Here is a 132,484-nt window from a genome sequence, read left to right as displayed (position 1 = left end):
GAAGATTCTGAGATTTAGGCTTGTTGTGGTGCATAAAAGTCAAGTATAAAAGCTTCCATAGTGGCACGATCAAAACGGGGGTCATGTCTTCCTCGATCCCCGATTGAAGGGTTACAAGTACGGACGTCATTCATATTAAACTTTAATCTCGGCTTTGTTCCATGATTACTTCAAATCTTGTCCTGACACAAGAGTCGTCCCCACAATCTCCTCGTGTTCCGAAAAAAATCCACGGCTTTATTTAAAACGATAAAATAATGCACTACAGAGATTTGTCGTTGGGAATTTTTACATTAAAAAAAAGAGAGGAGGAAAATAATAAAAAAATAAAAAAGAAAAAGAGATTTCTTATGGGGAAGAGGTAGGTGTGAGGCCTGAGGAGGCTCCTACGCATTCCTTTCGTGCTTTTTTTTGGGTGGGCCACGCGGCAATCGAGCATGCCTGTCGATCGATTCGGTTCTGACGTTGAACGTCCTTGAATCCATGATCTCGTGGACTCGAAAGCGAAGGACAAGTCCATTTCGAAATCAATCACCAAGAAAATTTTAATTTAGTTCGCCATCGACCGGGAAATCGGTCGAGACGGAACGATCGGCCCGGTTCCAAGATGATTGAATGTTCGTGGTAAATCGCCCGCGGCGCGCGATAGATTAAGTCTGTAGATAAATCTCGCTATAGGCTGTCGGGATTAGTCGCGCAAACACAGCGAAATGAAAAGCAAAGGCAAGGAAGAGAAATCGAGACGCGAGATTTTATCTCGGTTCACCTTTAAATTAGGGCTACATTTAAAAGAGGATTCCATTATAATTAACATATCACAGTTCTCAATTACAAGAGAAAGAGATTATACATCGAGCATACTGGCAAGTACGAATTGAAGAGCACCGCCGCGTGCTTCAGCCTCACTAGTGTCAATTGATTGTACAACACTCGAGGGGTCTACCCTTTTTTTTTTTTCAAATCATTAGTAGCTATTCCCGGATCCAAACCAAAATTACCAATAAATATGGGTCAAAATTATAAAAGCTATTTAGCGTCGCAGGAGCACTTTCCCTTACGATTGCCACCGGGGCGGCCCTCAAACCCTTACCCGCTCACTAAGGAGCGGGACCCCAACGCCTTTTGTCAATGAGGAGTATGAACCACGCCCCAACACAGCCCGCCATAGGAAATTTTTCGATTTTTTGTCGGGTTTCGGTGATTGTGCTTCTATGGTCCCTCCAAGGAACGTATGCTTTCCCATCTGTCTCATTCAATCTCCCAAAGTTGGACGAAGAGCTATCACCATCACCACAAATTGCTGCTAGCTATAACTCGGTATTAGGACAAAGCTTACGTACGTCTTAAGTAAAGGACAAGGAGTGCTGTTTGAATTGTCGCTGAATTTAGTTTGATTATGTTGGAAAAGGCAGGAGACATATCTCCGACTTGACGATTTGTATGTTCAGTACACATCCTGTGGATTTCAATGTACACAAGATATGACTGGCCAAAACAAGATTCATGCAAGATTGGTTGGCAGAGAAAGGAAATTAAGCTTCTTCATGGCCTTGCTTGAATAAACAAAATTGGATCATGAGGTCTCCCCCGGCGAAACGTCTATAATTTTATTTTAGGCCCTCGAAGATTGGAAAGTTCGCCTAGTCACCAATCCAAGAAGTCGTTAGATGATGCCTCGGGTTATGGGCGCCCAAAGCATTCCGACCTCATAAAGTTCGAGGGTCGAGGTGTACTGAAAGAAATACACTTGAAGTATCCAAAAAAAAATGTTTAGGATGGATAAAATGATAATATATAATAACTTGCATTTAAACCTACTTTCTTGACCTACTTTATTGATGAAATCCCACTTCAACTCAATCATACTTCATCACGATGATGTATCAATGCATATTCGCTAATTTCTATATCGAGGTTTTCACAGTAGAGACGCCACACATGATGCCGATAAAGAGAGACACAACAATTTCGAGTTGCAGAGTCAATCTTCTGCTTACATCCATTATTGAGACAAGAACTAGTTTCATGAATTAGCTAAGCATATGAAAACTAGTAGTTGTACAAGGCTCGTATGATAGCCTTCATGCAAGCTCACCTTTGAAAATGTAATTTCGTTGAGTTAAGAGAATCACTCGATTCAACCTTTATTGGAACGGTTTTTCTTGTGATTATGTATTAAGTTCATTAGCTAAAATTTGAAAAAGACATCGAGTCTCTATACTTGTTCTCACCTCAGGATCTCTTTCTCAGTGGAAAAATACATATGGCCACCTCAAAAGAATCTTCAAATTTCAAAGCACCGATTCGGTAACGTCCGACCAACACTTCCAAAATGTAAGTTTCTCTTGATACCCATGCTTAATCGACGACCCTTAAACCCAAGCGACTGATCAAGTTTCATTAACTTTACCCACATGAAAATAACAAAAAAAATCGCAAAAATTGCAATATCATATGGGGCCAAACCCCTTGGAACGGCGGGATCTCCGATGCACCAACCGGAATTCTAAATTCCAAGAACCTGTCATCATGTCGTTGGACTTGGAACCACAATAAGCAAGCAATCATTGATCAAACTTTGGATTCTAGTGGGCACCAACGATATCTGCCCTTCGCCCTCCTCGCCCACCCTGATTCAAGAAAAAGATAACTCGGAATGATTACTAAATTAACACGACCGGTGGTTCAATCAAGCAACGAGAACAGGAATAATGTTCAAACATCGATTCATCCATTCCAAGCGAAGACTGTACTTTCTGAGCTAGTGGCAGATGGAGTTGCAGACATGATGGTCGCTCACTGATTGGGAATGTGGGGGCAGATGGGCGCAGGAAGGGATCAGTCATGTCCCGTTTGACTGGTCAAAAAACTCGTGTCAGTCAAAGAGACCGATTTCTCGAAGGGGGTTTAAAGCAAAAGCAAGCATATGGAACCGTGCCCCGGCGACAGATGTAGCAGCATCTTCTTCTCACAGAGAGAGGGAGAGAGATGAGAGAAAGTGAGTGCGTGATATGCGTTTCTATTATGTTGGCTCGATGAGTGTCATGATAGCCATGCAATAATAAGACCCTATAAAGTGATTTGGTAGACTAAATCCCATCATCAGAATAGTGAAAAAACGTCGAATCAATCATCAGGTTTTGCTTAGCCCCACCGGGAATTCGTTGAATGGTCAGAGAGGTAACAAGAATGTCCGGAAAGTGAAGGGTATGATGCAAACGATGGCCCCCGCATCTTATCTTGTTTTCAGCTGTGTATAGTGAGTGGTACTGTCAGCCACCATGACGCCTGACACCCGAATCCAATAGAATGTAAGCTAAGGCTTGATGTACACATGAAATGCATGCCGGTTAAACGCCGGGCCTAGTCATTACACAATGAAAAGGAACGACACAAAATAGCAAAGAAATCAAATGTATATATAATGTCGGTTACGACCATACACTACCGCGTATAACAACTAATGGTAGACATCACGCGCACGCACATAGCATTGTTGCTGTATTGTTGCTGTACAGCCGCTATGGGGCAATTTGTCTCGTAGTTATGTGATCGAAGCTTGTTGCTGCTATTGGACCCTCGATTCTATTGGAGATGGTCCGGGTTGCCTTGAACTTGTGGCCAAGCAGAGAGCATGAGCAGGGCTTGCTTTACAAGGCTATGAATCTGTGGCTTGGATAGAAGGATCGGCACGAGTTGTGGCACAACCTATGAGAGGGATGACTTGAAAAGGCGGTTCATGATCGAGACTAGCTTAATGATCCATTCATGCTTATGTTTGGCCCATGTGACCATGTCGTGATTAGGCCCCTGCTTGGACTCAAGGCGTGGCTCATGCATGTGGCTTGGCCATGTCCAAGATCCGATCGGTCAGATGACTAGAAGTAAGGACGAGCAAGCTAGGATTAGCATGACTAGCAGATGATTGGGCGAGCCATGAGCGTGATTGGGACGTGCATGCATTGGGCTATCAGTGTGCCAAGGTGATTCGACATGTGAGCCAAGGCCTAGGTGAGCGAGCCAAGCGTGGGATCTGTTGTTGCTTTGGTACCAGGAAATGGCACAGCGCGTGAGGATGGATAACTACGGCTAGTTGTGACGGTTGGGAGCGGTTTCTAAGTGGGGTCAAACTCGGGACCATCTTTGACTTGTAGGATGGCTTGATTGATCGAGTTGCATCTATCGCTCTTGGCAACTTTTTAGGTAATTCGTATTTGGTTGGCTCCAAACATTTATCGTGACTTATTTGTGGATAATAATACTTGTATTGTGGGTTTGAATATCTACAAAAGTTGGAAATTCCCCGGCAACTGTATAGGGGTTAAATGATTAAAAAAAAAAAAGAGAGTCTAAACTTTTTTCACTTGTGCCAGTTCAGTCCTAAACCTTTCAATTTAGCCAATTTAGTCATAAACCTTTCAATTGTGCCAATTGAGTATTAAACCTTTCGACGATTTGTCAATTTAGTCATAAACCTTTCGACGATTTGCCAATTTAGTTCTTCTGGCTAACTTTGGCTGAAAATCGTTCACATGGTAGTCCAGTTAGCGCCGATCATCCTACATGGTCCTACGTGACACGTACGATGCTAATGGTACTAAGGTTTAGTAAGACTTTCATGATTGAACCGGCGTCTAGCTTTGTGGATTGGCCTTCCGTGACTTTGCATTGCTCGTATTGGATTGTGTACGTGTGTGAGACAAAGGGGTGTGCTTCGTCGGTGGCCTGGTTTGTTCTTGTGAATGAGTGGCAGGTCACGATGCGATGCGCTTGGTGTCATCAAAAGGCGAAAAATCTGGTGCATATTTTAGCCCCGTGATAGCTGCCATGGCTTGAGAATTATGATGACCTATCCCTATGCACTTGCACGAGAGAGAGAGAGAGAGAGAGAGAGAGAGAGAGAGAGAGAGAGAGAGAGAGAGAGAGGTCACCATTATTTGAGGACGACAAGCCGCAATGGTCACCTCAAATCGATGTCGCTTGTTGTGCCTCTCTTGAATGACCTTTCAATTATTAATTTTGAATTTTCTTTTTTCTAATATTTTTTGCATCATAGATAATATTTAAGCACATCCCATGAACGATCAAATTTTCTCATTCAATTTACATATTTAATATATGTCTAATCTTTATTTGTGGTAGAATTGCCAACAACATATAAGCAAAAGTTATTCTAATACCTATTTAGGCTTATAAATTTAATATATGCCCATAACCGGCCGGTTCAAGTGGTTTTTGGTTCGATCCAGGTTTTTTGCTTAGCCCTACTAATATCTTGTGAAAAAAAGATTTTATGGGACCGTTACTAACAGTTCAAAAAATTTAAACCGTCAGATAAAGATTGTAGTTTAATTTTTCGATATTCTAACACCCTACAAAGATGAATCGGGTTTTCTAATATCGCAGAGCAGCCGAGAGATTCAAACGTGGAACGCATCTACAAATCACTTGTGCAAAATGGTACGAATTTATCTATAGGAAAGTCATCCGATGTGCAAGGAGCACGCGCTAGGAACTCGGGAGCGCTCGCTAGGAACTCGGGAGCGCTCGCATTGCTCTTAAATCATTTCATTTTTCATCTAGACAGACCAACCACTGGAGCACGGCCCGAATCTTAAGTTGGATTTCGTTTCCATTCGGGGGAAATGAAATGTCCCCCTTTGGATGATGATGATGGTGCTCAACGAGATCGCGATGGAGTTGGATTTTCCCTTCTGGATTTGCTTCGCTCCATGTCTCCCCAAATCAAAGATAAGGCATTGTCGTTACCCCGTGGCACTACATAACACAAGGACAAATCATTTGATTATTACACGATGTACTTGTCCCGAAAAAACGAGTTATACTTGTATAATATCGTAATCATATACTTCCTGGTTAAGAACATCGGGGGAGGGGAATCTCTAGGGCTGCGCACTAGCACTGGCACTAGCGCTAGCGTAGTAGGGTGGGGAGGATGGAAAGAAGCGCCGCAAGGGAGGGAAGGGAGGGAGGCCGACAGTGGTGGGACCGGCGTGGCGGGATTTGGTCGGTGGTGGCGGGGCCCACCCCCGGCGATTCCCCCCCTTCCGACCCGCCCGCCCGCCCGCCCGCCCGCCACGTGACCGCGACACGTGGCGGCGTCGGACCGATGCTGTCCAACGAGGAACGGGGACGACGTTTCGTCGTGGATTTCGAGGAAGCGAAAGAGTGTAGGCTAAGCATTCCTTTTTATTCATTTTTTGTTTTATACATTTTTTTTCCATCGGGTTTCGTAATTTGTCTTGTTTTTTATTCTTTGGGGTGGGGGGCCCGGGGGGGTCCGTGGGACCCATCTGCCCCTTTACCCTCATCGCGAAGTAAAGCATCGTCGTCGTCGTCGTCGAAGTCGTCCGTTCTCAGCGACTCGGTTCGCGTCTTCCACGTTTTTGCTAACCGAAGGTGGTCCCCACCAATTTCGCGTTGGTAAAACGTGGAAATAATAAATAATAATAACACTAAAAAAAAAAAGTTTGGGGAAATTCCAAAAGCAGGCTTGAGGAGACCTTCTCCCCCCTTACTGATGTATGTATGCTACGTACAACTTTTCTAATTAATTAATTGATTATATGTATGCTCTGTTGAGATGCCACGCAAAAACCTTTGTAAATCCCGCCCTCGCCAGCTCGAGTTTTGCAAATCCCTTTAGTTTGGTTCCCCTTTCGATTTAAAATATTTGCGTCCGTATCTTGGCGGTGAAGAGCAGTAATATGAGAATCATGCACCTCATTTTGAAGAAGAGTATTCTCGGTCTCCCAATTGCTAGTCGATTTCTAGACGGGATGCGCTAATCTTATCGTTCGCTCTCATCTCTTGGGAAAGACCAAGGAGAAGATATGTCACGTAATAATCGGTATTATAATAACATCACTATCGGAGCGTTCTTAATCATGCACGTTTTAGTTTTCGCGATCATAACTGTGCGATCAATATTATCACCTCGGCGTTTGGCACTCCATCCGCATGATATAACCGTCGTGTCATAAGCTTTTCCTTCATCTATTCTTAAAGTCCCGCCAGGCTGGTATCACTCCGCAAAAAAAGTGTTTCTTACGTTATAATATCGAAATACTTTGGATATGAATTACGAATAGTTCACTAAACCGAGGGACGGCGTCGTTTCCTAAGGAGCCCCTTAAAAGTTGCAATTTTTTTTTTTGGAAAATACCACCAAAAACCCCAAACTATGTCACTTGTGACAAAATTTACCATGAACTTTTTTTTGTGACACGAAAAACCCCAAACTATGTCACTCGTCATATCCGGCGAGGGTAGCCCTCATCTGAGTCGGGCGAAGTCGCCCTCGCTAGATCTGGCGAGGGCGACCCTCGCCGGCTTCCCTCCGCCATGGCCGGTGGAGGGAAGAGAGAAAAAAAGAAAGAAAAAAAGTAGAAAAGGACGAAAATGCCCATGGACCAAAGTATTGTGGGGTAAATGTGTCACAAGTGGCATAGTTTGGGGTTTTTCGTGTCACGAAAAAAAGTTCAGGGTAAATTTTGTCACAAGTGACATAGTTTGGGGTTTTTCGTGTCACAAAAAAAAGTTCAAGGTAAATTTATCATAAGCGACATAATTTAGGATTTTTGGTGGTATTTTTTTTTTTTTGGTCGAAAAAGTTGCAATTTGCAATAGTGGAGCGAACGATGTATTCGTGCGACGTGCCGGGTCGTGTGGCACGCGACGGGGAAGGAAGGGCGGGCGGCCACGCGGGACACGCGGGTTGAGAAGCCCACGTCATGTTTTGGCGCGTTTGGCAACGGACGTGAGTTGGTCTCCATTCGAGGATAAGGACGGACGGGATCCTGAAACGTCTCGCTCCCGTTTCCCAACGGAACCGCTGTCTGGGACTCCGCTAGACTCCAATTTGTTCCACGCATGAAACATCTCAACCCTACCCTCATCAATGCACCCGTAATGGCCCGTGTCCAATTTTTGCGTGTTTGTCTTCCCTTTGGTTCGACAACCACCTATGCAATTTCACTCGAAGCCACCTTTAGAACAATGGTATTTGCTTGCTCGGTGACCGGCGGGTGCGGGGTACGGAGATCGGTATCCAGACGAGAACTTATGGAGTGCTCCGAGAGTTTTGGGCGTCCCGTTTTAACAATCGATACATGTTGGGCATTTGACTTCGTCGAGGAGATAGATATTGTTACTGCAGGGTCGGACCCTTGTGAATCTTACGTGTTGCTTCCCCTCGAGATGATCGCGCGACAGATCCTGAGATGGGTGACCTCGCTCGATGCTGAACCTGACTACGAATCCTGTAATACCCACGAACCCAACTTGGACCTAAGTTACGGGACAAAAGAGCAAAGGGCGACGTGGCATCAATAAAGCACGCAATATCGCCAATACATGAAATACTTTATGAGAAGAATTAATGGATGGGAAAATGACTCAAATGGTCCCTGAACTTTGGTTTGATGTGCAATGTGGTCCATAAACTTATAATTTGTTCAATGTCGTCCATGAACTATAGCCCAATGTACAGTGTGATTCCTAAACTTTTAATGATTCATGGAATTTTGATAAATGTTCAATTTAGTCACTGAACTATACGAAAATGTTCAATGTTATTCTTGAACTTGAGTTAATGGAAGGCACGTTGAATATTTTTATATAACTCATGAACTAAGTTGAACGTGTACAAAAAATTCAAGGACCCCATTGAACAAATTGAAAGTTGAGGGATCACATCACATATTGAGCTAAAGTTAAGAGATCATATTGTACCATTCGCGTCATTATTATCCCTTAATGGACGAAAAGCAAAGGACCAGTCGGGCAATGCCCTCGTCCACCAGGCCCTTGCTAATGAAGCCAGGATGGGCCGAAAATCTACATGCTCGTGCAGGGGCCCAAATGGCCGGTGTCAATAATGGCATTTGGACCGACCCTCATAATTGCATTCTTAGTTCTACTTACCTAAAATTAAAAAGGTCCATGGTCCACACAGCTCCACATTTTACGTCACATGAAATTTCGCGTTAAGGAAATCGGACCCCGTTCCCATCGCTCCAGTCACCAACCGAAGACCCCAGCGCCAACGCGGGTACGACCGCCTCGAAAGTCACGTTTTGTGGTCAGGACTCGAGAGTCGTCGCTTCGGCTGCACTCCATCTTTCGCTGCATTTTCCCTTCTTCGCAAAAAATCCTTTGCACCAGTATCTCCTAAATTACTAAATTAAATTGACTGGAATTGAAATCCGCCCTTTCCTTTTTTTTAAAGTAAAAAAAAGTACATCAAAAAATCAGTTTAATTCTTGAAATTGGGGAATTTTCTTTTTTTAGTTTTCGAAGCGGGTTTCATGATTCTTAATAACTGCTTTTAAAATCCGATTTTTTTTTTTTCAAAACACTCGAGAGGCGTGTGCTTATGCATTTCTTGTACTCCACCGATTATTCACTGCCCGTGGAGTGATGCAATGTAAGACTACAAAGTGGATATCTATGTATACTCGAAAAAACTCAAACATTTTATTATTAAAAACTAAGGGTGCAATTGTTTTGTTATAAATGAATGATTAAAAATGATCACTTACGAATATATATGAACGAAAAATATTTTCATTATCTACGAAAATATTTGGGTATAAATTGTTGTTGATAATAAAAATATTTTTGTTAAACTAATTTTTTTAAACGGTAGGAGCAATTACTTTTTTTGGAAATTTTTTTCTAAATCAATTCATTTTCTGTAAAATAAATGGAGATTAAGTAAATATGTTATTTTCCTTTTTTCACATTTTTCGATGCTTATTTTCTATCTGCTTTCCGTGCACACTCAAAATTGATATTTTATTTCCACAAAAAAATAAAATAAAATAGATATCTTACATGTCAAATCTTGGAAAAATTAATTACTCTTGTGGGGAGAGCTGGAAATGTGGCTGTCCTTTTAAAGAATTTTTCCCCGGAAAATCTTTGACTTTTTAAATTTACCTTTGCTCCTCCCTCTCCCTCTGTCTCTCTCTCTGCATATATATATGACCGGCGAAGCGGCAGACGAAGGTTGCATTCAATGGCGGCTTCCACAGCGGGATCCTCGCTGCCCCTCCGATCGCGAATCCCCTCCTGCAAATCCTCCTGGCCCGACCACCGGCCGAGCGGCGCGGCGGCCCTCGCCGCTCGCGGCGGCCGCGGTCGCCCGGGGCGGCGCGCCGCGTCGCTGTCGATGGCGTCCCCGAGGGAGGAGAGCAGCAGGGCCGGGGCGAGGAGCGACGTGTTGTCTCAGGCGCTCGTGCTGAACAGAGCCCTCGAGGGCTCGAGCGGCGGCGAGAATGGCCACAAGGACGCGCACTTGTTGCCCAGTACGGAATCGGCGCCGTCCCCCCCTTTCGATTTTCATAGTTTGCTTCGATTACGGTTATAAAAGAGCTTCCTTTGTCGTTCTTCTGATCCTGTGTTCGTCAATAGGGCCTTTGTCTTCGGTGCAGAGCTCCAACCCCAACTCCGGCGGATCTCGCCTGCGGGTTGCTTACCAGGTAAGATATTTGTCCGCACGACGTTGATGTAATCCAAAGTCCAGCTCGTTTTTTATTAATTTATTCGTTCGTTTGAATGTCTCTTCGGTCGGTAGTTAATGTATTGGCAACGTGCTGCAGGGAGTTCGCGGCGCGTACAGCGAGTCTGCGGCGGAGAAGGCTTATCCGAAGTGCGAAGCAGTGCCGTGCGAACAATTCGACACCGCTTTCCAGGTGAGCCTTTCGTACATATATTTTTGGAATTGAGTATGTCTGTTGAATCAAGGAAACTGGTCAAGGCGAGTTATTTGCATGTCTATTCTCTTGCTCGCCGGTTATCGCGAAGCTGATGGCATGCGGAGTGGTTGGGGTTAGTTGGTAAAGAGAAGAAATTATAAACAATTGTTTTCTGAACTCATAAGGAGGAATTCTGCGTACAGATTCATCTTGAAACAGGAAAGAGGAAACAAATGGTGTTAAGGATGAAAGGATTATGGTTATGCTTTTCCTTTGGCCTCTCTGGCTTGACTTTATCGAGAAATATTACTTTTTTAGGCCAAGATCCAATGTCAAATCAACAACAGGTCTATAGGAACTTTTCACCAAAAGCCTTCCTGGTAGATGAAAATTAACCATTGGAAACAGAATCTTCTGGCTTTGTCGGTGCTCGAAATACAAACAATGTAAAACTATGAGTTAGATGAATATCTAATAGAGGACTTCACAGATTTCTCCATGGTGGGATGCTCTTGTGGTGGTGCTCGTTTAATCCCATGCACTAGTGCGAAGTTAGAATCTACCCAAGAGAATCCTGATGGATATGCTTGGTGCCAGGGGTTGGGGCTCTCCTGGCGCCTCTTAGGGATTTAATTCTCACAATCCTACAACGGGCGCAAGTAAAGATCGCGTGGGTTTACCCCACAGCCATCAGAAAAATAAAAGTACTTCACGCAGACTTTGCACATTTATTGGTCTCTTACTTTTCATGGTATATAATTGCTAGAGAGTTGGTAAACCTTTGTGAACAGCCAGGGCTATGGACCAAAAACAGAGTTAGTCTTGTGTATAGATTCCTCAGTTTTTCCTTCTTCTATTTCTCCCTGCAGGCTGTTGAAAAATGGCTAGTGGACAGAGCAGTTCTTCCAATCGAGAATTCTTTAGGTGGAAGCATTCACCGAAATTATGACCTGTTAATCCGGCACAGGTTGCATATAGTCGGGGAAGTGAAGCTTGCAGTAAAGCACTGCTTATTAGCGAATCATGGTGTTGAAATTGGAGATTTGACTCGGGTTCTTAGCCATCCACAGGTACTAATGCATCGCTTATTGATTGGCTTCCCCTACTTTTAAGTGAAAATTAATTTTTATATGCGTTTTCCATTTTCAGGCTCTTGCACAGTGTGAGCACACGCTGACGAAGATGGGCCTAGTCAGAGAAGAAGTGGATGATACTGCTGGTGCTGCAAAGGTATAGCCTGTAATTTTAACTAAAGCTACTTATTGTGGCTAAGTCTTCCCTCCCTCTGAACAGTCATGTATCTAGGGTTGGTGATTATTTCATAATTGAAGTTCTTGGGTTTCATTTTCATTCTAGAAAGTCTCTATAAAAGTTGAGTGTGTGAAAGTATCGATCTAGATCTCAATTTGACCATAGGAGGGTCCTGTCTATAATATTGTTGTGACTGTCTACTCGTTTGATTATGTTATGCTTTAACTGTTTTGGTAGATCATCCTTGTTGAGGTTCCAAATAATAAAACATGAAAAGTTCATCTGTCATTGTATTGTGTTCAATGATAAACTGGAAAGTTTCTGTCTCTGTAGAGTCTAAATAGAATTGCAACGTGAATGATTTGATTTTCAATCAACTTGCAAATCCCTTTAAGGTGAATTTAATTGGGTTAGATATGAAATGCATTTTCCTTATCCAGTCATGATATCGTCTCACGTCTGCTCTGCTGAATTTTCGCATGCACCATAGATCATGATGCACTGCTGTCAGGTTTACCTTAGAATTCTCAGGGTATGTGGCTAGAGCAGTCTAGGATACCATCAATATTTGGCGTAGATATCAATACGTTTAGCAGTTTTAGTTACTTGAAATGCATGGCCATTTTCTTGTTCTAACTGGCTTGTAGTTCCTCTGAACTTTCAGCATATTGCTTTCCACAATGTAAAAGATGCAGGGGCCGTTGCTAGTGCTACTGCAGCCAAAATCTATGACTTGAATATACTTGCTAAAGACATTCAGGTTTTTATCTTACTTTTATTTGTCACTACTTGGTATGATTGCTGAAATATCTCAAGTCCATTCTGTAATCTTTTGCCTTTAATAAATAGGATGATTCTGATAATGTTACTCGATTCCTTATGCTGGCGAGGGAGCCCATTATTCCTGGCACCGATAGGCCCTTCAAGGTTACTCTTGGGAAACTATATTTACGTACTCTTTTTTTCCCTTCAAGTCCATTCTGTATTCTTTTGCCTTTATGGACTATTCATCTTTCACTGTTCCTTTTGCTACCCCAACTTCTGCTAAGTACTAATGATATTCCTAATGGCCTCTCAGACAAGTATAGTTTTCTCACTGGAGGAGGGTCCTGGAGTCCTTTTTAAGGCACTTGCTGTTTTTGCTCTACGGCAAATCAACCTTACAAAGGTAGTCTTCATTTTCCTTTCCAGAAGTACCATCAAATTATTTGGATTAATCTGTGATGCGGCTTGGACAGATTGAAAGTCGTCCCTTGAGGAAGCAAACTCTGCGAACACCTGATGATACCAGCAATGGTGCTCCGAAGTAAGCTTCTTAAAATATTAAGCTGCATTTACTATTGAAAAGACAGACCTTGTAAATTTATGGCTGTTTAACTCTCTCCTTGTCGTTGTGGCACTGTGCACCACTGCAGATACTTCGACTACCACTTCTATGTTGATTTTGAAGCGTCCATGGCTGATGTAAATGCACAGAATGCCTTGAGGCACCTTAATGTATGCATAATTCCTTTCCTCTTCAAGTTTAATACTTCCGGGCTCTCATCTTTTTTATGCTTTAATGCAATTCCTTCACTGGCAGGAGTTTGCTACATCCTTGAGAGTTCTGGGGAGCTATCCAGTTGATACTAGCATGATCTGAGAGGGCCACTACCTTGATACGGGTATGATTTCACAAGTGAACACTGACGAATTCTTTTTCCCTTGATTTTTGGTGTCAAATGATTGAGTTGTTTGATTCAACTTCTATGTACCTGCTAATTCACCTATCCAATGAACTACTTAATTAGACACACAAGTTGAAGACCCACACGAATCCTACTCCACTATGTTGAATTTGTGTGGGAGTCATTTTTATGCGTGGCAAAGTCGTGGCAATTATTTATGCAACTAGGTTGGGGAAGGGGGGGTGGGCTAGTTATGTGATCGTCAAAAGTTGACGTCAGATTCATTTCAGGAGATCCTTCCTGTTACAATTCTCTTAGCCTCTTTGTCATTTCAATACTGATACCCCTCAATAGCACCAACAGTTTGATTTTTCGGGTGCCTTGGGATTCGGGCTGTATTTTTCGTTGTGATACTTCTTCTTTTAATGTGTGCACGGCATGGCGATACTTTTTTTTTTCCCCTTAAGCATTTTTTTGATGGTAAAATTCATTCCCTCTTTTGCAGGCTGTTGGAGGCTTTTGCGAGACGCACGAGAAGTGGTTAAACCTTCATTTGATCTCGAGGAATCTTATTCTGTCTATGAATTTGTCAGGACAAAGGCTGCGGTTATCGTTTTTGTTTATAATTTCGTCAATGTTCTAATAGGTTATTATATTGAGAGCGAAAATGTTAATAGGTCTTTTGTGATTGTCTGAGCCAAAATGTTAATAGGTCTTTTGTGATTGTCTGACTTTTTTTTTTTTGGTCGAATGTGATTGTCTGACTTCGAAAGGTCAATAAGAATAAGATTATTTATTCTTTACAATTGCTGGCTCCCATCCCCACTGCATCTCCAAGAAAATTTCTGGCTGGGAAGTTAGACAGGAAAGATTCCAACGCTGAGGGAGGATTCAACCAACGAATATGTGCTTAGCCAAGAACAAAATGACTCTCTCTCTCTCTCTCTCTTCCAGCTAGAAATTTTCTTGGATTCATATTTCATACCGAGACCATGCTAATGCTACAACTATAAATTGGATTGATACTGAGAAAACTGAGTGAAACCGGATCCAGTGATCTAGGATGTAAAGCCGAAGGTACTTCCTTCTTTATTCCTTGTGATGGGGAGCCTCCAATCGAAAACTGTTCGTCCCGGTCCCAAATCCTTTGCGGGTGACTGAGGCTGAGAGAGGTTTTGGAGTGAAAACCCAGATGACGACTTTCTAATAAGATGTTCACGTGTAAACTCATTTGCCTTCTGAAGCTGATCTCCAGGTTTCATTTGTTCTGTATAGCGTAGTCATTGTACTGGAATCAGCACGAGTACTTTTATGAGTTCAAAGCTTTTGTAGACTATCTTCTTTGCAAAGTAACAAACGTCATATCAAACTCTCTCTGAATCAACACATCGTGAACATTACGATTTTAGCAGCGATTTCTACTTGCGAAAGACAATCAGAGTTATAATAGATTGTCCCCAATCAAAAGCATGCCCCTAAAACAAAACAGATGATCCTTTCACCCAAAGAGCAGAACTAAAAACTGTACTTTCACGAAGGTGCAAGTTCACATGGAAATTGAAGGTACATATATGAAGAGTTGAAGTCTAGGACACATTGCAGTCGCACTAGAATACCCTGAATGCTACTAACATAACACCCCTCAATGCTACGTACTCTCCGACCCGGAAAAGAATAAGAAAAAACACATTTTTGCTAGTCATTGAGAAGAGTGTGAGGGATAGAGCCAGGATGTCATGAATGCCCAAGTAGATCTGACCATCCTTTGGATTTCAGAAACACAAAAAACATCTCTAAGATCCTTTGCAAGAACCCACCTTTGGAGAAATTTTCTCCATTCTTCCTGAGCCGATGAGACACCCGAATGTCTTTCCAGGTAAGCCTCGTCACGCTGGTATTCCGTTCTTTCTGCAGCGCCGCCCCCCCCCTTCTCTCTCTCCTTTACCCCCCCAATCAGCATCATTACTTAGCGCTAGCAGTCATCAGATCTTTAACCAGCTGAAGAATCTCTTTTCTTAATTCAGTAACAGCAGGCGGAGTAACTTGCTCCTCAACAGAAGAAAACCAAAGATCCTTCTTGTTGCTCAATTTAGCAGTTTCATGCCAGCAACATATCGCTCTTGCAGTAGCTATCACATACAACCCACAATCATAACCATTTAGCTGCTGGGGCGAGCTACTACATTGAATGAATTTGGCATCAGATGCTGAATTTGAGCCATTTATAAATCTAACTAGGACTTCGTAGAGTTGCCTGGCATATCGACTATTCATCCCTCGTGAGCTGTCGTGATGCACAAATACACCAGCATCTCTCTCAAACACCAGCAAGCTCCAATGAGAACCACCATCTGCTAGGCCCACATTTTCATTGTCGTTGACTGGGAAAATTACAACTTTCTTACCAGGCAAATCTAGAGGCTCTACGAAATCTTTAAGTCCCTCAACATCAGGGCAGTTTGCTATCCAAAAAGCAATTGAAGGTGGAACCAGTAAAATATCTGGAGAAGGATAGCATGAAGAAAGATAGCTGAAATAGAACTCAATGATACGGTCATTGAGAAAGTATGGACCGCTAAGTATGTCCAGATCCGACCGTCTGAGCAAGACGTCTTTGTAGCTGAGAATCTTTTCATCACCCGAGGATTTTCCCATGATGTGGATCTTGACTGAGACTTCAAATCAATAAACCATGAAGGCGGTTAGGCTGCTGTCGATAAATGTAGATTTATCAGGCAAACAGAAGCCAAAAAGAACAGATGTAGACCTGCCACTTCATTCAAAATAGACAATTTTAGACAGCTAGTGAACTAAAACTATAATCTCAAAAGTGCCAAACAAGTATGGAAAGAATTTCTACCAATGATTGAAAGGCCTAAACTGGCGAACAGACGATCATAATCTTTTAGCTTCTTGCAGTGTTAACTAATATTTCAGTTGCTCGAGCTCTTCAGTAATGCCTGATCGTTGCAAGATAGAAAGATCTCCTTTTCAAATTTTAACTTGGGTGAATTTGCCCTTCATTTTGCCATAGCTACTCCAACAATGAATCATGATTCTATGAAACACCTCTGTAAAAATTCACCCAGCAGTTTCAAATCATTCTCGGTACTGCAGTCCTTTTAAAGCAATCTTATTCCCAATCATAGCATAAGAAGAGACCTAAAAGTTGCACCTTTTCTGGTCAAAGTGTAAACTAGTTTCCTAGAGTGACCCATGACAACCTCAGTAGTTTTAGTTCCAATCCAGAAAACTCGAACTCTTTCAACTGACTTCACTTTCGAGTTTCTACTTCAAATGATGCAACTTTCTCCAACTCGACACTCCTTTTCACACTATCAATTAGGACCCAATTACCAAAGATAATTCCGAGTACCGAAGATCTAATACTTCAGCCCACTTTTGCATGGCTTCTTCCCTCATCTTTCGATTCGTTAACCACGACCGCCATAGAACCTCACAAGTCAACCACATGCCCTTTCTTCGCAGGCTCCGGACAAAGAAGAACTTTCGCCCATATTACTACCATGGGAGAGTCAGTCAGGATTTTCCCAACATCAAATGATGATGAAATCTTCCTACCCATTTCCCCAAAAGACATCCAACCTCAGACACACCTGTGACCACCAGCCTGAACTCCTAATGCCTTCAAAAAAACCACAGACGAAGCCGGGTCACAAACAGCAGACGCAGGCGTGGACACCATGAAGCACCGCCGCGTTCTTCGCTGGCGACAAACTATCAAGAGCAAACAAACTCTCGCCCCCGCCCATCGAATTTGTTCTCCAGAATCCCCCAACTACCAGAGATTTCGTCCACCAAGCAAAGCAAAGCAAAGCAAAGCAAAGCAAAGCAAGTAGGTCAAAGGCGAATTGGGACAGAGACTTACCGGGGCGGCGCGGCGTCACCGGAAAGTGCCGACGCTGGCAAAGAACCCAATTCCTTCCTTCAGATTCTGGTTCGTCGAGCAGAGAAGCAGCAGTTCCGGCAGGGAAGGTGAAGTGGGATTTTCAGGGCCATAAATCAGAATATGGAGGTTTTCATGTCCTCGATTGTAAATTTTCCAGGGCCGAATACGGGGCTTTATTTTTCATTTTTTCATTTTTGTTCCTGGGCCTTATAACCGAACTGGTTCGGGTGGGCCCACTCGAGCGTTGACCATCGCATAAATCGTTGACCCCCCGGGTGATTAAACCAATCGTCATCGCCGTCGTGTCTTTAAAGCGAAACCAACTAAAATTCTTCCTTACCGAGAAGAAAGGGGCGCCCGCCCACCCCACGAAATTACGGTTTTTGCATACGGTCAAGTCACGTGGCTTCTCCCCTCCCCACTCCGCTCGAACGATGCCATGGCGATCGCGAAGTTCTCGTCGCTCTGAATCCACGGCGCTTCCCCTCTCTTCCCCTCGCTCGCCCCAGGCCGAAGCACGGGGGCGTCGTCGCGGCGGTTCCCGTTGAGACCGGCGGAGTCGGTCTAGCACTCGGGATCTGCTGATTCCGTGGATCCACGCGGCGAGGTCAATCTGAGCGCCATCCTCTGCGATCTCTCTCTCTCTCTCTCTCCGCCGGAGTGTCGGAGGGGTTGCCGTTTCTGTTCCCGTCGCGTCCGGAAATGGAGGAGTTCGTCGAGAAGTTGCCGGCCATGGATCTGATGCGCTCGGAGCAGATGACCTTCGTCCAGTTCATCATCCCCGTCGAGTCCGCTCACCGTGCCGTGTCCTACCTCGGCGAGGTCGGCCTCGTCCAGTTCCGCGACGTAAGTGTGCTCCGCTCCTATCCGCACTCGACTCGTCCGATTTATGTTGGAATTAGCATCGGTAGACATTTTTTTTTTTCCTTTCCTTTTTTGGCCGCGGAGAAATTTCCGTCGGGTGGAAGAGAATGCCGAACCTTGCGAATTTTAAGTGAGTTTCTGTCGTTACCGTGGAGTATGCTGATAATAGGAATGATCAGGTTAGGCTACGATGGTCTTGTCCTATGGTTCACGCTTGACGTGATGCTACTTGTGAATTGTTCAGCTGAAAGCTGTGTTGGATGTCAATGAGTAGTTTTGATTTCGTTGGTCTAAGTCGATGCTTTTGGCTGCCTGTATAACTTGAAAGTTTGTGAGTGAGATGAAGCACTACGGTCATGCGGACATGTTTTCTCTATTTATTTTTTTTGGGGTGGGGAGGGAGGGGGATGTTTTATGGTTAGTTCAATTTATTCCCATTGTGAACGAGGAATTTCTGGGTTCATATTCGCTATGGAATTTATATTTCATTTGGCTCCTGAGCCAAGGTATTTAGTGGTAATTATATGTGCACATCCTCTCTGCATTTCTCCGGATAGCCATCACTGCGGTTACTTTCTGCATTTGTGTACGAAGAATGATGTAAAGAATACTACTGAGATGTCCACCCAACAATGTTATTTGTTAATTAGAGAAACTCTTTTGACCTTGTGGATTGCTTGACAATTATTGGATCTTTGGACAACTGTTCGCATTTTTTTCTCTTTTGCAGTTAAATGCTGAGAAAAGCCCTTTCCAGAGAACATTTGTTAATCAGGTATCTTTGCAGCAATGGATTGAGTTCATATTGCATGAGCGACACTTGCATAGAGGCATGGAAACTCAGATAAGAAGAATTGTAATTTCGCAATGTGGGTCGTATTACAAGTTAGTGGAAATTTCAGATAAGAAGAATTTTACAGCTTGCACCTTATTTTAGGTTGAAAAAGTTTCTCATTGGTCATGACTTGTTGGAAAAATGGAACATGTAATATGTTTAGGCTTGTGATAATTAACAACATAGGCGGTGCTTCTTTCTAGGATTCAGCCACTTTACGATCGTATTTAATCGCATTCATATGCATAAGGACCTTAAATATCTAGATAGCAATTATGATGTCCATATCATACATTTATGTATATCCAGTCTCTCCTCTATGCATGGCCTCTGTAAGAATAGTCTCTCCTTTGTGGATGTAATAGGGCAAGTTGTGTTCCCAACAACATGCATTTGTTAAATTTCCTTTTAGCTTGTTCTTATTGGCATCTCTATAGGTTTCTTCTTTTGAAAAGACAAATTTACTAAGAATGGGAAGTTCTTCAATTGGAATGAACTATGGCTCTCAACTTGTGCTCCAAACTTTATGAAGTTCTAATAGAACACAGTTACAATCAAATTAGATGTTTTGGAGATCATAGGAGAAATCTATCTGCAGATTCACATCGTGTGATTTTCTACTTAGGTGAAACGTTGTGGGGAGATGTCAAGGAAATTGCGGTTTTTTAGAGATCAAGTTGGTAAAGCTGGTATAATGTCTCCTGAGAATCCAGTTGTGCAACCAGATGTTGTGTTGGAGGAACTAGAGGTTCTTCTCAGCTTACTGCTTTCCTCCTCTCTTCAACCTTTTTATTCCATCTTACTTGATTTTAATTTCTTAAGGGATGTTCATTGCGCCAGATTTTTCCTGTCTAATTTTAATACTTCTTTGCTTCCAGATTCAGCTTGCTGAACATGAACATGAGCTTATTGAAATGAACTCTAACAGTGAGCGTCTCAGACAATCTTACAATGAGTTACTGGAATTTAAGATGGTATTGCAAGAGGTTAGTCTCATTTTCTTTCAAGTCTTATGGAGATATTCATTTCCTTTCCAGAGAGGCCTTTATCCTTTTTTGATATATCTATATATTGGAGAAATGTCATTTGTCGCATCCTCCTTCACTTTTGTTTCCAGTTTCCACCCATTTTTCCCCTTTTATATTTCAACGGGCATGTGTCATCACTGTTTTGTCATAGATTGATTACTCGGTATTATGGTGCAAATCCTAGCAGTACTAGCTTATCTTGCTGCTCTGCTGTGTTCATAATTGTAATCAAGCTGTGTGTGTGTGGGTGGGTGGTTACTCATTGTCATTTTATATGCAGATGTGCTTTAAAGCATTGTATGTGGAGGAAATAATGGCCTTCCCTGTGGGAAAGCAAACTTGCATATCTTTTTTTTTTTTTGATAACCCAGGAACCCCCCGTACGGCCGACAGCCGGAGGGGTAAACCTGGGGTGACGCTAGCGCAGGACCCACCACCACGGCGCCACACTTAAGAATCCCTAAAACTTGCATATCTTTGTATTTAATCAATCCAAGCTTTGGCATAGGACCTTATTAGCCCTCTGATTTCCGGCTTTTTAGTTCTAAGACTTCTTGATTAAGTAAATACGCCATGTATTAGATAGCCTAATTTTAGATGTGTTGGTTTATCTGAGAGTGACGGTATTTTAGTTGCTTTACATGGTTTGTCCATTTGTAAAGTAAAACACCATAACAAAGTGAGTGTCAAGAGTCAAACTTATGTTTTCAGATTCAAACTTTGAGAACTCTTCCTTTGCATTAATATATATTTCCTTGGGTGATGCTGCCAGGCAGGTGGCTTTCTTTTCTCAGGAAAGAACCATCCTGTTGCAGAAGAGAGAGAATTGGATGAAACTGCATACTCAAACGACTATGTTGAGACTGCTTCCTTACTTGAAAAGGTACTTACTGCAAGTGGCCTCTTGGAAATCTTTGCTCTGCTGTATGATTTATCTTGGATTGCGTTTTTCTTTTCCAAGGAGATGAAACCAGGAACATTGGAACAATCTGGTTTGAACTATATCAGCGGGATAATTTGCCAGACCAAAATACTTATGTTTGAGAGGATGCTTTTTCGTGCGACAAGAGGCAATATGCTTTTCAACCAGGCACCAGCTAATGAAGGCATCATGGACCCTGTAACATCTGAAATGGTTCTTTTCTTTACAACTCTTCCTGAGATTGGTGATTTTTTTCTATTGTTTAGTGTCTTGGAGTTGCCAAACTTTTTTTGCCTGTTTCACTCCTTAAAATATTTTTATCTTTCAAGCCGCTTGGTAGTGTTCTTGCTTGAAAATAGCGAAGAAAATTTTAGCTGGTCGGTAGAACTGTTTCTTCAGCGAATTTTTCTGTTTTAGCATGAGAATCTTTATTTCTCTGACTTATATTTATGCAGGTTGATAAAGTTGTTTTTTTGGTTTATTTCTCTGGAGAGCAAGCAAGGAAGAAGATTAGAAAAATTTGTGAAGCATTTGGTGCAAACTGTTATCCTGTTCCAGATGATATTACCAAACAAAGGCAAATGACTAGAGAAGTGAGTGCACTAATGACGCCAAGAATATGTCTTTCGCTTGCATGATACAGAAATTTTGAAATAAAGTAAATATAGTTTTTTTTTATAATTATGACCTACTAGTATGATCATCCATTGGAAGTTTTTTCCATTAATGCATAATATGTTGATAGATAAAGTTTTTGCCAACTATATCTTGAATGTATAATATGGATGTTGTTCATCCATGTAATTAGCTAGATATCTTAGCCTCTTAACTGTGTAATAACATATGCTCTGTCTTGCACTAACAAAGCCCTTTGTATCTTGTCTGAAACTTGAGGTTCTGTGTTAGGTTTTGTCACGTCTTTCTGAGCTGGAAGCAACCCTGGATGCGGGGATACGTCATCGAAATACAGCCCTTAGTTCCATAAGCCTCCATCTGCCAAAATGGACAAACCTGGTAAGATATGTTTCTTCCCCTTCTTCCTTAATTCAAACCATCAAAGGTTCATTAGCTGAGGCTTTCTTTTCCTTTTCTCCCTTTCTGGTAATCAATTACTTTATTTTTGGTTCTTTCTTAGGTAAGAAGGGAGAAAGCAGTATATGATACATTGAATATGCTTAATTTTGATGTTACGAAAAAGTGTCTTGTTGGAGAAGGATGGTGCCCAATCTTTGCCAAAGCTAAGGTGATTAACATGTTTTATTCTTCTGTTATCCTCGTCTTATCTAGGTTTCTTATGCTTGATTTTAATTTGCATTCGACACTTTAGGTTTTGAGAATTTTAAGGCTTTTTTCTATCCTTGCAGATCCAGGAGGTGCTGCAGCGTGCAACATTTGATAGTAATTCACAAGTGGGCATCATATTTCATACGATGGATGCAGTAGAATCTCCACCAACATTTTTTAGAACCAATAAGTTTACAAATGCATATCAGGAAATTGTTGATGCATATGGGTGAGTTTAATCACGCTTACATCTTTAAGCATATAGAGGCATTTAGGCACTTCGTGATTTTATATAGATCTGTGACTGTTCTAAACTATAACACAACATTTTTGTATGTAACATGTAGTCATATATATTTAACAGATTCATTGTCTTAGGTTCTTCTTGGGTTAAGTAAGTAGATTAGCTTGCAGTACAAATTCTAAGTGTTTGCATTTTGAATTTCTGCATAGGTTATTTCTCTTCTCTTCTGATCCAAAGTGCTTCATACTTCATGATTATATCCTTGTCAGAAAATTTGATTGATTTTGTAATTTGTCTCGTTCAGCTTATATGATTCTTTGACTTTTGAAAGGAGTCCAACTGTTGTATTCCACTGATATTATTTTCTTTTCTGAGGCAGAGTTGCCAGGTATCAAGAAGCAAATCCTGCAGTATACACCGTCGTTACATTTCCATTTCTTTTTGCGGTCATGTTTGGGGATTGGGGTCATGGGATATGCTTGTTGTTGGGAGCTTTAGTCCTCATTGCTCAGGAAAGTAAGCTCAGTAATAAGGTATGTTGTGTCTAAAAGAGTAATGATTGATTTTTTCACTCAAAGATGTTTGTATCTCTAGCTTTTTCAAAGCAATTTAACTTTCGGAATCTCTCCCTCTCTCACACACACCAACACAGACACGCATACACACACATACAACATACGCATACGCGCATGTGCATTCACACGCACAGGGGCTGCTTTATTTGTATACATGCTTGGTTTCACGTTGATTTGATGAATTTCTCATGGTGGATTGCATTTCTGACAGAAACTGGGCAGCTTTATGGAGATGTTATTTGGCGGACGTTATGTTCTCCTTTTGATGTCCCTATTTTCAATATACTGTGGGTTGATTTACAACGAATTCTTCTCTGTACCATTTCACATATTTGGTCGGTCTGCTTACAAATGTCGGGATACTACTTGCAGGTTTGGCTTGATCTATTTGGAAGTTGTCTTTGTATGTTGAAAATTTACTGGATTCTGAGTACAATTGGGCAGCTCATTGTTGTTTGGTCTAAAGTGTATTTTTTAAATTGTAGCCCTACTGGTTCTCATTAATTGTATAGCTCCATCACTACTCAAGATTCACATGCTTACAGCAGAAGCATATTGGAGAAGTTTTTTTCCTCAGTTTTTCCACAATTTCAATTTTGTAGATCTTTTTTCTCTTTGTTAGCACTTAGCTATTGACCAACCTGACAATCAATCAAGCATCATAATGTGTGTGTCGGATAGTCATCATAGTCCTAGTTATTAACGTACCTGTATAGCTGTGAATTGGTTTGGCTTTGGGATCTTGGCTCTTTGCTCTTAGGTTTACTTTTAACAATCGATGTACAACTTTTTATTTTTTATGTTGATCCCTTAAAATTTCTACTAAGATTAATGTTAGCACTTCTAAGTCGCCCAAATTTTTTTTGTACTTTTCATAAATCAAAGTGTTATTTTTTTTTTGTAGGAAACTATAAACTGGCATGTCAGCATGTTAGTTTCTTGATAAATGGACTACAGTTGAACTGGTAGTGCTTTTTCTGGAAATTTTTTTGAAGTTATTGAGGTTATTTTAGTCTGCTTGCTGTGTTCTAGTTTTGGATGCCAGAGATTGGTTGGGAGTTGCTTGAAATTGTTTTCAGAGTAGTATCTTCAAACTGGTGATGGGATTTGACCTCCAGTTCATATCACACTGATGACAAACGGGTGGCAGGGGTTCCAAAATGTGCAAGTGCTAGTTCAAACTATTGAAAAGATACAGGATTTGTTCAAGTCTAGGCGACATTTTTGGATGCATAGTTTATAATGATTGATTTTCTTCAGGTCAATGTAGAATGTTTTAGATATAGATTTTATAGATATATCTATTTCATTATACTACCACTTTGTTTTGATGGAAAATGAAGGGTGCCTGAACTTGTATATGTATTGTACAGATCCCTCTGTTGTTAAAAAAGACCAACAGACTTATATACTCTAAACAAAACATTATGTATTAGGTAGACTAAATTTACATGTCTAGCTGTCATTCATGAGCCATCCCGCTCTTGATTTCATCATATAATCTTTTACTAAGGACCATTTCAAAATTGTGAAGGTTCTTGCTTTTTTTGTTGCATTTGCATATGACCAGATTAACACGATATCTCTGTTTAGTTCTGTCTCATATGTATTCTCATAATTTACTTATTCTGCTTGCTTTGACCAGTGATGCACAATCGGCTGGTTTAATTAAATACCGAGATCCTTATCCATTCGGTGTGGATCCTAGTTGGCGTGGAAGTCGTTCTGAACTTCCTTTTTTGAACTCGCTCAAGATGAAGATGTCTATTCTATTGGGTGTGGTGCAAATGAATTTAGGGATCATTATGAGTTATTTCAATGCAAGATATTTTGAAAGTTCTCTGGATATCAGGTGTGTTTTCCCTCCTCGAAACATCTGTCTCCTTCTCTCCAGAGCTGATGCTGATATCACACTTTCACGTGAGAATATGCTATGCATATACCTTAGCTCATCTAGATACAAAGCATGAGAATATTGAACTCACTTTTATTTTGTTTTAGGTATCAGTTTGTGCCGCAGATGATTTTTCTCAACAGCCTTTTTGGATATCTTTCACTTCTTATTGTTATCAAGTGGTGCACCGGTTCTCAAGCCGATCTTTACCATGTTATGATTTACATGTTTCTGAGTCCTACTGATGATCTTGGGGAGAACCAACTGTTTTGGGGCCAGCGGCCACTTCAGGTATAATGTACTTGCTTTGATTACATTGATGTGTATCATTTATTCTTGTGTTTCTTATTGTCATCACTTATGTGAAACTTTGCAGATCCTTCTATTGCTTTTGGCTCTTATTGCTGTCCCATGGATGCTCTTTCCAAAACCTTTTATATTGAAAAGGCTTCACATTGAGGTACATTACTTGTTAAATGTCTCCTTTTTTCCTTTGTTTTAGCTAATTATTTCTGTTTCCTTCTCTTTTAAGCTTTAATAAATTAAAGACAACTTCCTTTAGGTTATTTTGATAGAAAGAACTAGTCAGTTCATGGATTAATAAAATTGATTTTATCTTTTTCTCCATATATGAGCTTTTCTCTAAAGAACTTGAGGTTTGTGAGTGAAGTTTATGTCTTTATTTGGTTACAGTAATTATCAACTTATAAAATGTTCGATCATATCAAACTGTGGGTGGAGTGAAACATAATTCAGTGTAATGTTGGTTTAAATTTTTTACTGGCATGTGCGACACAAAATCAGTTCCGATGGATTTTATTGTACTCCCAATCCCATCTTATCCCTTGAAGTCTAATGAATGTTGATTTCCAACCAATACATTGAACGCGGGAAAGGAGATGTGGAGAGTGATAGTGTCTCTCCTCTGGAACAGTTTGAAAAAAGGATCACAGATAAATTAGGATGTTTCTTTGTCTAACGGATGTTGTTTCCTTGTCATGCCTTCAGCGATTCCAAGGTCGTACTTACGGGGTGCTTGGTATTTCTGAGATGGATGTTGAAGCAGAACCTGATTCTGCCCGCTCCTGGCAACATCACGACGATTTTAATTTCAGTGAGGTTTTTGTGCATCAAATGATACACTCTATAGAATTTGTCTTAGGTGCTGTTTCCAATACGGCTTCTTATCTTCGTCTTTGGGCTTTGAGGTACGTCTATTTGCCTTTTCCTTTATTTTGAGCCCTCCATTCATATAATGGCGCTGATGACTGTGGCTGCTTTTATAGCTTGGCCCACTCGGAATTGTCGACGGTCTTCTACGAGAAAGTGCTCCTACTTGCCTGGGGGTAAGTTTGGCTTCAATTTCAGGCCTTTGCATTACTTCCGTCCTGCTGGAGAAAGAATGTTTTCACTTATTTTGTTATTCAGCGTATGAGTATGTTCATGATGATTTAGATTTCTGAACTTTTATGTCAAAGTAATGCAGCCTGCCTAAGTCTTGTTGTCCAGTAGCTCAGCAGCTAACCTTTTTTGTGCTCCAAAATTAGAATAGTTTGGTCTGTTACTTAGATTGTGGGGCACTTGTCAATATCATAATGTTTGTGAAGTGGGTTATGTTCTCATATCTTTAGAAAGCTAGGAATTTCGTTCTATTGTTTGCACTTTGAACTTACGTAAATTTAGATTTAACTTTTAATAAAGCAAGTGCAATTTGATCACTGTAGAATCAGCTTGGTCCTATACTATAGTCATGATCCTTCTATTTTTATTATCTAGAACTTGAAACTAATGTTTACATCAAGTCATCAGGAGATGCACCCATCCATATTATTTGATGGAGAAGCTTAGCTTGGTGGGTGCAGGATTTTACATTTAAGGCATGTATGATAAAATTGAATGTACCGAAGTCTTAAGTGCTGAACTTTAGTGTTGACAATTGTAAGTGCTGAACAGGGAATGTAGATTTGTTTGATAATAAACGATCAATGTCGAGTAACAAATAAAGTGCCAAATAGAGCTTAGAAAGATATGGCCGGCACCAACCGTGCTTGGCCCAGCCTAGCCCGCTGAAGTAAATAGGCCGTTCCAGGCCGGGCCCGGTCACCATTTTCTACCCCTGCCTGGTCACATTATCACATAACTTGTTTATCTGTACCTGGTCATCATGTCTTAATGCATATTGGTTTAGAAAAGGTCATAACAATGAAGTAGGCTACCTCTTCGTTTTCTTTTTAGGGTATTGGGCTACCGTATGTCTGATGATGTGCGACAAAGTAATCATAGTTTTGGTTATTGCAGGTATGACAACGTGATCATTCGGTTGGTGGGTATCGCCGTTTTTGCTTTTGCGACTGCCTTCATTCTTCTAATGATGGAGACCCTGAGCGCTTTTCTTCATGCCCTGCGTCTTCATTGGGTAGAATTTCAAAATAAGTTCTACCATGGTGACGGTTACAAGTTTAAACCTTTCTCCTTTGCATTATTAAACGATGATGATGAGTAATCACAAACCTGTTATCCCAATTTTGAGACTTAGGATATTTAGAAAGGAAGGATTTAACTAATGAAACAAGGAGCAGAGAATGCGCCGAAAAATAACGGTATCCCTGAAGTGCTTTTCAGGTTTTATAACATAGTGCTTGATACGTAGTACATTCGTGGAAGATAGTCTTAGTTTCTTTCACCCTGTCAGTATATACGAGGGTCACCTGGAGGAAGTCTATTTCATTCGTCTTTTGCTACAAATTTTTCTTCGAGTAGGATCATCACTTGTAAAGAGGGAGCCATGGAGCTATTTTACCTTACAAATTTTGGCGTCGAGTTCCCTCGAAGTCAGATATGTAAATTTCACTCTGAAGCTAGCTTGGATTTGAGGAAATAAGCAATTTTTATTTCCATTGTTTGCAATACGAGTAATTTCTGGCACGGTGGGCTGTCTGTCTTTGTGAGAACTGTTGACAGTCTACATTGAATAGAACTTCTGATGCGGAAGAGAATGGATGATCGCTCTGTCTATGTTTTTTGAGTTGTTTCAGTGGCTCTTTCCCCCGTATCCTATCTCCTACGTTGTAAGGGAGCTGGTTTCTTATTTCTTATTTATTAGAAATTTTCTATTTACTAGGAGTAGAGTTATACAGGTTGTAGCCCTATAAATACCGACTTTGCAAATTTTGTTGCAGGAATTGTCTCTTTCTATCTTCTGAGCTCTTCATTTTGTGTCATTTGATTCTTCAACCTTGCCCGGCATTCCGATGTATCTGCAATATTTTTGTACTCGTGGTTGTAAATACTTCTCGAGTGATGAAGTTTGGATGAAATCAAATTCGTAAATGCTTGAATTGGATTAAATTTAGTAGTGTTCGGTTACCTTCTTTCTGGAGAACAGGGACCGAACCTATTGATTGCATTTTTACAAAGCAGCAGCATTGAGATGGCCATTCATTTCATTCTCTGGACCATTCTTGACAGCAAGGTCTAAATTGTTTTTGAATATATGACTATTTTTTATACCGGGGGCGCCCATTTTAGGTTCACACCAAAGCTTTTTGGCAATCTGAATATATGTGATCGATTGCGCTTAATGGTTTGTAAAATCGAATCTATATCGCGTGTATAATCCGATATTGACTCCCTTTAAAGCTCATACAGACTATTGTGCTTGATTCTCTCATTATGATCAGGGCATTTCGAACAATGTTTTCTACTCTACCTAGCATATCAACACCCAAATGGATCTAAAGAACTTAAAGAAAATAGGTTCTTCAATTCTGGAATATGCCTTACTCTAATGTCTTTTAAGATACCGTCATGTATTCTGATACTAACATTAGTAAGACTTGACATCACATTCAAAGTTATTCCTTAAGTGTAATTTACCACTATCTATGCACTGATAAATAATACGCTAAATTTTGTTTGGTGTAGCATGAAAATAACAACCCGAATCCATTACTCACTCGTCACTATCTATGCATTGATAAATAGTAAGTCAGATTATGTCTGGTGTAGCGTGAAAATAACAGTGAAAATCCATTACTCACTCATCAAATGAGGACTTGACATATGACACCTAATCATCATCATTCACATTATTGGCTATTGTAACAATGTCATCATTAGATTCAACTCTAATTTCTTTGCCCTTTTCGTTCTTCAGCTTAAGGCAATCAGTTTTGAGATGCCTTCTCTTGCTGCAATTTCAACAAACAACATCACTAGTAAGATTAACTACATTTGTTCAAGTTCGTGCTACCTCTGCTAACACGAGTACTAGTTCTTCATTTACCTTCGCTACTAAACTAGTAGGCACCAAGTATTACTAGAAACAATAAATGTACTCAGAATTAAATTATGAAACTCATCATACATCAAGCTTCTTAATATAGATGTAATACTAAAAACTGTAAGAGTAGTATTCCAAGAATTGGTGATGATGATAGTAGAATCAAAACACGTATCTCATTATCAACGTCAATCTTAACCATACTGAATTGTCTAATGATCACATTAAATTCATTGATATACTCAACATCCAACACACATTCGCCCATCTTTTGTGAAACAGGTGTCGCATCAAGTACACTTTGTTGATCATAGATGGCTTATCGTACATGTTTACAATGTTAAATGCGACATTACGTGTCAACTTTAGCCGAATAACATCCACTACTTGTTTATCCATCAAATCCCAGTTAGCTTGTTTCATCGACTCTAGCTTCACCCTAGACAGGGGTAAATGTAGATCCCTTTGGTACAAATATTGCTCCATCTACATATTCCAAAAATCAAAACCCTTCCCATCAATTCTGCTAATTTTCACTTTTCTTTCTTCCGTCGCATTTGATTGCCTTCAACTTAGTCAAGCTTGGCTCTAGTATCTATTGTTACGAAAGGAAAACAATCAAACAAAATAATGAACGTAATAAGCAAATTAATTGGACACTAAATTTACATGATCAATCGGTGGAACCGACTCCATGGGCAAAGCAACACATGATTCCACTATAGATCAAGAGATATAATAAAGATTGAAACCACACTCACTGTCACTCAAACATTCTTAGTATTTCCCAACCTCGAATTATCACCCAATATTTCACATAGTATTTAACCCTTACAATTCTTCACTAAACAATTTTTTAATCTCATGAAAGAATACACAAATCTTATCACATGATTTATTGGCTTGAAGACTCGTTACTTACATACAATTCATGAAAAGGACCCTCTTCTTAGCAACATATTATTTGAATTCAAAATAGGAAATCCTTTTTAGAAAGCCTACTCAAATTGAGCACTCAGATTAGGAAACCTACTTGAATCGGATTTCCTTCACGATCTCAAACTAGAGACACATTCTCAATAATGCGCAGGTGTTGAAAATCTTCTCATCCTTTTTATTGGACCACTTCACCATTTTCTCAGTTTTGCTTTTTTGCTAAATCATTGGCTTGTCCTCCCTTGGATGTTACACACACAATATCATCATTTTTCTCCGGCTTAAACGATTAATGTTCGTCAACTTAAAGTACGATGAACGGTTGAGAAATCGAATTACTCGTAAGAGATGAGATTCGAGACATGCATTGCTGGTCTAAGGGTTAAGATGCTCCCACATCAAGATGCTCAACTTTTACAAAGTGTATTGCTGAGAGATAATAATTGATAACGAATGATGGAGATATTAATAGTTCCTGAGAGAGATTGTTGGAGGCATTGCATTGCTCGTCTAAAGGTTGAGGTGCTCTCACATGAAGATGCTCGACCTTTACGCATTGTATTGCGGAGAGATATTAATTCACGATGAATGTTCGATGACTCAATTTGCAAATAATGGACAAGAAATTATTATATTCCTGAAAGAAATTATTCGAGGCATTGCATTGCTGGCCTAGTGGTGGTTGAGATGCTCCCACTTCAAAATGCCAGCCTATCAGCTTTCACAAAATGTAAGCAAAACGCATGCACAATGAGCATGGGGTAGAACCATTGTCGTAAAGACAACACGATGACATCTGAATTGGATTCGATTGGACTTTGGTTTTCAAATTAACTAACGACCAAAGAGGGGGGGAACTCGTTGTAATGTTTCATGGCTCATCTCGTGCATATAAGACTGCTTTAGTGACTAGAATGATGTGTTAAGCTGTGTATGAATTGGGACGCATGAGGACCCAATGCACCTATCCAATAAGAAATTTGTCACGTTATTTCGGAAACCAAACTTCTAACGTGAATTAGTTTTTAATAGTTAGCTCGATTGTTTAGAATTAGCCTATTGATGCCATAGCAATTCAAGAAGATCTGAGAGAGATTGTCGTTTATCTCTTGAAAGTGCTCATTAAGGTTTTGTTTGTCTTGCAGAAAACATTTTCTAGGATAATATTTTTCTTATTTTCTAGCATTTGGTTCATTTAGGAAAATGAGTCAACGGAAAATATTTTCTCATTCAATGGAAAACTTATGCTTAAATTCAAGAAAATGATTTCCTTTTTTGAAAAACTAGATATATTTTCCAAAATATGACTAGGCATCGGCATTTGCACCTGAAATTCTATGTGCCCCGGGTCCACGGCGTCTGGGACTAGGTCTCCGGCGCCTGAGCCCGGGTCCATCGAGGCCAAGATTGGACCTAGTACCCCGACGCCCATGCCTGTGTCATCGAGGCTAGGCTCGAAGCCTCGGTGCTTGTGCCAGATGTCCCGACACCCGAGCCCAGGTCCATAAATGCCGTACTTGGATCCCCGATGCTTGAGCTATGGTCTTTGGCACTCAAGCTTAGGCTCACAAAGGTTGAGCGCGGGTCCTCGGTGCTTGGGTCCTTAGTTACTAAATCATTCATTCTTATAAAAATATATTTTTAGAAAAATCAAAATTTTAATTATTTTTTCCTTTTCTTTTCCTTATTCTTCGACTGGCCACAGGTGAGGACAAGCTCGCCCAAGGCCGGCGAGACTCCACCTCACCAGATCTGGCGAGGTCAAGCTCGCCCGAGGCTAGTGAGCTCAAGGCCTTGCCAAAGGAAACACGCGTCTGCGAATCCCGTGAGCCAGAGGCGTGACGCTTCCTTCATCTTCAATCTCACATCCTCCATCCATGGCTTCACAGACTCCATGGGCAATTGAGGTTGCTTGGAGTTGAGAAATAGAGAGGGACTTGGAATTCTGACCTCGCTTGTGGTCGGTCGTTGGCTGTCGACGTAATCGGTAACCGGCCAAACAAGAAGGAAAGGAAAACAAAGAAAAGAAAAAGAAAAAGAAATTCGACTTTTTTTAAAAAGAAAAGAAAAGAAATATAAAATAAAAAAAATTGTTAATAGGAGTGTGCGGAAAAAAATCAAATCAAATTTTTCATACCAAAAGGCAAAAAATATTTTTTAGTTCATTTTCGGGTTTCAGCCAAACACCGAAAAAAATATGTTTCCTGAAAAATATGTTTCCTGAAAAATAACTTCTTAACAAATTGTTAATATGTTTTCTCGAAATAAATAGAGCTGTTAGTCCTCTCCCACCATCCTTTTCCAATATCATCTCCTTCAACCGGCTGCGCATGGGAAAATTGCCAAAAAAGTCCTAAACCTTTTGTAGTCGTGTCAATTCAGTTCTAAAACCTTTTTTTTTTGCCAATTCAGTCCTAAACCTTTTGCAATTCAGCCAATTCAGTTCTTTTGGCCGGTCGGAGCTAACGTGGACGCCGGCCGGCGCTGACGTGGACACCGGCCGGCGCTGACGTGGACGCCGGCCAGTAACGTGGCAATATTTTAATATTTTTTTCGAATTTTTTTTTCCTTTCTCTTTTTTTTTTCTTTTCCTTCTTCCCCCTGGCCAGTCCGGCCAGGGGGAAGCTCGCCGGCGAGGTCCACTGGGGAGGCTCGCCGTCGCCGGGCAAGGCGAGGCGACCTCGCCCAGCCTCGCCACGGCTATGCGACGGCAAGGGCCGGGAGGCGGAGCTCGCCATGGGCGGGCGAGCTCGCCCTCGCCCGGCCCATGGCGAGCTCCGCCTCGCCGGTCCTCGCCGCCGACGAGGGCGAGCCTCGCCGTCACACGCCCACGGCGAGGCTCGACCTCGCCGGATCCGGGCGAGGTCGCCCTCGGCGGCCGCTCGCCATGGCCGGGCGAGCTCGACCTCGCCCGGATCCGGCGAGGTTGAGTCTCGCCATGGTTGTGCGACGGCGAGGCTCGCCTCGTCGGATCGGCGAGGAGCGGCGAGGGCGGAGCTCGCCATGGCCGGGCGAGCTCTGCCCTCACCGCCGCTGGGCGAGCTGGGCGACGCCGAGCTCGCCTAGCGGCGGCGAGGGCAGAGCTCGCCCAGCCATGGCGAGCTCCGCCCTCCCCGGCCCTCACCGTCGCACAGCCGTGGCGAGGCTGGGCGAGGTCGCCTCGCCTTGCCCGGCGACGACGAGCCTCCCCAGTGGACCTCGCCGGCGAGCTTCCCCCTGGCCGGACTGGCCAGGGGGAAGAAGGAAAAGAAAAAAAAAAAGAGAAAGGAAAAAAAATTCGAAAAAAATATTAAAATATTGCCACGTCACCGGCCGGCGTCCACGTCAGCTCCGGCCGGCCAAAAGGACTGAATTGTCTGAATTGCAAAAGATTTAGGACTGAATTGACAAAAAAAAAGGTTTAGGATTGAATTGGCACAACTACAAAAAATTTAAGACTTTTTTGGTAATTTTCCCGCTGCGCATCGCTAGACTCAAACTAAAACCCTAGAGTCCAAATTCACTTCCTTTGTCTTTTTCAACAACTTAGAAAGCGACAACTTTTGCAAAATTTGTATCACTTGGAGCACTGGCAAATAGATCAAGCTAATGATCATGATTAACTACACTAAAAAATTACTTGAAATCACATGTAAACTATATCTTTGAGAATAAATTTAAAATTTTGTCTCTTTATTCATATCCTGAAATTTAAATTCTACAAGACATAAATTTTTTTTGGAAATAATACATCAATAAGCGAATTCTCGTTAGTCCGATGCCGGCCAAGTGACAAAATTATACCAAGCGTCTTGCCACAAGCAATGACAGAAGCAAATCAAGTGCACGTGGCGAGCAAATGAGGGAACATTCACTCACGGCTCCGGCTTTAACTACATAAACTCGATACAGTGAATAAATTTTGTTATGGAAAATTCATCAGTTAAGGAGTGGGCATTCACATTAACAACATTCTTCTGTCGAAGTAGACATGCAATGTACAGGCTAATCCAAGCATGCATGGACAACGCCATTTAAGACCTCATTTTGTTTTCACCAACATCATCAGTCATCATATGGCTCGAGCTAGAATTCCCATCTTTTCCCTTGTACAGCTTTGCGCATACGAGATAGTACCCGAAATTTGCCATCCCAACCCCAGCAAGCAACCAGTACATACGATCCAACCTCCCATCGTTCAAATTCTCCGGCAACCACCCGGTGCTCCTCCGAATCAGATCAACCAACACGGTGCTCAGATAATATGATATCCCAATGGTCGCTGCAACCATCGCCGTTGCGCTATTGCTCAAGTTCACTGGGAATTCTTGGAAGTACAACGACACTTGTCCTGGAAGATGGAATGCTTCACCGATTCCGATCAGAATCAGCTGAGGGAATAGCCACAGTGCCGACATTGGGACTGTGGGATTGTTGACATTTTGGAGATGGTGGAGATGGGCTGTCCTGAGCCTGCGTGACTCGATTAGTGCCGATACAATCAAGCCGAGCACACTCAGGAGATGACCCGCACCAATCCTGTGGAATACTGTTGGAGACGAACTGGTCAGTTTTTTCCACAGTGGGATTTGGGAGCGCAAGCGATCCATCAAAGCGAGAGAGACCAAAGCGGAGATCATGATCATGACGAGGATCGAACCGGCCGGGATCATGAAATGAGGTCCTAAGTGGCGGTCCATGGTTAGGGCTTGGAGGACTGTCATGCTGTTTTGGACAGCGATTGGGGTGCTCAAGAAGATGGCGCTTGACCAGAGTGGTAACATTTTGATTACAGATTTTAGGTCCTCCACTTGTTGCACTGTGCATAGCCTCCAAGGTTTGGCGATCGAATTGTCGGACTTGGTGTCTCCATCAGTTTTCACAGCCGCACGATTCAAGAACCTGTGAAAGGGAAAAGAGAATCGATTCGAGATCACTTTTAATTGGGAATTACCTGTACCATCATATCTCTTTCCACTCTGATATTGCCGATTACTATATGTTTGCATCATAGCTCGATGTCCTCATTCGAACGGACGTGCTAGTTTATTGGGCTATCAGTATACATCCACCTTTCTTGTTTGTTTTTATTTAACGACCAAGAAGTCCTAGTTCCACCTTAGCTGGTTCGCGTCTAAGCCTAGGTGGGTCGTTCAGATTTCAGATTGTTTGCCCTTGATAGATGAGGAATCAAATTGCTGTTGTGTGCCTAATTTGGACGCACATCTCTGTTCCTTAACCACTGCATAAACCCAATGAGACTATGCCTAGACATCGTGATTATTGGTCCTATCTATCGGGGAAGATAAAACATTCATCAATCATTGCCATGTATATTGTTGTAGGTACCTGAAATTCTTTTTAGGTGGTACGTCCACCTCCTTTTTCTGTCCATGTGGGCCGTAATAGAACTCATCACTAATCAATGTGAGCTGAAGCTTCCGTTTCCGAAAACTAGCAATGAGGACACGAGGTAAGCTCAGTAATGGACTCCCCTGAGGTGTCTCATGGCGATAATACCGATTTCCCGCGATGAATACTGCGAGCCCAATGAGATTCACAGCGACACATAACCAAAATCCCAAGGCCCAACTCACACTGTCCTCGATGTACACGATCAGTGTGCTGCTTAGGACGTAACCAGCGTATTGTGCAAAGAAGAACCAGTTGAAGAAAGTCGATTGATCCTTTTGGCTTTCGAACTGGTTTGCTCCGAATGTCGCTATGGTGAACCTCAATCCGGACACTCCCAGTGTTGCTAGAACTATCCCTGTGTAGAGCATAGCGAATTGAAGGTTTGATGGGGCTTTGCATGAGCTTGATTCGTTTCCACACGGCTTAGGTCTCAATGAATGAAGTGTTGCCGTTAAGGATAGAAGAACTATACCCTGCAAGTGGCAAGTTGGCCAATAAAGAAATACTATCGATCAGTCAGTTGTGAGCAAACCAATTTAAGAAATTCAGTAGAGACAAGATTCTCAGTAAGACATATCTGCATGAGAGCCCCAGAAGTGTGTGCTCTTCAGTAATCTCAATGTTTCCAACATTAAAAAGAATAAAAATTCCTTTGGAAAAGAGGTTGTCATATTATGTTATTGAGAATTTCAAACATTTCTTTTACCAAAAAAAAAAGTATTATATTACTTGCAATTAGCCGATTATTATCAAAGACGGTCTAATTCGGCAATCAAAAGAGAAGCTGTCCACAGCAAGATTGTGAGGTTGAGATGTTATCATACCATTGAGGCTATGACGGAAGAAATGGAGGCGACTAAGAAGCATCCGAGAATGGAGTCGGCTATGATAGCGCCGAGGATAGGGAGGAAACAGAAGCACCCATTGATCACGTTGTAAATCTGGGCCGCATCGATTTGGTTCACATGGAACTCTTGGATCAAATACACAATCATGTTCATCATCCATCCAGTTCCCGCCAACATCAACAAGGCCACCGTGCCTGGTTCATCATGGCAAACACGATTCGGAAGTTCACCCAAACGAAACTCATCTTATTCTGAGAGAGAGAGAGAGAGAGAGAGAGAGAGAGAGAGAGAGAGAGAGAGAGAGAGAGAGAGAGAGAGACCTGTGATGAATGGGAAAGTAATCCAACCAGCTCGTTTACTCTCGGACTCTCCGTTGTTGCCTGTGATGCATTTTGCTTTGCTTGAGCCTGAGCTTTCCATCTTTAACTCTTGATTCTGCTTGTTGGGTAGTAGAAGAGCCTGTGTGTCATACTTATAGCGGAGATGCCCATATTGGTGTCAATATTTTATTCGACATTTAAATCACATCACCTCAAAAGGCCATCCAGATTAAAGTGTGTTTTAAATTTTTGAAAGGAAATTCAGACGTGGGTTATTGACTTGAAAAAGACCTCAAAGCCCATCCAGACGCACCATATTTGACCCTGAGTTTGTCCCAAGTTTAATGTAGAATTTACTCGAGTCGATGTAAGAATTTTCATCTCTTGATTTCTATTGATACTTTAGGCTTCATCTGCCTTCTTACACATGAAGATCTCCTCTCTTTAAATCAATTGGAAAACTTCCTGAAAATGAAGGGCATTACTATATTCCTACAACTGCCATATACTATTACAACAATAGCAACAGCGACAATCAATTAATCCTTATCCAACTAAGAAGGCTCGACTATATAAATCCTATTATAACAAAAAAATGACCCTACTGGATACTAATGCTCCGATTGACTTGAACCACCACAATCAACATCCAAAAGCATGACAAAGGGCACAGTGAGCCCCTTGGAGTGGTCCAAGATTAGTGTAAACTCTCATTATCTTAGATATGCTTATCTCATTATGCACATTTTAGAGTCTATTTGGTACAACTGTAGTGTGTTGTGGTTATGCCGAGCTGTGTCGAAGCACATGCGTTGAACGATACATCTTTGGGGTTGTTCTATGGCTACTAGTGATCAAAGCGTTTGGGATAAGCTACTCCGAGAATGCTGTGGTCATAAAAATGGCGACTATAACAGTATTTTAGCTTCTCTATGATTAGAACTTTTGTAACATATTATAGTCGCCATACAATAATAATTACGGTAATATTAATGACAATAACAATAACTATTCTTAGGGGTAAGTGCAAATTGAAATCCTAAAACTTGTTGGGAAAGTGTAATTCAATTCTTGAACTTTAAATTATGCAATCGGAGTATTAAACTTGCCAAATTGGTGCAATTGAGTTCGCCCATTAGTTTCGTCTGATTTTATTGACACCGGTGACCCTTGTCGGCGAAGTACACTGCCGCCCGATTAATCCTTAAGTCCCCTCAAGCATTTTTTTTTTTGCTTTTCAGCCTTTTCTTTTTTAATCTAATTTTATTAAAGTTAGAAGCAAAATAGCATTGTTTTGGTCATTGTTGCACTCTTCATCACCGTAATGGCCATGTAGTAAAGAGAAAGTAATAAAAAGACCTCATTAGCATTTTCCGTCACTCAAATTGGACAAAATTAATGAAGGTACTTGATTGCACAAATTGGACAAATTTGAGTACTTGATTGCACAAATTAAAAGTTTTAGAACTTAGTTGCATTTCTGTAACAAGTTTTAGAACTTCGGTGCACTTATTTCTTCTTATTGTTATTATTATAATTATGTTATTGTCGTTATTATAATTTTATATGTTTTATAATTATTGTAATTGCTATTGAAAAAATAACATAGTAGTGTTATTAATTATTATTAATTCAAATTCCTAGAAAAGTTGCCATAACTTTCCTTTTAGGGAAAAATATTAATGAAAACTTGAAATAAATAATAATAATAATAATAATAATAATAACAATAATAATAATAGAATTACGATTATTATCAATAATATTTATGCTTTACTTATATAATAAGCATATCAATCTTTTTTTGTATGGGTGTTCTTGTCCTAATAAAATAATATTTAAAAACTACAGCACATCAAAGCTACTATAGGCCGTTTTCTGGGAGCTGCTTTGAAAGTACTTGAGCCGTAAGATTTTTACCAAAATGCCTCGGAAAGTCAAAGCGCCCCATTTAAGAGTTGTAGAAACTGCAGCAAAACCATACTAAACGAACAATTACCTGCGATCATTATTATTAACTATTAAGCATCTGCCGTACCTGAGCATTGAAGAGTGTCCCCAACGACCATGCCAAAGGGCTCACCTTCTTATAGTTGATAAGCATATATCGTTAAGACATTAGCTTTATGAGCTGAAGTATGCGTTATAATTTACCAATGTTATTATTGCTATTGCAATGATGATTTCTTTTAACAAATGAATGATGCAATGGAGTGAAAAACGAAGTGAATTTGGAATCTCCAAATACCCTCAAAATGATTTCCTAGGTTGACTATTGTTCAGCAATTGGTACAATTTAGTGGTTGTAATTATGATTGCGCCAGATATACTAGGTCGTCACGTCTTTCCGACAGTGATTGTGCAATGTTAGTATTGGTGCAATGTGGTGATTGAATTCGTTCAGATGATTATAATCAATGATGCAATCATAAAGAGTCCAATATTTCCATAAGTTAAGACCGAACTCTAGTCCGTTAGCCCATTATCATAAGGGTTGCAGAAGGCAATTGTAGGAGCAATGTAACTTAGAACCAGATTCCACCGAAGAGGTAGAATGATCATTAGAATTGTCGCTGTGGATATTACAGCAAGGTCCACATTGGCAGATGTTGTAGCACGACACATGCACAGCACATGGAAATTTCGGCTAGACCTTGACATTTGAAATTAAAAATAAACTAATGAGCATTCCATATACTCTGACTAACAAAATAAACTTATATTTTGTGAAATGTTCTTCAGTTAATCAATTTTACTCCACGAAGGACCATCTCAATGGGCTAACATTATTAAGCATGAGAAGTTATCTAATCAGTTCCAAAATTATTATTCGGATCCAAATTCAATTCTAAATTTTTCAATTTTGTTAATTTAGTTATAACCCTTTGCGAAATATTCTAATGTAGTTATTCCGGTCAATTTGCCGAAAATTGCTGACGTGATAGCGTGTCACGTGGGATGGCTGGCAATGGTTAAACCGCCATAAATTGATTGGAAGGACTATATAGGAATTTCATATAAAAATTTAGGACTAAATTGATAAAATTTAAAAATTTAGAATTGGATTAGCGTCGTACAATAGATTATGCCTAAAATTTCAAGTGAATTATTTCGCTGAGGCAAAAGTGGCTGTGCCTGAGAATGGAAAAATATGGAAAGAGAGTATACAAGAGTTATGGCTGTTTGATGGCTACTGGGTCGTCACATCTTTTGAGAGAGAGAGAGAGAGAGAGAGAGATGGGTACACCAATTAATGGTTCGAATCATAATCAGATTCTGAGGGAATAAGCTGGGCGTTTGACTGAACATATTCGTCTAAACTTTATATAGCATCTCTTCTCATGAATATATTATCAAGAATCCTCTTTCTAACATATAAATTATCAAGAAGCATCTCTTCTAATAAATAAATTATCAAGAAGCCTCTTTCTAACATATAAATTACCAAGAAGCATCTCTTCTAATTTATAAATTACAAATGTATATGTATCAAATGAGCATATGTTTTAATGAATAAATTATCAAAAAGCATCCCTTCTAATAAATAATCAAGTTATATCGATTGATCCAAGCCACTGAACAATCGATAAATGCATGGCATGGACATCGACATCAATGTGATGCAGTCATCGACAGATATTCAATGCCAACATCGACAACTGGTCGAGAGATAAAATTGATATCGACAAATGCTTCAGGAGAGATATCGACATTGGTAGAATCATGTAATGAGGCTTATCATATGAAAGATTAGTCACCTTAAAATTTGGTTATGTGTTTGAGAACAAGAGGAGGACATCATGATGAGGATATCTATTGAATCTTGAATTTCGATCGACGGTTGAGTAGCTCAGTTCTTGGAATATGTAACCGTTTATGGATAAGATCGGCATGCAAATAGGGAGCTCTCGGGAATGCAGTTGTAACTATACTTAGGCTCCGTTCGTTTGGCGGAAAATATTCTCCTTTTGGAAAATATTTTCCCGGAAGTCATTTTTCTGGAAAATGTTTTCTCGGAACATAATTTTTCGGTGTTCGGTGACCAATATGAAAAAGTTTCGGAAAATATTTTTCGCCGGCGACTGCGGCGGCGGGCGACCGCGCGGCGGCGGGCGATCGCGCGGCGCGGCCGGGCGGCGGCGACCGGCGGGCGGCGGGCGGCGGCGCGGGCGGGCGGGCGGCGGCGGGCGGGCGGGCGGGCGGGCGGCGGGCGACCGACGGCGGGCGGGCGGCGGCCAACGGCGGTGACCGACGATCAACTTCCTCTCCCGTGGAAAACATTTTCCCTCCCATGGGTAATTTTGCCTTCAATTTGGGGGAAAATGATTTCCTCTTTGTGAAAAGAGGAAATCATTTTCCTCAAAACAATGAAGGATTTGGGGGTGGGGAAGGAAAATGTTTTCCCACGGAAAATATTTTCCGCCCCCGAACACCGGAAAACGCGAAAAATATTTTTCGGAAAAATATTTTTCCGCAAATGAACACAGCCTTAGAGTAGTAATTGCTAGTGGACGGTTGTAATTAGTGGGTTATATAAGTGGTGGCGTGTAATAATGGAGGAGGATTCACAATCCAAAAACACAGATTCCCAATGTACTTTTTGTCACTTTATTAATGTAATTGTCCATTCATTTGCAATTTTAGTTCGTCATTTCTAGTGCTTTTAGTTTCTTGTTCATTTTCACTATAAAGCTGTGAGTAAGTTCCCATAGAAAATCATCACTGAATCCATTTTTTAAAAAATAAAAAATTATGACAAAAAAATCCATTTAAAAAAACAAAACTCAATTTTTTGGTGAAGGATTTTTAACTATTTGGTCAACACCAAAATTTGGTGACTAACTTAGGAGAACACCACAAAATTTCACTATAAATTAAGCAATCTAGTGGAAATTATAATCATACTCAAGTCATTCAAACATTTTAAGTATTTTTTAGCCCCTAATTAGACCAAATAATTTCACGGTACTTTTTTTTTTTTTTTTGATAATCCAGGGAACCCCCGCACGGCCGACAGCCGGGAGGTAAACCCTGGGGGCGACACGTGCTAGCCACCACACACGTGCACCGGTTAAGTCACCCTGCGGCACCCAAGATTTGAACACTCAACCTTTTGCGAGAGGAAGAGTGCGCGCTCCAGCAGCGCCACCCAGGCGGGTGGTACGGTACTTTTATTTTGTCATAACTTACACCCAAGTTTCACGATTTTTAATCTCACACAATTTCAAGCGAAATAATTACTCAATCAAGGGGGAATTCGATAATTTTGTCACAAGATTACTTGGCTTCTTTCACTAATTATTAAGGATGTAACCCACGATATAGCCGCACCATGGATGCAGCACCCATAACTTCTGCTCGGAAGATATCGCAAGTAAAACTCCAACTCCAATGGCAAAACAACGCATCAAGAGACAAAAAAAGAAAGCATAATTACATAAACCCATGAGAAAAACCTTTGATCAATCAGACCAACTTCAATACGGAAATGATCTGTTTTCGTTACTTCCCACTGATTCGCATCTGGTTAAGCGTGGAATTTCCATATTCAGTCTCTGTTTACGGTCAAATCCCATAGTTTGCAACCCACCACGGGTTTTGCACATTCATGTAGCTGAGCTTCCGCACACTTGATTTGGGTCCGGACTTTCATTTGACGGGCTCAAACTCAAAATATGTTCTAATAAATCTTCACCTTGACTCTACTTTTGAGCTAACACAATCGTTATGTTGAAATCTAAACTTGGCTACTACTAGGGGTGATCGTTTCCAGACTAGGCGCTTCCCACCCTAGAATTGAGAACCGCCCACTAAGAACCGGTTCCAAAAAATTGGAACTGAAAACCCCCGTTGATTCCATCGACCCTCCCACCTTGGAACTGATTATTTCCAGCAGTAGCCAAGTTTAGATTCCAACATAGCGATTGACCGCAGTCCGGTTCCTGGGGGGTCCATGGAACCGGTTGAAATGTCCCCAACAAATTCATATAGTTCATCTGTCCAAAGTGGAGTAGATCACCTTCCTTTGTCGTGATCTGTTTGTGTATATTTTTATTTCCATAGCTTTCTAGCAAGCCCGGCTTTGGAAGGATTCTATTTGAAAAGTTGGGTTCTGTTTTGCCGTAAATGTTCCCACGATAAAATATAATTTACCGAAAGTCGTTCTTCGATTTTTTAATTAGAGGAGACCGGGTTTTGGGTCTAATTTCGGACAGGAGTTATCTAGGCGTGAACAAAGAGTTCGATTGTCTTAATCAATAACTCAAATTTCATGCAGTAACGAAGTTTGACTTATATTTATGGACAATTCAGACGAGTCCGTCCAGTGACTAGAGGCATCCGAAGTTCATCAATACAACATTACAAGGCTATTGGCTTAGAAAGTAAACAATTACAGCTATGGAAATTAAAGATGCAGTACTGAAAAGTAAAGATAATTGAAAGACAGCATTTTGATTTGTATTCGCGGGAGGGCTTTCTTTTGGCAGTCGAGTGCTATTTATAATGTGGGCTTGGTAACCACCTTTGATACTGTGTTTACTGACTACCGTTGATCTCATTTTCATCGTCCATCTAATAACATATGTCCGTAAACTGCCATCGATCTTATCTTTTTGTCCCAAGGTGATAACCGTCATAGAGTTCATACCGTCTGACACCTGTCTTTCTCAAAGTAGTAACCGTCATCGAGCTTATATCGTCTCGACACCTGTCCTCCTTGAAGCAGTAATCATCATCGAGCTCGTATTGTCTTGACACCTGTCCTTTCCGGGGTGATAACCCTCGTCAAACTCTTCCTAACTTGACATTTGTCCTTTCCAGGGTGATAACCGTCGTCCAGCTTTTTCTGGCTTAACACCTGTCCTTTCTGCGATGATGATTGCCGTCGAGTTCTTCCTGACTTGATACTTGTCTTTTCTGGGGTGATAACCGTCGTCGAGCTCTTCCTGGCTTGACGTCTGTCCTTTCCCTTGTCGACAGCCTCGATGACAATTTTCGTCGACAACTTTGGCGCTCACTCTTCTATGACTCAAGCTCCTTCAATTTTAAATTTCCTGCCGGTATCTCCCAGTACTTGCCAGTTGTTTTGCTTACGTGAACCATCTCGTATGGGCTACATCATTCTTTGACATCTTTTATTATTATTTTTATTTATTTCGATTGTCGACAATCTAATTAATTATAGGTGTCAATAGGTTCTCTAGGTCATTCAAGGCACCTTCTTAATATCCAGTACTTGTCGCTTTCCAACGTCAACCCTTTACAAAAATCAAATTCGAAATGAAGCGAATGTTACAAGCAAAAGTTACAAAAAAAAAATGTCATTTGTTGTGGCCGGTGTTTGGCCCCTACTCTTTCATAAATATTTATAATGGAAGAGAAGAAGGTGGAGTTGATGGACGTAGGCTTAGAAACTATGTTGAGGTAGGAGTTGTCTCAATAATTTTGAGGAATCTATACGGAGACCGTGAGATGAGTGAGGCGAGAGACGGAGAGAGACGAAGAGGAAACAAGGGTTTTGATCTGTACCGGTCCGGTCCGAGTATGCGGGTGAGCGGTTCCATAACCAGAACTGGGAACCTGACCGATACTTATCAATTCCAGTAAATTGGAATCGGGATGTACCGGTCTTCATGGGAATAGCTAGTTCTGGGCCGATTCGGTCCGGTTTGATTTCGAGCTGGTTCGGTCCGATTTCGGGCAGTCCAGGCGATTCCTAGTTCTTTTGACACCCTAACTACTACCCTCTCATTACTCCTCAAGGACTCCTCAACCGCCATAGATCCAAATCCAAGCCACTTTTGATTTTCGCCATAACCATGGACCTTATTTGAATGTCAACTCAACCGGCATCTTTACCCGCTTCCCAAGTATTATCATATACAACCTCATCTGTCACAGATAAAGCAAAACAAATGTTGCCTCCATACCTATTAATAAATCAATCATCCACTTTGTCAAATAGCTACAACAATCATCGGCTTTACTAGTTTCACCTGGCTACAAGCACCGATTGTGTCAACTATTGCACTAGCACTAGCTATCTCGGAGTTTTTGTTTACAAGGTAAATACCATCCAAATCCATATAAACTAACATTGCCTATCCCTTCAAAGAATAAGTATGGCCCACAGTGCATAAGCAAGACTTAAGGTTTTGGTATTTTGATCAATTGAGGACTTGAGATGTTCTGTTGCTCAATTAAGGATTTCTTAAACAATCCACAATTAGGTCTCGAGCTCACCATAATTTGAATTTGGAGCGCAAGAAATGACATGTGGTAAATAACCTAATATTCCACATGGAAGCAAAGTTGGATTTTCGACATTTGAATTCCACTAGCTACAAGTTTGAGATCCAACTCAGACATATATAAAACCTTAAAATATTCGATCGATCACTAATCGAAAATTATTTTTTTGGGGAAAAGTGTCAAAAAAGTTCTAAACTTTTTACATTGATGCCAATTTAATCATTCCGACTAATTTTAGTCGGATATTACTAATATGGATGCTAACTGGCCTACGTGGCATGGTCGATGCTGATGTTGATAACTTTTAATAATAATTTAATATTCCTAGGCATCTCACCTGTCTAGCCAAGCTGAATCGGAGAATTTTTGAAAGATGACAAGTCTCTCTGGGCTCTGATGTTATTCAAAGAGTATATGAGATAGGAAAAAGGCTAGAGGGAAAGCAAGCCTTACGTCTCGCACCTGGAAAGTTATAATTGCTGGTCGCGAGACCTTCAAGAAGAAGGGCCTTCGCGCCGAATCTTAATCTCGGAATTCGGGACACGAACCTTACTGGAGACTGGAAGGTCGGAGTGTGTCCCAAGAATTCGATTAGACTAGACTTTGGTATTCAAATTAACTGACGACCAATCAGGGAGGGGGACTTGTCCTAATGTTTCATGGCTCATCTCGTGCATATAACACTGATTTAGTGACTAGAATGATATATGGTAAGCTGTGAATGAATTGGGACGCATGAGGATCCCATTCACCTATTAAATAAGAAATTTGTCACGTTATTTTGGAAACCGAACTTCATACATGAATTAGCCTTTGATAATTAGTTCGATTTGTTTGGAATTAGCCTGTGGATGCTGTTGAGGAAAACTCCTAATGGATTTTGAAGCTGACAAAACTCTCTATGTTTACCTTGTGAATCTGACATGCATTCCATTCCAGGTTAATATATTCTGGAAGTTCAGAAGGAAATATCAGACTTTACAAGTTTTCAGAACTAAAAGTTCAGACTCAGAACTAAAAAATTCAGACTCAGATATAAAATCTTCAGACTTTATCATAAAAGTCATTCAGACTCTAATTATGAAATATTCAGATTTTACTGAAGACCTACGCTGACTCAAGTTCTGAATTAGAAACTCTTCAAACGCAGTAATTATGCAGACGCAGATGCTGAAATTTCTCAGACGCTGAAGTTTTTCAGACGCAGAAGCAAAACTCATTCAGAAGGGATCACAACAGCTAGTGATCTGGCATGGATTTCACAAAAAGAAGGTTTTGATTGACTCAATTTCAGTCTAATTGATTGACAATCAAACATTATGACAAGTATGCATTACAACGGATAAAGCTCTACTTATGGAAACCAAGATTCTGATTGTATGGGCGACCAGAATCAGCGGGATTCAGATTTTGTCAACCAACGGCTACCCAATCCATTTTATACAAATCTGTCCAAGATGAAGATTGGAAGATGATCCTCTGAAGACTGTCCAATGGCTAGTTTGGTAGTGGAGGAGTATAAAAGGAGATCTACGAGGAGCAGAAGGAATACACGAAATCGAGAATCAACAAGTTCAAAGTTTGAGCATACTCCGATCCTTTCTCTTGTCTTTTTTGAGCTAAACATTAAGATCTTGAGGGACACTTTGTAAGAGTGATTGTGTGAGATAGAGAGTCCTATCATACACAAGAGTGCTGTCACTCAGAAGCTGTAATTCCTCTTGATTACATAATGAAATCCAGCCAGTAGACTGTCAGCGTGGGAGAGTGGACGTAGGCTTGCTATAAGCCGAACCATTATAAATTTGTGTGCAGTTTTTCTATCCCTTATCTCTTACTTTACACACTGTACATCAAGAGCACTGTCTATATAAACTGTTTTGAATCTGAATCTTATTCAGACTCAACTGTGGTCAATTATTTCCGCTTAAATTGTTAAAAATTGTTTAAGATCACCTATTCACCCCCCCTCTAGGTGATCCTTGCTAACTATATCAGATGCCAGAACAATTCAAGAAGAATTGAGAGACATTGTCGTTTATTCCTAGAAAGTATTCACTAAGTCGTGTCATAAGGTCAATCTCAGTTAGTTCTCTCCCACCATCCTTTTCCCATATCATCTCCTTTTTTGGGCTGCGCATCCCAAGACTCCGACTTAAACTCTGGTGTCCAAATTCACTTCCTATGTCTTTTTCAACAACTCAAAAGGAGTACACGAGTACTTTTGCAAAATTTGCATCACTTGGAGCACTGGCAAATAGATCAAGCTAATGTAGCATGATTATCTTCGCTAAAAAATTACTGGGAATCACATTTATACGATATCTTTGAAAATAAATTTAAAATTTCGTCTCTTCATATCCTGAAATTTAAACTCAACCAGACACTATTATTTTTTTTTTGAGATAATGCATCAATAAGTGAATGCTTGTTAGTCCGATGTGGGCCACGTGAAAAATCTATACCAAGCGTCATGCCACAAGCAATGACAGAAGCAAAATCAAGTGCACGTGGCGAGCAAATGAGGGAACATTCACTCACGGCTCCGGCTTTAACTACATAAACTCGATGCAGTGAATAAATTTTGTTATGGAAAAATTCATCAGTTAAGGAGTGGGCATTCATATTAACAACATTCTTCTGTCGAAGTAGACATGCAATGTACAGGCTTATCCAAGCATGCATGGACAACGCCATTTAAGACCTCATTTTGTTTTCACCAACATCATCAGTCATCATATGGCTCGAGCTAGAATTCCCATCTTTTCCCTTGTACAGCTTTGCGCATACGAGATAATACCCGAAATTTGCCATCCCAATCCCGGCAAGCAACCAGTACATATGATCCAACCTCCCATCGTTCAAATTCTCCGGCAACCACCCGGTGCTCCTCCGAACCAGATCAACCAACACGGTGCTCAGATAATATGAAATCCCAATGGTCGCTGCAACCATCGCCGTCGCGCTGTTGCTCAAGTTCGCTGGGAATTCTTGGAAGTACAACGACACTTGTCCTGGAAGATGGAATGCTTCGCCGATTCCGATCAGAATCAGTTGAGGGAATAGCCACAGTGCCGACATTGGGACTGTGGGATTGTTGACATTTTGGAGATGGTGGATATGGGCTGTCCTGAGCCTGCGTGACTCGATTAGTGCCGATACAATCAAGCCGAGCACACTCAGGAGATGACCCGCACCAATCCTGTGGAATACCGTTGGAGACGAACTGGTCAGTTTTTTCCATAGTGGGAATTGGGAGCGCAAGCGATCCATCAAAGCGAGAGAGACCAAGGCTGAGATCATGATCATGACGAGGATTGAACCGGCCGGGATCATGAAATGAGGTCCTAAGTGGCGGTCCATGGTTAGGGCTTGGAGGACTGTCATGCTGTTTTGGACAGCGATTGGGGTGCTCAAGAAGATGGCGCTTGACCAGAGTGGTAACATTTTGATCACAGATTTTAGGTCCTCCACCTGTTGCACTGTGCATAGCCTCCAAGGTTTGGCGATCGAATTGTCGGACTTGGTGTCTCCATCAGTTTTCACAGCCGCACGATTCAAGAACCTGTGAAAGGGAAAAGAGAATCGATTCGATATCACTTTTAATTGGGAATTACCTGTACCATCATATCTCTTTCCACTCTGATATTGCCGATTAATATATGTTTGCATCAAAGCTCGATGTCCTCATTCGAAAGGACGTGCTAGTTTATTGGGCTATCAGTATACATCCACCTTTCTTGTTTGTTTTTATTTGACGACCAAGAAGTCCTAGTTCCACCTTAGCTGGCTCGCGTCTAAGCCTAGGTGGATCGTTCAGATTTCAGATTGTTTGCCCTTGATAGATGAGGAATCAAATTGCTGTTGTGTGCCTAATTTGGACGCACATCTCTGTTCCTTAACCACTGCATAAACCCAATGAGACTATGCCTAGACATCGTGATTATTGGTCCTATCTATCTGGGAAGATAAAACATTCATCAATCATTGTCATGTATATTGTTGTAGGTACCTGAAATTCTTTTTAGGTGGTACGTCCACCTCCTTTTTCTGTCCATGTGGACCGTAATAGAACTCATCACTTATCAATGTGAGCTGAAGCTTCCGTTTCCGAAAACTAGCAATGAGGACACGAGGTAAGCTCAGTAGTGGACTCCCCTGAGGTGTCTCATGGCGATAATACCGATTTCCCGCAATGAACACTGCGAGCCCAATGAGATTCGCAGCGACACATAACCAAAATCCCAAGGCCCAACTCACACTGTCCTCGATGTACACGATCAGCGTGCTGCTTAAGACGCAACTGGCGTATTGTGCAAAGAAAAACCAGTTGAAGAAAGTCGATTGATCCTTTTGGCTTTCGAACTGGTTAGCCCCCAATGTTGCTATGGTGAACCTCACTCCTGACACTCCGAGTGTTGTTAGAACTATCCCCATGTAGAGCACAGCGAATTGAAGATTTGATGGGGCTTTGCATGAGCTTGATTTGTTTCCGCACGGCTTGGGTCTCAACGAATTAAGCGTTGCCGTTAAGGATAGAAGAACCATACCCTGCAAGTGGCAAGTGGGCCAAAAAAGAAATGCTATCGATCAGTCAGTAAGAAATTCGTTAGAGACAAGATTCTCAGTAAGACATATATGCAAGAGAGCCCAAGAGATGTGCGCTCTTCAGCAATCTCCATGTTTCCAACATTGAAAAAGAATAAAGATTCCTTTGGAAAAGAGGTGGTTATACTAAATTGTTGAGAATTTCTTTTTATCCTTTTCTGTTTTAATGTTGCTGGTAGTTCATTATGAGTAGATGTTATAATGCACAAACTCTTAAGTATTATATTACTTGCAATTAGCCCATTATTATAAAAAACTGTCTAATTCAGCAATCGAATGAGAAGGTGTGAACAGCAAGATTGTGAGGTTGAGATGTTATCATACCATTGAGGCTACGACGGAAGAAATGGACGCGACTAAGAAACATCCGAGGACAGAGTCGGCTATGATCGCGCCGAGGATCGGGAGGAGACTGAAGCAGCCACCGATCACGTTGTGAATCTGTGCCGCATCGATTCGGTTCACATTGAACTCTCGGATCAAATACACAATCAAGTTCGCCATCCATCCAGTTCCCGCCAATGTCAACAAGGCCACCGTGCCTGGTTCATCACGACAAACACGACTCGGACATTCGTTCAAATAAAACTCGTTTTACTCAGAGAGAGAGAGAGAGAGAGAGAGAGAGAGAGAGTAACCTATGATGAATGGGAAGGTAATCCATCCAGCTCGTTTACTGTCGGCATCGCAGAGTTTTAGTTCGGCCTCGCCGTTGTTGCCTGTGATGCATTTTGCTTTGCTTGAGCCTGAGCTTTCCATCTTTTAACTCTTCGAGTCTACTTGTTGGGTGATAGAAGAGCCTGGGTGTTTACTTATAGTGGAGATGCCCATATTGGTGTCAACGGCTGTTTTTAATGTTCTATTCGACATTTAAATCACATCACCGCAAAAGGCCATCCAGATTAAAGTGTGTTTTTAACTTTTTGTAAGGAACTTCAGACGTGGGTTAAAAGACCTCAAACCCCCATCCAGACGCACCATAGCGCTGACCCTGAGTTTTTCCCTAGTTTAATGTAGAAGTACTCGAGTCAATGCAAGATTTTTCTTCTCTTGAATTCTACTGATACCTTAGGCTTTGTCTGCCTCCTTACACATGAAGATCTCTCCTCTTTACATCAAATGGAGAACGTCCTGAAAATGAAGGGCATTACTATATTACAACTGCTATATACTATTACAACAATAACAACGGCGACAATCGATCAATCAATCAATTCTTATCCAACGAAGAAGGCTTGAATATATGAATCCCTGTTAAAACAATAAATGGCCTTACCAGAAACTGAATGCTCCGAGTAGATAGATGACTTGAACCACCATTACCAACATATAAGAGCATGAGAACAGGGCACGGCGAGCCCCTTGGGATGGTCCAAGATACGTCTTAACCCTCATTATCGTATATAGGCTTATCTCATTAAGCACCTTCTAGAGTCTTTTTGATACAACTGTAGCTGTACTGTGATTGTACTGTGGTTCTGCCGTGCTGTGTCTAAGCAGATGCACTGGTGGTTGTTCAGTGGTTACTAATGATCAATGCATGTGGCATAAGCTGCTCCAAGATTGATGTGGTTATCAAAATGGTGACTATAACGTTATTGTAGAGTCTGTAATATTAGAACTTTTTTAATATATTGTTTTCACCATATAATCATAAATATAGTAATATTAACGACAATAACAATAACTATTAGTAAGGGCAAATTAAAATTTTAAAACTTGTTGGGAAAATGCAATTAAGTTCTCAAACTTTTAATTTGTGCAACAAAAGCTTAAAACTTATTAAATTGGTGCAATTGAGTTCATCAATTAGCTTTGTCTAATTTTACAATGGTGACCCTTACCGGCAAAGTACACTGCTGGCTGCTTAATCCTTAAGCCCCTCAAAGCATTATGTTTTTTTTTTCTTTTTAATCGAATTTCATTGAAGTTAGAACCAAAATAGCATTGTTTTGGTCATTGTTGCACTCTTCATTTGCACAAATTGAACAAATTTCAGTACTTGATTGTATTAAGAGTTTTATGATTTAATTGCATTTTTGTAACAAGTTTCGGAACTTCGGTTTAACTTATCTTCTAATGGTTATTATTATAATTAAATATTGTCGCTATTATTATATTGTATGATTTATATTTATTATTGCTTCTATTACAAAAAGTAATGTTATTAATTATTATTAATTCAAATTTCCAGAAAAGTTGCTATAACTTTCCTTCTAAGGAAAAATATTAATGAAAACTTGAAATAACTAACAATAATAATAGAGTTATGATCATTATCAGTATCACCATTATCATTAATTATATATGCTTTACTATTGTAAAATAAGCATATCAATCTTTTCTTGTATGGGTGTTCTTGTCCTAATAAAATAATCTTTCAAAAGTTCAAAAACAACAAAATGTCAAAGCTGGGAAAATTGTCCAAAAAGTTCTAAATATATTGTATGACAGCCAATTTAGTCACAAACCTTTCAATTATGCAAATTTAGTCATAAATCTTTTGACAACTACCGTTTAATTATGTCAATTTAGTTCTAAACCTTTTAATGATTTGCCAATTTAGTCATAAACTTTTTAACAATTTGCCAATTTAGTTCTTTCGGCTGATTTTGGCCTGAAATAACTGACGTGGCGATCCAGTCAAGGAATTTTCTTGTCTAATCTTTTTCTTTCTTTTTTCTTTTTTCCTTTTTCCCTCCGCCAGCCTCAGGCGAGGGCCACCCTCATCAGCCTTGGGCGAGGCACACCCGTGCCTAGGCTGGTGAGGACCGCCCTAACTGAATCTAGCAAGGGTAGCCCTCGCTTCCCCTAGGTTGGAGCAACCCTCGTCCTCACCCGATCTGGCAAGGGTTGCCCTCGCTTGAGGCCGGCGATCGATGTAGCCCAGCGATAGTCGGCAAAGGGAAAAGGGAAAAAGAAAAGAGAAAATAAAAAGAATAAAAATTCTTAAAATTACAAAATTGTTCACGTCAGTGCCGCCTGTGCCAAGACAGCCGAGCCACGTAGGACGGATGACGCTAACTAGACTGCCACGTTAGTAATTTCCAACCAAAATTGGCCGAAAGGACTAAATGAAAAATCATTAAAAGGTTTGAGAATAAATTGGCAAATCATCAAAATTTTTAGGATTAAATTGGCACAATTGAAAAGTTTAGGATTAAATTGGTAAGTTGTTAGAAGGTTTATGACTAAATTGGCATAATTGAAAGGTTTATGATTAAATTGGTTGTCATATAATAAATTTAGGATTCTTTAGACAATTTTCCCCGTTAAAGCCACTAGAGGCAGTTGTTTGGAAGTTACCTTGAAAGTACTTCAACTACATGGGTATTGCAGTTGTGAGATTATTACCAAAATGCCTCGAAAAATCAAAGGACCCTGTTTTGAAGTCATAGAAACTTTGGCAAAGCTGTACTAAACACATAATTACCATGCGGTCATTATTTGAGCCTTGAAATTTTCAAAAAGTGCGATCAAGTCCTAAAATTTATCACGAAAGTGCAATCGAGTCCTAAAATTTTCAAAAATAGCAATCAACCGAAGGACTTGATTGGACTAATTTGACAAGTGTTAGGATTTAATTGCACTTTCATGACAATTTGAGGATTTAATTGCACTTTTTGAAAGTTTCAAGACTCAATTGCAATTTTGTGACAAGTTTTAGGACTTTCAATACACTTATCCCTTATTATTAAGTATACGCCAGACTTTTTTTTTGTCAGAGCATATGTCGGACTCGAGCATTGGAGAGTGCCCCCAACTATTGTGCCAAGGGGCTTACTGTGTTATAGTTGTTAAACATGTATCGTTAAGACATTACGCTAATGAACTGAAGTATGCGTTATTATTTACCAATGTTATTATTGCTATTATAATGACGATTTCTTCTAACAAATGAATAATGCAATGGAGTGAAAAACGAAGTGAAATTGGAATCTCCAAATATCCTTAAAATGATTTTCCCATGTTGATGACTATTGTTCAGCAATTGGTGCAATCTAGGGGTTGCAATATTGATTGTGCCTAATATTTTGGTTTGTCACATCTTTTCCAACGGTGATTTGGCACCGTTAGAAATTGGTGCAATGTAGTGGTTGCGACAGTGATTCTGTAATGTTATTATTGGTGCAATGTCGGGATTAAATGTTATCCCACTAAGGACCGTCTCAAGGGGCTAATCATTGGGAAAATTGTTCAATCAGTTTAAAACTCTTCTATGGATGCCTATTAGTTTTAAACTTTTTAATTTTGTCAATTTAGTTCTAAATCTTTACGAGAAATTTTAATGTAGTCATTTTGGCCAATTTTTACCTGAAATTACTAACGTGGTAGTGTGTCACATGGGATAATCGGCGATAACTGGACCGCCACGTTAACGATTTTTGGTGAAAATTGATCGGAATGGCTATATTGGAATTTTGGGCAAAGGATTATGACTAAATTGGTAAAATTGAAAAGTTTAGGATTGAATTAGCATATGTTCAATAAATTATGTCTAAAATTTCAAGTATTTTATTCTGAGGAGGCAAAAGTGGTTGTGCCGAGAGTGGAAAAATATGGAAAGAGAGTATACTAGAGTTATTCTTGTTTGATGGCTACTAGGTCGTCACATCTTTAGAGAGAGATAGAGCTGAGTACACTAATTAATGGTTCAGGAATCATAATCGAGATTCTGAGGGAATAAGTTGGGTATTTGTCTGAACATATCGTCCAAACATCAGATAGCATCTCTTCTAATGAATAAATTATCAAGAATCCTCTTTCGAGCATATAAATTATCAAGAAGCATCTCTTCTAATATACAAAGGAGCATCTCTTCTAATAAATAGACTATCAAGAAGCTTCTTTCTAACATATAAATTACCAAGAAGCATCTCAACCCACCCATGGGTAGCTTAGTTGGTTAGGGCGTACTTGGGATTGTGTGGTTAGGCGCACTGGTCCCAGGTTCGATTCCCCAGCTGAGCACTTGTGATTTAAGTGGGAGGCCATGGCGGTGGGTTGCTGTGCTAGTCTCCCCCGAGGAATAGTCGAGGTGCGCGCAAGCTGGCCCGGACACCTCGGTTACCAAAAAAAAAAAGCATCTCATATAATATATAAATTACAAATATATATGTATCAAATGAGCATATGTATTATCAAGAAGCATCCCTTCCAATAAATAAATTATCAGGTTAGATTGATTGATCCAAGCCATTGAACAATCGATAAATGCATGGCATGGACATCAACATCAATGTGATGTAGTCATCCACAAATATTCAATGCCAACATTGACAACTGGTCAAGAGATAAAATTGACATTGACAAATGATCCAAGAGCAATATCGACATTGGCAGAAATGTGTAATGAGGCTCATCATACGAAATATTAGTCACATTAAAATTTGGCTAAGTGTTGAGAACAAGAGGAGGACATCACGATTAGGATATCTTTTGAAATCTTGAATTTCAACTGATGGTTGATTAGCCCAGCGGTCTTAGATGTTGTAATTGTTTACGGATGAGATTGGCGTGCGAATAGGAAGCCTAAAATCTCGAGAATGCAATTGTAATTGTACTTAGAATAGTAACTGATAGTGGACGGTTGTAATGAGTGGGCTATATAAGTGGTGGCATGTAATATTGGAGGAGGATTCACAATCCAAAAACACATATTCCCAACGTTTTCTTTTATCACTTTATCAATGTAATTGTCCTTTCATTTGCAATTTTAGTTTGTCATTTCTAGTAATTTTAGTTTCTTGTTCATTTTCACTATAAAATCGTAAGTGAGGTCCTATCCAAACCCACCACTGAATTCATTTGAAAAAAAACCAAAACTCAATTTTTTAGTGAAGGATACTTTACTATTTGGGTCAACACCAAATTTTGGTGAAACAAATGTATAAATCTATATATAAAACAAGAGATCGACCACAATAAACATAACAAGGAAATAAATTGGACATTGAATTTGTGTGATTCGATCAATGTGACTATTTTATAAGAGCACCACAGAATTTTACTATAAATCAAATGATCTAGTGGAGATTATAACCACACTTGATTTGGGTCTGAACTTTTGTTTGACGGGCTCAAACTCAAACTATGCTCTCATAAATCTTCACCTTAGCTCTACTTTTGAGCCAACACAAACGCTACGTTGGAATCTAAATTTGGCTACTACCCTCTCATAAATCCTCAAGAGCTCCTCAACTGCCACAGATCCAAGTCCAAGCCACTTTGATTTTCATAGTAACTTATTAGAATGTCAACTCTATTTGCATCTTTAGCTGCTTCACAAGTATTTTCGGACACAACCTCCTCTATCACATATAAAGCAAAACTAGTGTTGCCTCCGTACCTATTAGGAAATCGAACACCCACTTTGTCACATAGCCACATCAGCCATCGGCTTTACGGGTTCCATCTGGCTGCAAGCATCGGTTGTGTCGACTATCGCACTAGCACCCGCCATCTCAGGAGTTTCTGTTTACGATTCCACGTTGAGTTAAATACCATCAAAATCCATGTAAACATTGCCAATCCCTTTAAAAAATAAGTATTGGCCCATTTCCTGGAGTAAGAACATAAACAAGACTTAATGGTTTTGGCCTTTGGTCAATTGAGGACTTGAGATGTTATTTTGCTCAATTAAGGTTTTCAGGTTTTTAAAAAATCCATTATTAGGTCTCGAGCTGGCTGTAACTGGAATTCGAGCATAGGAAACGACACATGGTAGATAACCAAATATTCCACATGGAAGCAACGTCGGATTTTCGACATTTGAATTCCACCGGGGACAAGTTTGAGATCCAATTCAAACATATATAAAACCTTAAAGTATTCAATCGATCAATAACCGGAACTTGCTTTTTTGCATAGTATGGATAGAGTACTGTTCGTCTATGGCATCCATTCTTGGCTTTCGTGTGACTAGGTCATTTGATAAGTATTTGGGTTTTCCCATCTCTCAAAAAGAAAAAAAATGCTTGTGAGTTTGACTTTATTGATGATAAAGTCCGTGGCAAGTTGGCGGGATGCTGGACGTTGCGCGTTGGTTTCTTCAGTGATGGAGTCTGTTCCTAATTACTATATGCAATGTGGTCGTGATAGAATCCATAGGGATTTGTTATGGGGCTACTCCGAACAAAAGAGAAAGATTCAACCTGTAAGCTGGAAAACATGTTACCATGCATAATCGTTGGCGTCTCGCCTGTCCAGCCAAGCTGAATTGGAGATTTCTCAAAGATAACTAGTCTCTCTGGGCTCAGACGCTATTCAACGGGTATATGAGAGATAGGAAAAGTGCTAGAGGTAAAGCAAGCCTTACGTCTCGCACCTGGAAAGCAATAATGGCTGGTCGTGAGACCTTCGAGAAGGACCTTCGAGCCGAATCTTAATCCGGGAGTTCGGGACACAAACCTTACTAGAGCTTGGAAGGTTAAGTGTGCCCCAAGAACACAGACTTTCATGTGGCTGGCTATGAAACGAAAGCATCGCAGCATGTCAATTTCTCCTAAAATGTGGTGTGGTCGAATTCTCAACCCGTAAAATGTGCCATCCGGCCGACATTGGAGGGGTGTCTTTCCTTATGGCCCTTGACATAGTTTGAAGCCGGCGAGGTTCCGAAACTTCTTCCCTGATATGAATACCAGCAATTCCAGTAGGAGTTATGCTGAAGAGAACTCAAAATCTGGTTAGACAAAGAGCAAGCAAAGCAATGGCCACGTCCAAAGGAACCCCTCCTCCTAGGACTCTCTGATTGGGTACGAATGGATCTGTCCTGGAAAAGGGCTGGTGCTGGAGTAGTTATTAGGGATAACAATGGCCCCTGGATTGCTGGATTCTCAGACCATTTCTTCTCACTGTTCCTTAAATTAATTTTCTCTGATAATCCGACTCAAACCATTATGTCTCCTCTATCAATATATTTGCAAAAAAATATAATTGAATTGTGAGATAAAATAAACATGTTGTAGCACAACAAACTAAAATTTCTTTGTCCTCATCAATATAATTTAAATTTTTTAAAAATTTAATCATTTTAGGGATTATTCTAGATAATAAATAAAATGTAAATGCGATGTTTTTATAATGAGTGAATGTATTTTCGATGAGTTAAAATAAAAAAAAGAAAATGAAGTGAATGTATCTGTGATGAGTTGTAATTTCTTGAAATTTTATTTATTTTTTATTCAACGAATAGAATTACTTGGATACACAAAAGGCCATTCGATTTCGTTTAGTTCTAAATTAAGTTAAATCAAAGAATCTTTGGCTAAGGAAATGCACAAAACCATAACTCTTTATCAATTCCTTAAAATTTATTTGAACAGGTAAATTGAAGGAAAAAGTGTAGCCCAACAAACTCCACTCATGGAATTTATCATTATCGCCACCTTTGAAAAACTTGGAAGTCAAACTAAGAGGATTTACGAATTAAATCATTTCAATTATTGCTTTAAACTTCCAAAAAAATGTAAATGTGTTATGTTTAGATGAAGATGAGATTTTATATTTTGTAATTTTATTGCAATTTTAAAAGTTCTAGGGATAAGCACTAGAAGTCATAAAACTTGATACAAAAGTGTAATTGAATTCTAAAACTTGCAAAACTAGCAATCAAGTCCAAAAAATTGTCAAATTGGTGCAATCAAGTTCTTCTGTTAACTCCATCCAATTTGGCTAATAGAAAATGCAGACATGACTTTTTTTATTTTTTCTATCCTACTTGGCGATGACGTGGCTAAATCGATATTATTTTAGTATATTTCTGATTTTTAATATATATTTTATTTAAATAAAATAAAATAAGCTAAAAAAAGGAAGATGCACCGCGGCCAGGTTTCTCACCTATTTTTTTTAATTAGCTTATTTTTAAGTTTAATTTAAATAAAATGTATATTAAAAATCAGATTTAGACCAAGAAGTTCATTCACTAATTTGTGCTGCTTCAATAAATTGCATTATACTTTACATTAGCAATGATTTGGCAAGGAATAAAATATATCATCCATTGCATTTTGCTAAGTTTTAAATTAAATAAATTTCTTTATTGGAAGAGTTTTTCTATATTGGAGCGATACAATACTTCTCCTTATGTACTTTTTCACATTTAAACTAATTATATATAGAAGTTTGGAAATGGCAACAAACTATATCTTTGCACATAAATTTGAAAATTTCATACTTTGATTAACCTCAATAAGAGAGAAATTTTTTTGACATGACAGATCAATAAGCGAATGCTTATTAGCCGAACGCAGGCCACGTGGCAAAATTATACCAAATGTCTTGCCATGTGGCAGTCACAAAAACAAAGTCAAATGCCATATAGCGAGCAAAGGAGCGAACCTTCTCTCATTGCTCCGGCTTTAATTATAGATATAATAGATATGTGCAAACATATATATTTATTGAAAAAGTCCTCCATGAAGAAGCGGGCGTTCAAAGTAACATCATTTTGTCGAAGTAGACAAGAAATATACATAGACTAATCCCAGCATGCATGGACAAACGCATTTAGGACCTCATTCTTTTTCACCAGCATCATCCGTCATTGGAAGATTCGAACTAGAACTCCCATCTTTTCCCTTGTACGACTTTGCGCATACGAGATAATACCCAAAATTCGCCAGCCCAACCCCAGCAAGCAACCAATACATGCAATCCAACCTCCCATCGTTCAAGTTCTCCGGCAACCACCCGGTGCTCCTCCGAACCAGATCGACCAACAAGGTGCTCAAATAGTAAGATATCCCAATCGCAGCCGAGACCATTGCGGTCGCACTGTTGCTTAAGTTCGCCGGGAATTCTCGGAAGTACAACAACACTTGTCCCGGAAAATGGAATGCTTCTCCAATTCCGACCAGAATCAGTTGAGGGAATAGCCACAGTGCAGACATTGGGACTGTATGATTGTTGACATTTTGGAGACGGTGGAGATGGGATATCCTGAGCCTGCGTGACTCGATTAGCGCCGATACAATCATGGCAAGCACATTCAGGAGATGACCCATACCAATCCTGTGCAATACTGTTGGAGGCGAACCGGTCAGCTTTTTCCATAGTGGGAATAGGGATTGGAAGCGATCCATCAAAGCGAGAGAAACAGAGGTGGAGATCATAATCATGACAAGGATTGAACCGGCCGGGATCGTGAAATGGGGTCCTACGTGGCGGTCCATGGTTAGGGCTTGGAGGACTGTCATGCTGTTTTGGACAGCGATTGGGGTGCTCAAGAAGATAGTGCTTGACCACAGTGGTAACACTTTGATCACAGATTTTAGGTCCTCCACTTGCTGCACTGTGCATAGCCTCCATGGTCTGGCGATCGAGTTGTCGGACTTGGTGTCTCCATCAGTTTTCACAGCAGCGCGATTCAAGAACCTGTGAAAGGGAAAAGGAATCGACCCCCATCAGTTGTAGTTGTGAATTACCTGTAACATCATATCTCCTGATAGCTTGATTTCACCAATCAACATTCATTTGCATTCGAAAATGAACGAGCGATAGTAAAACAAGCACATGAGCATTGCTTGATGTTCTCATACAAAAGAAAATTTGCGCACTAATTGGGCTATTCGTATACATCCAGCTTTCTTCCTGTTTTTTACATAATGACCAAGAAGTCCAAGTTCCATTCGCTGGCTCGAGTCTAAGCCTAGGTGGGTGGTTCATATTTCAAATTGTTTACACTTGATAGATGAGGAATCGAACTGGAGTTATATGCCTAAGTTACACAGACATCTCTGCTCCTTAACCACTAAATCAAACCAATGAGATTATGGCTAGGCATCGTGATTGTTGGTCCTATCTATGTGGGAAAATAAAAGATTCATCAGTCAATGGCACACATATTGTTGCGTCATTTAAAGGAAGAAGTCTTAGGAAAATGTAGAAATAGTATTTAACTCCGCACTCTTGCTTGTAGTACCTGAAGTTCTTCTTTGGGGGTACGTCCACCTCCTTATTCCGTCCATCTCGGCCATAATAGAACTCATCTCTATTCAGTGTGAGCTGAAGCTTCCATTTCCGAAAACTAGCAACAAGGACGCGTGCTAAGCTCAGTAATGGACTCCCCTGAGGTGTCTCGTGGCGATAATACCGATTTCCCACGACAAAAACCACGAGACCAATGAAGTTCGCCGCGACACTAAACCAAAATCCAAAGGCCCAACTCACACTGTCCTCGACATACACGATCAGCGTGCAACTCAGGACAAAACCGGCGTATTGTGCAAAGAAGAACCAATTGAAGAAAGTCGATTGATCCTTTTGGCTTTCGAACTGGTTCGCCCCTAATGTTGCCGTGGTGAATCTCACTCCGGCCGCTCCGAGTGTTGCTAGAACTATCCCCGTGTATAGCACACCGAATTGAAGGTTAGATGGGGCTTTGCACGAGCTTGATTTATTTCCGCACTGCTCGGGTCTCAACGAATTAAGTGTGGCCGTTAAGGATAAAAGAACTATACCCTGCAAGTGGCAAGTTGGCCAAAAATAATGCTATTGATCAGTCATGAGGAAACCCACTTTAAAAATTCACTAGAGAGACTAGATTCTCAGGAAGACTTTGTCTGCAAGAGAGACCTAGAGATGTGTGCTCTTCAGCAATCTCAATGTTTCCAACGTTGAAAAAGAATAAAGATTGCTTGGGAGTTAGAGTTTATTACTGAGAATTTCTTTTATTATTCTTTTCTTTTTTAATGTTCTTGATCAGTTCGCTGTGAAAATCATTTAATGATGTAGGGTGTTTGTTTGAGTGAAAAAAAAATTTCATGAATTAATTTTTCGAATTTTCACGTGTTTGGTTTGCTGAAAATAATCATTCAAAAGAAACTCATTTACAGTCAAAGAAAATATGCATGCTTAAAGTTAGGAAAATTGATTTTCTAATCTGAAAAATGATCTTCCAGAAAATTTGTATTCGTGAAATTTTCTCCAAAACAAACACACCCTAATAATCATATTACTTGTAATTAGCCCACTATTATCAAACACCGTCTAATTTAGCACTTGAAAGAGAAGCTGTGAACAGCAAGATTGTGAGGTTGAGATGCCATCTTACGATTGAGGCTATGAAGGAAGAAATGGAGGCAACCAAGAAGCATCCTAGGACGGAGTCACCTATGATCGCGCTGAGGATTGGGAGGAGACAAAAGCAGCCGTTGATCACATTGTAAATCTGCGCCGCATCGATCCGGTTCATATTGAACTCTTTGATCAAGTACACAATCAAGTTCGCCATCCATCCAGTTGCACCCACGCTCAACAAGGCCACCGCGCCTGGTTCATCATGGCAGACACGTTTCAGACGTTCCTCAGAATAAACCTAGTTTTACTGAGAGAGAGAGAGAGAGAGAGAGACCTATGATGAATGGGAATGTAATCCAACCAGCTCGTTTCCTCTCGGCATTGGAGGGTTTTAGTTCGGCCTCTCCGTTGTTGCCTGCGATGCATCTGGCTTTGCTTGAGCCCGAGCTTTCCATCTTCAACGCTTGAGTGAGCTTCTTTTTTTTTTTTTGGTCGAAACGCTTGAGTGAACTTGTCGAGCAATAGGAGAGCCTGTGTGCTTAATTATAGTGGGATGCTCACAGGTGTCAACAGTCCTCTTTGTTGCCAAAAGGACAGCTCCCAGCGTGAGAAAAACTATCATTGCCAAAGGACCAAGTTGACACCCTACTAATCAGTCATTGTCCAATTAAGAAGGCTTGCCTATCTTGTCGAAACAAAAGGGCCTATCTAGATACCAGATACTCCGGCTGGATCACCTCATTTAAACAACCATGACCAATCATCCAACAGCACGAGAAAATGGCACGATGAGCCCCTTGGGATGGTCCAAGATACCTCTAAACTCCGTCACAATATAGTGCCCGATCCATAAAACTAAGCAAAACAAAGAAAGTGACAATTTGAAGAACCGATCCTAGGACTTCCAATTAACTTTAGAGTGAATAACTTCACGCGGTCAAATTAGAGAAAGAAGGGGATTCTTTCTCGATATCGATAGATTCAAACAAATTTTGAAAAATAAAAGAGATCAGATCCTCACTTGTAGTTGCATGGGAAATAATACGTGACCAGCAAATGCGGTGCCCAATTTGCAATACGATTGGCTATGTATGGTGGGCTGATATAATACGGATTAGGATAATATTTATCCTGAAGTTATATTATACTAGACAACGCAAAATTCGAATATGTCCAGATGTTGACCAGATATAATCTAGATAGAAAAAAATCCCGCCTAGGAGTGGGATATGATTGTTGACATTCTGGAGATGGACGGTCCTGAGTGTGCATGACTCGATTAGCGCCGATACAATCATGCCAAGCACATTCAGCAAATGACCAACACCAATCCTGTGGAATACTGTTGGAGGCGAACTGGTCAGCTTTTTCCACCGTGCGGATGGGAAGCGACAGCGGTCAATCAAAGCGAGAGAGACCAAGGTGGAGATCATGATCAAGACAAGGTTTGAACCCGCTGGAATCATGAAATGAGGTCCTAAGTGGCGGTCCATGGTTAGGGCTTGGAGGACTCTCATGCTGTTTTGGACAGCGATTGGGGTGCTCAAGAAGATGGCACTTGACCACAGTGGTAACACTTTGATCACAGATTTTAGGTCCTCCACTTGTTGCACTGTGCAGAGCCTCCAAGGTCTGGCGATCGAGTTGTCGGACTTGGTGTTCCCATCAGTTTTCATGGCGGCACGATTTACGAACCTGCGAAAGGGAAAAGGAATCGTGTCCCATCACTTTGATTGTGAATTAACTGTAACATTCTCTCTCTTGATTGCTTAATTTCACCGATTAACATTATATGCATCATCGTCCGATGTCCTCAGACGGAAGAAGTGAAAATTACTATAAAAGTCATAAATCTTTTGTAATTGTGTCAATTCAGTCTTAAATTTTTTTTTTGATCAATTCAGTTCTAAACCTTTTGCAATTGTGCCAATTCAGTCCATCCGGCCACTTTTGGCCGGCCGGCGCTGACGTGGACACTGGGCGGCTGACGTGGCAATATTTTAATAATTTTTTTATTTTTCGAATTTTTTTAATTTTTTTCTCTTTCTTTTTTTTCCCTATCTTCTTTCCCGGTTGACGATCCAGCAACCAGCGAGAGGCTGAGGCCGGCAAGTTCCGCCTCGCCGTCGCCGGGAGAGGTCGACCTCATCCAACGACGGCGAGGCCTCGCCCAGATCTAGCGAGACATTGCCATCACCGGGCAAGGTCTCACCAGATTTGGGCGAAGCCTCACCGTCGCTGGGCGAAGTCGACCTCGCCCAGCCATGGCGAGACCTGGCGAGGCTCGATCTCGCCCTGCGACGACGAGGTCTCGCCAGATCTGGGCGGCCTCGCCGTCGCCGGGCAAGGCCGACCTCGCCATGACCGGGTGAGGCCTCTCCCAAATCTGGCGAGGTCTCACCAGATCTGGGTGATGCTCGCCCTCGCCAGTGCTAGCGAGGGCTAGCCTCGCCCATGGCCAGCGAGTTCCAACTCGCCGACCTCAGCCTCTCGCCGGACCGGCAACTGGGGAAGAAGATAGGGAAAAAAAAAAGAAAGAGAAAAAGATTTCGAAAAATAGTAAAAAATTATTAAAATATTGCCACGTCAGAGCCGGCCGGCCAAAAGTGGCCGGATGGACTGAATTGGCACAATTACAAAAGGTTTAAGACTGAATTGGCCAAAAAAAAAAGGTTTAGGACTGAATTGGCGCAATTGCAAAAGGTTTATGACTTTTTTGATAATCTTCCCGACGAAAGAACGTGTACCCGTTTATCGGGCTACTCGTATACATCTAGTTTTCTTCTTGCGTTTTATTTAATGACCAAGAAGTCCAAGTTCCACCTTAGATGGCAAGTCTAAACCTAGGTGGGGTTATTCAGATTTCAGATTACTTGCACTTGATAGATGAGGAAATAAGCTGATGTTGTGTGCTTAATTAACCCTATGAGATCATGTCTAGGAATCGTGATTGTGGTCCTATCTATTTGAGAAGATAACACATCCATCAATCAATGCGACAATATTGTTGAATCATTTAGCTAGAGAAGTCTTAGCGAACATTGTAGAGAAAGAATTAATTCGCACTCTTGTTTGTAGGTAACTGAAGTTCTTTTTAGGCGGTACGTCCGCCTCCTTATTCTGTCCATGTCGGCCGTAACAGAATTCATCGCTATTCAGTGTTACCTGAAGCTTCCGTTTCCGCAAACTAGCAACAAGGACACGAGCTAAGCTCAGTAATGAACTCCCCTGAGGTGTCTCATGGCGATAATACCGATTTCCTGCGACGAGAACTGCGAGCCCAATGAGGTTCGCAGTGAAACATAACCAAAATCCCAAGGCCCAACTCACACTGTCCTCGATGTACACGATCAGCGTGCTGCCTAGGACGAAACATGCACATTGTGCAAAGAAGAACCAGTTGAAGAAAGTCGATTGATCCTTTTGGCTTTCGAACTGGTTCACCCCTAATGTTGCTGTGGTGAACCTCACTCCGGATGCTCCAAGTGTTGCTAGAACTATCCCTGTGTAGAGCACAGCGAGTTGAAGGTTCGACGGGCCTTTGCACAAGCTTGATTTGTTTCCACACGGCTCGGGTCTGATCGAATTAAGGATAAAAGGACTACACCCTGCAAGTGGCAAGTAGGCCAAAAAAGAAATGCTATTGATCAGTCAGTTGTGAGCAAACCCACTTTAAAAATTCATCAGAGACAAGATTCTCAGCAAGTCTTACATACAAGAGAGCCCTCCAGATGAGTGCTCTAAAGTAATCTCAATGTTTCCAACATTGAAAAAGAACAAAGATTCCCCTAGAAAGCAGGTTGTTACGGTTTGCTACTGAGAATCTCTTTTTAATTTTCTCGATCAGTTCATTATGAAACAATGTGATAATGTACAGACTCTAAGTAGTATATTACTTGTAATTAGCCCACAGACTGTCTAATTCAGCAATTGGAAGAGAAGCTGTGAACAGCAAGATTACGAGGTTGAGATGTTATCGTACCACTGAGGCTATGAAGGAAGAAATGGAGGCAACTACGAAGCATCCGAGTCCAGAGTCGGCTATTATCGCGCCGAGGATCGGGAGGAGACAGAAGCAACCGTTGACCACGTTGTAAATCTGCACCGCGTCGATCCGGTCCACGTTGAACTCTTCGATCAAATACACAATCAAGTTCGTCATCCATCCATTTCCCCCCAACATCAACAGGGCCACCGTTCCTGGTTCATCATGGCTAAGACGATTCAGACGTTCATCCAAATAAAATTTGTTCGACTCAGAGAGAGAGAGAGAGAGAGAGAGAGAGAGAGACCTGTGATGAAAGGGAATGTAACCCAACCAGCTCGTTTACTCTTGGCATCGCAGCCTTAGTTCGGCCTCTCCATTGTTGCCCGTGATGCATCTGGCTTGGCTTGAGCCTGAGCTTTCCATCTTCAACTCTAGAGTGAACTTGCCGGGTGATAGGAGAGACTGTGTGCTTAATTACAGTGGAGATGCCAACATTGGTGTCGACGGATCTTTTGGTTGCCAAAAGGACAACTCACAGCGTCAGAAAATCTATTACTGCCAAAGGACAAGTAGACACCCAACCCATCACAGTTCTTATCCGACATGGAAGCTTTGACTACCCGAATCCTATCGAAACAACAAAAATGGTCTTACTGAATACCGTATGCTCCGATTAGATTCACTCGAATTACCATGACCGATCATCCGAAAGAGCAGGAAAAAGCGCGGTAAGCCCCTCAGGATGGTCCGGGATACGTCCGAACTCCGCTTTCATTATCTTCGTTACGTTGCTTCAACCATGAAACTAAGCAGAATAAGGCTGCGGATTGCAGCGTTTCTGGGTCATTCGTTTTTGTTGTGCGACTATTACGTTTTGATGTAGACACGCTCACTCGGCTTTATCAAAACAAAATGCCCATCCGGACTGCACTGCAATAATTTGCCCTAGTGTCCCCCTCGAGTCTTACGGGCTTTCATCTGTTTAGTTTCGGGCTCGATCGATAGTTTAGTTTAATATCAAATTAATCTTCTATTCAACTTCTATAAGTCGCACCTACCAATAAAATATGTTACAAGAAAGTTCTGTGTTTAAAAATTTTCTTTTTTGCCTTTCTAAGCAGGATATATAACAATGTATGGATGAATTATACGTAAATATATGGTATATGATTTTTGGTTTTTCCACCATGATCCAGCTTTGGCATCCTAGCTCCGTTGTTTGGACTAATCCTAAAGGTCGGGAGGGCAGTCGTGGCACAAATCGCAGGGTGCGAACAAAGTGAAGAGGGCCTTGCAGAAGTATTGAGAGTCTTGGTTCTGATGGATTCGTTAGACGTCGCGACGAGCTCGAGCATGGGATTTCAATTCCATCCCAGGTGCACTATATATACGATGAGATTTTTTACGATCAGAAGGAGTTCTAATCTGACCTTGTCCTATTCTAGCGCAATTCCCGTTCAGATAACCAAACCAGCATAAAAGAGGAACGTATGATGCATGGATTAAAAAAAAAAGTGGGAATAATTGTCAATTTAGTCCTCAACTTATTGTACGGTTATCAATTCAATCTTAAGCTTTCTGAATTTGCCAATGTAATCATGAATCTTTACACGAAATGCCAATGTTAGTCCTATAGGTCAATTTCCGCCAGAAAACGCTGACGTGTGCGGTCCACATGGAACATCGTTTTAAGCAAAGTTGTCAACATCAACATGTCATGTAGGACAGTCTACGATGACTAAACACTACATCACCAATTTTCGGCGCCAATTAACCAGAAAGATTGTATTGAAATTTCGCGTAAAGGTTTAATGCTATACTGGCAAAGTTTAAAACTTTAAAACTGAATTAGTATCCATACGATAGGTTTAAGACCGATTTGGTAATGATCCCGTTAAAAGTATCATGACATTATGTTGTCAAACATAGCCTTCTCGAAAACATGGTTACGGAGACAGGAGGCCTATTTTTTTTTCAAAAAGGTTTAAACAAAAAGGAAAAATACAAAACAGCGTAAACATCATGAAAATTTCAAGCAATCACTAGCCTCACACTGCCACTTCCATGCAACGTCCACCGCAATAATGAACTTGAAAGAGTGGTCCCTCCCTCGTCATTCCTGGCCACGAATAATTGATATTTGAGGATCATAAACCCATATTTCAAAAAATCGTGGAAGTATGTTTTAAATGAGTTGATAGCAAATAATTTCACAAAATAAACCAATATTAATTAGCGAAGTTAAAAAACAAAAAAGACGAACCGTCATCACAAAAAGGTTCCTAAAATAAATAAATAATTTGAAAATGGCACATAACATGATTAGGGCATTTTGTAGATAAATTCATGTAAGAGGATCATTGACTAATTATACAACTTTAATAACCATTGCTTGATGAATAAATGATTTCGACCATGCATGGCATCTCTCGTGATGAGTCTTCGCGACACGATAATCCCTACAACAAATGAGCCGATGCTGCGATTCTTCGATTTGCGATCAATACTTTTGTTCATGCCAATGTCGAGATGATCTAAGACGGGATAATTTGCTTCGCATTTCAGCAATTTAGTAAAGGATATCTACATATCACCGGTGCTTCTCAGTGTGACTTTGAATTTGAATTTGGGAACATCGAATGGCACCAATCTCATCTTAGAATAGATCTCGAAAGCAACCGATGAAACTACAACATCTCTGATTGGGTTTTTGTGCCATGAAGTCTTATAACTTATGTATTTGGTAAGGGAACGAACAGGTTTTTTGTCTGGAGATTATGGATGCGTTTACTTCACGGAAAATGAATGATTTGAAACATATTTTTTTTAAAAATAATTACGTATATCACTTGAAATAATTAATTAATAAAAAAAATTTTTAACGTCAATAATAATTTATGTCTAAATATTTTAGTAAATGATAAAAATATTTTTTGTTTATTTATTTTGTTAAGAAATATGATCGATTAATTATTATTTTTTGTGAAATAAACGGAGCGGCGATAACAACAACAATGCATCAACTGTTGTTCATGACGACGACCTTGTTAAGAATTTCTGTTTTCACATGCGACGACCTTGTTCGCACGAGGATGGGCATTAGTCTAACCAGCTACTTCATGGACACTAAGTGACGTGCGGGACGACCGCTCGGCTTTTGTATTTATAAAAACTTGGTAAATTATCAAAAAGAAAGTCCTAAATATATTGTATTTGTGTCCATTCAATCCTAAACATTTCAAATTAACTTTGATGATTTGCCAACGTAATCTTTCCGGTCAATTTTGCCAGAAATCGGTGACGTCGACGTCCATTGTCCTACGTGGTATGGTCGGCACCAACGTGGATAATTTGTCTAATTTTATTTAAAAAATTCCACGTCAGCACTAGTCATCCTAAGTGATACTGCCGGGATCCACATTAGCTTGGCCAGAATGACTATATTGGCAAATACTTTGATTAAATTGGCCAAATTAAAATGTTTATGACCGAATTGGTATAAATGCAATAAGTTTATGACTTTCCTGGTAATTCTATTATGCAAAATTAATAGGTGGGCCAAATCGAAATAAACAGTTCAAAGCATGACGTGCTTTCGAGACGGAAATTTGGAAGCATTTAAGTCTAACGTATCACGTAAGGTGCAGTCAATTTCTTGGCGAATAGTCTACACTACGAACAAACAATCTTCTCATGTGCTATGATGCTACAAAAGTCTCTTTTGGCTCGTCGTGCGGGTCACTCTTTTATTTTTATCATCGACCAAATTATAATGGGGGGGGAGAAAGTGGTTCGCTCGGAGGGGTTTCGCACGAGACACGTCGCGGTCGTTGGTCGAGAGAGAATCTTCCGCCGCTCCAGCGCGTTCACACTTCGCGTTGGAAAAATTGTCCCGGACACACGACACGACAAGGGACGTGCGAGGACCAAATTGACCCCGGTTTTGCCTCCTTTTTTTACTATATTGCCCTCATAGCATTCCCTTGGAGCCGTGGAGGTGGCAAGCAAGCGCTTGTGTGTGTTTTTGTGACTGAGAAATTAAAGGTGTGTTGCATGATTTAGGAGCAAATGAACTCAATTTGGGAAAAAAATAAATTAAAGCAACTAAAAGCCTGCCGAAATCTTCCCTTAAACATGTATACTCCCGATAACAACCGGATAAAAAAATAAAAAATGAGGAAAAATATTTCGGATAATCTTGCCCAGATCCACAATCATCTCTTTTGCGCTTCTTCTCGGGCGCTTCATTCTTACGAGATAAGGAGCTTGCCGGACATGTTACTCGGAATTGAGATCGTCGAGCATATTGTTCGCAATGGCTATGGGATTAATGACACTTGCTGTTGTGCTTTGGTGAAGATTGGGTCACTCTTGTCACTCTAATTCATCGATATTGTCCATAATAATGTCGTTTTTAACAACGATGTTGTCCTAAAAGGGAATCGTGATCGCATGGAAACATCGTCGTACATTGACATGTTCACTTGGTTTCAATGTAATAGGTGTTATGGATAATTTACGCAATCATAAATATAAAAAAAATTCGAATTTGAATGTTGTGATAGGCAGAGTAGCTTCTTTGAGCATGTTTGGTTCAGCATTTGAATGCTGCTTTGAGGCTCTAAAGTCCCTTGAGCAAATGCAAAGTTGTTTGGCAAATTTTTTGGCAAGCTTTTGAGGAGATGCAATTGCATCTCCAAAGCTTGGAAAGGGCCTTTGGCTGAATGGAGTCCATGAGGAGCCTTGGGAAGTTGCATTTTTGAAATGCAATCGGGGCATTGTTCATCGCGCACTGTTCATCGTCTTCCCAAGCAGCTGGTCCGGTGGCCGACGACCGCCGCCTAGGGTCGCGCAACCCCGGTGAATGCTGCCTAGGGTTGCCGGACCTCGGGGGTCGCGCGACCCCGTTGACGCCGCCTGAGGTCAGGCGAGGCTAGCCGGTGACTAGATCTGGCTGATGGCAATGGCCGACGGTGGTGGTCGGTTGGAAAGTTTTTTTTTTTTTAAATATTAGCAAAAGTTTTTTACAAATAATTTTTACCAAACGGTATTTAGGCCAAAGTTGTTTTTAAATGTGATTTTAAAATACACATTACCAAACACTATTTGCATTTCGAAAAACCTTTTTAGCTCAAAGGCCTTTGCATTTTGCCAAATACATTCCCTAAAGCCAAACCAAACAGGCCTTTTGTCTACTCTCAAAAGTTAAGAAAATTTAACTGATATGGAGCCCTATTTTGTTTACTAATTTACATTTTTTCGCAAGGATAAAAGAATTGCCTCTTTTTTACCTTATGTAAGGATTACATGTAATTAATAATGCATGATTACAAAAACCTCTAATAATAAATTTGAAAACGTAACATTCATACATATCCTTTGGTAGCCATACATTTGCAGATGGTATAAAAGTTTGAAATTGAAATTTCTTTCAAGTTTGCTCCTAATAATATAGATAGATACATATCTCGCAACGATTTGATTGTACTCTTACTTTTAAAAAAGAAGAAGAAAGAAGGGTTAATACCACGAAAAACCCTAAACTGGTACATTTGTGACACATTTACCCTAAACTATTTTTTTTACCATAAAAAACCCCAAACTGGTACACTTATGACAATTTTACCCCGAACTATTTTTTTGACCATAAAAAATCCCAAACTGGTACACCTGTGACAATTTTACCTTGAACTTACTACAAAAAACCTCAAACTGGTACATATGTGACAATTTTACCCTGAATTAAAATTTTAATATTATTGTTTTTATTTTTTTCGAATTTTTATTTATTTTATTTATTTTTTTCCTTTTATTTTTTTTCTTCATCTTTAACCTCTGGCCGGTCGCCGGTCCGGCGACTAGCCAGAGGCGGAAGCCGGCGAGGGCTGCCCTTGCCGGCGTCGGGCGAGGACCGTCATTGCCGGCGTCGGGCGAGGGCCGTCCTTGCCAGATCCGGCGAGGGCGACCCTCGCCGGTATCGGGCGAGGGATTCCCTCGCCTGCGTCGGGCGAGGGCCGCCCTCGCCGGCGTCGGCGAGGGTCGTCCTCGCCCGGTCCGCAAGGCCGACCCTTGCCGGTATCGGGCGAGGCTTCCTCGCTGCGTCGGCGAGGGCCACCCTCGCCGGCATCGGCGAGGGCATCCTCGCCCGCCCGGGGACAAGGGCGACCCTCGCTGCGTCGGGCGAGCGACCCTCGCTGCGTCGGCGAGGGCGCCTCCGGCGTCCGGGCGAGGGCTATCCTCGCCGCCCGGCGAGGACGACCCTCGCCGACGCAGCGAGGGGTCGCCTCGCGGATCCGGCGAGGGCAACCTCGCTGGGTCGGCGAGGGCCACCTCGCCGGCGTCGGCGAGGACACCCTCATCCGACGCCGGCGAGGGCCGCCTCGCTAGATCCGGGCGAGGGCCGCCCTCGCTAGATCCCGGGAGGGTCACCCTTGCTGAGTCGAGCGAGGGCCACCTCGCCCGGCGCAGGGCGGCCCTCGTGAGCTCGCCTCGGCCGTCGCCGGGCCGTGATCGGCGAGGTTGAAATTGAAGAAAAAAAACGAAAAAAAATTCAAAAAATTAAAAATAATATTAAAAATTAGTTCGGGGTAAAATTGTCACATTGTACTGCAGGTTTGGGGTTTTGTGGTATGTTCGGGTAAAATTGTCACGGGTGTCTGGGTTTGGGGTTTTTATGGTCAAAAAAATAATTTGAGGTAAATGTGTCATAAATGTACCAGTTTAGGGTTTTTCGTGATATTAACCCAAGAAAGAAAGTGAAAACGTAATTTCCAATTTATCCCAATACCCCCACACAACTTTACTCTGGTAAATTAACCCGCAACCCACGAGGGCAACCCTGTCATTTCCCATTTCTGGCCGCCCTCCCATTTTTTAGGCAATTAAAAAACATTAAAACGTTTTAAGATTCCCTGCTCCAAATTTCCTTGCTCCGTTCGGCTCGACGTTTTTTAGGGTGGCTACGTCCCCGCGTGGGGGCCACACGACTTGAGCGAAGCCCATGGTTTTTCACAGGTCCGTCCAAGGCCACACGTCGCGTCGTTTCGTCACGCCTCCTTTTCTCTCTCTTTGGAAACCCTCAAGGGGGGGGGCCAATCAGGACCGCCCGTACTTGTCGCCTTTGGAAGCGCCCTCGGCCGTCCAATCCAATCCCGTCCCCCTCGCCCCCGGCCGCGATGCGGCCGCAGGATCTGGGGCAAAAGAGATCCAACGGCTCGAGCGCGGCGACAAGGCTTTTCCCGGATCACGAGGTGCGCGACCCTCTATTTATTATTTAACCTCCCCCTATTTACCACCTGTTTGACTCGGACCTGCGCGTGCTCTCTTGCTCGCTACCTCGTCTTCTTCTTCTTCTTCTTCTTCTTCCTCCGAGCTCCTAGCGGAAGGGATTCAGAGAGGGTTCCTCGCCGCCCGTTCCTCGATTCCCGGCTTCGAAGGTACGTCCCGATTCGCCGATCGTCGACGCTTTTCCGTTCTTCCGCGTTTCGTTTCGATCTGTGTCTTGAGCGCGGTTCGATCCCTGGGGCCTGTGTTGGAACGGAGTTTAGATCGTCGTCGCGCCTTGTTGTGGATTGCGTTCCTGCGTTCGCGCTGGGTGGTGCGGTGGGTGTTGTCGATCCGAGAGTGATGAGTTGTGTGCGCGCGCGCGTTTTGATCTGGTTGGTTGTGCGATAGGGGAAGAATCATGGGGAAGTCGTACCCGACCGTGAGCGCGGAGTACAAGAAGGCTGTCGAGAAATGCAAGAGGAAGCTGAGGGGCCTCATCGCCGAGAAGAACTGCGCTCCACTCATGCTCCGTATCGCGTACGCTCTTTCTCTTTGACTAGGGATCTCTCGTAGAGGCTTTGGAGAGGGCTGTGGATAGTGGTGTGAGAATCTCTGTGCGATGTTGGGTGTGTGTGCAGGTGGCACTCTGCTGGTACCTTTGATGTGAAGACGAAGACTGGTGGTCCGTTTGGGACCATGAAGCACGCGGAAGAGCTCAGCCACGGGGCCAACAACGGGCTTGACATCGCTGTCAGGCTCTTGCAGCCGATCAAGGATCAGTTCCCTACCATCACTTATGCTGATTTCTACCAGGTCTTTTCCTTTGTTCCGTTTTGACTGTGCGGACATATGGAGAGCAAGTCTTGCAATCTGGTTTTTTTTTTTTTTTTTTTTTTTTTTTTTTATGGCTTATGCAGCCGTGGACGACCATTTTGTTCTGAATAACATTTATTTGTGACCTCGACTCAATGGTGCTGTCCAATGTGATACAGCTGGCTGGCGTCGTTGCTGTGGAAATTACTGGTGGACCTGAAGTCCCTTTTCACCCTGGAAGGGAGGTCGGTGATCTTGTTTGCTTTCTTTTTATCATGGCAGGATCTATGCCTTCATACATGATTTGTATATACGCAGTTGTAATATGACCCGCAATTAAGGTTTTAACGTGAGAGATGCCAAAGATTTTAGTACAGAACTGCATATAATTTGTGTTTTAAAGACTTGCAATGTCGATGTGTCTAGAAGCAGAAGAGGGATGATGAAGATCAGTGGAATTACGCATACTGGGTTCTGATATGTCCTAAGCTGAAAATAGTTCTTATATTAACCACAACACGTTTGGCCTCTATATATTATCTGGTTTGATGCCTTCTCTCGTTAGGCATGTTGAAGTTTTATACGGTTGCTGTTCTTATATGCCCCTTGAACCTGACCACGTGGATCTTGTATGCATTTCTTGGAATTGCAGGAGATATATCAATGTTCTGATAGTAGAGTAAAACTATTCCCTTGTTTTAAGATTCATTCTTTCTGGAAACTTCGTTAAAAAAATATTTTTCAGATCGCCTTTAACCAACACTGTTGTGTTTTGGTTTGCTAATCTGGGTAGTGCATGCCTGGGCGCTTGCGCTCACTTTTCCAAACTATCTTTATTACGTGTGGAAGCCTCTAACATAGCATATGTGTGCTGTAATGATCCCTCGGAAATTTCTGAGAGATGTCTACTGATATGCTTTGAGATAATGTAAGCAACGTGATTTCTAACCGGATGCTGTACTGCGTTTTGTGCGCTGACATTTTCGATGGCCTAGAAGCTTTTGCTTTGTCTCGGTTTGCATCTTTTCTGCATTCATAATTGTTTGCACTTTGCTGTAATGTCTATTGGCTTTCATCTTGATGCTTATTACTTCGTTATTTGTCTTGACATATTTTCACATTTATCCACCAAATCCAGGACAAACCAAAACCACCTCCTGAGGGCCGTCTGCCTGATGCTACCAAGGGTCAGTTTATGTCCAGCATTTCCAATATAGATCCTTGATTGAATGTTAATCTATCTTCATATCTTCGACATTTCTTGCAGGCTCTGACCACTTGAGACAAGTGTTTAGTGTTCAGATGGGCCTTTCTGACCAGGATATTGTGGCCCTCTCTGGTGGGCATACCCTGGTTCGTGCTCAAACCTAAGATCCTTTCATGAATTCTGATTTTGTTAAGTAGGATACTATTCGTAGCAGATAAGTTTGTTGGTGTTGCAGTGTTATGTTATCGTATTTGCCACCAAATTATATTGGCTTTACTTTCCTTCACGGTGATATGCTCTGTAAAGCTGATGTCATATCCCGTTATTGCATTAAGTTCATTCCTTTGCTCTTTTGGTGGCACTCAATTAACAGGGAAGGTGCCACAAAGAGAGGTCTGGATTTGAGGGACCCTGGACAGCGAATCCTCTCATATTCGACAACTCGTACTTCAAGTGAGGCTTCTAATCTTCCCGTTTTCAATCCATTGTCGGATACAGTTATTGCTGACTGCATGCTCATATGATGATTGCTTGAATCTTCGACTAGGGAATTGTTGAGCGGAGAGAAGGAAGGACTTCTTCAGCTGCCATCTGATAAGGCTCTTCTTGCTGACCCTGTTTTCCGCCCTCTTGTTGACAAATATGCTGCGGTGTGTGTTTTTGTCTTGTCCAAAATTTCTGTGCTGCTGTATGCTGGAGCTCATCGAACTTTATATTTGATTTAGGATGAAGATGCGTTCTTTGAAGATTATGCTGAAGCCCATCTGAAGCTCTCTGAGCTAGGGTAACATTTAAATTTTGAAAGTCATTCAACACTTAAATGTATACTTAATCGATTTCTTTGGCAAATATTATCATTGAACTTGGACTTCTTTGCAGGTTTGCTGCGGCGTAAGAACTTGAAGTTGAAGGTCGGAGCAGGTGCTACAATCTAATGTCACATGCTTTTTTGGTTTAGAATGTGGAATGTTCTATTTGGTTGTCGGTTGGCGAAATTGGATGCTTTTTGTTAATTTTGTTGAACATGTTAAAGATTCGGAATTTCAGGACCGAATGCTGTGAAAGTCATCCTTTATATAAATAAGAGCACATTCTGCATACCTTCTGCTCCTTTCCTTTTCCTTGATTTGTCATCCATCTGCCTCTGTTGGTCAACATGTGGAGCATTCGATGTGGAAGTAAGTTTGATGTATATATGTTTTCGTGGTTCAATACATGCGCCAAGCTGCATTGGCGAGATTACTTGGTACATTTGGGACATGCGACCGCCGAATTTGTCTCCCATATTTATGGGTGCATCCTATGATTACACTAAATTCTAAACCTTAATAAGTGAAACCTGGTCTAAAGCCTGACGGTCTAGCCTGTTTTGCGATCATTTATGTTATGAACCCAGCCATCCTTGGAAGTTTATGCTTTTTATCGTCGAATTTTTGTGGACCGACAGTCCCCTCAGTTTACCTGAATACTTTCCCTCAGGGCTCCAATCGTATCTCGTAGTTCCTTCTCTTATATTGAGGAAACTTCCTTATCCTTCAGCAAGTGTTAAGGAAAAAATATGAGTTAAGTGCTGGACAATGTTTAGCCGAAAAAAACCTCACGAAAAGATTCAACCCAGGAGGTCTCTCTGCTCTCCTCCAAAATGAAAGAGAAGAAAAACCTTGGAATATCTATTTCTCATGCCTGGTTGAAAAGAATAGTCATAAGATAATGTGCTAGTATGTTTTGATTAAGGGAGAAAGAAATGTGATTGACCTGTCGCACCTAGAGATGAAGGGTTTCAAGGTGAGTAGGTTCGAATCCTGGAACTTGGAATCTACCTTATAGGGATCGGTTCTCAATTTTTTGGATTATGGAATTTATCCTGCAGACCCTAGAACCGACTTTTTTGAAACTTTAAACTGACCCGGTCCAATTCGGTTCCAGGGTCTACCCGGAAACCGATCGATCCTTTTTTTGTTTCATTTTTTTTATTTCTTGAAAAGACAAATTTTACTTAAACATTCCCTAATTTACAACCGCAAAATAGTAGAGCAACAAAATGGCGAGAAGTACGGTACAAAACAAACAGAAATATAAAGCAATTGGAAAGTGTCAAACTTATTTTTTAGTCATGCACAATAAAAGTTAAAGCAACAACAGAAATTTTCATCCGCCAAAAGCAACAATCCATAAATGATGAAAAAACTATGGCATCTTCAACTACATTATTAGGGAGTGTTGAGAGCCGTCAGACAACTTGAAAGAAGTGAATTCTATGATGGAGGTGGAGATCCAACAATACATATCCCCAAAGTTTGTTCAATGTGCCGGCATTCATCAAGTTGGAGATAGATTGGATGCCACTAGAAATTGGAACTTACCTTGTCGGGACCAATAGTCGCCAAGTAAGAATAAACGGTTTCAAGGGTAGGTAAATTCCGGACTCGAAAATCAAAACCTACCACGTCAAAACTGATTCATAAGTTTCAGAAAATGGCACCTACCTTGTAGACCTTAGAACCGAACCGAAACCGACTAGGTAAGGTAAGTCTGGTCCGATTTCAAGATCCATCCCAGATCGGTTCTCGCCTCTAGTGGCACCGATTCTTTAAAAATGTACCAGAGTATGAACCCACCACAACTCCCATTTCTATTCTACTGGTTTTATTATTTGAACCTAGAGCTGAACAGTTGGTGTCAACATATCATAATCACATTTATAATCATGTCAGCGTCGAAACATCCCATCTCTATTTAACAAGCGAAATAATTAACTAATTATAAAAACTGATTAATCTATGTTAAGATTTTCCTTTTTATCTGTTTGGTACTTTGCTTAAGCCGTATCAACATTTACTAGCCCTACTTAAACTACCCGGTGAAGAAAATTTGTAAAGGAAACTAATTTCAGCAAGCGTTCATCAACGCTACCTTAGTCGATCGGGTCTTGGCTTCAATATGATCTAGCGTGATTCAATCTTGCGTTTCACTGACTAAAAGATTTGGATGGTTTTGCGGCTTTAATTCACTCGGCAAATTTTTGTTCGAGTCTAAGGCCAAATCGAGGGTAATCACCTCTGTTAGATTTAGCGAGGTCTCCATAATTAATGGTTGCAATTGATTTGGTTCATCGTGAATCGGTCCGCATTTATTTTTTTCATGTTGTGCGATTTATAATTGCGGAAAGAGCAATGGCCCAATTCCAAATTTGACTCTGTCGGGACATGGAGTCAACTCGCACGGGCTTCCTCCCCGACCAACACGCTCTTCTTTGGACACGTATAAACCACTTAAAAAACTAACCAATTTAGAATTAGAAAACGCTCAATTTACTAACATTGATTTATAAAAATGCTTTCCTATGTAATGTGTCGAAGAATGACAAATTCTTGAATATGACCCACTTGTTTAAAGGGCCACTTATAATTCGGCATATTGCTTGAGTAAGCCAATTTGGTAGACGGGTCTTAATAAGTCTACCATTGCTTAATAGAATTCATTTCTAAACTTTGGCTTCGAAATATCGGCGCATGGATTCGAGGTTTCAAATTCCTTCGATGATTATATAAGTTGTAACTTTTTTAGATTTTCAAATTGCATAAGTCATGTCTTGTCTCCTCACTCATAAGTCAACTCGATAAGTGATTGAACTGTCAAAAGCTAGTCTGGGTCGTGATATACTTGTTTTAGATGTGAAAAATGTTGTGATTAAATCACCATGTTTTCCACTTATTTAATGTTAATCAGGAGGCACGATTGCCAACTTAGGTAAAACTTTATATGATGCACATAAATAGGCTGTGCGCATTGGTGGTAAATTGGTAAATCTCTTCAGTGGATTGGACTGAGCTAGATACTATGCCTAAAAATCCTTATTCATGCCCACCGACAAATGAACAACATACTAAGGTGCGTTTGTTTCAGAAAAAGTATTTTCCGGGAATTTATTTTCCGGACTTTCACCTGTTTAGTTCATTGAAAATAATTAGTCGATCGAAAACACTTTCCGATCAAGAAAAACATTTATGTATAAAATTAGGAAAGTGAATTCCCTAATCTAAGAAGGTGAAAACACTTTCCGTAATTGCTTCCCTTTACTTTTTTTAATATTTTATTCTTTTCTTTCTTTTTCTTTTTTATTTTTAAAAATAAAAATATTTGAAAATTCGAAATTTTTTTTTGCCTGAGATAAAATCACGGGATTGAAATCATTTTCCAAATGAGATCCAAACACCAGAAAATGTTTTCGATCACATATCACCAAACAAAGGAAAACTAACTATTTTCCTGGAAAATGATTTTCCGTAAAATATTTTCCAAAAAGTTACATTTTCCGTAAAACAAACGCACCCTAAGGATGTATTTGTTTGAGGAAAAGTGTTTTCCGGGAATCTACTTTCCGGACTTTCACCCGTTTGGTTCACCGAAAATAATAAGTCAACTGAAAACACTTTCCAGTCAAAGAAAACATTCATGTATAAAATCAAGAAAGTGAATTCCCTAATCTAAGAAGGTGAAAACACTTTCCGAAATTGCTTATCTTGAATTTATTTTCTTTTCTTTTCTTTTCTTTCTTTTTTTATTTTTCTTTTCTTTCTCTTTCTTTTCCTTTCTTCCTCCCTCCGCCGGTCGCTGGCCTCGGCGATAGGCCACAAGCGCAGGTTGGCGAAACAAATGCATTTTGAAATTATTTTCCAAATGACATCCAAACACTAGAAAACTTTTTCGATCACATATCACCAAACAAAGGAAAACTAACCATTTTCCTAGAAAATGATTTCTCGAAAAACATTTTTCAGAAACATTACGTTTTCCGTGAAACAAACGCACTCTAAGGATCGCCCACAAAAATAGTTAGCATAGATTGTTATCGATGATGAAAATGTTTTTCATTGAATAATTTTTCTAAACGATAAAAGGAATCATTTTTCTAAAAATATTTTCTAAATCGCTTATTTTCCGTTAAACGAATGCACTCTAAAAATTTTAGTAAAGAGGGCATGCTTGAGAAAGAAAACGCTTGCCCAAGCCCCACGGGTTCGTACTTTGGGTCTTGGTGGCTAAATCAAGCCTAGCGGGCCCAAGGAGTTGTAATTCCACTTAAAGGGGGTAAGTTTCAATGGTGGCTGGTCACTTGTAAGAGGAAATTATCAAAAAAGTCTTAGACCTATTGTATTTGTGCTAATTATGTCTTCAACCTTTCAATTGTGCCAATTTTGAGTCATAAACCTTTTGTTAATTTGCCAATTTAGTCATTCTGGTCAATTTTGGTCAGAAATTGATGATGTTTAACCAAGCGTCTTACGTGGCACGACCGACGATAACGTGGATAATTACAATTTATACAACTTTATTTTATTTTCTTTTTCTTTTTCTTTCTTCCTCTCAGTCGCCAGGCCCTAGCAAGGCTCGTGCTTGCCGGGATCGGGTAAGCTCGACCTCACTGGATTTGGCGAGGTGGAGCCTCGCCGACCCTCTCCTTGAGGCCCGGCGACCAGTGGAGAAAGAAGGAAAAAGAAAAGGAAAGAAAATATAATATAATATATAAAATATAAAAAATTGTCCATTTCAGCATTGGCCATACCACGTAAAACGCCTAGCATCCATATTATCAATTTCCGGCCAAAATTGGCTGAAACTAAATTGGCAAATTATCAAAATGTTTAGGACTCAGTTGACACAATTGAAAGATTAAAACCGAATTGACACAAATATTATAGGTTTATGACTTTTTTTTGTAATTTTCCCGATCACTTAATCTTATTTTATATTTCAATCGTGACTTGATATTGATTTCCAAAATATATATAGTTATAGTGAAGAAATACTTTGGGTCCTTACAGAACAAAAGCAAATCCTTTTTATTTTTGCAAAATGCATTCCTTCTTTTATCAGTTCATGATATAGTGATTGGATCTCTACGCTTATTTCGATATGAAGTGAAATGTTCAAAAGATTGCTCATAGAATGATTATTCATCTATTATATATTCACATAAATAGGGTGAGAAAGCTCTGCGAGAAAATGATTGTGCATTTCGATATTTCGATGTTATATAAAAGAATACATTCACTTTTTATTTTTTGATTTTAAAAATATACTTCTTCATAATAAAATTTGACCAAATCGTGAAAACTTGATATCATGCCAACGGAGCGATTACGCGGCATCCTAAAATTGGCCAGGCGTCCGCCACATCACCGGTTTGTTCCAAAATCGATCGGATTCCGGCCAGAGCACATAAAATGCGATAGCCGAAATTCGCCAACGCGGCGTTGTCAGAGAAGATTGACCATGTAAATCGCTGGCGTGGCCCAGAGCACATCAGAAATTTCAATCAAACGCCATGATGGAAATTCACCAAAAGAGGTCAGCCATTACGTTGCCAACTTGATGTGGCTCATGAACCGTGTGGCCAGACGAAAGCGCCGGAGAAGATTTTCGTTGCTGCTTTTTTGACATTTCCAAGGGTGTGCTGTGGTATGGTGGGTCTCCGTCGGGACTCAAAGGGTCAACGTTCGAGGTTTCGAGAAAAATGGTTCCCTCTGATCTTTATCCAGTTGCGCTCGTTGATTAGCTTTTGTCGCGGGTAAATGATACAAACAGTGTCTCTTAAATTTAGCCTAACGTGTAATGTGATTTCCGAACTTTACATTTATTCAATGTGATCCATGAACTTTAACTCAATGTGCAATGCCGTCCCTGAACTTTTGATTTTTTTCAACGTGGTTCATAAGCTTTTTGTACATATTCAATTTAGTCTCTAGACTGTTTGAAAATATTGTCCCTGAACTTGAATTAATAGAAGGACGATATTGAACATTTCCATACAGTCTGAGGGCTAAATTGAATATGTATAAAAAATTCACGGATCTTATTACATGAATTTAAAGTTCAATGATCACGTTATATATTTGGCTAATGTTTAAGCACTGTTTGGTATCGTTATCCTTTTTGTTGTCAATGCATGAGCCTATCGGATGCGACAGGGACTGGGTCAGAGAGAAAGACCATATTGAAAGCCCTATCGCCACCGCCACCGCCACCACCAATCGGACGTGGACTTTCTGATGCTAACCCAATTGATTGATTTAACATCCTCGAGACTTTTGGAGGGGTGCGTTGAACTTTGTATTGATTAGCTAGACTCGGGTCTTCTTCGCGGTTCCGTCTCGCAAGGAGATATGACGTGAGAATAATGACGGGGAGATTTCAATTCGCTGCGTTTTGATGGGATAATCAAAACGTTATATCATCCTTTCGTCTAGTGCTACTTTTGAAAACGATAGGTACTAATCTTATTATAAAAAAAAAATTTATGGTGATCGGAGCGGGAAGGTTTCGAGTTCGGATCTCTCGAGATCCCCCTTTATTCGCTTCCATTATTATGTGTTTTTGCATGGTCGGGATTGTTGGGATTTAAATGTTAAATCGCGCCTTCTATATACGACGATTTAAGAACTTAAGTTTTTTAGAGCAATGATCTCGCGTTATAAAGAATAAGACGAAAGCCAAAATACATCCTCCGGAAGCCGGCATCCGGCATTCGATCGACTCGCACGAGAGTTCGATCTCTACTTTTTCCTTTATCATCTCTTCTACGAACGCACGGGGTTTTTCTCATGCCGTTCGCCGCCGGCGGAATCCCGATTCGCGCGAAGGCGCCCAGACATACGGAACGGGAGAGATTTGAAGCCGTGACGGAGCATGGAAATGGTCAAAACCAGGTCGCCGCTCCGAACGATTCTTTGGCCCCTTAAAAAACCAACACCCCACACGTCTACGTACTGCCAAATCGATAAGAGGCCGTCGCCTCACACATGGACACATCGACGCGAGGATTAAGTGCTGGAAGTATGGGAAGTCCAAAGGGGAGGCGAATCCCAGAGATGGGTCAATTTTGGGGTCACGCAAGAGACTTTGGGACCCCCGGAAAAGGGGGTTCCGCAAACGTGACGTGTGGGAACACTCCCTTTTAACCCCTATCATATTGTAAGGGTTTTTTTGCATAGTCCTCCTCTTTGGACCCTAGCCAACCCCCACCCGAGCCGAGCCAACCCAACCACCAGTCTCCCGCCGGACCCCCGTTGACCGTTGACCGTCCCGGCGAGGCGAGGGGACCGTCTTCTTCCAACCCGGTTTCTTCCGTGCCATTGCCCTAGCTTTGCAGATTGGTATACCGCTTCCCCGTCTTGGCGATTAAAACGAAATTGAAGAGCCGAGGTTTCAAGAAAAGGGCGGATCGGATAGCCGGATCTAGGGCGGAAGGACGGCGCATTGTGAATTTTGGTGCTGAAACTTTTCGAACGGATGTTCAAGTTCCACGGCCTTGAACATGTAGTTGGTAAAGAATCGGTACTGCATTGATCGTTCGCGAAGTTTTCGCCTTGTTTGGGGTTTGATTTTTGCTTAGAGATGCTTCTTAAGTCCTAAGGGCAAGGTCACAAGTTACTATATATATATTTCTATCACGTGAGTATATTACCAACACTTACGTGGAGAGTCCACAATAGCAACTCGATTATCGGCAGATAAAAATGAAACGGGGCCGGTTCTTGCATGACCTTTTGTATTCGAGTTAGGTTTACACATGAAACGCATATCGGCCACTGATAATTCACTTTCCTTCCAAATATTTGAAAATAGAAGGAACAGTTGCAAAAGCGAAACCGTAAGAACGATCAGATCCGTAAGCGAAAAGCTAAAAGACGAATTTGCGAACCTACGATTTCCGCTCATAATTGACTATTTTAACGGAACGACAGAGACCGATTTCTCGAGCGACGTGATGCTGCAATAGTAATCGGATATTTCGATGAAGATATTTTTAAATAGACAATAAAGAAAAGACGGGAAAAGAAACCGAATTGGAGATACGTATTTAAGACGATGACCCGCCAAACAACAAGGAAAAGGATCAATTTATATACGCATAATACATACAATACATACATACAAATATAATATATGTGTGGATCACAAATTTACAAAATTAAAATAATAGAGCAGCGGTCAAACCTCGTGTTTCATCTGCCACACTACTACAGTTCTTCCGCATTATCATTTATTATTTATTATTGTATAAATAAATTAGCTGCTCCAATCTCGAATTAAATTTAATCAGAGGGAAAAAGAAAAAGGAAAGGGAGGCGCGGGGCCCGCCGGAAGGGATCGGAATCGGATCTGGGCCGTCGATCCGCGGCGGCTCGAGCGTGGGCCCTCCGATCAGTTCCCCCCCCGCCCCCGACGCGTCCTCGCGCGTTTTCGCCCCTCCTTCGTATCGCGTCTCCTTCCTCCTCCTTTACTTAAGCTCGCCCCACCCCCACACCTCCTCTGCTCCCCAAAACGATCTTCTTCTTCATCGCCATACCAGAGGCATTTCTAGAGAGAGAGAGGAAGAGAGAGAAAGTGAGGTGTGTTGAGGGTTGAGGGTTGAGGCCATGGCGGACGCTGCTCAGAACGGCCAGTTCTCCGACTTCCCGGCGGTCCCGACCCACGGCGGCCAGTTCATCCAGTACGACATCTTCGGCAACCACTTCGAGATCACGTCCAAGTACCAGCCCCCGATCATGCCGATCGGCCGCGGCGCGTACGGCATCGTCTGGTACGCCGCCGCCGCCGCCGCCGTCGCGGACTTCCTGTTGCTGCTTTTTCTGATGATGGGATTTGGTCTGACGGGATCTTTTTTTTCTCTTTTTTTTCTTCTTTTTTTTTTTTTTGTGCGTGCGTGCCGTTGTCTCTGGGTGCGTCAGCTCTGTTATGAACAAGGAGACGAACGAGATGGTGGCGATCAAGAAGATAGCGAACGCGTTCGACAACCACATGGACGCCAAGCGGACGCTCCGCGAGATCAAGCTGCTTCGCCATCTGGACCACGAGAACGTGAGTGTTCGTTTGTGTTCGTGTGTGTGTGTGTCTCTCTCTCTCTCTCTCTCTCTCTCTCTCTCTCTCTCTCGTTAAGACCGATTGGTGCTGATTATGGTTTAGTCTTTTCAAGAATTCTGAAATTTCAATCGCTTCTCGTATAGAAGCAGGTCACTCGTTAATGATCGATTCCCCATACGGTAACTAACTTAAGCTTACTTTAATGTGATAAGTCGAGCCCATAGTTAACTGCAATTACAGGACACCTATGGCTTTAATGGTGTCATAATTGTTAGCTCAGGATGGAAAAATCCGTATCGAATTATTTGAAGTTAATTATTCCATGTATAGCTAATCAAGATGATACTGTTGACAAATTTGGGTTTGCGAGGGCTGACCCTTTGGGCCACTATCCAGATTTCATCGTTGAAATGTGCTCAAGCAGTAGTAGTTTGGTGATGAGTTGATATCGTTAGTCTTGCTGCATCCTGTGCGCGGGATAATACTTTGTGGGGTCTCGGTTATGGAGTGGGTCAACTCAATGATTGGAACTGTATTGGATGACTAGGCCAATCACATGTAGTCTTCAATTTTGAGATATTAAAATTACAAATCTGTTCTTTGTGATATCAACAGCGGTTAAATGGTGGAATTTTATGCATGAAAACAGGTTATTGGCATTAGAGATGTGATTCCTCCTCCCTTGCGGCGAGAATTTACTGATGTGTACATTGCCATGGAACTCATGGACACTGATCTTCACCAAATTATCCGTTCGAACCAGGGCTTGTCGGAAGAACACTGTCAGGTATTAGTCTTCGCATGCTGGTAGCTCCTCCCTATGTTCTGGGCGTTGACTAAGTTTCTAAATTAGATTTTGAAAGCTTGAAGCGTCTTAAAATTATGTGTTTCCTTTTGTTGCAGTACTTCCTGTATCAGATTCTACGTGGACTGAAGTATATACACTCTGCGAATGTTATTCATAGAGACTTGAAACCGAGCAATCTTTTACTGAATGCCAATTGTGACCTCAAGATCATTGACTTTGGCCTGGCACGGCCAACTGCGGAGAATGAATTTATGACTGAATATGTGGTCACCAGATGGTACAGGGCACCGGAGTTGCTGTTGAACTCTTCAGATTATACTGCTGCTATAGATGTGTGGTCTGTTGGGTGCATATTTATGGAGCTTATGAACAGAAAGCCTTTGTTCCCTGGGAAGGATCATGTGCATCAGATGCGTTTGCTCGTAGAGGTAAAGCAATATTCAGATTCAATGATAAAATTAGAGTACTTTCATGTTAAGGTTTACTATGGCTGAATTAACACCATAAAGTACGAATACACAACATTGGTGCATCTTCAAATGCATGTGCAACAATGACGGCAACATCAACTAGGCCTTATCCCACTAACTGCAGAATGTAGATGGTAGAAAATGTCAAACAGTGTTATATAATGGTTTGGAGTTCCTTCTGTGAAGATGCAAATGTCTCTTAGGATCAATTCCCAAAACAATCATAATTTGCCTTTTAGCTCCTTGACCGAATTGAATGAAAAAGGAAGTTAGAAAATCATATGTTTTTTTACAGCAAGGAGCTACTTTCTTTCTTTTCTTTTCAGCATTCTTTCATGTGAAATAACACAAATGTAGCGATCATAACTCTTTTGTGTCTTATTCAAATGACTGAATGATTGTTTTGCTTTCGGATTTTTCAGCTTCTTGGCACACCAGCTGATACCGATCTTGGATTTGTGCGAAATGAGGATGCACGCCGATACATAAGACAGCTTCCTCGACATCCCCGTCAACCATTAACTAGTGTTTTCCCTCATGTTCATCCTTTGGCCATCGATCTGGTTGATAAGATGTTGACATTTGACCCAACAAAGAGAATTACAGGTAATGTTCATGTTTCTCACCTCTATTCTCGGCCTCTGCCAACTCTGATATGCAAGGAACTTGTGCATACACCTTAGATAGTGCAAATTCCATTCTCCTATAACTCGTCCAGATTATCAAAGCTTGGCCTTGTTAAGGGAAATTGGATTATGTTAATAATGGTTGGTGTCTGGAGTGAGAGACAGCCATATCAAATACAAAGTGATTTTGGTCAACAGTGACAGAATTTCAGAGCCATAAAATGTCGTTGAATGGTCCATCCATCCATTTTGTTTGTTCAAACAGATATGGTAGCACGAGTACGTTTAAGTTCATTCCTAAGTTCATTCACTTATTTTATGCAATATGTTGCTTCTGTGTTTCAAGGACAAAAACTAAGCATTCCTAGGATTTTCGCCTGTTTAAGCTCTGTCATGACCTAATATATGACTTATGGAGGCAAGATATCAATCAAAGAACTTTTAACCGCAGATCCACCTTCAACACTTATTCTGGTAAATTATGCACTTACCGATCAACTCATCTTTTGGCAGTTGAAGAAGCACTTGCTCATCCTTATCTTGCAAGATTACACGACATAGCTGATGAACCCGTGTGCCCGCACCCATTCTCTTTTGAGTTTGAGCAACAGCCCTTGGGAGAAGAGCAGATGAAGGATATGATATATCAGGAGGCTATAGTGCTCAATCCAGAGTTTGCTTGATGCTGTTCAAAGTTTTTATGATGAACAAGGAACTGCGAACTAAAGTGGAAACAATGCAGTGGAACGAAATGAAGAGTTGCAAATATTCACTGAGGCAACCGAACCTGTTGATTGATTGTTCCATGGAGTAAGTATGCCACACCACGAACACTGATTTGGACTGAGCTTTCGCTCCATCAGTTGAATAAGCCTGCTTAATTCCTCACAACGCCTTTTGGCATTCTTTAATTAGCTTGTATTCCACTCATCGTGCTTTATTTCATTTTCCTTCATTTTGTTGTAATATTTACCGTGGTTTGTAAATTTGTTGTTCTGGAAGATGTATTAGAATAATCATCATTTTCTTTTTGTGTTCACTGAATCGTGCTTCAGTTTATGAATGCTAGCTAATCTGTATGTAACACGCAAAGCAGAGTGCTACAGCTTTTATCTGTGCCTTTCCATCTTCTGCTGCTCCAATCCCTTTTGTTTACGGAAGATTTCTCGGATCTTATTGCAAGAATCGCTAGCGAGGCAGGTTGTTGCGTTCGCCTTTGCGTTCTTACGGTAACGCCTCTGATGTGGTTGAGCGGTTCCGCCTTCCCCGGTTTTCGATGGCAATCTATTCATCATGAGATTGGCAACTCCATGTTTTCGAACCTTGAGAAGTGACCCCATTCTTGCAAGAAAGTCGTCGGCAAAAGAAGCTGAACGTCTGTTGGATGAGCGTCTCATCTGTGGTATAGCTTTTTCTGTTATTGGGTAATAAAACGGGCCCAAAGCTGAAATCCATAATTGCTGAGTTTAGTGATGCTGGGAGGTGATCATACACAGATAAATTCGAGCATTTTCAAAGCTGATTCGGCTAGTGATCCCACCTGAACACTGCTCCACTACGGGGTACTGTTTCTTCTTGGCGATTCGTCTCATCTCTTCGGGTCGCAGGACACGGACAAACTAGTACCAAGGCGGAGTACCGTGCTCTTGCTAACACGGCATTCGAGCTTCCGTGGCTTCTGTCGGTTTTCAAAGGTATGGGAGTGCAGAGCTCCACTGCTGCTATAATTTCTTGTGGCAGCAGAAGTACTGCTCAGATTGCCCGGTAATAATGCATTCGGCGCCTAAACCAAGCATATTGAGATAGATTGTCCTTTCATGTGATAGCATATCTGCTGGGGGATCATCCGTGTAGCTCCAGTTATGTGGATTGATCAAGCTCTTGATCTCTTCACCTCATTCCTTACTCGATGGTTGCCTAATCTCTATAAACAGGATAACTCCTATTTACATCCTAATTGAGCAAACATAAGCTTATAATACAAATTTCCGTGTTCTCTCACATTTCTTAACTCGGGTACGGTGACTGCGCGTCGCGCGGTTACGCCCAAGTTATAGCTTGTATCGGAGTCCGGACATTTTGACAGAGGAGGTCATTTGAGGTATATATTTATTGCGAAAGTCCTCGCATTGTTATTCTATTATGAGATGAATTCACAAAGAAAAAAGGGAAACAAGCAAAATATGAATGGCAATGGGCTTCGCAAACTATGAACCGTCCTTTGACACACCGGACTAAAGCTTGTTCTGTAAGAGAAACATATGGCGAAATTTTTTTAAGAAGCATATATTTCCGTTACGAATATGAAATTTATTGAGGATAAATTCTTTCAACCAGCAACGATTTTTGCAGTATGGCCATTTTGATTATTGAAATTAATTTCCGTATAAGAGAAAAATGTAACTTTAAAATTATTTTGCATTTTTTTCTTACATCTTTTACGAGTACTTTAGTTTGGCTTTGCGCGTATAGCTATCTAATTAACACTAAATTGAGATCTTATGGAATTAACAGTTAACTTTACACATTAAAGTCTTTCTCTAGAGGGGAAAAGTACCAAAAAAGTTATAAGCCTATTGCGTTGGTACTAATTCAGTCATGACCTTTTAATTAGACCAATTTAGTCCTAAAAATTTTCATGTTTTGCCAATTGAGTTCATCCGGCAAATTTAGGCTGGAAATTACTAACGTAGTCGCCGGTCGTCCTACATGGCATGGCTGGCATAGGATGGCGACACTGACATAGATAATTTTTTTAAAGTTTTAAATATTTTTTTCGAATTTTTTTATTAATTTTTATTTTATTTTTTGATTTATTTTTTTCTTCTTTTTTTCTTTTTCTTTTTTTTTCCACTATGGCTAATGAGGGTTATTGGAGCTCACCGGCCACTAGGCGATGCCACCCTTGCCATGGCCTAGCAGGCCGCAGGCGAAAGTAGCCTCACTCGCGGCTGCCGAGGCCATGGCTGCCTTTGCCCACGACCATCCAATCACCTGCACCTCGCCCTAACCATCGCCAAGTCACCTCACAAGTGAGACCATGGCCGCCTTGACCCACAGCCGATGAGGTGGCCTCGCCCAGTAGCTGACGAGCTCTAACAACCCTTGCTGGTCACAGCGGAAAAAAAAAAAGAAAGAAAAGAGAAGAAAAGAAAAATTAATAAAAAATTTCGGAAATTTTTTTTTAGAAAATGTCCATATTAGTGTCACGTAGTACAGCCGACGTTCACGTAAGCAATTTCCAACTTAAATTGGCCGAATAGTTTGAATTAGCAAAATATGAAAAGGTTTATGACTAAATTTGTCTAATTAAAAAATTTATGATTGAATTTTTCCCTATCTGGAGTGGTTGGCACCTCACCACTAGGTTAATTAGGCGGTCCTGCTTTATTTTCCAGTTTTCTTTCCTTCTTCCCGTACTATTTCCATTTTTTTCCTGAGCAACGCAGCAAAAATCATGACTCTATATCTTCTTCTGCTCGAGCCATCTATAACGACTCGAATTTCCATAAAATTTAAACCTCAATTGCACATATACTTTGACTTCACTTTAATCTTCCGATAAAATAACTAACTTATCTTCGATTTGACAAATAATTTAACCTCAAGTAATATACATCAAAACATTATGTATAGAAATCCATCTCCACCTTCTTTGCACACACTGGTCCAAACCTTACAAGTTATCGTCGGAAGCATTAATCTAAAGGCTCCTGAACTACATATCAACAACCTTGCCCATCGACATGCCATCGCCGTTGCAACAAAGGGGGACCATCGAAACCCTTCGACAATCCAACTAACTCACCGCCGATATTCCAATACCAAGCAACAAATCGATAGAAATCCACTCTAATAGCCCCACAACGACCCATACAATATAACTACACTTTGTATATACTCCTGACAATACAAGCTCATCTTGATATTTCCCAATCAAACTACACGGAAGCTCCAAAAAGTAGTGACGGCAGGGATCCATCCTACATATCTTAAATGGAATTTTGAACAACCAAAGCCTTTAATTACTTTGTAAGACTCTTGAAAGTTGAGCTAAAATCACAACTTAATTGGATAGTTGAAGGTTGATTGAAACTTTGAATCGGAAAAAGTTGATTTGTTTATGGAAGATAGGAAGATGAAGCAATTCTTGAAGTGGAAAATGAAGGGAGTGATGTCTCGACCACGAAAGGGGAACAGGGTGTTCTTTTATTTTCTTTTTCTTAACTACACTTGTAATGAATGCTACAAACCTTGGTTGAGTTAAAATGTCATGAGTGATGTCATTTTGATGGCTAAGTTCAATGGCACCATTAAAAGCATGTGGGTTAAATACTAGGTCTAGAATGAAGAGAAGTGTTCAGGTGAAAGGGTGACAAGTGGCTTACTTTGGGTGATTAAAAAGAAGATATTTGATGCTTCGTCAAAATAGTTTGCAATTCAGTAAAGATACAAGAAAATCGGTGCCTGTTCTAAACATCGATAAGTCAAAAAAATATTTTAAACCCAATGAAATTCTCTGCAAAAGCTATCGAACATTAGGAAAATCTCAACTTAGTGAATTTTAACTTTGAAAATTATTCTATAAGTATTTCGGAGCATGTCGATCCCTGCCAACAATTACTATGGCAATATGTGGTTCACCTCACTCTATATAATCAACCTATGTACAAATGCCCGGCAATTACATCCTAATGGAATCACATTCCGAAAGTCACGGATACGTAAATACTTGTTGCTTTCGCGCACGATAAAGTCAATAATTCAACTGGGATTTGTACTTGTGACATTTATCGTCTTCATTTCCTACATATTAGTAATTGATGTAGGAATTTCCGGATGTCACACCATCGCCCGCTGTTGCCGCCCCGCCTTCGTCGGAAGGAATAGATTTAACTATTTCATAGGCAATTTATGACAGTAGGGCATAAGGGAGTAGTAACAAGCGATTAAAGCTTGATGCGCTGTGAATCGGTATACGCGACTTGTTGACTAATTGAGCTCCATTAGATTTTGATTTGGTGTTATTAATGTGTCAATGATATTAACGTTTCATTTTACCTCCTAGGTTGAGAGGATTCACTTCACAGATTCTTTGGCTGCGGCTAAACTTTAAAAGATGTCCAACTTGATAGTAAGAGCAAGACCATAACATTAGAAGCTGTGAATGGTTCCAAATAAGTGGGGAGACTTCCAAGTTGCAATTGCTTATGAACAATCATCTATTAGAGAGGCTTGTAAGTTTCCGTGCCGATAGGTTTTTAGATGGAATGTATCTTTGAAGCCAAATAAACATACTTACGCTTCTGTCTAATGATGGAAAATAAACGCCATTTCTACGTATAGAACTTCATGAAGTAGCTCCCGATGCTAATCATGTTCGTATGCCAGAGAATATCGCGACCCAGAATGCACTTGTAACGCAGTCGCACCTTACTGCGCTTTTCAATTTTGGACAATCAAATGCTCTATCGAAAAGCAAAGTGAGAGTTTCCGGGTTACAAGGTCAGATCGACGAGAGAAGTTAACAAGTCTTTTCTTTAATAGCATAGTACAATGAAACTTGCATAAGATCTATTGATTGTCATCATATCAGATAGACATGGGAAACTTTACTCGAAGAGACAAAAAAGACCCTATCAAGCCGCAAGTCCCGGTTGGTCATCATACTTCTACTCTCTACTCTCATTGCTCTATGCCTTCATATTCTGATTAGAGTCTGCTGTTCCTGCAACAAAACTTCAGATTAATTCTCGTTCTGTAATGACAACCCACATAAATATGAACGTATAGTGTTGTGACTGGTACATATATGCATAGACAAGTGTTAGTTACGACTGCGAGTAGAGTGAATGACGACGTATAACCCCATGATTCAGTCTATCTGACTCACTGTCTAAAAAACTTAGAAGGAAAGAGGCAATGTCACATTTGTCATGGCCGTGTCAAACGTGCCGTTTCCCAGATCATATAAATGTTCTTGAGCGTATGTAGATTTGATACAAAAACATAAGTTCTAACACACAAGGCAGAATAAGTCATGATCAAAAACTTCTTTCTCCAACTGAGCATTGGAGTACACATGACATTTTGCGAGGGCTTATGGTAATATATGTGCTCGACGAGTCCAGAAGCCAAGTAAAGAAATTTATCTATGCAAAAATTCAGGAAAAGAAAAACAAAACCCAAATTACTTAGAATCTGTTTGGGGTGAAAACCAGAGAATTATCAACTAAAAAAACAGGTGCACGGATGTATTAAAAGAAAAGGCTTACCGGCTTAGGGCAGTCAGCATACAGGTTATATATGGTAACAGAGGCACGCCTCAGTAGTAGAGCGACCCTGAAATTGCCAATTTTCACAGAGATATTAGGTTTCCTTTCTAAATCAAACCGGGAAAAGTAAGCTCTTCAGAATATATATATATATATATATATATATATATATATATATATATATATATATATATATATATATATATTTTAAATCCTGGTTAAGGAGATGATGAACGTTTACAGACCCTGCCACCAATTCCCTCTTGAAGCACTGTCCGAGTTGCTTCCGTTTGGATCATCATTGACACCGTCTTTCTTGAACTGAAAGATAAAAACCAAAAAAGTTTCATACTTAACAAGCATTGATGCTATGTATTGGATTAAAAGCAAAAGGACGAATTAGTTTTTACGAGGGAGTCAGATTCGGCGGTTCTCGGGGGATAATTCTCTTGTCCACCATAGTAGATGGATGAACTCAGGTAACATGGCTCAGCTGCTTCATTCTGGTATATGGCACTCTCGGCCTTGCTAGTTGCAATATTCCCATCACCCTTAAAGCTTTGACCTTTAGTCGCTCCTAAGTTGGCCAAATAGATAAGGAATAGAAAGGACATGAGAACATATGAGAAAGGTCAAACAAAGAAGAAAGATGATGTAAAACATCGAGTCGATAACGACACCATGCCGATATCATGGCAGAAAACATAGCAACTTGTCATGATAATCACATGATCTAACTTTCATGTGATATACTTTAGTACACACAATACCGTCATATACACTCCTCACCATATAAATTCCTCTAAAACGAAGAAGGCCAATGCGAATTAATTGGCTAATTTGATCGACGCACCCAATTTCTCACGTGATTATAAGAAAGTAAAATGACAATTGAAGACTCCAAAACTTTGTTATTTCAGTATTGTGTTCGACAAACCTGGATTTCCATATTTCCAACTGCCGACTTGATTTCCCAAATCCGGGTTTCTGGGGGAGCCTATATATGTCTCAGAACGGGAATGGTTGTTAATCCTTCCTAGGACCTGAATAATTAGGAGGATACATAAGGAGATCAAGCAAACAGCATTTATTGCATGAACATAGTAACTCTAGAACCATATACAGACATCATTAGACTAGAAAAAAGTATATATAAAGACCCTAATCATGCCTTGAATGCAATAAAGGACAGCTCAGTCAAAGACTACTGGAAAAATCAGCACTGCAACTCAGATCACTCGCATCCAGCTTAGGTCTAAGGCATCATATTGATTTTTAGGAAACATGTTGGAAGATTGGGCACTCTCTTGCACTGCTTCATAAACAAACCCAAAAGAGGAAGGGAAAAAAAGGATCACTTCAGCTTTGCATACCAAGCAAAAGGTTCAGAAGTAATAATTCTTATGAACGACCCATATTTGCAGTTAGTATTGCCATGGCTCTGCCACGACCTTCGTAATTAAACTCCGAGTTCATGTGAAGCCAGTGTGTCATAGCCGTCACCTTAAAGCACTCCAGTTTTTATGGCTCATCCTCAAAACTCTTCTAGAGAGAGAGAGAGAGAGTTACCGTGGATGGTGGAGGGAAAATAGAGCCGAAGCTCCCGGAAGAAGGAGAAAACGAGTCTTTGGGACCAAAGAGATGATCCAGACTGTTGCTTGCGTTGGTGTTATTAGGTGAGGAAGAAGAAGAAGAAGAGTTGCCCACTTGCCTTCTGCTGTTTTCCATTATTCTCTCAACTTGACGCAACACTGCTCAGTCAAAAAGACAAAAAAACTCCCCCCTAAACACTTGAACCCAACGAACAAAACTACTCACTCTTTCGTTTCAAAGAAAATGAGAATATAAAGATCAGATTTGGGGTTTGTGTTGGGTAGACACAAGGCCGTGACAGAAGAACACGCGCAGAGAGACAGACTCGAAGATCCAGAAAAAGGGAGGGGGGCAACGGATAAGATATGCAGGAGAGAAACAAACGGATAACTAGCAACTGCTCAGAGACGGCACGTGAAGATTGCAGAGCGAGAAGGGGGGGGGGGGGGGTGAGAGAGAGAGAGAGAGAGAGAGATTGGTGATGAAAACGGTCTTCGTTCGAAGCTACTTATATATAGATTGAAATGTGGGCGAAGGTGACGTTCCCCTGTGCTCTCATTCAATTCGATTCTCGTTTCCAAAAAGACTATCGCATGCATCCCGAACACGCAAGTCCATTCCATCTCAATCATCGAATAGTGCAGATTTCTTGTGAGATCCGCATGTTATAATGGTCCAAATGGGCGCATGTGACATCGACATCGGGTTATCTCCACGTGTGCGTATAGCATTCCTCCAAGTGGACATGTTGCGTTTTCCCGACCATTGGTTTTGCCTACGTGTGACGTGCCGTTGCGTTTGACTTATATAGCAGGTTGTTGCCCGTGGCATGCTCTGAATCAAAGAACAAGAGGGTTTTGGAATCACATCAAGATGAGTCATCTTGGAAATAATTCACAACACTCGTTGATCGATACCTGTGGAAATCAGATAGTTGCACGGCAGATTTTCTAACCCTCATCATAGATCAATCGTATTTGTGAATTAAAATCCTCTAATGACATTATAAAATCTAATAAAATTTTAATAAAAACCCACTCAAGTGGAAAGAAGCACCTGTTCAAAAAAAAGATTCGTATCCATGCCAAATCTTGCATTTAATTGAAATCTTCTATAAATTCACAAAAGTTATATTAAAATGTTAGCACAATGATCTCAAAACAAGTGGTTTGATCTAGCGGTAATCAACAGTAAAACCGAAAGATCTTCGTCTGTAGGCACTGTCTTCCTCGTGAAAGACTCAAGGTAATTGCAAGGAGAATTTAAGATGGTCTAGGAAATTGTGTTCGTAAATAGATTCTTTTGACAAAAGAAAAAGAAGCTTTGATGTATTTCAATAATTGTTCCGCAATATAGAATGCATCATACAGTTAATGTAGACAAGGACAAGGGGAAATGAATGTCATTGGAAAATGACGTGATGACAAGAAATGAATGTCCCATACGGCACTTTGGTCAAATTTGTCCTATTGGAGTTGTATGTGTGGGCTTCAATAAATTGAGTGCTCAGGAGGAAGAACACGAGGTCCTCCCTCCATGCAGGTTTCTCTCCTAGCTTTAGTCACGGGAGCATTCAGTGCCGTGTTTCTAACGCTTTTGACCAGTACAATCGGTGGATTTTGTGGACTGAGTGCTCCGCGGTTAACGAATATCTCAAACACTTTATTTAGCGAATGCCTTCTTTTCTTTGTGTTTAAGTCAAATAATTGACCAACTTTTAGTTATTACCGACATATGATAAACTTAATCGATAAAAAAAGAGTTTGATCATCTATGAACAAAATTATTGACAATTTGATAAATCGACAGCTCGAAGGAATCGATAAAAAGTGAATACGACAATCTCGGATTCAACTGTCAAAAAAGTAACCGTCAACGTAGTGGAATAAAACAGCCGTCAAGATTATGGAGTCGAAAAAACTGTCAAGGTATTGAGTCAATGTAGCCATCGATATAACCGTTCGGTAAACGTTTTTAACATCTGTTTGTAACCTCTATTGATAACCGTCGATTGTAAACTTAAATAGCTCATACTCTTCGGATCCCCCACCCCACACATACACATACACATACACAAACAAACAAACATGTTATCTTTCAATTCCTGCATTATAGTTACAGTTTCCAGATTCGCTTCGTAAATTAAATTCTGATGTGTTACTTAACTGTAGTTTATAGATCTGCGTCGTTGATTCAACTCTGACGTGTATTATTGCTATAATTCTTGGGTGCCTTGTCATTGATTAAACTCCAGCATTACATCTTTATGTTTTCAGGCTATATTGTTGATTAAATTCCGACAAAGTATATGTATATTTGGTTTTGTTTAAAGTGAAGTTCTCGATTCTCTTGTCTATCAATGATACTTCCTATTTGGAATTGCCACAGAACTTGTCTCCTCCAATTAAAATCAAAGAACGACTTTCGATGAAAGGTATTTCGTCACGGAGTCGAATTCCAGCGAAGCATCTTTTTGGCATGCCCAATAACTAGTGTGATCGATTTAAGGTGATACGATGCTAAGAATAAGGAATAATCTAGAGCTTGATCACGTTGCAGGTGACAACCCGGTTTTTATAGCTACCCAATTTGAAACCTCAACTACTCCGACAGTAGAGGCAAGCCAAGGAGGCAACATCGAAATCGCGCAGCACTTGACAGAGGAGCAGAGAAGAGAGTTAGCATCAAACCTTACTTTAGTGGCTACCATGAAAAAGTTGTTCGAGGAATAGCAGAATAAGATGGCAAATCATATAGTAAAACACATTTTTGATGTGATCAGGTGGATGGTCATCAATGCGATTAGCGACGTCATCTCCAAGCCTAAGACATTCAATCTGTCCATTCCAATCCAACCGTACACAGCGGCTTCTGGGTATGTTCCTCCAACTCTTAGTCAATTAAACGGTAGAAATAATTTAGGTCAAGTAATTTCACCACCAGTGAGGATTTTATAAGGGCTTGAAAATCCTATTTACCCTAAACCTAATGGCAAGAAGGGTGTGAACTTGCGAATCCTTATTAAGTGACTAAACTTGTATTACAACAGCTAGTGGCCGACAAAGGAATGGTCAAGCCAATATATAGGAAGCCACATCATGATTAGGTTGACACTATACCTTACACAAGAAAATTCAAAACCGGTCAACCTTTTGAACGCATTGGTCAATTATTGCCCAATGTGGAGAGGTAGAAACATAAGAATTCCTGAGATTTAATTTGTTCTCTGTCTTTTTCAAAAGTTGCCTTTACTTGGTATACGAAATTTATCTCCTCATTCAATTCATACTTAGGCTGAGATGGAATAATAATTCAATCCTCAATTTTATAGAAGAAAACCTGAAATTTCGATGACTAATTCGGTTAGAAATTATCGATACGATAATGAATCAATCGCTCGGTTTGTTGCTTAATTTAAGAGGGCTAAGAATAGATGCCTTACTTCACTTTCAGAGAAAGACTTCACAAATTTTGGCTTTTGGTGGATTGATAGAGAAAAATTCGAAGGCCAAAATTTGGCCTAGTTATTCTAATTGGCAACAAGATTATCTAAGTATGAGCAATTACTTAAAGACAAAGATAAGAGGGCCACATGAAGATTTTACACAAAATGTGCCTTTTGTGGAACAATACGAGTCATGTGATGAATCTGACCAAGATAAAATTCTGCAAAAAAAAAAAATTGCCAATGACAAGGGAGCACATGATGACCCTTGATTATTTAATTTTAAAAAATCAAATACTCGATGAATCAATCAATTCTTTTAAAGAGGGCATTTGATTGCACAAAAAATTATCAACTTTTGGTTATTATCAACATGTGATAGAATTAGTCAATGAGAGCGGAGTTTGGTCATTTATGAACATAATTATGGACAATTTGAAAAATCGACAACTTGATTAATCGATAGCTTGAAGGAATCGATAAAAAGTGGAGTTGACAATCTCGAGTGCACCTGTCAAAGAAGTAACTGTCGACGTAGTGGAATAAAACAATCGTCAAGATAGTGGAGCGGAAGAAACCGTCGAGATAGTAGAGTCGATGTAACCGTTTGTAACCTTTGCTTGTAACCTCTAATAGTAACCTCTATTGTTAACCATCAATTGTAGACTTTAAATAGCCACATTGTACTATTCAGAGGCCCCCTGCGCACAAACGAATAAGCAAGTTATCTTTCAATTCTTGGACTGTAGTTATAGTTTCTCGTTGATTAAATTCCAACGTATATCTTTGCTATAATTAATTTCCAGTATTCCATCTTTATGTTCCAGGCTGCATCGTCAATTAAATTCCAGCATAGTTTGTGTACATTCGATTTTGTTTGAAGTGAGTTCTCGATTCTCTTGTCTATTTATGATATTTCCTATCTGGAATCGCCACAAAATCCGTCTCCTCTAATGAAAATTGAATAGTAACTTTTGGTAAAAGGTATTTTATCGTAGAGTCGAATTCCGGCGAAACACTTTGATAATAAGTAATCAATGCATTGAAACATTCGTAGGTTTGTTTTGCAAATCTCTTGGGACACCGATAGTTAACAAGACTCGCATAATAGGGATGAATGTTTTTTGTTTTTGGATTATGTGCGATGGCTCGATTACTTTTACGAAAAGTTTTTTCCCAAAGAAACAAGAATTAAACTGCGTGTAATGTTGGTGGACTAGATCAGGAAGTAGTTGTACACTACACACTTCTCATGTTGAAAATTCACGATTGATGCGATTGTTATCCCCACATGCATCCATCGAACATCAGTCCAATCTGCTGTTGGAACGAATATTGTGAAAACCTCCATAGACTTTAGGGTTTTGGGGGAAGATGGATAAGGTAAGACTATGTAGGACGAAGCAACTTGATACCTAAATTCTTGAAAAAGGAATAACTTTTGAGATCAAAACCGAAAGACAATCGAGGGTTTAAACCATTTTACCACGGTAAGTTACACACGACAACAATCAACCCAAACAACTTCGGGTAAGTTACACACGACAACAATCAACCCAAACAACTTCGAGCATGTATGGCACGACACGAACACGATGAAGTCGAAACCGACACAAACGAGTACGTGTTTAGACTCATTTTTCAACTAAGAAACAGTTTATTATTACATTAACCCAAAGTGCACAGAAAGATACCAATAAAGCGGCATGGAGAAATAATGTCACCATATTCATTAGCAGCCTCAGATACAGCGTGATCTCGTGGAAGCGAATTTGAATCTCTACACCGAAATTTAGAGATCGCAAATCCTGTTCTCGGATACGATACCATATACTTTTGACTCCCCGAGGAGCGTGGCTCACATTCTCAATCTGCATCGCCAAGAAGATCAAGAAAAAGATACCCATAATTGACCAGAAAGTCGTCACTATCTTCTTCTTCGTCGCTATCATATCTTTGAAGAATCGAAGACGGAATATATATATCGAGGGCTTCGAAAGAGACGGTGGGAGCGAATGGCAACGTCGTTCACGCGTGCCTCATCCTTTCGCGTTTTGTCCAACTATGCGAGTGCATAAAATCGGCGAAGCTTGTCGAGTTGATGAGGGATTTTCATGGCACTTTTAAGTTTTGAAACACTCGGAAAACATTGCAAAAAGAAAATGCCATCTTTATCTTAATCTTTATCTTCACTTTAATTAGAAGATCACAAAGATTTTCTAAAACAATAGCAGATTGATATGCTTCTTTTCTTTTTATTCGGATGCAAGTTGCATGTGCTGCGATGCCAGAATTTGTCGAAGTATATGGGTAGGTCGTGTCGAATTTCATTAAATTTACTAGTAGAGATCACAAGCTTATACAGTATTTGACTTAAGTCCTTTTCTTCTCCATATATAGCTTACTTCCCATCATTTTCATTTGATTATACTATTAATGATGATGATTATGATAATAATAATAATAATAATAATAACAATAACGACGAGGACTTTACTATGAAGCTTTAGTATATTGTACAACCTCAGCAACGTGGGGGAATCAACCTTCATATCAGCTTTATGTAGGTTCGTTTTAGATAAGGTGGGAATAGTTGCAAATGCCAGGAGAGTTTCTTGAGCATGAGGTACTTTTCCTTCCTAAAGAAGCAAAAGTTTGTCTAGGACAAAGTAGGCCGGCTGAAGATCCTTCCCCACATTGTTTGAGCCCTCTTGCATTTACTTCCATCTCGAGACATAAGACTGGAAGAAATTGTCGAATCTCTAGAATATTATACATATGCCGTATACTCCCTTTTCTTATGGACAATTTCTTTTAACAAACTTATTATTATTTTTAGCCTTGTGGCTTAATTTATTCGGAAAAGCCTAAATAGTTTTTTTGGTAAATATACGGATATCCAAGCTGAATTGAATGTCAACCATCAACGTAATGGCTCGCACTGCTGAAAATCTCTGATATAATAGCTCTCACCGCCGGCAAATCTCACCTCACTCTCCTCCTCGTCCTCCTCCTCTGCTCCGCCCATGCTGTATTAAATGTATTGTTTAGGTCTCCATGTTATCGCAGACGTCCAAGCTGCCCGGGCATACCATCTTGCAAAATCTTCGGAAACCATTAGTCCCTTTGCCATCTTCAATGTCCGCCTGCAACCTTCAGCAACCGTCAGTCCGGTTGCATTCCCTACCCTCGCAGCCGACGCGGAGGTCAGGGCCCAATGGACGAAGGTGCGGCAAAATGAAGGTGCAACTGCTAGTGCGAGGAAGGTGCACGAGACAAACGGGGATGACAGTTGTGGCTCCAATTAGCTATGGAGGAGGGTAACGACAATGCTAGTGCTCCAGATCTGGCCATGGAGCTCCTCCGCGGCCAAGGTCGAGTCGAGTTTAGCAACGGAGGAGCTCCAATCTGGCCATAGAGCTCCTCCATGGTTGAGATCGATTTGAGCTCGTCACCATGACGAGCCTCGTCAATGGCAACGGGACGAAGCTCAATGGGAGGCCGCGGGTGATGGCCATGGGTGGGTAGAGGGGACAAAGAAGAGAGATGAGTCCGTCCCCTTTACCCGCACATTAGGATTATTATATTTTTGTTATATCTCTCTTATATCCGGATTATCCTAGCAACCAAATGTAGCCTAGGGTATAAGATAAAGGTTCTTTCGCGAGGAAAAAGACCGAGAGGCTTAATCGGGCCAGCTAAGTTGCTTTGGCCTGATTTGTTGTCCAAATCTCGGGTTCAAACTCAACTCAATTAAGTATTTCACACGCTTGGGCTTAAGCTCTATTCATGTTGATCATCAAAAACCAAATCTCTATGTAAATCATTTTCACTTTTCTTAACAGGAAATAATTACTTAATGACCATTGCCGGTTGCTTGAATCTATACTATCCCATAAAATCAACTTTCGAAATTTGCGTCCACCAGCAAAAAAGACCTAAAATTCCATGATAAATAGGATGTCTTCTTCAAGGCAATAAATGATAATTAAGTGTGATCTAATTCGCAATAGCGAGGGGTCGGTTTCTCTTAGCAATATGAGTGAGAGAACCGTGCACTTAGAGGCCTGAATGATAATCGAAGAGGCATGAAAGTTAAAATGAATTTATTTAGAGTTATGAACCCCCTCAAAAAAAAAATTGAGTCTGTTTTGTAGCCAAGCAACTTATGATATCTACCGATCTCTTGATATGCATATTAATCTTAGAATAATTGTTATGCCGATTATTTGATTTGGACCCTAACAAATGCGATAACGAAGATCTTGCGAACGCATCTGTTAACATAAAAACCAAAATGGATTTGACATCACTTAACATCATCTATAATCGAAATCGAAATCGAAATTTGAAGAGTTGACATAGTCAACAAAAATTGTGCAATTTCCCGCAAACAAATAATCCATACTATTTACATAGATATGCAAAATGTCTAACTTCTTCATATGCACAATATGCAACCTCTTGATATGCATAATTCCAGACCTTCGTTTCACGGATCTTCACATCGTGAGCCTTCCACATGGAGGATAACTTGTATATGCTTCTGTTGCTACGCATGTAGTTTCAAAATAGGACAACTAGTTTTATTTTTTGTAAAAATAGGTTTAAATTATGACTAAGTACATTTTCTTTTGCCAATAGAATAAAAGTAAAATGAGTAAATGCGAACTTGTTTCATTTTAACTCTTTGCTATATAGATTAACGCACATGGGTAAAAAAAGAACTACAAAGCACGTAGGCAAAAACTGCACATTTGATATTGCAAAATTATAATTCAAAAATAGAAACATAAATTGAGAATATTGTATGGGTTACTCAAGATACGAATGGTAACATTTCTATTTCTGGAAACAACTGTTTAATAATAGGTTTTTCTAATTTTTATTTCCTAAACGAGTTTCTGAGCAGCAGAAGAACGCATTTGATATATGCACAAAATTTCTCTACTCCCTAACCCGAATGGAGTGATGATGCAGCTTATGGGCCTAGGAATGAGAGATAAGGGAAGGAGAATTGGGCCTGATGGAAGCCCGACAGGACCCGAAGGAGACGGATCGGGTGTGTCGACTCTCTGTTCTCAATCATACGAAACAAAACGATGCCGCACGCGAAGCACACCAATGAAATCCCCGATTCCAGCAGGGGACTACTGTCTGAACGGATAAGAGGCATGTTCTCCACCTTCCATTGATGATCTGCCATTCCATTCCAGTGCAGAAGAAGGAACAATGTAACACAGACCGAGAAGGCGAAGAAGAAGTACGATCTTGCCGCGCCAACAAGAACCCCGCGAAGCGAATCTAGCAACTCCCACCGTTATCTGTCTCTGTGTCTCTCTCTTTGATCTGCAGTTGCTGTTATGGCCGTATGCGTATCTTTCATTGCTGCCTGTGTGCGCGAGCTTCGTCGGTGCTGCTATACCGGAGAATTGGTTGACTGGGACATGTGTTGTCCGTCGGGGAGTTTCCTAATCTTGAATCGCGCAAATCCGTCCTACGTCATATCCTTGTTCTGCATTTCCACTAGTCGATTGTGCTCGCTGATTGATCCTTCGTGACGAGATGCGACGGCCATGTTCCGCGGGGAATGCAGATTTTAGTTGATTTTATGTGTCCGTGTATAGAGGAATAGTATTCTGTTCTTTATAAACATTTCCTCAGCTAGCTAAACAGTACAGATTTCTTTGCTTTATGACATACTAACGGCCAAAGTACGGGGATCAGTATATAGCAAGCATTATAACGTTTACAAGTTAAGCAATGAGGTAACTTCATGATTGATTTTTGTGGTTTGAGTTAGAACTTCACCAAACACACTAGATAGTATTATCTTATCTGGGCTGTCAAACGCGCCCTAAGGAGTTTGGCTAGGTCCGGCGCAGCTTTGGGAATGGACTCTGGGCCTCGAAGGCCTTGGCGTCAAAGTCGAGGTGTTTGGTAAGAAAATTTGAAAGGCCTTTGAATCGAAGTTGACATATCCAAAGTCTCTTGGCCCAATGAAAATCCTACCTAGCTTTAGCTTTGACCATTTTTTCAATGCTAATGATTTTTTTTTTTCCAATTTTTTGAATAATGGATCAACAATTGAAGTAATAGTGATTATGTTATGTCGATGAGACATGGCTACCTGTTATGTTATTATTATCCAATAATATAATTAGCATAATAGTTGCTCCCTATATGGCACGGTCATCTAAACTTTCATAAATTGATATTAAATTATTCATAATATAGCTATCATCTTAATTTCTTATTACATTAAATAATGCTCAAATTTTCGGTTTAATTATTGTTTAAAGCGTACTATTAATAATGTAATAATTAATATTTATTTGTATATGCTCACATACTACATGATTAAACTTAAATGAATGATCATAAATTACGTCTTAAACGATAGACAAAAACTTATACATAAAACTGTAATGTCTTGATGAGATATTACATGCATGATTGACAAATCGAATGATAATCATGATACTACAAGATTTATTTAAATATAGTCACACATCGTGTACTTCATTCGCAATTATAACCATAAATGAATAACTGATGTAACATACTAGACATCTAATAATTTATATGGGGTATTAAACTCGTGAACCACAATGACTATTAAACCGACGATTATAGATTTCCTTCTCATTCAAATTTTAGGTATATTTTCGGAATTTCGATGCTATTCTTCCCTTATTGCATATTTCATTCATGAAGTCAAATAGTCTAACATGTACATATTATTTAAGGGTGCATTTGTTTCGCGCGAAATGCATGATTTCGAAAATATTTTCATAAAAACGATCGCTCGTATCGCTTATCAAAATGAACGAACAAAAAGTATTTTTATCATTCACGAAAATATTTGATATAGATTATTATATTTTTCATCGATTAATTATTTCGAGTGATGCGAATGATTATTTTTAAGGAGATATTTTTCAAAACCATGCAATGTTTTCCCAAAACAAACAAACAAACGGAGGTTAAATCAAAACGGCGTAAATAATGATTACGGTTTTTTATTACATTGCAGCAGGATAAGCTGTCGCATTCCGGTCGGTCGGGGTGCATTGACTTTCTGACCTCAACCCGGCAGAACGACGTCGCGTCGCTGATGGATAACTCCCAACAATGACGACGACGACGACGATAACGACAGAAAGAACACGGGCCTCTTCTCTTCTCCTCCTCCCTATCGACGACTCGTCGTTTCGTCCCCTGCGCAACCGAAGAATCGCTACCGGAGATCGAAACCAGACGGATGCGAACGAGAGATCTCGTCGCCCTTCCGATACGAGCCACCCCCCTCGCCGCACAGCAATTCCACCGATCCTCCGCCGGTCCGGTATCGCCTCTCCCTCCTCCCTCTCGTTCATCTGCAATTTGTCGTTACGGTCGTAGCGCATGTATCCTGCCGTTGTCGGTTCCCCGGTATGGTGGAGGATCGGTCGGCCGCGACGCGACGCGTGCCGTTCGTTGGTTGCGGGAGTTTCCCTGAATCGCGCGAATCCGTCCGTGTCGTGTCCGCGCCCCTGCGTTTCCGTCGGATGATTTTGCGCGCCGATTCGATCCTCCCCCGTGAAATGCCGCGGCCATAGGTTGGGCGGTGATGTGAATGCAGATTTTAGCTTGGCTTCGTGCGTGTATGTGTGTTGGGAATGAGGGAGAGAGTCCTTAGTTTCATGATATGCTAGCTGCTGAAGTATGGGGATTGGATACCTCAAACCGAATGATGTGATTCCATTGATACTCTGATGGTAGGAGTTATAATTTCTTGGTTAATTTCGCCGTCTCGTAACTTGCCAGCACTCTGCGCTCGTTTATGCCTAAATTGCCTTGTTGTAGAAGTCATCCGAGGATATGCTCGGCGAGCCACCTTCAAAGTCGTGATTATCTTCAGACGGCATCGGAATTTCCTTTTATAAAATTTTGATTTCTTCTTCTGTACCTGTGACAGAGTTTCTGTGTACGCGAGCCGTGACGTCATCGTGACAACCATTAGATGGAGACGAATGTTGCTTTCAGAAGGGCTAAGTCAGTTAATCATTTCTCGGATTGCACTCGTGGATGAGTTTTAGTTCTTTCGGTGAATTCCGCGATCCATCTGGTCACTTATGTGGCCTTTATATCTTCTCCTAAACAAGATTCTCAAGGCAGAAGAAGACGAGGATAGTGTGGAAGTTCAAAGATCGGGTGAGGGACACCCTAGTTCGGTGGAGGATTGCAAATGCCATGAGGAAGTACTGCCTCGAGCACAATTTATTGAAGTTAGTGTCTGGTTCTGATAGACGATCTGTACTGTTTGGTTTTCTGAAGCCAGATCCGTAAATTTATTCCTTCATAGTAAAACATATTACAGGTGCCGCATGTAAATCAGCTTTCTCAATGGGATTGCGGGCTTGCTTGCATATCGATGGTTTTGAGCACTATTGGCATCAAAACTTGCAGTGTTGGCATGTTGGCTGACCTGTGCTGTACAAATAGGTATCCCCTATTGCTCCGGTTTTCATATATTTCCGTTTTTGTTATGATATATTTTTAACAAATTGTATCGATCTTACTTTTACAGCATATGGACAGTTGATCTGGCATACCTATTGCAGAAGTTCTCTGTTAAGTTTTCCTACTACACTGTGACATTAGGTGCAAATCCTGGTTACTCAGATGAAATTTATTACAAGGTAATCATTTTCTTGGATATTAACATTTCCACGCATTAGTATAACTTGCGAGTTGTTAAAATGATGCTTTTGTTTATCGTCAGATATTGTACTTTGTAAGTTTTGTTGATATATTGCTATCAAGCATGTTTCGCTTTTTAATAGTACGACAACACAAATACAGATCACAAAATTAAAACCTTCTTGTCACAAAGTCGGGTTGACCGCATGGGTGCTTTTGCGCTGTTGTGCTCTGCCCTGTGCCATATCCTCCTTAATATTCAAGTACATGTGGACCATCATACTGTGTTGTGAGAAATATTAAGCCAAAAGCTATGTCTAAACAGGAATGATTTGCTCTCAAGGATTCTTCTGATATTTGTTGCTCTAGTTTATGGTTCGCTCTATTGATTCCTAAGAGTCCTTTCTGGCCTTGTTTTTCTGATTCATGTAAATTTGAATTCGATTCATTTTGTGATTATTACATGTATCAATTTTAAAAGGAAATCAAATGCATTTGACCATCTCGTCGGACATTCACGTTCATAATCATCTAATAATTCAACTCTAATCTAGAAACCGCAGTGCTATACAGAAGTGGTTTCTTGGAAAATATTTTGTTCTTCTTTTAAAGTAGTAGAAGTCTCAGATTCAATCCAAAAATATCATCTGAATTAACTGTTTGTCCTTTAAGAATTTTGTTTTGAAGATCCTCCCGTGAGATTATTGATCCAATCTTGTGCACTTTATTTGAGTGAGAAATCTGATGAAGAAACTAAGCAAATGTACAAATTGGACTGACGTCGAATTTTCTCGATCATACTGCTTCTGCCTTCTAAAGTGGATTCCATTTCCCTGGCATCCTGGAGCTAATTTTGGATTAACAACTAGTATATTTGCCCATGCTTGGGTTATATAAAAAGAATTTCCATAAAATTATGTTAAGTAAAATCGCTTATCTACTCGCACATTCAAATTATACGAAAATATTATTTTTAGAGTTATAGCAGTGACAATAATCATAAAATTGTAAAAGAAGTATTACTTGAAAACAAGGTATATCATTTGGAAGATAATTGAATATCATGGGTTCATTTGCCTTATTTGTAAGTATACTCTACACTTACCAAATATCTCATACGTCATATTTTAACAAAAAAGAATTAATCACAAACTATTTCTTTATAATTTGGCTTGAGCGTTTGGTCATTTTGTTTAGTAATTAGTATCCTGTAAGTAACTAACTCTTGTTTGTATTTTGCTACACGTTGTGTTGAATGGAATCGAAGTAATTTTACTCTTATAGTGTATTATATTGCGACGAAGCCAATTATTTTTCTATAGATATGAGTAGATTTTTCTGTAAATATATCACATAACATATCATGCATAATAGAGTGAATTTTACGTGATGAATACAATTACTTTCTCATTTTCGTAGAGTTAATATTACTACTTATCACTTTAGATATTGCTAAAAAGACGTAACATTTATAGCTATGTTAATATTTTATAAAAAGGTTCTCTTGATTTTTTAATAAAATATTTTCTAATTCTCATATTTAAATTTTACTTCTTATTGTCAATAGATTTTCCTTTGAACTTTTTCTTGGAAAAACTAAGTTTTCATTTGGAAAAGGAAAGACTCCATTCATTAAAACTTTATGCATTTAATGTGCCAAACTCAATTTACTATAATATATTAGATTTACAGCCCTTGCCTACGTCTTTTACTTACAATAACTGAATTGTAAATACCAGCTCATGAGAATCAACAACTCACTCATAGGTCAGGCTATCTTTGTCTTTCGTATATGGTGTCTGAAAAAAGATGATGACTCGTAGTATAATATTAATAGTCAGGTTCTTTAGGTATTTGTCTTATGAACATCATCATCTAGATATGATTATTCTTAGTTGCTTTGCCTTTTACTCTATTTATTTACAGGAGCAATTGCCCACAGATGTAGTTCGAGTGAATAAACTCTTTCATGACGCTATAGAAGCAGGAATTTCTATACAGGTAAAACTCAGTGACTGCAAGATTGATTGCAAACATATTGCAACATTCTATGTTTGTATTTTTTTTTTTTTTTCGCTTGCTTGAATATCACTAGGATCTTACCTTTCTTGAGATAAGTTGATGACCCCTCTCTTTTAACAGTGCAGATCAATCAGTGAAGAACAAATTTCTCTGTTAATTTTGTCTGGGAAATATGTTGCAATTGCATTGGTAGACCAACATAAATTGAGGTAGATCACTGTAAAATTTATACCTTTTGAATCTATCATCATTTTTAGCTTTCCTTTCTTCTCTGTCTTCTCACTATGAATGGCTCATTTGAAACCTGCTGTCACTTTCTTGATAGGCGTCCTGAATATGTGGTTCTTGCCTAGTAAATAGAATACTTCTCCACTCATGCTTCTTTTTTCACTCATTAACTTCTTTTTCCAGACAATCCTTTTGTCTGAGATTTGGAGATTAATGTGCTTGTTCCAAATTATTTCCTGCAGTAGATCATGGCTAGATGATAGTTGTGCTTCTGGCTTGGGGGACAGTGTGTCTGGCTATACAGGTAACTTTAGCACTTTTCTTGCTCAGTCGTGATACTTAGAGTTTTATCTTGTTATAATGCAGAATTTGCAAAGATGACAGTTGTTAGGAGCACTTTGTTCAATGGGAGATTATTTGTAGCTTTAAAATTGTCAAGTACTTCTAAGCGACAGCCTTGTTGCTGATTAGATTTTATGTATTTCCTTGTTGAAGAGGATATGTGAGAACTACTTACTGAAAGAATGGAGCTCTTATTTTGGTCAGTCAGTTCGTGCATTTCTCTATTTTTATTAGATCATACTCACATCATATGTTAGTTTGAATTTAGTAATAGGGAAATAGAAACTGTTGAAGTCAATTGTTGAGCTGCTTTTAAAATTGATAATGTTGATTTCACATAGAAGTAGAGTACTTTAGCCATTGCAGGACTAGCTGTCAAGGTGGAAAACTTCTCACGTCCATAATCTTATTTCTGTCTATAATCTGTTGGTTCCCTCCTCACTTAAATTTGTTTCTCATTACAAACCAATTATGAATTGCAAATATGGCACATGTCAATTCATGGATCTCGTGTCTCACTTTAGGTCACTACATTGTGATATGCGGCTATGATGCAGACAAAGATGAGTTCGAGATCAGAGATCCTGCCAGTTCTAGGTATCTCTTTTGAGTCTTCAGCTCTCCAGTTTCTTCCTGATGGACAGAGACTCGTGCTATGTCTTGGAGATTAGCTACTGTTTTTCTTCTTTTATGCGATTAGCTCATTAAGTGACATGATCCGAAAGCATATCCTGGATATCAGGGATAAATTATTAGTTCAGTCTCCAGCATTATCTACAAATAAGCAATCTCTTGAAAAAATATGGTAGCATATAAAATCTAGATTAACTTCTAGGGCACGTTGTTATATGGTAACAAATATTCAACAGAAGTTCACATATAACCTCCTAAACAGAAAGAATTATTTGCTAGGAGCATCTATGAAATCCTTGTGCACATCTGTGCAGGCATGTGCCTGTGACATATGCGTTGATGTATCTCGTGTGCATCTATGCACTCATGTACCTGTGACATATGCTTTGATGCATCATGTGTATCCGTGCATGCATGTTCCTGGGAAATATGCTTTGATCCTTTCACCATTGTATTCTTTTGCTTCCTTGTGTACATGGCTTTGTTGAGTATTTTACTTAAAAGTCCATCTTTGTTGTGTGCAACTTAAACGATGCTACTGTTAGTATAAAAGGTCAAAATCTGTGGCGACCTCGTTGATGAGATTCTTTGCCTTGGAAGATAACAGTTTAGCACATCTGCCTGTACTGTTTGCTTGAAATGATCTTGAGAATATCTTTATAGAGATTTGGTATGTTCTTGTTTTCGGGAGCTTCTTTCTTAAACACGTGGATTTGGTTATTACACGTATGTGTAGTGTACATTGGGAGAATAACCTTGTGTTTTCTTTCCTTAAAGGGAGAATAAATTTGGTTTAACTGTGCAGGAATCAAGAAAAAGTTACATCAAGATGCTTAGGGGAAGCCCGCAAATCATTCGGCACAGATGAGGATATTCTTTTGGTAAACCAGTTAATTTTGTTGCAGATTTTGCATTTTCAGTTTATTGGCTCTGAAATAGATTATTGATCGAGCTCGGAGATTTAACATTCAGAGTATTTTGTTCATGATTAATAGCTGTGCTCTTAGTTGTCAAATATTCATGGTTATAGAAAATAAATTTTAGGAACTTGGCTTGGATTATGGCAACCTCACCAGCTATACTCGGTCACTATCCTCAAGTTAAGTTGTCTGAGTACATATCACAGTCTCACCATACCAGTTCCTCCTTCCCTAGATGCCTGGCTTGTTTAAATGGCTTTGCCTCGTGCAAAGAGGAAATAAGTGGAAATGATGAGTGGAGTGAGAGGATGCATATGGTGACTGTACAATTGGCTGGACCCAAAAAAGATAGCATTTCTATTATGATTCTAAGAGCATTGGAACAATGAACGACTATAGTTAAAAGTGGAAGTTGGAAAGTGAAAGGAAATGACTTTTGGCAGTCTAGGCTATGTATATTTTGCAGTAGGTCGTTATCATAGGTGACTGAATTCCATGATGATTCAGGAAGGTTAATCTGATCACAGACCTGGTCAAGTTAACTACATAAACTAACACAACTTTCTTAAATATAAGTCAACACTTTTGAAAGCTCTAAACGTACTTGGAGTTTCTGCCAGACTTTGCCTAGCATTACAAATTAAATGATTTATTCAGCAACGTCTTTAAATTATTGTGTCAGAACTTTGTACTACTTGAGCCAAAAAAAATATTTATATGCAAATTCCTTACAAGCTGAGGGAGTGCTGATGTTTTAATTGGACCAGAATGGAATGTCCATTCAACTACCTTTTTGCTTTTACTTTCTCCTTTTTCTGGTGTTGATACCAGTTTGACCCACGAAACTCAGCATTGAAGTGCTAATGTTTTGTGTTTGGCATGTGGTCCATAAAAAACGTTGAAAACTGGTTTGACTTTCACTTTGTATTGTGATCTCTCCGCATTTATTCAATGAAACATTTTGGCAATTGAGCTGTGTGCCATGTTCTTTCGCTAATAGCCGCATTAAATTACAAATTGTCAAACCATTGTTCCAGATAAAAAAAAATTTCCTGCATCTAGGGAGCACTTCTGGCACTTCTATCTTTTTTAGTAAGTGCTATCTACTTTAGATTGCTTAAAACATTATCTGCTGGATGTTGCACCTTTTGTAAAATTCTGAAAGTAGCTTTGATGGCTTCATGTATTGCCGGAACCAACGGAATGGTTTAAGCAATTGTAGAACGGATCGAGGCCATTATTATTTTTTCCTCTCATGCGAAAACTATTGAATTCCTCATCAGAACCCCTTAATTTTGATTTTACATGCAGATATCCTTGGAATAGAGCAAGAAGTGCAATAGCTCTCCTGGAAAACTTCGTTCTGCTCATTTCGATGGCGATCCTTGATGCTGGAGCGCAAGGGATGTGATCAGGTGCACCTACTATACTAAACCTGATTGTTGATGATGAGTACTATAGTGGAATTACATGTACAGCTCTGTGGTCCACATGCACATTACATGCATGCATTCATTTGTATATGTGTATTCAATTGCTGCTTGTACATCGTTGTGTATATCGACTTACTTCTCACCTTTACTCGGTGATCTTGTGTACTTTTAATGGACAAAATTGGGGACAGAACTTTGGATGAGTAGATTTCTTACACAACTGAAGATGAGTAGCTTCGTTAGCTGTCGTCCGCTCTTTTTTTAGATCTGTCTGTTTGTATATGCAGCCAATAGGTACAGAGCAATTCCTGTGTTATTTCCATCTCTGCCGCCGCATACGTATACGCAAAAAATTCTAAATTGATCGAGATTTCTACGTAAGGAAGGGAAAAAGCCACTAAAAGCGATAAGTCTTGTTTCACTACAACGTTGACGCCAGTCAGAGAGGCACAAGCATAATTTACCACTAAAATATTAAGGCAAATATATGTAGCATAGGCCTCCACAATTAGTTATATTTGCTGCTATTCCCAATTCCACATTAATATAGAGAAGTGATGATACCAAATGGGTTTTAGAATTCGTTTATTTCGTGAAAAACGAATGATTTGGATAACTTTTTTAAAAAATGATTGCTTGTACCGTTTATAAAAATAAATAAGAAATATTTTCATCGGCGTAAATTTTTAGATGTAAATTGTTAAACGTTTTTTATCGACTGATTAGTAATGATCATCTTAAGGAAAAAAATTTAAATTATTATTTTTTCGTGAAATAAATAGAGCCGGAGCTAGCTAGTGCGGCGTAATCTTTCGCCTGCAAACATCATATGTTCTGTAGTGGCCTAGCGGCATATGACACCTGCTTCTGCAACTGCAGCATTTGTCACCGTTTGCTTTATCTAATCACTAGAAACTAGAAAAAAAAAATAAAGAATGAATAAAAATCAATTTATTTATATCTGACCCATGACTTATAGGGGCAAGACTAACACTTGCCTCACCGGTATTTCAATTAAAATGTATAGCCTTAAAAAATAAATTGTCAAAAAGTAGAACCAATATGTGTCATGAAAAATTATCTCCTTTTTGTTTGTGGGTCCGTGTAGAGATGAAACTGAGGGCTTGCCTGATGACCCGGTCGCCGAGGACGAAAGTAGTCCCGTCCCACCGTTTGACCGTTGACCGGTTGACCGCGCCGTCATCTTTCTTCTGATTGGCCGCGCTAGCGGCTGGTGCATGTGAAGGGCAGGGTGTGCCAAAGCAGAAAATTATTTTCTGTTCTTCTCTTTTTGTGTAGCCTCTTTGCATTGCATCGTGCAGATGCAGCGGTAGCAGCTCGTAGGGTATCCGATGCTCTTTTTGGTCTTCGACAGACGTCGAGTCGTGTGTTTTTCCTGAGACAGATGCCCGGTTGCAATTACAATAGCCGGGTTCATAATTTGATGGGAATGTTCTGTGTTTTATCAACGTGGGATGTTCAGCTCGAAGAGTGGCTTCGAGGTAAATGGTTGTGAAGAAGAAAAAACTAAAAGAGATGCATTCGGATGGATGGAATTTCCAATGAGACGTTCGGGTTATAGATTGGATGTTCTAATAGGGTATCACTATCAGAGCACGTGTTGAGAGCTCAAATCGCGCACTTCCCTCTCAACTCATAGCTCATCTTGGGTTCACGACAATCGGCATACACAAAATAGGAGCCGTGTGTTAGGATTGGGTGTACAAACGCAACGAAATAGAGAGTAAAGTCCAAAAAAGAGAAATCGAGGTACGGGATTTTATCTTGGTTCACCCTTAAACTAGAGCTATATCTAGCAGAGGACTTCACTATAATTAGCACTCCTCTGTTACATCACTCCCAATTATAAGAGAAAGAGAAAATATATGTAGGCATTTAATAACAATTCATACATCCAGGCCCAAACTACTGATAAAATATGGGCTCAAACTATAAACGCTTTCTAGCGTCGCGAGAGCGCTGTTCCCTACGACTGCCGTGTCTTTTTGTCGATGGAGAATATGAATCACACTCCAACACTGTACCCATTTCACAAAGAACTAAGTCCAGTGATACATGTGTAAGGGGTCGAGTTACACGCGAGAGGGTGTTAATTTTAATTAAACATCACTTAAAATATGCGGTTATGATGTTTTTATATGCATATTATCCATCTCCACTTGATGATTTAAATTTTTAGATTTGATATTTTAATTATCATGAATTGACGGATTAACTTTTTTCTTGCAACTCGAGCATGTAGTATGTGCATCATCCAAGTATTTTTCATGTTTTACGAAAAGGAATAGCATTAGCTTTGATAAAAAAGAAAAAGTCAAAAGCGGTTTTTGATTCTAGCTTTGCCGAAACAAAAAGTAAACACCTACATATGTATGTGAGACCAATTCAAATGTATTGTTAGATTAGGTAGATCCTACATGATCCTAAGAATAAATCCTCCAATCAATCATAAATTTATTATGTGGATACCAATTTAGTCTTCAAACTTTTAGTTCTAAATTTTTGCACGAAATTCTAATGAAGCTCTTCCAACCAATCTTCGCGCGGAAATCGGTGGCATGGCAGTGTGCCACGTAGGACGACTAGTGATGACTAGACAACCACATCAACGAATTTTCGGCAAAAAGTGACCAAAATAACTGTATTGGAATTTCGCGCAAAAGTTTATTACTAAATAGGCAAAATTGACATATTTATGACTGAATTGGTATCCATACAGTGAATTCAGGACTGACCCGATAATCTTCTCCGTGATCCACCCTTATCCAACGGTGGAGTGCGCCTAAGTTTTTTCGTTAGCAAGAGCATCGAAGTGTGTTTGACTTCCAATCCTTGTCTCCTAGCACTGGGTAATTTTAGAACCCGCAAGAACCGTTCCTCAGTAATCAACTAATAACAAAGAAACAAATCTCTTTCGTTTGTCGAAGCCTTTTCAAATGTTCTAATGTTTCTACACTTTATATTCGAAGCCCGCTAAAAATGTATCATTAGGCGCGTTAATCAAAGGAGGACTGGTAAGGAGCTCTTTCATATTGACTTGCAATAACTTACTTAGATTCCAGTAAGTAAAAGTTAACGAGTTACTCATACGGGCGATTTTTTTGTCGTTTTTACTTTGCCCTATATCTTCATTGAAATTTATTTTCGTCGATTGGATCCGTATTTTATGCAATTGGTGTCATCCTCCCATCAAATTGACCCCGCTTAAACTCCACTTTTGTTGGGATACTTTTTTAAATAACAAGTGAACCTCGACATTGAGTTTTAATCTTACCATCCACCCAGGCCCGTCTTGTCATAACATCTAAATATCATATCACGCCTTCATTTAACAACTTATGCTTTCAGAAAAAGCCAGCAATGATCCTGCGAAATCGCACATGCCTATCTGATCCAGCCTATTCGCACTTATCCGCACGTGACCGTGACCACGACGGTCCACTATTGCCCTCAAGAGCAACCATGGTGGGGGCAGCGGACGAGTCAGATTGACCACAGCAGAAGCCTGTCTGATTCAAAACTCTCTCTCTTTGGATTCTCAGGTAAGCTCGCAAAGCTCAAAGAACGGTGGCAATGCAAAGTTTGGGCGAAGTCAGATTTCTCCAGACGAGAGTAAGCACTTTCGCTCATCTTCTCGAGAAAATTTTGCGGGGAAAATGGTAAAGAACGACCGGCAAAGACCCCCACAACATCCAGGAACAAGTGCGAACACAGCGACCCGTAGAGCGAAACGACAAGAGAGATGGGGTCGTCGAATGGACCAATTGGGGGATCTTCGTCTACTCGTCGTTTTGCGATCCGCACACCAAAACAAGAAACTCCGACCGTTTTCTGGTTTAAAATTCGAATGACTTGGAACAGTTCGGAGGTAGACGAGGAAAGTCCCCACCACCCACTACCACCACCACCATCACCACTTACCACACCACAAGACAAAGTAAGATGCTGCAACGAACGCATTTGTCTTGGGATGTTTTGAAAACGACTGTTGAGTTTTGGTCTCGCTTTGTTTTCGGCGGGAAAATTCAAAAGTTACATTTGGTACATGACAGAAAATATAGTATTTGTAGTGATTTGACGTGCCATTAGAATATCCATCTTCCATGGGTTTATTTATTTTTTAATTAAGAGCTGTTTTGCTCGTTTGATAGCTTGATACGTGACGTTCGTGGAATATTTTTCTTATGAGTAATGATCGAATTAGGTTGTGTGTTTCGTTTCGACGCAACCTTCTAGTAAATTAGTCGGTTTCTCGATTTGACTATGATGGTTGTAATTTTTGGAGTAAATTTTTTTCTGGGCTCGAAGGGAACCCGTCTTAGTTGAATAAGTTGACCTCTAAATCTGAGTTGTACATGAGTCGGCTTGCTTAGTGACGGAAGAGATATTAATTGGGATTAATACCACGAAAAACCTCAAACTGATACACATGTGACAAATTTATCCCAAACTAATATTTTAATCACAAAAAATCCAAAACTGGTACACCTGTGACAAATTTACCCAAAATTAATTTTTTTGACCACAAAAAATCTTAAATTAGTACATTTGTGACAATTTTACCCTCTATTAGTTTCGTTAAATTGGATTAATGCCAAAAAAATCACAAATTTGTATACCTATGACAAATTGAGGGTAAAAACCCAAACTGGTACATCCGTCAACTGCCATGTGTCATTTAACTCAGCAATTTAACAGTAAAATTTAACGGAAACTAACGGAGGGTAAAATTGTCACAGGTGTACCAATTTGAGGTTTTTTGTGGTCAAAAAATTAGTTTTGGGTAAATTTATCACAGATGTATCAGTTTGAAGTTTTTCGTGGTATTAACCTTATTAATTATTCCATCTTGTGTTTAGTGACCTACCTCGGACAAGATATATTCGAGGTTATATCCGAATTAAGCTAAGGTATGTTTGGTAACCATTATGTTCTCGGGAACAATTTCTGTTTTTAAAAAGTTTTTTCTATTTCTACTCTCATGACGAGTTTCTGAGCAAAAGAACGCGTTTGGTAACCGTACAAAATTTTTAATTTCGAAATAGAAAAAGAACAAAAATGCATTTGGTACGACCCTAAAAATTCATATTCTCAATTTTTTCATTTAATTATAAAAATGCCAATGGAGACTTAACAATATATGTTTGGATAAAACTGGACTAGAAATAGAATCAGAATATATTATGATATAGAATTGGATGACCTTAATACGATCATAAAAAAAATTAACAAAGCAAATACCAGGTGGTGGTCGAGGAAATTACAGTTTAGGATTTAGGATTTAAGGTTTTGGATTTTGGGGTTTAGAGTTTAGTACCTCGGGTTTGGGATTTTAGGGTTTGGGTTTTGGTGTTTGTAGTTTTGGGGATTAGAGTAGTTTAGGTTTTTAGAGATTCATGTTTTGGGTTTTGAAGTTTTAGGTTTTAAGGTTTAAGGTTTAGGGATTTAGTGTTTAGGGTTAAGGTTTACAGTTTGGGTATTGGGGTTTGGCATTTGGAGTTTTAAGTTTCTCTTTTTTGTTATAGGGAACAAAAAACTATATTTTTTTTTACTTCTTTGTTTTTTTTCCAAATTTATTCCCCGACCACTGATCTATTTCAGGGAATAAAAAAATTAGCTGAAGTTACCAAATAAATTTCTGTTCTTTTTCTATTCCAGGAACAAAAGAACAGAAAAATAGGATGGTTACCAAATATGCCTCGATAAATCCTGGATAATTCTAGACAAGAAGACAAAATAATAATAATATGAATATTTAAAAAAAGGAAAAAAAAAAAAGCGTTCGTTGTACTAAGGATGAAGAAAGGAACCAATGCTTAAGCAGTGGTGTGAAAAACTCTCTTTCTCTCTTTGGCGCGGTCTCAATTCTAAACACCTAAGAATGGTGACCATGGAGCTATGGTCAAACTCCCTTGGCAGGGTCGATGGTGGCTCTTTCCTCGATTGTCCTGACCCCCACTCTCTGTGGATTTTTGTCGCGACGAAACCATTGGCTATCGAAACAGAGGCGAACACCACCACGACGGTGGTTGCTGCAGGGATATCATCGCGACGGTGATCGCCACCGTTAACAGCGACCATTGCAGCGGCAATGTGATCACCATTCCACCTGCTTAGGTATAGTTGTCGACACCTATTTTTTAATTGCCCAATCAAATTAACTGGAGGTCGCGACAATAGTGTTTTTTGTAAATGTGATTTATTCGAACAACATTTTTAAGTTCATAAGACACTTTATAGAATTAAATTTAGCAATATCGGCCGTGATCTCGGTATTTTATCAAACGAAATGATGGGATATTTTCAAAATTTAAACTTTCAGAGAAAATGATACGAATGGTCCCTGAACTTTGGCTCAATGTGTAATATCGTTTCCAAATTTTAAATTTGTTCAGTGTAGTCCATAAACTCCTAGTAAATGTTCAATCGAGTCCTCGGACTAGAACATAACTAGATTAAAAGGATTTTTATATTCTAGTTTAAGTTGAATATCTTGCATGGATAATCCACGTGTAACGTTACTTTTTTGCCCACCGTTCAAACGCACCGGATCAGATGCAAAATCTACAAATTCCGTTAACTTCAACTAATGGAAGGTTTTCGACCCAAAAAAAAAAAATTTAAGAGAAGGGTAGCATTGAACATCTTCATGAAGTTTACGAACAAAACTGAACATGCACAAAAAGTTAAGAATTACCATCGAAACAAAAGTAAAAAGTTTAGGGGCGACATCGCACGTCGAGCTAAAGTTCAGGGACCACATCGGAATAAACTAAAAATTCACGGACGACATCATACGTCGGGCCGCGAAGCTCATGTGCCATCCGCGTCGGTTTTCATCCGGCACCGACCGCATCCCATCCCGATCGGCATCCCGGGGCGGCTAAGGGGATGTTTGGTTCAGCTTTGGGAAGGGGCTTTGAGTCTCGAAAGCCCCTTCCCAAAATGCTGGAGCGTTTGGTTCAGCATTTGGTCTAGCATTGGTCAAATGCTAGTATTCCACGAATGCTACTGTTCACTCTTTTTTTTTTTTTTTTTTTTAAAGTTAGGGTTTGAAGCTGTTGTTCTTCTTCGGCGAGGGTGGCCGGCGAGGGTGGCTGGCGAGGGAGAAGGGCCGGCGAGGTCGCCTGGGGTCGGGCGACCGCCCAGGCAACCACCCAGGCGACGCCGTCGCTGGGGTCGCTCGACCCAGGCCGTTGCCGCCTGGGTCGCGCGACCTCAGGCGACGGCCGCCTAGGTCGCGCGACTCAGGCGCCGGCCGCCTGGGTCGCGCGACTCAGGCTGCCGCTTGGGTCCCGCGACCCTCGCCGAGGGTCGCCCGACCTCGGGCGACGGCCGCCGACCCCAGATCCGCCCATCGGGCGATCGCCCGACCTCAGCGACGGCGCGACCCAGCGCCGGCCGCTCGAGTCGCGCGACTCAGCGGCCGCTGGTCCCGCGACCCTCGCCGAGGGTCAAGCTCGACCTCGGGCGACCGCCGCCGGCCCCAGATCTGGCCCACCGGCGGTCGCCCGACCTCAGGCGACGGCCGCCGGCGCCAGATCTGGCTCACCGGTAGCCGGCCGGCGCCGGCTCCGGCGAAGGGTAATAAGTTAGGTTTTTTTTATTTCCAAAGTCCATTTGCAAAAAAAAATTCACCAAACACTATATTTTGGCCAAAGTAGCTTTACAAAATATTTTTACCAAACACCATTTGCATTTCCCCAATGGGCTTTCACCCAAAGGTATTTGCATTCCCCCAAATAATATTTTCAAAGTTGAACCAAACAGGCCCTAAATCGCGAGAGGGGGTATCACCAGCAGAAAGAAAAGGGGAACGAATAAAAATGACAAGAGAACCAGCTGTCGAAGAGGAGGAGGAGGAGGAGGAGCCGGGGGGGGGGGGGAGGGTACAGCGTTTCCTCACGTCAAAAAGAGACCAGACCCGTACATCAAATCAAAAAACATTAATCTCCCCCAAAAAAAAACACAAAACAAAAAAAAGAAGAGGGGCAAAAAATTCGAAAAAGCAAAAGGCGAAGAAACTTCCCGCTCCTTTGACTACCGGTGCTGTCCTTTTCCCGCAGGTTATGCCCGCCCCCCCAACCGCGGGCCCCGCCACCCCCGCCCGCCTCGCCCTCCTTTCGCTCCTCCTCATTCAATCGCCCCTTTTGGCGGGAAAACTCCCCCCGCCCCCCCTTCTTATCCATTCCGGTTAATTCCGGGCCTTCGGGTCCGCCGCTCGAGTTTGGCGACCGTTGGGATCGGGCGGCGGCTCCTCCTCCTCCTCCTCCTCCTCCTCCACCCTAGCGGCGGCGGCGACGGCCGTTAAGTTTTGCACGGGGTGGCCGCCGCGTCATCGGAGGTTTCAGATCCCCCCGGGATTTTAGAAGGTTGCGCGGACGGTGACGATCTGATCACCGCGTGGGGTTCGCCAGATGATCCTCCACCGGTTGATCGCTGGGGACGCGATGGACTGGATAATTTCTCTCTTTAGATGCTCCTTTAGGTTTTTGGCTTTTCGCCTACCGGTGCTTATCCAAACTCATTTTATTTTGAGTTAATACAACAGGAAAACTTTAAACTAGTATATTTATAATAAATTTACTTCAAAAGAAGTTTTTGACCACCAAAAATCTTTAACTAGTATATTTGTGACAAATTTATCTTCCATTAAATTGGATTAATACTACGAAAAATCACAAACCGGTACACACGTCAACTGTCACGTGTCATCTAACTCGGTAATTCGACGGTGAAATTTAACGGAAACCAACGGTAAGTAAAATTGTCATAGATGTACCAGTTTGTGATTTTTTGTGGTCAAAAAATTAATTTTTGGTAAATTTATTATAAATGTACCAATTTGGAGTTTTTCGTGATATTAACAATTTTATTTTTTAGGGCTCTAAAGCGGATAATAACAGATAATTTTCTAGAAGTTTAAGTGCCTACCCTTTTTAGTTTCCAAAATAAATGGAAAATTAAATATCAAAGTCGTATCAAACATCTCCAATATTTCACTCCCCCCACCCAAAAAATATGGATCTCCAATTTGGATTATTCGGTGCAATTCTGGACGAAATCGAGCCAAAGTACTCGTATTTAACTCGAGATCGGTATATAAGAATAAGGCACCGGCATGACGACTCATTTCACTTTGCTTGCCCCAAGTCGCCGTGACCACTTGTAAACTTCTATATCGGGGGTGAATGATTCCAAAGTAGCATTTACCATTGGCACTCGTTTGAACGAATGATTTCACTTGTACTAGAATTTATTTGCAATAATACGTGCCCATAAAAAAGGTGAAGTTATTGTAATTCGCAAATGGATCTATAAATATCACCGAGGAAAAAGATATGTAACCGTTGCAAACAACAAACCCTAAAAAGCAATATAAAGCTTCAAGGGCCACCCATGATCGAATCTCCATGGCTGCAATTTCTACATTTTTCTTAAATAAGATGAACAGTCGGTTCTACTCGAGAATGATCGATAGTTTAGGGTATTCACAAAGGAACCATTTGGTGTTTAGCCATGATCATATCGGTTTACTTGAGAACTGGCCTTGAATCATCCTCTTCCGAGGGAATTGCGGTGCCAAAACAACATAGGAGATTGCCCACGAAAAAAGTAAGGTAAAGCTATTCAAATTTTGCATTATGAAAAAAAAATGAGATGACTTTAAAAGTCACGAGGAATTACAGAAAAATCCCTTAAATTTTCAGGATGGTACATGTTTACCTTTGAACATTCAGATTTTACACGAAACCTCTATGAACTTTCGTTTTGTTACGATTGTCAACCCTTCTGTCTAATTTTCCTTTTGCACGTGCCTAATGTGTGATTATTGAAGGGTGAAATTGAAACTCTTACTTGATTTGTTTTTTCAGTAGAGTCACTCTCTTGCCCTTAATAGTCTGAAACTTATTAAAACTTATATATGGCCTATTTGGTTCAGCAATTGAATGCTACTTTAGGGCTCTAAAATCCCTTGAACAAATGCAAAGTTATTTGGCAAGCTTTGAGGAGATGCAATAGCTTGGAAAGGGCCTTCGGCTGAATGGAGTCCATGAGGAGCCTTGGGAAGTTGCATTTTCGGAATGTAATCGGGCACTGTTCATCATCTTTCCAAGCAGTTGGTTCGGTGGCCGGCGACCGCCGCCTAGGGTCGTCGGACCTCAGGCGTCGCCTGGGTCGCGCAACCCAGGCGACACTTGAGGTCGCGCGACCTCAGGTCGCCTCGCCTGGGGTTGCGTGAGGCTGGCCGACGACCAGATCTGGCCGACGGTGGTGGTTGGTTGGCCAGTTTTTTTTTTTTTTAAATATCAGCAAAGTCTTTTACAAATAATTTTTATCAAATGGTATTTAGGCCAAGGTTGCTTTCAAATGTGATTTTAAAATACACATTATTAAATACTACTTGCATTTCGAAAAATCTTTTTAGCTCAAAGGCCTTTGTATTTTTCCAAAGATATTCCCTCAAAGCCGAACCAAACGGGCTCATAATAATTACACAAAAAAGAGAAAAAAATGCAACGATTATTAAGAAAAAAAAATCAGAACATAATTGTAACGATGATGATCGCCTCTGGGCTGTTCTGCAATTCCTTCTTCATCCAAAAGATGGTGTTTCGACTTGACCTTATCCATAATGCCCGGAAAGAAAAAAAAAAATCAATCATTTTTTTTTGCTAAAAAAAAAAGAATCAATCACATTGATTGTCTAGTGTCTACTATTCGTCCTTCTGTCAGATTTCTCCCATTTGCCTATAGAAATGACCTAATGCATCTAATGGCTAGGGTTTCTTTTATATTGGAATTTGCTTTTTTTTTTTTTGGTCGTGGAAAATTTGCTTGTTAAATAAATGGGTTTAAAGTACGAAAAATGCAAAACTAATACTTATATGAAAATTTTACTTTAAATTAATTTTTTCACCAAAAAAAATCTAAAATCGGTACATCCGTAACAATTTTATTTCTGTTAAATTTTACCGTCAAATTGTTACGTTCATTTTTTGTTTTTCATGATAATAATCCAATTTAACGGAGGGTAAATTTGTCACAAGTATACAAGTTTGTAGTTTTTTGTGATTAAAAAATTAGTTTAGGGTAAACTTATCACAAATGTCCTAACTTAGGGCTTTTGATGGTAAAAAAATCAGTTCTGGATAAATTTATCACACGTATACCAATTTGACGTTTTGGCAAGTTTTGCACCGGCTAAAAAAATGCTTAAAATGCTAAAAAAAATTGAGATCGAGCCACTTTAATGACTACGGTCAGAAACGCCAACTTTGCTAGGGGCGGTCGCGGTTTCTTAATCAAGCTACACAGACGAGTTAAAATAAACTCAAAAGTGAAAAGGGATAACATAATCAAATAAAAAAATATATTATGACTCAGCAATCCTATGATTCTGGACATAGGGTCACTGAAATTATTAGTCTAACGAAGTAATTTTATAAAAACTCTCTAGCACGGTATTATCGGAATCAAATGGTCTAATAAAATAATTTTAAAGTCCCAAGGTGCAATCATGTAAAGTTAGGTTGGTGGTTGGCGTGAAATAGCAGTATGATAATTTCCGAAATATAATATTTTATTTAAATTGGGCCGTCTCGTCCGGACATTCATGCAAAGGGAAATCTTAACTTAAATTATTATAATTATTAGCTTTTATGAACTATATATAACAGGAAAAAGGAAGGGGGAAATTTCGGACGTTCAACGGGGCCATCTGTGCAGGTCCACAATAGATAATGAGATGTCACGGTCAAACACGTCCAAATGATTATGTCTCCTAGCTTTAATTAACGACGTAAAGTGCCGCGACTAAAGCAGTAATTAGGACGATCATGTGTTAGCGTTTAAATTAAGAAATTCTAGAGGATTAATTTAATTTTTCTTATGGGAATCTGCTGGTAATTTATGGGATATTTGAGTATGAATCATTTTATGCAAATGTTCATTTCAAAAGCTCGATGTGATCGTCGTGATTGAAAACATTCTCGCTCCAACGCTTTTTTGAATTAGTGTTAATTTGTCGCGGTCAGATCAACGGCCAATAGCTGCGGCTAGTTAGAAGATGCTTGGTCATTGATGATTGTCATTGAGAAGGAATGATTTCGATCGCTCGATACAATCCTTCCCATAGCACGAACAACCCTCGAGCCCAACGACCCCTTTCCTCTTTCTCTTGTCTATTCGCTACTTGTCCACCATAGCCGATCGTCGCTCGCTGCCGTCTCTCGCCGTTGTAAGTCGCTTCCGTTATTTGTTATCGTCTGTCAAGCCACCACCTATGATCGCCAGCCTCCCTCATCTCTGTGTGCGTGTTCCTCGACAAGGGGTGATCAAAGATCGTCGAAGGTTGCTGGAGACTCATGGATGAGGTCCTTACGCACGCACATGTGTGCGCAGGCGCGTTAAGGTGGTGACTATGGAGCAATGGTGGAACCGTAATTCCGGCAATAGTGGTGGTGATTATGGAACAATTGGTGGTATCGTGCTGGTAGCAGCGGTGGCAGCGGCTTTGACAGTAACGGTGACGGCATGGATTTTTGAGAGTGAGAGTGAGAGCGCCCCGCATACGGCCGTAATTTAGCGTGAAGAAATTAGATGGATCATGAAACCTCGGGGGTGACTACATTTAAGAGAAAATTACGAAAAGAAGAAGTTGAGAATTGATGATCCAAAAAGGCCCTATCTTAATTATCAAACTTCCTCAAACTTGTTTAGCTTGAAAGAATCGACCTCAAAAAATTATTAAAAATATATAAATATTATCCATGTCAGCGCTGGCCATGCCACGTAGGATGTTTAACGTTCACGTTCGCGATTTCCAGCCAAAATTGGCCGAAAGGACTACATTGGTAAATCATCAAAAGGTTTATAACCCAATTGATCAAATCGAAAGGTTTGTAACTGAATTGACATAAATGCAATAGATTTAAGACTTTCTCGGTAATTTTCTCGCTAAATATGCTATGAGGCTTAACTTTGGGAACAGAAAAGGTATTTCTAGAAATGAAGTTTATTTCAATATTGACCAATTGTATACCAGACGAAGAGATCAGTGGTGCTAATGTATTTCTTCACGTCTCAAATTTGGCCCTCTTTTGATGGAGTTCTTAAGGTTGACCTAGGATTGGCGAAAGTTTAACCGATGAGATGCATGCACGAAGCGCATTTACAACCTCAAAAATGGTTTCTGTTCGTCAAGACGAGTCTTTCGACACCTATATTACCATCCGAATTTGACAACAAATCGTTGACCCTTTGGGATCGGTTGCCCAATTTTTGTGGTGTTGGGAAGTTTGCAATTTCCCAATTTCAATAGCACTTCATGAAGCCAAGGACAACAAGCATCTCTACGCAACAAAAACCAGGCTGATCGGATGTCAGATGAGGAAGTAATTTGCCTGTCAAACTTCGATCAAACTTTCAGGTACCCAAAAGAAAAAATTCAGAGTTTGAAACCATATTTAGAGGTCTCAAAATCTAATGAAACTTTCCATACCTCTAAGTTATAGCTTGTGATCATTTTTGAGAGTGTCAAGCCGCCACAAATATGTCCAATTCATATATCCGAGCCTCCGGCCCTAATGTTGTTTTCGCAATTTTAAGTTCCGTTTGTTTTGTGAAAAATGATGACGTTCATGGAAAATATTTTTCATGATGTCATTTTTCAGAAAAATGACAATATTCTCCAGTGTTTGGTTGAAAGTTGGAAAATATTTTCTGTCGTTTAAAATCCGACACCCGGAACTCAGTCCCCTACCCTCGGACCCAAGACCTTGGTGCCCACGCCCGAGTCCATCGAGGCTAGGCCCCAATTCCCGTTGCCCGACATCAATGGACTGAGGCGTGGGCACAAGAAACCTAGGCACGGGCATAGGAGTTTCGGGTTCAACCTTGATGGACTTGGGCTTGGAAGGTGGGACCCGAGCATGGGCGCTAGGGTTCGGGGCCCAGCCTTGATGGACCCGGGCACAGGCATCGAGGACTCGGGCTTGGCCTCGATACTACCGGACTCGTTGTCTTGGGCACGGGTAGTGGTGTCCCAAGCCTTGCCTTGATGGACTAGGGCGTAGGCGCCGAGGACTCGAGCCCGAATGCTAGGGACGCGGCCCTGCTATGAAGAGTCTAGGATTGAGCTCTGGAGTTTCAGTGCCCAAGCGCCGAGTTTCTGGTTCATATTTTAGAAAATGATTTCCGCTTTGAACGAGGAAATTATTTTCGTGAATTTAAGCATCGGTAGGAAAACCTTTTTCGTTGACTAGGAAAACATCTTCCGTTGACTCATTTTTCTATGCGATCTAAATGCCGGAAAATATTTTTCGTGAAACAAAGGGAGCCTTACTTGAAAATATTCTGCTTGTTGGGAAGCCCTCAATTCGAGCTTTTCAACGCTGCAACGACCACACGAATTGAACGTCGGATGGAGAAGTTACAGACTCCGAAAGTGAAATTTCTCGACATGAAGCGCACGCGCCTTGGCCTGCATGTACCCCCCCTCCCTCCCTCATTTCCATTTCAACCGTGGGAGCCCCTTGCGTTGCCTATTGTTTTCTTGAAATTCTCTCGGTTTGACAACGATTCTTACATTTTTCGAAAGGCGTGTTTTCATTTATCTTGGTAGGCACTGAGGTCCCTCACTCCGTGCAGTAAGTTCCCGACACCCCCGTATCCAATTTGACATATTACAGTATGTTAGGATGTTATAACACCCCTTTAAAATCATAAGTTTGAGAGTACGTGATTGTGCTGCTCGCTCGGATAGTCGAAAATGCGTATTCTTTGGTTGCCATAACGTCGAAATGAAATTTCAAAGTCTAGAATACACGGTTATGCTGCTTGTTTGAATAGTCGAAAAAAAAACCATGTTTCCAGGCTGTCGTAACGCTAGATTATGTGGTTATGTTTACGAAATTCAGCTATAAATTATGCATGCCATTAGAGTGTCGTGGTGACTATATGAAATCTTAGATCCGAATGAGGCCGTTACAATGCTGATTGCGTCGAAATAGTGCCGGAAAGCCTGCTATTGTTTTTGAGGATACAAACTGGTGCCGTTTGAAGGAAAATATAAGATGGTAGATATATTTGAACACACCATTTTACCCGTGAGCCAACCCAGTGTTCATGTACCGAAGGGATTGGGCTCGTGTATAAAGATACGTTAGGGCGATGCTTCCGAAAGTCAAAAGCCAACAGTCATCGCGATTCGATCCCATAAATTCAAGGCCACCTGCAAAAGCCAATAGCCATCCTTATCGTTTAGCTTCGACGCCCCTCGATCAAACATGTTCCGTCCCCTCCTCATGGTTGAAGGAAGCGGGACATAAATTATGTTTTCCCTTAACCAAATCATGTCGAGTCATTTTTAGTTTTTATGATTTACCGTATCCAATTTAAGATTTCATTTGTTTCGCGAAAATGAATGATTTGCTAAAAACGATCGCTTGTGTTGCTTACAAATATGCATAAATGAATATTATTTTTATAGTCCACAAAAATTCTTACACATAAATTATTGTTAATAATGAAAATATTATCCATTTACTTTTAAGAAAATATTTTTTAGATTATTTATTTGTCGCGAAACGAACGGAGTGTAAATATGTCTTTTTCTTAGTATAATAACACACGAATCTTTATTTTTCTCTGTCATGGATTTTCTAGGATATGATTGACATTGGACTTCATATATTTATGATTCTTGCATGATTTTTTTAGCAACCAGATACAACCGGAAGAAGTTCTATAGGATCAGTGAGACTAATTCCCGTTTTTCTTTCGTTTCATCCTTATTCCCTTACCATTTCTACATCAAACATGCCGTCGGTCTTCGTCACAGAGAGTTAACTGCTTTCAAAATTTACTCATGTTTAAGATTTATTGAGAATTGCGTAAGGATGGTTATCTACTTCCTCCGTCAATGCTAATTTCAATCTAAAATCATCAACATTCAAAGAGAAAAAAAAAAGAAATTCTAACTAAAATTTTACAAAATTTATTGGCCTTTTTTCCCTCGGGCACAAAAAATGGGGAAATAAAAAAAGGGCATGAAGTGGATATTATGTCAAATAATAGCTTGAAGTGGCCATAACAGTTTCAAATAAGGACTCGATTTTGCCAAATATAAATTTAATTTTAAATTATTTTTTCTTTTTTGTTTTCTTTTTGGTGAGGGCTCGGCCACCCTCATTGGCAACTGGCAAGGGCCGCGACACCCTTGCCAAATTTGGGTGAGGGTCCCCTGAACCAGGCCCTTGCTAGCCGTGGGCGAGGCCATCCCTCACCTGTGGCCGGCGAGGGTGGCCGGTGAGAGTGGCCCTCGGCAGATCGGGTGGGGGCAGCCCTTACCCAGCCCTCTCCTGGTATCGTCGGTGGGCAGCCATCGCCTGAGATCGGCCACCGGCGAAGAAGAAAGAAAAAATCAGAAAAAAGAAAAAAGAAAGAAAAAAGGAAAAAAAAGAAAAAAAGAAGAAAAAAGGAAAAAAATTCAATAAAATGTAAAGGTCGAAAATGCCCTTGACCAGTTGGAAAGTCAGATTTTTATTTGAAATTGATTTAGCCACTTCATACTATTATTTGAAATAAGGTCAATTTCGGACACTTATTTAAAAAAATGAGGACACTCATGTCCTTATTGGAAATAAAATCAACTTTAAGCCTTTATTTTAGAAATCGAGGACACTTTAGGTTATTATTTTGAATTTTCCTTGTTTGAAAAAACAAAGACAAGAAAAATCTAAATTAGAAGAATTTCTTGTAATTTAAAAAAATACACAAATTTTTTGAAATAACCCAAAAGAGAGACACCGGGAAACCTCAATAAGAGCAGCTTGTCTTCCACATTCTCTACCTCCACCTCTCTCTCTCTCTCTCTCTCTCTCTCTCACCAGTCCATCCTTTTCCTTCTCTTTTGTTGGGTCCCCCCATCTCCTCCCCTGCTCACCACCCCCCTCACCCCACAACACTCTGCAACAACACTCCTTATAACGTCTCCTTCTCCCATCCCCTCTCTCCTCCATCCATTCTCTCTTTCTCTCTCTCCCCCTCTCCACCTCTCCCTGGGCTCTTGCATGGCGCAGTCCTTCGACGACGCTGACTTCTGGCTTCCCTCGAAGCACCTCCCTCGCCACGACCACCCGTGCGGCATGGGCAGGGGCAAGCTCGGGCCCGGCGCGAACGCCGCCGTCCTCGCCGTCGATCGGCGCGGGCCCGAGCCCGGGGTCGACGGCGAGCTCGCTTGGTGCCTGAGCAACTTCCCCAGCGAGTTCCCCTACGAGATCGACTCGCCGGTGGAGTCCGTGCTGAGCTCGACCGAGACGGAGAGCAGCGACGAGGAGGACCCCTGGGCCGGGTTGGCTCGAGCGCTGACTCAGTCCCCCTTTTACGAGCCCCCCGCTCAGAAGCTGCCCGTTCCTGGTTTCGCTCGCCACAAGCCCGAGGTGAGAAAAGCAAACGAAAAAGAAAAAGGGGAAAGAGAAAAGAACAGGAGTGCTCTGTTTCGTCACTCGCTGCTTTTGAGAAAGTTTTTTGAAAGCGAAAATCTGCAAGAAACGAATTGAAAGCGTCTAAAGGATGAGTTTATCCTGTTCTGGGTTTGCTTTTCCTTTCGACTTTACAGGGAAACTGAGCTGTAACATGCGTTTTTTTTATTTTTTGTTCTCTTTTTGACTCAGAAATTATGGGTCATGGCCGGTTCACCCAAATCCACACTGAGTGGAATCGGCAGCTGGTCGAGTCGCAGCCTGTTCTCCGCGAACGAAAGCCCGAAGAACGTCTCTCAGATTCCATCTCCAACCACGCCGTTCGGGGCCGAGAGCGAGACTTGGGATCTCGTGTACGCTGCAGCTATGGAGGTGGCGAGGTTGAAGATGACATGTCAGGAAGCGAAGTACAGCGCTCACCAGCAAAACGGAGGACTCGTCTCCGGAAGAATCACTAACCCAGGGCTCCACTCGAGCCACCACCGAGTCGCTCACGTTCTGACTCAGCCAACTCAGGTATGGTGACAGTACTCTCCTCATAAATGGTTTAGCGCAGGGTATGAGCTTTTCGAGCTATTACTGATGTCGATATGCCGTTTTTTCATGGTCTTTGTTTCGTAGCATCCTCAACATGCAAGAGAGGACCGAGTGCTAAAACGACAAGCCTCCCTTCCGGTCTGGGCAAGAACAATGGAGGGCTGGTCCGAGAATCAGCAACAGCAACAGCTACAGTTACAGATCCAGAGCAGAGTGAAAAATGCAGGGCTCGTGAATGGAAGATGCGGGCGAAATCAGGGATATCTCCAGTCCGCATGGACTCCTCTGCACAACGGTCCGGGCGTGAGAGCTCCTCCCTTCGTTGCCGGATCCGGGTCGAAGCGCGAGTGCGCCGGCACCGGCGTCTTCCTCCCTCGGAGATACGGGGATTTGCCGGAATCTCGCAAGAAATCAGGTACTGAGGGTCCAACCGATCCTTGAGGTTCTTGACTTATTGTGCTTGTAAGTAGTTTTTTGTTGTCAATTTGGCTGATTCCGGGTTTTTCCGCGGCGGGTCCCTGGTTCAGGCGGTTCGACGACGGTGGTTGTGCCTCCGAAAGTCGTGCAGGCTCTGCAGTTGAACGTCGACGATATGAGCGGTCAAGCTCAGCCGTTCTCGAATGACGCTTTTGCCCCTGACCACGGTACCGCGTCCTTTACAGATTTCGGATAAATTGTGTTCACGCAGACATTGATTGCTGTTCATGCTGATGTTGGGGCATTATTGTTGCAGCCGCGTTGATGGCCAGAAGGGCTGCGCTCCTGTCGAAACAGAGGAGTTTAAACCACGAAATACGCCTCCCTCAGGAGTGGACGTACTGAAGAAGAAGAAGAAGAAGAAACAAAGAAGAAGACCAAGAATTTGTTAGTGCTGTTTGTTGGATAAAACCATTAGTTTTTGTGAAGATAGGGCCCGTGACAGGTCGCGACTAGGGAAAATGGTACTTGATTTTCTTGGTTATTTTCCATAAGGGGCAAGAATATATATATATATATATATATATATAATATTAGTGAATCAAGTGTAAGTTAGTGGTAGGAAAATAGAGGTTAGAAATAAGTTTTAAGTATATATAATTTCCATCTTTTAAGGAGATTGCTACCCATCTTTAGGAATTGAATAGGGTAATAGCTGGGGGGGGGGGGGGGGGGTTTCTTGTAATAAAGAATAGGGTAACATCAAGAAAAGGTTCTTGATGTCCTTTTGGGTTTGAATTTGGGGTTTCTCTGGAGGGTTTTTTAGTTCAAGATGTGAGATTTTTTTCTTTTTTGTTGGGGGGAAGGTTGTCTTCCCCCTTTTTTTGTGTAGCGGTGATGGTTGTAGATGAGGGTGTCCACAACCACAAATCCCCCTCTTTTGTAATATTTGCCTAGATGATGATGATGATGATTAGAAAAGCATAGAGTATATTATATTAATAACAAGGATCTAAGTTTTGTGCTAGAACATGGGTGAACTGTTTTTTGGAGATTATTCCAATCCCTCTGGGCGAAACGGCATCCCCACGGTCCAAGAATCAAAGGCGGGTTTGACGACAGCATTTTCTTGTTAATTTATTGAGATGGAAAATGGATGGGGAAGACTTGAATAGCGAGTGGATTTGAAATTAAACAATGTTTTAATATGCTCTTGGCATGCTTGATGCGTATGATCAAAACTCGACGACAAATGAACTATGTAAATACCTTCTCCGGGGGGGTTTCTGTTTCTATGGATTATGACTCAGGAAAAGCGACAAAATTGTTAAAAAAAAAGAGTAAATATTGAGTATATGAAAGGTGCATTTTTTTTGTTAATAATAATTTATGTCTAATTATTTTACGGACGAGATTTAATTTTCGAAAAATATTTTTTAAATTATCTATTTTTTCGCGAAGCGAATGCACTGTTTTTATGTTGAATTTGTGTCCTTTGTTATGGGGTTAAAAGCTTAATTGACGCCATTATCATTACGGAGACGA

The 132,484-nt window shown here is 40.6% G+C and overlaps 11 protein-coding genes and 1 pseudogene across 22 annotated transcripts; 6 read left to right on the top strand and 6 right to left on the bottom strand.

Annotated features, from left to right (window-relative positions):
• The first annotated feature begins 10,006 nt into the window (after positions 1-10,006).
• Positions 10,007-14,445, top strand: LOC115674512 (arogenate dehydratase/prephenate dehydratase 2, chloroplastic-like). Of its 2 annotated transcripts, XR_008816937.1 has the most exons (13): positions 10,007-10,331; positions 10,438-10,505; positions 10,626-10,718; positions 11,591-11,791; positions 11,871-11,951; positions 12,637-12,732; positions 12,822-12,899; positions 13,051-13,140; positions 13,211-13,278; positions 13,388-13,469; positions 13,555-13,636; positions 14,145-14,316; positions 14,352-14,445. XR_008816937.1 is itself a non-coding variant. In XM_056312941.1 (12 exons), exons 1-11 carry the CDS (start codon positions 10,043-10,045, stop codon positions 13,612-13,614), a joined length of 1,206 nt encoding a protein of 401 aa, XP_056168916.1. In that variant the 5' UTR covers positions 10,007-10,042; the 3' UTR covers positions 13,615-13,636; positions 14,145-14,411. The 2 variants fall into 2 exon arrangements, 1 of the variants encoding a protein (XP_056168916.1); XM_056312941.1 differs by having other exon boundaries at positions 14,145-14,411.
• Positions 14,446-15,115: 670 nt separating this feature from the next.
• On the bottom strand, positions 15,116-17,687 carry LOC115674526 (NEDD8-specific protease 1). 4 transcript variants are annotated; one of them, XM_030596949.2, is made up of 2 exons: positions 17,529-17,687; positions 15,116-16,314 (listed from the first exon to the last, which is right to left on the bottom strand). In XM_030596949.2, the coding sequence occupies exon 2, from the start codon at positions 16,292-16,294 to the stop codon at positions 15,602-15,604; it is 693 nt and encodes a 230-aa protein (XP_030452809.1). In that variant the 5' UTR covers positions 16,295-16,314; positions 17,529-17,687; the 3' UTR covers positions 15,116-15,601. The 4 variants fall into 4 exon arrangements, with proteins under 4 accessions (XP_030452809.1, XP_030452792.1, XP_030452785.1 ...); XM_030596932.2 differs by having other exon boundaries at positions 15,116-16,349; positions 17,529-17,684; XM_030596925.2 differs by having other exon boundaries at positions 15,116-16,346; positions 17,529-17,684.
• A 241-nt stretch (positions 17,688-17,928) lies between these two features.
• Positions 17,929-28,120, top strand: LOC115674503 (V-type proton ATPase subunit a1-like). 2 transcript variants are annotated; one of them, XM_030596897.2, is made up of 18 exons: positions 17,929-18,395; positions 19,144-19,188; positions 19,874-19,996; positions 20,127-20,234; positions 21,049-21,159; positions 21,238-21,411; positions 21,654-21,791; positions 22,105-22,212; positions 22,334-22,441; positions 22,563-22,711; positions 23,106-23,259; positions 23,513-23,673; positions 24,947-25,153; positions 25,303-25,486; positions 25,572-25,655; positions 26,204-26,403; positions 26,482-26,541; positions 27,494-28,120. In XM_030596897.2, exons 1-18 carry the CDS (start codon positions 18,252-18,254, stop codon positions 27,696-27,698), a joined length of 2,463 nt encoding a protein of 820 aa, XP_030452757.1. In that variant the 5' UTR covers positions 17,929-18,251; the 3' UTR covers positions 27,699-28,120. The 2 variants fall into 2 exon arrangements, with proteins under 2 accessions (XP_030452757.1, XP_056168915.1); XM_056312940.1 differs by lacking the exon at positions 17,929-18,395 and having other exon boundaries at positions 19,171-19,298.
• Positions 28,121-34,327: 6,207 nt separating this feature from the next.
• Positions 34,328-37,137, bottom strand: LOC115666319 (protein NRT1/ PTR FAMILY 2.7-like). Of its 2 annotated transcripts, XM_030588063.2 has the most exons (4): positions 36,976-37,137; positions 36,632-36,849; positions 35,742-36,280; positions 34,328-35,294 (listed from the first exon to the last, which is right to left on the bottom strand). In XM_030588063.2, the coding sequence occupies exons 1-4, from the start codon at positions 37,073-37,075 to the stop codon at positions 34,427-34,429; spliced, it is 1,725 nt and encodes a 574-aa protein (XP_030443923.1). In that variant the 5' UTR covers positions 37,076-37,137; the 3' UTR covers positions 34,328-34,426. The 2 variants fall into 2 exon arrangements, with proteins under 2 accessions (XP_030443923.1, XP_056169282.1); XM_056313307.1 differs by lacking the exon at positions 36,976-37,137 and having other exon boundaries at positions 35,742-36,312; positions 36,632-36,760.
• A 10,673-nt stretch (positions 37,138-47,810) lies between these two features.
• Positions 47,811-50,931, bottom strand: LOC115674421 (protein NRT1/ PTR FAMILY 2.7-like). Its single transcript, XM_030596816.2, has 4 exons — positions 50,475-50,931; positions 50,161-50,378; positions 49,241-49,779; positions 47,811-48,793 (listed from the first exon to the last, which is right to left on the bottom strand). Exons 1-4 carry the CDS (start codon positions 50,593-50,595, stop codon positions 47,926-47,928), a joined length of 1,746 nt encoding a protein of 581 aa, XP_030452676.1. The 5' UTR covers positions 50,596-50,931; the 3' UTR covers positions 47,811-47,925.
• Positions 50,932-59,181: 8,250 nt separating this feature from the next.
• Positions 59,182-62,506, bottom strand: LOC130138572 (protein NRT1/ PTR FAMILY 2.7-like). Its single transcript, XM_056312943.1, has 4 exons — positions 62,192-62,506; positions 61,892-62,109; positions 60,761-61,299; positions 59,182-60,213 (listed from the first exon to the last, which is right to left on the bottom strand). The coding sequence occupies exons 1-4, from the start codon at positions 62,310-62,312 to the stop codon at positions 59,355-59,357; spliced, it is 1,737 nt and encodes a 578-aa protein (XP_056168918.1). The 5' UTR covers positions 62,313-62,506; the 3' UTR covers positions 59,182-59,354.
• A 410-nt stretch (positions 62,507-62,916) lies between these two features.
• LOC115674430 (protein NRT1/ PTR FAMILY 2.7-like) lies at positions 62,917-66,495 on the bottom strand (annotated as a pseudogene).
• Positions 66,496-73,125: 6,630 nt separating this feature from the next.
• LOC115674456 (L-ascorbate peroxidase, cytosolic) lies at positions 73,126-76,229 on the top strand. The gene is made up of 10 exons (XM_030596851.2): positions 73,126-73,281; positions 73,520-73,648; positions 73,750-73,924; positions 74,104-74,169; positions 75,063-75,111; positions 75,192-75,277; positions 75,505-75,584; positions 75,679-75,781; positions 75,857-75,915; positions 76,011-76,229. Exons 2-10 carry the CDS (start codon positions 73,530-73,532, stop codon positions 76,024-76,026), a joined length of 753 nt encoding a protein of 250 aa, XP_030452711.1. The 5' UTR covers positions 73,126-73,281; positions 73,520-73,529; the 3' UTR covers positions 76,027-76,229.
• Positions 76,230-84,446: 8,217 nt separating this feature from the next.
• LOC115674438 (mitogen-activated protein kinase 3) lies at positions 84,447-87,942 on the top strand. Its single transcript, XM_030596837.2, has 6 exons — positions 84,447-84,717; positions 84,866-84,995; positions 85,648-85,785; positions 85,902-86,234; positions 86,699-86,882; positions 87,416-87,942. Exons 1-6 carry the CDS (start codon positions 84,554-84,556, stop codon positions 87,583-87,585), a joined length of 1,119 nt encoding a protein of 372 aa, XP_030452697.1. The 5' UTR covers positions 84,447-84,553; the 3' UTR covers positions 87,586-87,942.
• Positions 87,943-92,413: 4,471 nt separating this feature from the next.
• On the bottom strand, positions 92,414-95,230 carry LOC115673802 (uncharacterized). 4 transcript variants are annotated; one of them, XM_056313487.1, is made up of 7 exons: positions 95,155-95,230; positions 94,747-94,928; positions 94,115-94,220; positions 93,588-93,754; positions 93,423-93,498; positions 93,178-93,244; positions 92,414-92,630 (listed from the first exon to the last, which is right to left on the bottom strand). In XM_056313487.1, the coding sequence occupies exons 2-6, from the start codon at positions 94,903-94,905 to the stop codon at positions 93,228-93,230; spliced, it is 525 nt and encodes a 174-aa protein (XP_056169462.1). In that variant the 5' UTR covers positions 94,906-94,928; positions 95,155-95,230; the 3' UTR covers positions 92,414-92,630; positions 93,178-93,227. The 4 variants fall into 4 exon arrangements, with proteins under 4 accessions (XP_056169462.1, XP_030451905.1, XP_056169463.1 ...); XM_030596045.2 differs by having other exon boundaries at positions 94,747-95,226; XM_056313488.1 differs by lacking the exon at positions 92,414-92,630 and having other exon boundaries at positions 93,182-93,329; positions 93,384-93,498; positions 94,747-95,227.
• Positions 95,231-105,362: 10,132 nt separating this feature from the next.
• LOC115677190 (guanylyl cyclase 1) lies at positions 105,363-112,663 on the top strand. Of its 3 annotated transcripts, none has more exons than XM_056313556.1 (10): positions 105,363-105,563; positions 106,176-106,485; positions 106,578-106,702; positions 106,788-106,899; positions 108,827-108,901; positions 109,043-109,131; positions 109,396-109,454; positions 110,017-110,089; positions 110,931-111,006; positions 112,357-112,663. In XM_056313556.1, the coding sequence occupies exons 2-10, from the start codon at positions 106,333-106,335 to the stop codon at positions 112,369-112,371; spliced, it is 777 nt and encodes a 258-aa protein (XP_056169531.1). In that variant the 5' UTR covers positions 105,363-105,563; positions 106,176-106,332; the 3' UTR covers positions 112,372-112,663. The 3 variants fall into 3 exon arrangements, with proteins under 3 accessions (XP_056169531.1, XP_030456155.1, XP_056169532.1); XM_030600295.2 differs by having other exon boundaries at positions 109,393-109,454; XM_056313557.1 differs by lacking the exon at positions 105,363-105,563 and having other exon boundaries at positions 106,344-106,485; positions 106,563-106,702; positions 109,393-109,454.
• Positions 112,664-129,470: 16,807 nt separating this feature from the next.
• On the top strand, positions 129,471-131,969 carry LOC115677194 (uncharacterized). Its single transcript, XM_030600317.2, has 5 exons — positions 129,471-129,943; positions 130,178-130,501; positions 130,607-130,937; positions 131,050-131,166; positions 131,256-131,969. The coding sequence occupies exons 1-5, from the start codon at positions 129,575-129,577 to the stop codon at positions 131,342-131,344; spliced, it is 1,230 nt and encodes a 409-aa protein (XP_030456177.1). The 5' UTR covers positions 129,471-129,574; the 3' UTR covers positions 131,345-131,969.
• The last annotated feature ends 515 nt before the right edge of the window (positions 131,970-132,484 follow it).

Source organism: Syzygium oleosum, unplaced genomic scaffold, assembly GCF_021117445.2.
Source record: "Syzygium oleosum isolate NSW1041296 unplaced genomic scaffold, Sole_v2.1 Sole_v2.07, whole genome shotgun sequence".
In the NCBI taxonomy this organism is placed as follows: domain Eukaryota; kingdom Viridiplantae; phylum Streptophyta; class Magnoliopsida; order Myrtales; family Myrtaceae; genus Syzygium; species Syzygium oleosum.
This window is presented reverse-complemented; position numbering and strand designations above follow the sequence as displayed.

Coding starts and splice junctions, on each gene's coding strand:
- LOC115674526 (XM_056312942.1), bottom strand. CDS start 17,412: ATGGGCGGGGGCGAGAGTTTGTTTGCTCTTGATAGTTTGTCGCCAGCG. Junction 16,315..17,321: donor TGTCCACGCCTGCGTCTGCT/GTTTGTGACCCG, acceptor ATTGATTTGAAG/TCTCAGTCAAGATCCACATC.
- LOC115674438 (XM_030596837.2), top strand. CDS start 84,554: ATGGCGGACGCTGCTCAGAACGGCCAGTTCTCCGACTTCCCGGCGGTC. Junction 84,996..85,647: donor GCCATCTGGACCACGAGAAC/GTGAGTGTTCGT, acceptor GCATGAAAACAG/GTTATTGGCATTAGAGATGT. Junction 86,883..87,415: donor CCCAACAAAGAGAATTACAG/GTAATGTTCATG, acceptor ATCTTTTGGCAG/TTGAAGAAGCACTTGCTCAT.
- LOC130138572 (XM_056312943.1), bottom strand. CDS start 62,312: ATGGAAAGCTCGGGCTCAAGCAAAGCCAGATGCATCGCAGGCAACAAC. Junction 62,110..62,191: donor TACATTCCCATTCATCATAG/GTCTCTCTCTCT, acceptor ATGATGAACCAG/GCGCGGTGGCCTTGTTGAGC. Junction 61,300..61,891: donor CTTCCTTCATAGCCTCAATC/GTAAGATGGCAT, acceptor TGCCACTTGCAG/GGTATAGTTCTTTTATCCTT.
- LOC115674503 (XM_030596897.2), top strand. CDS start 18,252: ATGGAGGAGTTCGTCGAGAAGTTGCCGGCCATGGATCTGATGCGCTCG. Junction 19,997..20,126: donor TTGTGTTGGAGGAACTAGAG/GTTCTTCTCAGC, acceptor CTTTGCTTCCAG/ATTCAGCTTGCTGAACATGA. Junction 26,542..27,493: donor GTGCTCCTACTTGCCTGGGG/GTAAGTTTGGCT, acceptor TGGTTATTGCAG/GTATGACAACGTGATCATTC.
- LOC115677190 (XM_030600295.2), top strand. CDS start 106,333: ATGTGGCCTTTATATCTTCTCCTAAACAAGATTCTCAAGGCAGAAGAA. Junction 108,902..109,042: donor AAGCAGGAATTTCTATACAG/GTAAAACTCAGT, acceptor CTCTTTTAACAG/TGCAGATCAATCAGTGAAGA. Junction 110,090..110,930: donor AGAGATCCTGCCAGTTCTAG/GTATCTCTTTTG, acceptor TTAACTGTGCAG/GAATCAAGAAAAAGTTACAT.
- LOC115677194 (XM_030600317.2), top strand. CDS start 129,575: ATGGCGCAGTCCTTCGACGACGCTGACTTCTGGCTTCCCTCGAAGCAC. Junction 130,502..130,606: donor TTCTGACTCAGCCAACTCAG/GTATGGTGACAG, acceptor TTTGTTTCGTAG/CATCCTCAACATGCAAGAGA. Junction 130,938..131,049: donor GGAATCTCGCAAGAAATCAG/GTACTGAGGGTC, acceptor TCCCTGGTTCAG/GCGGTTCGACGACGGTGGTT.
- LOC115674456 (XM_030596851.2), top strand. CDS start 73,530: ATGGGGAAGTCGTACCCGACCGTGAGCGCGGAGTACAAGAAGGCTGTC. Junction 75,112..75,191: donor TCTGCCTGATGCTACCAAGG/GTCAGTTTATGT, acceptor CATTTCTTGCAG/GCTCTGACCACTTGAGACAA. Junction 75,782..75,856: donor TTGTTGACAAATATGCTGCG/GTGTGTGTTTTT, acceptor TATTTGATTTAG/GATGAAGATGCGTTCTTTGA.
- LOC115673802 (XM_056313487.1), bottom strand. CDS start 94,905: ATGGAAAACAGCAGAAGGCAAGTGGGCAACTCTTCTTCTTCTTCTTCC. Junction 94,221..94,746: donor TTTTCCCTCCACCATCCACG/GTAACTCTCTCT, acceptor CTAATTATTCAG/GTCCTAGGAAGGATTAACAA. Junction 93,499..93,587: donor CCGCCGAATCTGACTCCCTC/GTAAAAACTAAT, acceptor TTTATCTTTCAG/TTCAAGAAAGACGGTGTCAA.
- LOC115666319 (XM_030588063.2), bottom strand. CDS start 37,075: ATGGAAAGCTCAGGCTCAAGCAAAGCAAAATGCATCACAGGCAACAAC. Junction 36,850..36,975: donor TACTTTCCCATTCATCACAG/GTCTCTCTCTCT, acceptor ATGATGAACCAG/GCACGGTGGCCTTGTTGATG. Junction 36,281..36,631: donor CTTCCGTCATAGCCTCAATG/GTATGATAACAT, acceptor TGCCACTTGCAG/GGTATAGTTCTTCTATCCTT.
- LOC115674512 (XM_056312941.1), top strand. CDS start 10,043: ATGGCGGCTTCCACAGCGGGATCCTCGCTGCCCCTCCGATCGCGAATC. Junction 10,506..10,625: donor GCCTGCGGGTTGCTTACCAG/GTAAGATATTTG, acceptor AACGTGCTGCAG/GGAGTTCGCGGCGCGTACAG. Junction 12,900..13,050: donor GCACCGATAGGCCCTTCAAG/GTTACTCTTGGG, acceptor ATGGCCTCTCAG/ACAAGTATAGTTTTCTCACT.
- LOC115674421 (XM_030596816.2), bottom strand. CDS start 50,595: ATGGAAAGCTCAGGCTCAAGCAAAGCAAAATGCATCACAGGCAACAAC. Junction 50,379..50,474: donor TACCTTCCCATTCATCATAG/GTTACTCTCTCT, acceptor GTGATGAACCAG/GCACGGTGGCCTTGTTGACA. Junction 48,794..49,240: donor CCACCTAAAAAGAATTTCAG/GTACCTACAACA, acceptor TCCCTTTCACAG/GTTCTTGAATCGTGCGGCTG.